At 37.8% G+C, this 140,338-nt stretch overlaps 16 protein-coding genes, 1 long non-coding RNA gene and 2 other non-coding genes across 26 annotated transcripts in view; 11 read left to right on the plus strand and 8 right to left on the minus strand.

The window, feature by feature from the left end:
* Positions 1 to 650: 650 nt before the first annotated feature.
* On the plus strand, positions 651 to 15,579 carry LOC135645189 (protein CELLULOSE SYNTHASE INTERACTIVE 1-like). Of its 2 annotated transcripts, none has more exons than XM_065163342.1 (8): positions 651 to 805; positions 1,421 to 1,538; positions 2,174 to 2,247; positions 6,533 to 9,587; positions 9,737 to 12,281; positions 13,350 to 13,804; positions 15,038 to 15,154; positions 15,245 to 15,579. In XM_065163342.1, exons 2-8 carry the CDS (start codon positions 1,536 to 1,538, stop codon positions 15,380 to 15,382), a joined length of 6,387 nt encoding a protein of 2,128 aa, XP_065019414.1. In that variant the 5' UTR covers positions 651 to 805; positions 1,421 to 1,535; the 3' UTR covers positions 15,383 to 15,579. The 2 variants fall into 2 exon arrangements, with proteins under 2 accessions (XP_065019414.1, XP_065019415.1); XM_065163343.1 differs by having other exon boundaries at positions 1,424 to 1,538.
* Positions 15,580 to 16,347: 768 nt separating this feature from the next.
* Positions 16,348 to 16,431, plus strand: TRNAY-GUA (transfer RNA tyrosine (anticodon GUA)). Its single transcript is given in 2 exon segments — positions 16,348 to 16,384; positions 16,396 to 16,431. It is a non-coding gene; the product is annotated as a tRNA-Tyr (tRNA).
* Positions 16,432 to 21,081: 4,650 nt separating this feature from the next.
* Positions 21,082 to 21,886, minus strand: LOC135645172 (GATA transcription factor 21-like). The gene is made up of 2 exons (XM_065163300.1): positions 21,539 to 21,886; positions 21,082 to 21,449 (listed from the first exon to the last, which is right to left on the minus strand). Exons 1-2 carry the CDS (start codon positions 21,782 to 21,784, stop codon positions 21,189 to 21,191), a joined length of 507 nt encoding a protein of 168 aa, XP_065019372.1. The 5' UTR covers positions 21,785 to 21,886; the 3' UTR covers positions 21,082 to 21,188.
* Positions 21,887 to 22,210: 324 nt separating this feature from the next.
* Positions 22,211 to 25,705, plus strand: LOC135645190 (protein CELLULOSE SYNTHASE INTERACTIVE 1-like). Its single transcript, XM_065163344.1, has 4 exons — positions 22,211 to 22,407; positions 23,475 to 23,929; positions 25,164 to 25,280; positions 25,371 to 25,705. The coding sequence occupies exons 1-4, from the start codon at positions 22,227 to 22,229 to the stop codon at positions 25,506 to 25,508; spliced, it is 891 nt and encodes a 296-aa protein (XP_065019416.1). The 5' UTR covers positions 22,211 to 22,226; the 3' UTR covers positions 25,509 to 25,705.
* Positions 25,706 to 26,389: 684 nt separating this feature from the next.
* On the plus strand, positions 26,390 to 26,473 carry TRNAY-GUA (transfer RNA tyrosine (anticodon GUA)). The gene is given in 2 exon segments: positions 26,390 to 26,426; positions 26,438 to 26,473. It is a non-coding gene; the product is annotated as a tRNA-Tyr (tRNA).
* Positions 26,474 to 31,093: 4,620 nt separating this feature from the next.
* LOC103996525 (GATA transcription factor 18-like) lies at positions 31,094 to 32,182 on the minus strand. The gene is made up of 2 exons (XM_009417442.3): positions 31,604 to 32,182; positions 31,094 to 31,514 (listed from the first exon to the last, which is right to left on the minus strand). Exons 1-2 carry the CDS (start codon positions 32,108 to 32,110, stop codon positions 31,257 to 31,259), a joined length of 765 nt encoding a protein of 254 aa, XP_009415717.3. The 5' UTR covers positions 32,111 to 32,182; the 3' UTR covers positions 31,094 to 31,256.
* Positions 32,183 to 32,650: 468 nt separating this feature from the next.
* Positions 32,651 to 36,689, minus strand: LOC135644423 (uncharacterized). Of its 3 annotated transcripts, none has more exons than XR_010498473.1 (6): positions 36,552 to 36,689; positions 36,049 to 36,214; positions 34,308 to 34,856; positions 33,984 to 34,186; positions 33,774 to 33,870; positions 32,651 to 33,213 (listed from the first exon to the last, which is right to left on the minus strand). It is a non-coding gene; the product is annotated as an uncharacterized LOC135644423 (long non-coding RNA). The 3 variants fall into 3 exon arrangements; XR_010498472.1 differs by having other exon boundaries at positions 34,076 to 34,205; XR_010498471.1 differs by having other exon boundaries at positions 33,984 to 34,205.
* Positions 36,690 to 37,163: 474 nt separating this feature from the next.
* LOC135585376 (uncharacterized) lies at positions 37,164 to 38,914 on the plus strand. The gene is made up of 2 exons (XM_065161849.1): positions 37,164 to 37,830; positions 38,279 to 38,914. The coding sequence occupies exons 1-2, from the start codon at positions 37,644 to 37,646 to the stop codon at positions 38,512 to 38,514; spliced, it is 423 nt and encodes a 140-aa protein (XP_065017921.1). The 5' UTR covers positions 37,164 to 37,643; the 3' UTR covers positions 38,515 to 38,914.
* A 3,263-nt stretch (positions 38,915 to 42,177) lies between these two features.
* Positions 42,178 to 44,461, plus strand: LOC135644231 (IQ domain-containing protein IQM1-like). The gene is made up of 10 exons (XM_065161701.1): positions 42,178 to 42,467; positions 42,565 to 42,679; positions 42,750 to 42,815; positions 42,896 to 42,984; positions 43,090 to 43,177; positions 43,257 to 43,394; positions 43,471 to 43,563; positions 43,670 to 43,771; positions 44,130 to 44,229; positions 44,454 to 44,461. Exons 1-10 carry the CDS (start codon positions 42,229 to 42,231, stop codon positions 44,459 to 44,461), a joined length of 1,038 nt encoding a protein of 345 aa, XP_065017773.1. The 5' UTR covers positions 42,178 to 42,228.
* Positions 44,462 to 46,129: 1,668 nt separating this feature from the next.
* LOC135645890 (casein kinase 1-like protein 2) lies at positions 46,130 to 54,337 on the minus strand. The gene is made up of 15 exons (XM_065164771.1): positions 54,114 to 54,337; positions 53,952 to 53,992; positions 53,256 to 53,325; positions 53,009 to 53,157; positions 52,523 to 52,618; positions 52,364 to 52,434; positions 50,766 to 50,827; positions 50,528 to 50,591; positions 50,362 to 50,446; positions 50,152 to 50,278; positions 49,947 to 50,029; positions 49,804 to 49,864; positions 48,977 to 49,185; positions 46,290 to 46,582; positions 46,130 to 46,185 (listed from the first exon to the last, which is right to left on the minus strand). Exons 1-14 carry the CDS (start codon positions 54,187 to 54,189, stop codon positions 46,295 to 46,297), a joined length of 1,482 nt encoding a protein of 493 aa, XP_065020843.1. The 5' UTR covers positions 54,190 to 54,337; the 3' UTR covers positions 46,130 to 46,185; positions 46,290 to 46,294.
* Positions 54,338 to 55,571: 1,234 nt separating this feature from the next.
* LOC135644702 (THO complex subunit 6-like) lies at positions 55,572 to 69,738 on the plus strand. Its single transcript, XM_065162534.1, has 13 exons — positions 55,572 to 55,872; positions 56,491 to 56,522; positions 56,616 to 56,726; positions 59,124 to 59,200; positions 59,518 to 59,563; positions 61,053 to 61,113; positions 63,029 to 63,082; positions 63,212 to 63,292; positions 65,111 to 65,150; positions 66,606 to 66,715; positions 67,606 to 67,716; positions 68,625 to 68,741; positions 69,099 to 69,738. The coding sequence occupies exons 1-13, from the start codon at positions 55,576 to 55,578 to the stop codon at positions 69,192 to 69,194; spliced, it is 1,233 nt and encodes a 410-aa protein (XP_065018606.1). The 5' UTR covers positions 55,572 to 55,575; the 3' UTR covers positions 69,195 to 69,738.
* A 469-nt stretch (positions 69,739 to 70,207) lies between these two features.
* Positions 70,208 to 80,048, minus strand: LOC135645000 (single myb histone 4-like). Its single transcript, XM_065163019.1, has 6 exons — positions 79,704 to 80,048; positions 78,478 to 78,674; positions 77,661 to 77,745; positions 74,326 to 74,409; positions 70,568 to 70,850; positions 70,208 to 70,472 (listed from the first exon to the last, which is right to left on the minus strand). The coding sequence occupies exons 1-6, from the start codon at positions 79,851 to 79,853 to the stop codon at positions 70,441 to 70,443; spliced, it is 831 nt and encodes a 276-aa protein (XP_065019091.1). The 5' UTR covers positions 79,854 to 80,048; the 3' UTR covers positions 70,208 to 70,440.
* Positions 80,049 to 81,318: 1,270 nt separating this feature from the next.
* On the plus strand, positions 81,319 to 82,365 carry LOC135644232 (transcription factor HEC3-like). The gene has a single exon (XM_065161702.1). The coding sequence runs from the start codon at positions 81,319 to 81,321 to the stop codon at positions 82,363 to 82,365; it is 1,047 nt and encodes a 348-aa protein (XP_065017774.1).
* A 5,548-nt stretch (positions 82,366 to 87,913) lies between these two features.
* On the plus strand, positions 87,914 to 92,189 carry LOC135645033 (uncharacterized). The gene is made up of 7 exons (XM_065163061.1): positions 87,914 to 88,415; positions 88,540 to 88,625; positions 89,864 to 89,942; positions 90,018 to 90,077; positions 91,194 to 91,318; positions 91,442 to 91,513; positions 91,748 to 92,189. Exons 1-7 carry the CDS (start codon positions 87,969 to 87,971, stop codon positions 91,848 to 91,850), a joined length of 972 nt encoding a protein of 323 aa, XP_065019133.1. The 5' UTR covers positions 87,914 to 87,968; the 3' UTR covers positions 91,851 to 92,189.
* A 2,926-nt stretch (positions 92,190 to 95,115) lies between these two features.
* Positions 95,116 to 105,585, minus strand: LOC103996314 (PP2A regulatory subunit TAP46). Its single transcript, XM_009417212.3, has 9 exons — positions 105,358 to 105,585; positions 105,069 to 105,191; positions 103,132 to 103,218; positions 102,864 to 102,968; positions 101,876 to 102,037; positions 99,687 to 99,722; positions 99,475 to 99,546; positions 96,381 to 96,658; positions 95,116 to 95,569 (listed from the first exon to the last, which is right to left on the minus strand). Exons 1-9 carry the CDS (start codon positions 105,451 to 105,453, stop codon positions 95,338 to 95,340), a joined length of 1,191 nt encoding a protein of 396 aa, XP_009415487.2. The 5' UTR covers positions 105,454 to 105,585; the 3' UTR covers positions 95,116 to 95,337.
* A 4,248-nt stretch (positions 105,586 to 109,833) lies between these two features.
* Positions 109,834 to 113,198, plus strand: LOC135645052 (uncharacterized). 2 transcript variants are annotated; one of them, XM_065163101.1, is made up of 3 exons: positions 109,834 to 111,553; positions 111,632 to 112,650; positions 112,731 to 113,198. In XM_065163101.1, the coding sequence occupies exons 1-3, from the start codon at positions 110,389 to 110,391 to the stop codon at positions 113,085 to 113,087; spliced, it is 2,541 nt and encodes an 846-aa protein (XP_065019173.1). In that variant the 5' UTR covers positions 109,834 to 110,388; the 3' UTR covers positions 113,088 to 113,198. The 2 variants fall into 2 exon arrangements, with proteins under 2 accessions (XP_065019173.1, XP_065019174.1); XM_065163102.1 differs by having other exon boundaries at positions 111,659 to 112,650.
* A 4,214-nt stretch (positions 113,199 to 117,412) lies between these two features.
* Positions 117,413 to 119,486, minus strand: LOC135644650 (bidirectional sugar transporter SWEET4-like). Its single transcript, XM_065162419.1, has 5 exons — positions 119,399 to 119,486; positions 119,256 to 119,292; positions 118,801 to 119,179; positions 118,556 to 118,675; positions 117,413 to 117,810 (listed from the first exon to the last, which is right to left on the minus strand). Exons 1-5 carry the CDS (start codon positions 119,442 to 119,444, stop codon positions 117,634 to 117,636), a joined length of 759 nt encoding a protein of 252 aa, XP_065018491.1. The 5' UTR covers positions 119,445 to 119,486; the 3' UTR covers positions 117,413 to 117,633.
* Positions 119,487 to 129,543: 10,057 nt separating this feature from the next.
* On the plus strand, positions 129,544 to 137,064 carry LOC135645965 (uncharacterized). 4 transcript variants are annotated; one of them, XR_010498927.1, is made up of 21 exons: positions 129,544 to 129,949; positions 130,850 to 130,929; positions 131,083 to 131,169; positions 131,359 to 131,632; positions 131,784 to 131,840; positions 131,941 to 132,005; positions 132,117 to 132,200; positions 132,307 to 132,357; positions 132,447 to 132,509; positions 132,609 to 132,655; positions 132,758 to 132,827; positions 132,916 to 132,978; positions 134,089 to 134,178; positions 134,269 to 134,307; positions 134,381 to 134,608; positions 134,691 to 134,776; positions 134,881 to 134,929; positions 135,068 to 135,148; positions 135,262 to 135,355; positions 136,323 to 136,705; positions 136,792 to 137,064. XR_010498927.1 is itself a non-coding variant. In XM_065164953.1 (21 exons), exons 1-21 carry the CDS (start codon positions 129,559 to 129,561, stop codon positions 136,493 to 136,495), a joined length of 2,067 nt encoding a protein of 688 aa, XP_065021025.1. In that variant the 5' UTR covers positions 129,544 to 129,558; the 3' UTR covers positions 136,496 to 136,777. The 4 variants fall into 4 exon arrangements, 3 of the variants coding, with proteins under 3 accessions (XP_065021025.1, XP_065021027.1, XP_065021026.1); XM_065164953.1 differs by lacking the exon at positions 136,792 to 137,064 and having other exon boundaries at positions 131,359 to 131,409; positions 131,515 to 131,632; positions 136,323 to 136,777; XM_065164955.1 differs by lacking the exon at positions 136,792 to 137,064 and having other exon boundaries at positions 129,666 to 129,920; positions 131,359 to 131,409; positions 131,515 to 131,632; positions 136,323 to 136,777.
* Positions 137,065 to 137,245: 181 nt separating this feature from the next.
* LOC135645966 (spermine synthase-like) overlaps positions 137,246 to 140,338 on the minus strand; it is a 7,420-nt gene continuing 4,327 nt past the window's right edge. Inside the window, exons 9-12 of the mRNA XM_065164956.1 lie at positions 139,929 to 140,121; positions 138,861 to 138,984; positions 137,760 to 137,833; positions 137,246 to 137,505 (exon numbers count right to left, since the gene is read on the minus strand). Of these exons, the coding sequence (XP_065021028.1) occupies positions 137,475 to 137,505; positions 137,760 to 137,833; positions 138,861 to 138,984; positions 139,929 to 140,121 (422 nt within the window). The 3' untranslated portion in view covers positions 137,246 to 137,474. The remainder of the gene's footprint in view (positions 137,506 to 137,759; positions 137,834 to 138,860; positions 138,985 to 139,928; positions 140,122 to 140,338) is intronic.

The raw sequence follows: 140,338 nt of genomic DNA on the forward strand, positions 1-140,338 counted from the left end.
TTTAAACTTAAGATCAAAGCTAATTCTACCATCAACAAAATAAAGGCAAATCTATATATATATATATATATTGTATAAAGGATGGGAAGTACTTAATGGAAGTAATTGCTAGTTCTATCTCATAAACAAAGATACGTGTTTTTGCATGGCATCAAGCAAAATGTTCTTTTTTGCAAACAAGTTCTTGGCTTCAGAACATGACGAACGAAACTGGAAGCGTGTTTCTTGGGTTGCGCATCTCTTGAAGCACACGTCCAAACCGGACGGAAAGGCGCAAACGTGATCGGAAGCCGCACTGCCTGACAGGCGGGTTCCACTGGGGTCCACATCCATCGCCAATCAGAAACGTTTGGTATGTGTAATTTGCACCAAAATAGTACCGAAACGAAGAATATTATTAGTGAAATAGAGAATCCTCACCCAACTCCCACCGTCCTCATCATCAGAGGAAAGGGAACGGCATCGTCGAATAACGAGGCGGGTTGGCGACGGGTGACGTTTCGGGTGGTATTGAAGTGATGCGTTAAGAGAATATGGAAACGTTTTATCGTATGTTATCACCGAGCTCGGTATCGGTTCGGCTCGGCGCGAGCCAGCCGCCGCCAAGCTTGCGCCGTTCAGTGTCGGCGGGCGTCCTACATATAGCGACAACTCTCTCGGTGGAGTGAGGAGGATATCTCGAGGAGGAGAAGTCGAGCAAAAATCGGAGCCATTTTCCCTTCACTCCGTAGCTACGGCCCCCATGTCCCCAAGTTCTTCTTGAATCCAAGATTGTTGCTGCTGTTCCAAATCCGTTGAGCTTGAGGTTGGTCTCCTTTCTTTCTCTCCTCCATTTTTCTTCTCTCTTTTGGGTGAATTCTTTCGGGATTTCTTTGTTCCGTGTTGAAGATCTGGTCTGAACTTCGAAGCTCAGGATGAATGTGATGGTTTTCTCCCGAATTCGTTAGAAAGTAGGAATCTTGATTGCCTTTGCTGTGAGGAATCGTTCATGTAGCTTCCTTTCTTTGGGAAGTGTGAGGGATCCGAGGTTTAAGTCACTGATCTGGATGATCTGAGGTGAAATTGAGGAGTTTTGGCTTGGATCTGGTTTGGGTTTTCGGAACATTTTGGGATGTGTGAGGAATCCTTAGATCTGGGGAAGGCGATTACGGATCCCAACATTTTGACTTGAAGCGAATGCATGTGACTCGGATCTGGATCTTCGATATGTAAAATTGTGGGGCGAATGCTTTATCATGAGTCTTCAGTTGATTATAATGTTTAATTGTGAGTGCTACCGACCAGTCCCATGGCCCATCCGTTTCATTTTCCTCGTTTAGACTAGTTCTCCAGTTATGTGGTTGCAGTGGGCATACCAATGTTCTGTCCGTTTGATTCTTCTTTTCCTTGTGAATTTATATGACACTGCTTGTGGACACAGCAGGGTGCTCTATCTACTTCATCAGTAAAGGAGTATCGTAGTTGCAGCAAAGCTGGCGGCAACACTTTCTTGGAGGTACACAAGCAGCAATGGTGGCAGCCATGGAGCTGCGGATATGGTATTCCTCGTCTTTTTTATTATTTGAGCTCATGATTTCATTGCTTTCACAAATTAAAGAAACACTTTAAGATGGAACGATAAATTCTTTTTTTTTTTTGAAAAGAAGGAAAAACTGATACTAGGTTGATACCACTATCAAAATACCAAGAGGGAACACCAATGCTAGTTTGATTCACATTTCACTAACTTTACAAACTTCGATGGAAAGAAACATTTAAAAGATGTGTATTGAACAGTTGGACAATATAACTTTATGTGCCAATTCAAGATATTCCATGTTAAAAATCATATTTTACTCATTGATTATCTTTTAAATTAAAGTTGCAATATGCATCGATGTGTTAATTGTGAGGATTGCTAGAGATTATTAAATTTTCACAAGATAACAAATTAAGTTTTGGTATTACACTTGCATCATCAAAATGATTTTTGTAGTCATTTAGAGGAAGACATAAATTAGTTCATATGATAGAGAGATCTGCATAGCTGTTTTCAGACAATGCATGATGCTCTTTGTTCTTTTACTTGTAGTTTTGAAGTTCTTATAATGCTCTCAGTGTTTAGTAATTTAGAACTGCTCTTCAGTCTTGTTTGATGTATATTCTAGTGTTACTATTGCTTCTGTAATCACAGGAAAGGAGTATGGATTCTAAAGTTCAAGATTTGGAGCCACCAACTTCAAATTCAGTCGTAAGGATGGGCTCAAGGTAATCATTTACTTATATATGTCTGGTTTGTATGTTGTTTATTAACTGATTCTTTCTTTTGCCGGGTTTTCATGACCTAATGCATGCATATTAAATGACAGTTCTAACCAACTTTTTCATTGTGTCAATTGTTCAGATTTTCGATTTGTTTTGATGGTCCTAGGGAACTTAAGATGTGACATATCTTTCTGTCTTTAGTGACCCTAATGAATAATGCTAACATGCATGTTAATGACCAATATGTATACAAAAAGGAAAAACAGCATAGACAGAGACTTCTAAACTGTTCGTGAAGTTGTAAATTTATAAAAGATATTCAAAGAAGACATCTATCTTGTGATTGATATCTGGATACTATTTATCTTGGATCCCTAAATGCACTAGAGATGTCTAATCATATTTATTCAGATATTCTCCTATTATATGTTGCATTCTTATTATTGCATATAGTTGTGTATCACACATGATGAAACGGATTGTTTCACTCCTCTTTGCATGATGAAATAGCTTAAGGATACAGGTTCATGCTATGTGACAAGCATGTAAAAGAACTGCACAATGCACATGCTTGTATGCTGGCATCCCACTGCACCCACAGTACATAGGCCGTGGTATCGTATGCTTCACCAAATCCTCATTAGCAAATTATGCTATGATCTCACTAGAACTGAATGTGCTTTCTATCCTCACTGTGGAGTTGAAATTCCCAATACTGGGTGCCAATCAAAAGAGGAATAAGACTTTGTATTTGCATGGCATAGGAGACTGGGCAACAGACTAGCAGAAAGTCCAGGTGCCTTAATGGTTGCCTATGTCAAACTTACTAAGAAAATTCTCGTGGGAATTTTCTACTAATATTTAAATAGTAATTGATTTTCCTTTTATTTATACCAGTTATATCAATGTTCAAAAATGCAAATATATTACAGTTTGCAAAAATCATTATACACTATGACTATGATAAAGCAAGTATATAATAGTTCACTTGAATGTACAAGTGTGTATTGCATTGGTACATATATTCAACATTTTCGTTCATGAGAGTACATATTCATACACAAAAGATCCATAGTTGTGCATGTATGCGTATGATAGTAGATGTTAGAATAGCCTAGTTGCCTAAATGATCGCCTATAATGCACCTAGGCATTCACCAAAAACAATGGAAGAACCATTGACGAGAAAAAAAAAAGATAATCAACTATATATTTGAAGAACAATAGCTTGATTCAGTAAACAACTTGCAGTACTAAATTGAGAAACCCAACATAACTACATGGTGTATCAAATTAAGAAATATTGGATGCCCATACACTCTTTCTAGCAGAATGATCAATTGTAGCTCTACCGGAAATGTGCATGATAGGTTCTTCGTACCTTATCAATGTTCAGCAATGAGAATGTTTGACAGAAAATGCAACTTGTTTAAAAAAGTGCAAACAGGTTTGGAAAAATCAGTTCTTAGGTATGAAGCTTACTATTTATCTCAAGTTGTGTATGATTATTGTAATGTCAGAAATAAATTATATTTTCCAGAGTAATTGGAAGCAAAAGGTTAAACCTTGATTCTTGAGGGAGGGCATGTTGGAAGTGTCAAAGCAACAATGCCCGCTGGTGTTCCCGAAATACCTTTTCGGAGATTTGGAGAGGAAGATTCTATTTGGGTTGACATATAGTGCCACGTTAGACATATTGGGCCATATGGAATTTACCTGCTCTCCCCAAATGAGATACCCTCTGTTTCACCCAAGATATATTGAGTGAACCATCAATAATTGGGATCCTGAAGCACAATTAGATAAATTATTCAAATTGGGGATCAATATTATTAATCAAGAATATTATAGTTGACTTGGCAAAATCAAAATAAAGTATCCAGAATCACTCAAAAAATACCAATTTGGCAATATCTAATATATGATTACCACTTGTTTCGTATGTGCAATGGTGTAAAGGGCCACACAATATTCCTTGCAGGATCTGTAAATACACTGTAGCTATAGGTTTAAAATAAGTTGCAAGATGTGCTTGATTGAACATAATGTGAAATGACATATATTATTTAAATAGAAATGCCAGATTGACTTAATTTCCAAGATCAATGTGCATAATTTGAAGTAGAGAAGATGGCTATTACTGATGTATAATTTGCTCAACATAAGCAATCATATAGAAGCACTTACTGTTGGCCACAAATGTCAATATTGGTGAGTCATAAATCATGTGGCCTTTTGAACAGGAAAATTTTCAGGAAGGGTTTAATCATGGTTTCACCTTATTAGGTTACATGCTGAATCTAAGAAGGCACAATTACTATTATGAAGAAAAGATATATCATAATAAAATCAGATGCAGTACCGGATGGGAAAAATGAACCAGCAGAAATAGGATGATTGTTGCTTAGTAAATAAGATTTGACAAAGTATCATAGAGACAATAGCAAAACAATCACAAACAAAACACTACATATTGAACATCCATGACTAAAATTTTTGTTGTTTGGATTTTGTGAATTCTATTCTTGATTCAATGCAAATTATGAAAGATGAACATAAACATCTCATATAAAAAGCATTGTCTTACTTTGTTATAGTTCTCTGATTTTCATATATAGCACCATTTAGTTACCTACAGGAATCTAAACTTTTGGTTTATTATTAGTGCAATTTCATTATTTGACAAATTACATTTATCTATAGCTGGAAATGTAAAGCTGTCTGACTTGTTGATGGATTATTGATGTATTTATAAATTATAAGTAGGAAAAAATTACATGCTCCTTTTCATTGGCACTACATGTCATCCTTTAAGACCAGCAGTCTAAAAATTAGGTTATCCTTTGAGATTACCACTTGGTCCTTACAGGCTACATGCAGATTAATGGCTGACTACCAGAATTGTGTAATAAAATCTTATCACAATTCTATAACATCTACAACTGAAATCATTTTACTCTAGATCGGAGATACCAAGAACAAACAACACATCAAGTAATATTAAGAACACTTGTGGATTTTTAGTTTGATACGACCCTGTGAAATCTTATATGGAATTTGTTGTTGCAACTTCCATCTATTCCACATAACACATTTTGCTGCCACATCACTCACCATTTCTGCCTCTGTGAGAGTCAAATCTCCAGTCTCCATCACACTAGAATTTCCATCAATTCTTTTTCTGCTGGCATTTAAATATGACCGCCAGATAATCTTTTCTGCAATCACACTTCTAAATGGTTGAACCCAGTGCATCATGCGCCCACCAATGCTAGTTCTAGGGAGAGTTAACATACATAGATTTACTTCTACAAATAGAGAGGTTGTTTTCATGACTCAAATCCTAGTCAACTTAGGTTGCGAAGAAGTAGCCTTGTTGGTTCCTACAATCACAGTCCTTTCCTATTTTTTTGTAATCTTAATGTATTAAAACAAGAACTATTGATTTTCTACATATAGCAAAGGAGTTCGCTGAGTTGGCATAATTGGGCAAACTTGTCCCACTATAGATTTGTCATACCCATATTTACTGTCATATGCATGAATAAAATATATAATATAACTTAATAGAGAAGCATTACAATATTTTCATTTTGTTGGATTCCTAAAGTTTGGTTTCTGATGCAGTCCTTGCATTTGTGATACATGGAGATATTGTCAGCAAGAACAAAGGATTAGTCAATTGTCCAGTGTGAACACTAATCAAGCTAATGAATTGTCTAAAGGTTCAAATCAGCCAGTAATGTTGAGTTTGTGATTGTTAAAGGTTGAAAGGCACATGTGTCTACAATCAGATAAATATGTGCTCCACTCACCAAAAAATGTAATGGTTATTCAATATGTTCTAGAGGAGCATGTCAAGTGTCAAGAGCAACATTTTGAAAAACACATTGGCTTGATCAACTAGTCTAGTTACACAGAGAAAGTTTTCATTCCATCATGATACTTGGCTGTTGGTAATTTAAAGACTAAGTTTCTGATCTTAGCACCTTAAGGGTGACCTTATTCAAGCAGGCCAATGCATTGTTAGCTATTTGTTGGTAAATATCACAACACAATAATTACATTTTATTAATACTTGATCTAATGGATTTAGGACACTACCAGGGTGGTGTACTGACTTAGGACACTACCAGGTTGGTGTGCTGACTTGTACTTGGCCATACTTATTGGTCCAACCAGTATTTTAAATTTAAACCGTGCTTAATTTATCTCTAGTAAAAATAGCTTAGAATGTTAATCTTGACAGCATTATAGTAATGCATCTAGATAATTTTGTTCACATTCAGGGACCGTAGTGGCATGGAGGACCCAGATGGAACGGTGTCAAGTGTTGCTCAGTGCATAGAGCAGTTGCGACGGAGTTCTACAACAGCTCAAGAGAAAGAGAACTCTTTGAAACAGCTACTAGATCTTATTGAAACACGTGATAATTCTTTTGGAGCTGTTGGCTCACACTCCCAGGCAGTTCCAGCACTTGTTGCTCTTCTGAGGTCTGGTTCATTAGGAGTTAAGATGCTGGCAGCCTCTGTTTTAGGATCTCTTTGCAAGGAGGAAGAGTTACGGATAAAAGTGTTACTTGGTGGATGCATCCCTCCGCTGCTTGCTCTTCTAAAATCCAGTTCGGTTGAGGGCCGAACTGAAGCTGCAAAAACGATTTATGCTGTTTCTCAGGGTGGGGCAAAGGACCATGTTGGATCAAAGATTTTCTCGACCGAAGGTGTTGTTCCTGTCTTATGGGATCAGTTGAAAAACTTCCCTAGAAATGAAAATATGGTGGATAGTTTGCTTACTGGAGCATTAAAGAACTTATCCAAGACAACTGAAGGATTTTGGTCAGAAACCATAAAATCCGGAGGAGTGGATATACTTATAAAGCTGGTTGCTTCTGGCCAGACAAGTACCCTTGCAAATGTCTGCTATCTTCTAGGATGTCTAATAATGGAAGACACATCAGTTTGTTCTCAAGTCTTGGCTGCAGAGTCGACCAAGCAACTCCTCAAGTTGCTTGGACCTAGTAATGACTCCCCTATCAGAGCTGAGGCTGCAGGTGCACTTAAATCACTTTCTGCCCAGTGTAAGGAAGCCCGGCACGTGATTGTTAATTTGAATGGTATACCTTCTTTAATAAATGCAACTATAGCTCCGTCGAAAGAATTTATGCAAGGAGAATCTGCTCAAGCATTGCAGGAAAATGCAATGTGTGCACTGGCAAACATATCTGGTGGCCTGTCTTCAGTTATCTTCAGCCTGGGTGAGAGTCTTGAATCATGCTCTTCACCTGCACAGATTGCTGACACACTGGGAGCTTTAGCTTCAGCTCTAATGATTTATGACTTAAATGCTGACTCTATGAGAGCATCAGACCCTTTTGTCATTGAGGAGATACTGGTAAAACAATTTAAACCAAAGTTTCCATTTCTTGTACAGGAACGTGCTATTGAAGCTTTAGCCAGTTTGTATGGGAACAGCATTCTGTCAAAGAAACTTACAAATTCTGATGCTAAACGCTTGCTTGTTGGTTTGATAACAATGACAACAAATGAGGCACAAGATGAACTTGTTAAATCTCTTCTCATCCTCTGTAACAAAGAATGCACTCTATGGCATGCATTACTAGGCCGGGAGGGGGTTCAGTTGTTGATATCTCTTCTTGGTCTCTCTTCAGAGCAACAGCAGGAATGTGCAGTTGCTTTGCTTTGCCTCTTATCTAATGAGAATGATGAAAGCAAATGGGCTATAACTGCTGCTGGAGGAATACCACCCCTTGTTCAAATCTTAGAAACAGGATCATCAAAAGCCAAAGAAGACTCTGCAACAATCCTTGGCAACCTCTGTAACCACAGTGAAGACATACGAGCGTGTGTTGAAAGTGCTGATGCTGTTCCTGCTTTATTATGGCTGCTAAAAAATGGAAGTGATAATGGAAAAGAAATTGCCTCAAAGACATTAAATCATCTCATCCACAAGTCAGATACTGGGACTATTAGCCAGCTGTCGGTTCTATTAACAAGTGATCAGCCAGAGTCCAAAATTTATGTTTTGGATGCACTGAAAAGTTTGCTTTTGGTGGCACCCCTTAATGACATCTTGCGGGAAGGAAGTGCTGCAAATGATGCTATCGAAACCATGATAAAAATCTTGAACTCCTCAAGGGAAGAAACTCAAGCCAAATCAGCATCAACCCTTGCAGCTCTGTTTCATCGTCGCAAGGACTTAAGAGAAACACATGTTGCTGTGAGAACTCTTTGGTCTGTCATTAAACTACTAAACGTGGAGTCTGAAAAAGTTTTGATGGAGGCTTCGTGCTGCCTTGCTGCTATCTTTCTTTCGATCAAGCAAAACAAGGAGGTTGCTGCAGTTGGCAGAGATGCATTTGCTCCACTGATGCTGCTTGCCAATTCCTCTGTTCTTGAAGTGGCAGAACAGGCAACACGAGCTTTGGCTAACCTTCTTCTGGATCATGAAGTTTCTGTGCAAGCAATTCCGGAGGAGATAATCTTGCCAGCTACACGAGTACTGCAGCATGGCACAATGGATGGCAAAACTCATGCTGCAGCTGCAGTTGCACGGCTTCTCCAAGGTCACTCTGTTGATCAAGCTTTGGCTGACAGTGTTAACCGTGCTGGGACAGTTCTTGCACTTACTGCCCTTTTGGAGTCTGCTAGTATTGAAAGTGCTGCTACATCAGAAGTTCTTGATGCTCTGGTCATGTTGTTAAGGTCAAAAGGATCAGCAGAGCATATAAAACCTCCATGGGCAATTCTTGCTGAACACCCCCATACAATAATCCCTTTAGTTTCCTGTATAGCTGATGGAACACCTTTGTTGCAAGATAAATCTATAGAAATCTTGTCAAGGCTCTGCCATGACCAACAGTCTGCATTGGGTGCTGTAGTACTTGAAACCTCAGGATGTGTGCCGTCAATAGCAAAAAGAGTGATTGGGTCAAATAGCTTCAAGGTTAAAATTGGGGGAGGTGCTCTTCTTATTTGTGCTGCAAAAGAGCAGAGCCAAAAGCTGATGGAAGCCTTGAATGAGCCAAACTTATGCACACATCTAATTCATTCTCTTGTTGGCATGCTGCATTCCACAAATTCTTCTATACACCAAAGAGATGGTCAAGGCAACATGGATATAAGCATTTCCAGGCATTCTAAAGGGAAGCTGAGGAATGGTGAGGCTGAATGCAGCACAGCTATCATTTCTAGTAACATGGTTGCCATATGGTTACTTTCTGTTTTTGCTGCTCACGATAACAGATCTAAAGCAACAATAATGGAAGCTGGAGCAGTTGAAATTATCACAGATAAGATATCTCAGTACACATTCCCATCTATACAGGTAACTTAACAAATACTTTTTGTGGATTATTTCCTTATTACTGAGGCTGTGGACCTTCTTCAGTATGTCGTCATTTGCATTTATAATGTATGTAGCCCTATGGTTAATGTTGGAAGTTATTTTAATTTTGTTAATATAAAATTTTGCAGAGTGATTCTAAGGAAGATAACATTGCATGGGTTTGTGCTTTACTCCTGGCTGTGCTATTTCTAGACAGGGATATAATACGATCAAATGCAACTATGCATTCTATTCCAGTGCTTGCAAGTTTCTTAAGATCAGAAGACACTGTAAACAGATATTTTGCAGCTCAAGCTTTAGCAAGTCTGGTCTGTAATGGCAGCAGAGGAACACTTCTCGCTGTTGCTAATTCTGGGGCAGCTAGTGGGCTTATATCTTTGCTTGGATGTGCTGACAGTGATATAGCTGATCTTCTAGAATTGGCAGATGAGTTCTTTTTGGTGCAGAATCCAGAGCAAGTTGCACTGGAGAAATTGTTCAGAGTTGATGACATAAGAAATGGTGCAACTTCTAGGAAAGCTATACCAATACTTGTTGACTTACTCAAACCCATCCCAGACCGGCCAGGTGCACCTTTTCTGGCATTGGGCCACCTAAAACAGCTAGCAGTAGACTGCTCATCAAACAAGCTGGTAATGGTTGAATCTGGGGCTCTAGAAGCACTGACCAAGTACCTTTCTCTTGGTCCACAGGATGCAACAGAAGAAGCTGCCACAGATTTAATGGGCATTCTGTTTGGCACTGCTGAAATACGGCGACATGAATCTGCTTTTGGTGCTGTTAATCAACTTGTGGCTGTCTTACGTTTGGGGGGAAGAAATTCCAGATATAGTGCAGCTAAAGCACTGGAGAGCTTGTTTCTTGCTGATAATATTAGGAATGGAGAGTCAGCTCGGCAAGCTGTTCAACCCCTTGTAGAGATTCTAAACACTGGTTTAGAGAGGGAGCAACATGCTGCTATATCTGCACTTGTTAGGCTTCTCTGTGACAATCCATCGAGGGCCCTTGCTGTTGCAGATGTTGAGATGAATGCAGTGGATGTCCTTTGCCGGATTCTTTCTTCAAATTGTACAGCAGAACTAAAGGGGGATGCTGCTGAATTATGTTGTGTCCTTTTTGGAAATACAAGAATACGGTCTACCATGGCTGCAGCACGCTGTGTGGAGCCTCTGGTTTCTCTATTAGTAAGCGAGTCTAGTCCTGCTCAGCATTCAGTGGTTAGAGCATTAGACAAAGTTTTGGATGATGAACAATTGGCAGAATTAGTAGCTGCACATGGTGCTGTTGTCCCTCTTGTTGGTCTGCTATTTGGTAAAAATTACAGCCTTCATGAGACAGTTGCTAGAACCTTGGTGAAATTAGGAAGAGACAGGCCAGCTTGCAAGTTAGAAATGGTAAAATCTGGAGTTATTGAAAGCATGCTCTCCATCCTTAATGAAGCTCCAGATTTTCTCTGTGTTGCATTTGCCGAACTGCTTCGAATATTGACCAATAATGCTAGCATTGCTAGGGGTCCTTCTGCAGCCAAAGTTGTGGAGCCACTTTTCTTGCTACTAACAAGGCCAGAAATTGGTCCTGATGGGCAGCACAGTGTGCTGCAGGTTCTCATTAATATATTAGAGCATCCTCAATGTCGATCTGATTATCATCTGACACCTCAGCAGGCTCTGGAGCCAGTCATTGCATTGTTAGATTCGCCCACTCAAGCAGTGCAACAATTGGCTGCAGAACTCTTATCAAATCTCCTTCTGGAAGAACACCTACAAAAGGATGCAGTCACAGAGCAAGCAATTGGTCCTCTTGTTCAACTTCTTGGATCAGGTGTTCCCATTATACAACAAAGAGTAATAAAAGCTCTTGTTAACATTGTATTGATCTGGCCAAACACAATTGCAAAAGAAGGTGGTGTTTATGAGTTATCTAAAGTAATATTGCAAGTTGAACCTCCCTTGCCTCATGCTATATGGGAATCAGCTGCTAATATCTTATCCAGCATTTTGCAATATAGTTCAGAATTTTTTTTGGAGGTGCCTGTGGCTGTTCTAGTGCAACTGCTTCACTCTGGAACAGAAAGTACAGTTGTTGGTGCATTAAATGCTCTCCTTGTCCTAGAAAGTGATGATTCAACCAGCGCAGCAGCAATGGCTGAAAGTGGTGCTATAGAGGCACTGTTGGAACTTCTTAGGAATCATCAGTGTGAGGAAACTGCAGCAAGACTATTGGAAGCATTGTTAAACAATGTAAAAATTAGAGAAACTAAATCTGCTAAATCTGCCATATCACCATTATCAATGTACCTTCTAGATCCACAAACACAATCCCAGCAGGGGAGGTTGCTTGCGGCTCTTTCTCTGGGTGATCTTTTCCAAAGCGAAGGTCTTGCTCGAAGTGCTGATGCTGTTTCAGCATGCCGAGCACTGGTAAATCTCCTTGAAGATCAACCAAGTGAAGAAACAAAGGTAGTGGCCATATGTGCTCTGCAAAACCTTGTCATGTACAGCAGATCTAATAAGAGAGCTGTTGCCGAAGCTGGTGGTGTTCAAGTTGTGCTCGACCTGATAAACTCCAGCAATCCTGATACATCTGTTCAAGCAGCAATGTTTGTTAAACTTCTCTTCTCGAATCATACAATACAAGAGTATGCTTCTAGTGAAACTGTCAGAGCAATTACTGGTAAGTTCTTAATACCTCTTTCATAACCAGTAGAAGCTGTGTAAGAAATTTGTGCAGATTCAAATGATGAACATAAGTTTTCATCATCTTTCTCTACACTAGCTAGGTGCAACAGAGTCTATTCATATTTCATTTTGATTTTGGATAATTTGTAGCTGATGAATAATGCTATTTGATTTAGTACAAAATCTGTGATTGGTTAGAAAATTAAAAAGAAGAGAAACAAAAAAAATTTGCAGAGAGATGAATATGTTGATATGAATGTCTAATATTATCAGGAAAAATAGAAAAACTTATTTTGCAAATCATGAGAAGTTACAAATAGTATTGTTGATGATAAAATGAAGAATGTCAGTATTTTGGATATTTCAAAACAAATGGTTAAGTAGGGTTCATAATTACAAATTAGCAGTGATGGAAGAGGACTAGGAAGGCTAATGCAGAAAACAACAAGAAAACATGTCATCTTGGGTTAAATGAAGGGGAAAAAACCTTCATAGCTGACACTAAATAATTGTGGACAGTATAGTTGTTAATTGTGAAAATGTTCTTTTCAGATATCATTCTATTGTTGCTCTAAGAAGCCTTAAATTAATTTCTCATATCCTCATCTCCTGCTCTGCTTGTGGCAGATCCATGAACTAATTTGCAAAATATGATTAACCCTGATTTTGATTATTAGAGTGAAGTAGTTTTAAGATGTGTTGCTTTTGACTTGTATAACATGAAAACAAATATTGTTTGCTGGGGTCCCTCGATGTACAACCAGCTATGTAATTCATTTTAAGATGCAAATTCTCTAGATCTGCATCTCACGTGATATCTCCTCTCTGATTAGAGGGGTTGCCTCATCAGGGCTAGGCAGAGTACGTATATGCAAGTAAACCACTTTAACAATTTCGCGAGCCTTAAAAGTGAATCTGAGAGATTTCCATTCACTGTTCTTGCAAGAGGTTCTATCTATAATGACCATACCTTTGGTAAAGCAATGCTTGTCGTGTTTCTTTACATGCTATAATATATGCAAATTTTTTTTTTCAATGACTAATGAGTCTTTTACCTATTCAGCTGCTATTGAAAAGGATTTATGGGCCTCTGGAAGTGTGAATGAGGAATATCTAAAAGCTCTAAATGCACTTCTTAGCAACTTCCCTCGTCTGAGAGCCACTGAACCTGCTACATTGAGTATTCCCCATCTGGTAACATCCCTCAAGACTGGCTCAGAGGCAGCTCAAGAAGCATCACTGGACTCCCTGTTTCTTTTAAGGCAGGCATGGTCTGCATGCCCAGCTGAAGTTTTCAAAGCTCAATCAGTTGCTGCATCGGAGGCTATTCCTTTACTGCAATACTTGATTCAATCTGGTCCACCTCGGTTTCAGGAGAAGGCTGAACTACTTTTGCAGTGTTTACCAGGGACACTAACTGTTACAATAAAACGTGGGAACAATCTGAAGCAGTCGGTGGGAAACCCCAGTGTCTTCTGCAAACTCACGCTTGGTAACAATCCACCTAGACTAACAAAGGTAAGATTTAGTAATTAGCAAAATTTACCTTCTGCAAATGCTTTGGATAATAGTATGCCATCCTTCAGGTTTCACAAGTTCAAGTTTTACATGCTGAAAGATTATTTCTTTTCTGCTTCTTGAGCATTCTTTTGGCATATTCATGAACCAAAACAGAGTCCCATGGTCCTCTGTCCACTTTCTTGGTCCACTGTCATCATGCACATAACTTTTGTGGTTCCCTTTTCATTTAACTTGATCCTTTTTATAACACAGTTTCGGTTATATAGGTTGTTTATTGAATGTACATCTATAAATCTTTAATGTTCGTGCTTTTGATTTGTAATATTTGATTTATTAAAATAAAATGGTCTAGAAGTCTGCATCTTGTATTCAATAATTTATGCAAAGAGTTTATTGTCATTGTTAAAGCATTGGTGAAGTAAACTACAGCATTGACATTCAGCAACGCTTGCAATGATCACAGACCTTCATCAGTGCTTTGTGTATAACAAACCCTTGTGGGATCCTTTATCAGTACTAAATTAGTAACTAAAGTCAGGTGCAAAAGGGCAGATTCAGAAACATGATTAATTCAATTTTCTTGGGAACATTTCTCTATTTGTTTTTGTAATGAGCTGTGGATAGTGCTGGGGTTAGAATGATGATGGAGATCATTTAACATTATACAAGCCTGTCCAGTATTCTATGTAGGCAGGGTACATTGCTAATCAATCTTAATCTGGTACTGTTCCTTTAATGTTGCAACCTCATCTTGAAGTTTTTTAATTGTTTACCGATACTGCATGATCAGCAAATTGTCAACACAACCATCTTGAACATTTTTTTTACTGGTGCAATAGGGAGAGCTGATTCCTTGTGCTACTCTTTTGCCTTTGGAATATCAAGGCCTTGCAAGTCTATCTTGCACACAAAGTTGTCTCCTCCTGAATGTTTTGTTCATTATATTTCTTAGGAATTATGTTCTTTTCCTAGGATCTTTTAAGATGGTGGTCCATAGCAAGGAGTTGCTACACTAGACCTAGGATATGTTGCAGGACTAACTAGAAAGGACCGGCTGGACCTTCCTTGTAATATGAAATTAATAGATATGAGTTATATGACTTCTCCATGAGCTTGTGTATAGTGCACGATGAATAACTTTCTGGCTTCAAAAATTCTTGTCATGCATGTTGCATACCACAGCGATAATTCTTGAATTTGATAGCGTTAATGCCATTTGCTGCTGGTCAGGTTGTATCAACAGGCCCTACACCTGAATGGGACGAAGCTTTTGCCTGGGCGTTTGACAGTCCTCCAAAGGGCCAAAAGCTTCATATATCTTGCAAGAATAAGAGCAAACTTGGGAAGGTAGAGATGACTTCATTTTTCACCTCACAAATTACTTGCAAAGTTTTAAACTCTTTGGAGACTGACACAATTTCCTTTTATTTTTACCAGAGTTCATTTGGAAAAGTGACGATTCAGATCGATCGTGTGGTTATGTTGGGATCAGTTTCCGGAGAGTACACACTACTGCCTGAGAGCAAAAGCGGCCCTCGGAACCTGGAAATCGAATTCCAATGGTCAAACAAATAACTACCATCTCCTCAGCATGCTATTATAGTAATTTAGTTCATAAAACTGAAGTTGTTCATCTCTCTTTCTCCCTTTTATTTAACCTTGCTTCTTTTTGTATATAGTCTGCAGAGAATTGCTTTCCTCTATTTCTCTGCACTAGGATAAACAAGTGTTCTTGAGTCTTGCATTGCTTGAAAGGATTATTCTTTGTTTTACCCTCTTAAAACGTTTGTGATGATAAAAGCTTGGAAGGTAGTGTCTCACCTTCTTGTTCCATAATATTTGTGAGATGCGGTAGTAGCACAGAGAGAACTTAAAACTATTACCCATGTTGGAGATCTCCGAGGTAAATATAAAGGATATTGCTCTGAGTTTATGTTATTTTGATTTGTTACTTCCCATAGTCTTCTCTGTAAATATCCTTTTTGTTTGTAGGAGGGTTTGGATGCTTGAGCTTAAGAACAATCTTGTCCACTAAAATTGATGAGAATAGATACAATAATATGCTTCCTGCTTGTGTCTTATTCCAAATTGATCATTCTTCTCCTAAGAAATATGAAGTAGGTAAATTTTGGTAACATCAGATATGACTACAACAAAACCATAATGCCTTAATACATAAGACATGACACTAATAAAAATTGGTTATAATGTAACATCATATTTGTTTTTTTCTTCATGAGTGTCACGTACACACACATATATATATATATATATATATATATATATATATATATATATATATATATATATATATATATATATATATATATATTCAATGTTGATCTACAATGTTGGTGCATTGTGTATCGATACATATTAGATCCATACTGATCCAATTAGGTATAACTATGTATTTGGTATCTGAAATCTCAGATCATGTATTATCATTTAATAAAATTCAAATGAGAAAATTATATGGAAGCTTGATTAGTGGAGCCTCAAAAGTTTATATTTATATATGGAAGCTCAGAATCACGAAACCGACCTTAGCTCAGTTGGTAGAGCGGAGGACTGTAGTGGTGACAGATATCCTTAGGTCGCTGGTTCGAATCCGGCAGGTCGGATTTTTAATTTTTAATTTTTAATTAATTAATTATTTATAACACAACAATTTATTACTTTTAAACTTCTTTAATATTGCCACTCATTTGTACTTAAATTATTTATTTATTTTTCTATGTCTTATATTCAACAAAACTTCCCATTCATTTACTAAATTATACTTAATTTCATTTTTTTCAATTTTATTACTAATTTATACGATATTTATCATATTCTTTCTTTGATTTGCTACCATGTATGTTGACTTTAACTTTTCACTCATTTCTACAAGAAATTTGAAATTTTTACAGTTAATTGCATATTCTTGTTAATTTGCTACTCATTCATACCTACTCAAATTGTTTATCAAATTTAAATTTAATCATTTGTGTATTCTATGCCCAATTCATGTTTTACTCATCCAAGTCTAAAGTAACTTTTTTTTTAAAAAAATCTCCACAAGTCAACCACTAAATTCTTTCATTCTCATCTCGTCAATATACAATTAAAATAGACTAAAAACAGAGATGATACTTTTAGGATGAATTCCTAGAAAAAATCTTCATCATTGATATAACGTCTTAACTTAAAATTTTTTTTCACATAATATTATTTTTATAAATAATAATTTTATTCCTAACCTTCCACCGAACCCATTGTTGAGGGGGTCTTTGTCGATGCCGCAACCTTTATAGCCCTCCTTCCTTCTATGGAAGTGCAACGATGAGGGTAAGACCTTTTCCTACATTGGATTTACTCAACAGTAAAGGCATAATAGCCCCCAGCAAACCTCGTGACGATAAGGATAGATCACCCCTCCTCCTTCCTCACCTATGATTGATGATAACGATTGTTTATACCCTTGCTTGCACAAGGGTAGTAAGAGCCATCATTGCTACATCCTCTCCTTCTTTGCCGGAGGCTAAGCAAGACATATCCGACAAAAGAGACACAACATAAATACGATAATATGCTACACCCCCTCCTTCCTTGCTCGAGGGCAAGCGAGCAAAGACAAATCCGACAAGACAGACGTGACACAAATACGATGGTGGACACGACAACGTATAGATGATGATATAAAAGTAAAATAACCTTTTTGCACTCCATCAAAGACGTTCTGTAAAATGTTTTCAAAATTAATACGCCCAGCAAAACATTCTCAAAGATCTCAAAAAAGGGTAACAAATAAAACCCAAGAACAGATTTGTCCAGCACAACAAAGACAGTTAAAGAATAATAAGCAAGTCCTTGATCATTATTTACCTGCCCATCTACCAGGAATTGAACATCAGTACCAGATAACAAATTTGTCAGGAAAATTGTCACCCAAAACAGCTCCCTACATGTCTGCATATCATCTACTTTGTTGAACACAGTGCAGAAGCCGATTCGGACACTCAAAACACAGCAACAGATTGCACGGCTAATTGCTGCACTCGAGCTGGGCTTCTTAGTCTTATTGAGGACACAAACGGCAATCATGTAATCAACCATTTCTTGACATGCATTCCACCTGAAGACAATGGGGTATGTTGATTTCTGTTCTCTTTCTTTCTTTCCCTTTCTCTTTGTTTTGTTGCTTTTTTTGGTGTGTGGACAATCTTTGAATAGTGAATTGGACAAGATGTCTTTGCTTACATAGCTGAACTATACATATTAGCTTAAAAATACAGGACACTGCAAAAGTGAACAATATCTTTTGTGTATTTGTTCCTCTGTAATCAACATTTTTCTTTTCGATTCCAAGTAATCCTTAGAAATATGACCTATTGACAGAATCAAGACACTGTCGTTGATTTATCAGATGGTTTAACATTTGAAAGGGCTCTGATTCAAACCTTAGAAAGGACTCTCACCAGATGCTCTCTGTGGTGTTGTTGAGTAGTATTCTGCTTATTTGTTCTTATTTGCTTGCTAACAGGATAGTAAAGGACTCATATAACAGTGGGTGATAGGTTGTGAGGGCATATCTTGGGAAGTCAAATTAAATTTTGGGTAGCTTTGTTCCTAAAACTTAACTATATTTATGTGTCTTGCCATTTGCAGAAAAATACACAATGGATGCTTTGTGTGTCGTTTTGAATATGGATGCTCATACCGGTATCCGAAAAAGAGACCCATTCCATGACCCGACAGCATAGAAGAGTATCAAGGATGAAAACATTTCAAATAATACGGAAAAATTGTTTTTATATATTTTAGAGGGAAGATCAACTATGTAGTTGGGCTTTTTTTGCTATAGATTGAAGCCTTATAATGCTCTAATCTTACTGAACAAAGATGACAGTAGCTGAAATGTTTTTGCTACAGCTGAGAAATCAGATGCATGACCATATATTCTTAACCATGAGCTTAATCCATGAAAATGGAGAAATCAAACGTGGGACTAATTTCTTGTGTGTCACATTGGACCATGTCACCAGAATCTAGCTTTTTTCCTTTCTCAACCAATATGATGCTTGTATATATTAGTTTTGCTTGGTGAACTTCCTGCAATTTTTGACATAAGGGTGCTTGGTAATCCTGCCATCTGAAATTTATGATGCTTTGTATGAACAAAGCAAAATTATAGTTCAAATTAATGCATTACCATCTTGTTTTGATTTCATTAAGTTTGTACTCTCTTGTATCAATTTCAATGAGGCACTTAGAAAGTCACAACTCTTCATTTTGGCTGGGGAAGAAAGAAGATACAGCTATAGACATGGATAATTCTTGCAACTACTTGTGAATTTTTTACCATGAAAAGTTGTTGAAAACACATTTAGTTTCCTCTTTTATTTTAAATTCCAAATCAAACTTTTACCTAAATCTTAATCTCAAACTCTATTATTACTCTTTTGTTTGCTTGCCTTGCATATGTAGCCATCTCTCTCTAGTGTTTCAGATGCATAGATTTAATCATTTACTTTGTGGCAGTTTGCTGCTGCCAAGCACTGGATCCATATGGCTACTCACCAACTTGCTGCACTCTGCAACACTGCATATGTCTCTCCACAGGGGTGCATCAAGCAGAACTGCTCACACAAATAGCTACTCATGGTCTTCTCCTTGCAGTGGATGCTTTTGGGTGATCTTTTGACACTCCTTTCTTGCATTCCTATAAAACACAAGTTTCATTTATACATAATTGCATCTCATTACAAATTTTCCCCTGTGCTTTGAATCTTTTTTTTTTTTTTCCTTTTGTCAATACCTGCAGTCTTTTAATCAGAAGTTATCTTAATGAAACCATATTTCTTGATGATAAGTTATTACTAAATTCTTGCTTCCTAGAGAAAATATATATGACAAGTATCTCATGCTATGCAGTCTATCTGAGACTCTTATGTTTTATTGCTATATGTAGTAATTGGTGATTTCAATATAAGAACATGATATTTTATAAGATTGAATACCTTTGCAACAATATCGGTGCCTTTCTCATTCCCTCCTTTTAAGTTTGAATACCTTTTGATGTTAGACCAGGTCTTGTTTCTGAGTAATTGCTTCCATCAGGTGGTTCATCTTGTTCTGTGGTTACCAAACATGCTTGTCTTTTCATTAGCTTAACTTCTCTATATTTTTTGTTTTCTAAGCATATATATATATATATATCCAGAAATGCAAATATCTTATATGCCTCTCTAATTCTTGGAAATCAACCTTATATACCATTCACATAAACCTCATTGGATTTTACCTATACCAAGGTTAAGGATTAGAAATGTAGTTAGTTAAAATTAATTTTTGTGGAGTAAACATGTTTTAGGAAAACCTTTCCACATGGCCAATGATCATAAAAAGAGAATTTCTAAGATTTGCAAGTGTTTAGGATAACAATGAAAATAAATTAATCATGTTTTACCTTTTAGATGATTCTATAACAAGATTTGTTCTTCTCTTCTGTTTTTCTTCTATATGAGATCATTGATATCATGGATGTCACCCTTTATTGCCTTTTACACCATTGTGTTCTTAGACTTACAGTTCTTTTGCTTTGCTTCAGTAATCATGTGGCTCAGTATGTGCTAAAGCTAAGAAATCTACTGGTAAATGCACATCTGGCATCACAATTTGAAGGACCTTATGTGACACTCTCGACCCAAAAGTTCGGCGGTAATGTGGTGGAAAAATGTCTGCAAATTTTCGACGAACAAATCCGAGCAAAAGATCATACTCGAGTTGCTGTCGGAACCTCAGTTTGAACTGCTACCACAAGATTCATAAGCAAATTACGTGATCCAATCTACCCTTAACACTTGCAAAGGTTTCTGCCGAGACCAGATTTAACCTGCAACCACACAGTACTCACAGCAGATTTTGTTACAGGAAAGATTCTAAACCATCTTCTACTTTCTTCTCTTCAGGGAAAACTCTATGCTGCACTGGTTGAAGCAATCACACCTCATTCAACCCTTCGATTCAACCCATATTGCAGAAGGATCTTCTCCATGATTCATCTAAAACAGCCATGTGATGATGATATGTACTATGAATGCTGAGAGCCTTTGTTGTTATCATGCGTTTGGATTGTTGCAGTGTCCTGAATGCACATGTGAAAGTAGTGTCTAATAGGTGTATGTTGGTAATCCAGACACTATGAATTACTCCTGTCTTATAATTTAATTGCATCTGTGCAAGAAAAGTTTGCTTGGGACAATAATTTTGTGTTCGAAGTTGCAAGTCCAGTGGTTGGAGTACTGAAGAATGGATATTCCCAACTTGATAACAGATGAACATTAAAGCAGCAGATGGAAGATTACACCTTGATACTGTGTCAGGAGATAGGAGGGACTCAACCATGGATGAGGCCACAAGAGAGAGCCATCAACAAGATGGCTGCATCCTTTTCATCCTGGGGGAAGACCTGATGGAAAGCTGAGCTCTTATCGTCGTCGAATCGAATCTTCTTCTTCTTCTTCTTCTGTTTGAGAGCTTTTGTAGGTCTATCTGCCGGGATTCTTCTTCCATCACTTCCTACTGCTGCTGCTGCTGCTTCGGGCGCCATGGCACGTCGCGCCTTCCTCCGCCTTATCCCGCAGGCATTACAAAGAGACTGCACGTCAAGCCACCATGGAAGGATCTAAAGATGAGCACGAAACAGAAATGTAGGTGCGAGAGAAGCTTCATTGGATCAACCACTACCTTGGGACCCTGAGGTCCGCTTCTCCACAAGGGAGTCTTCGTAGTGCTGCAGTCCGAGCAGAATCTGATGACACCACCAGGTGAGCTGCTGCTACAGCTGTCATGGTGAGGAGTTCGTGAGACTCTTCCAGGTCTACCTGCGGCAGGTTCATCCGAAGCCACCGTCTTCCTCGTCCACCGCAGGCTCGATTCATGCTCGGCTTCTCTGACGAGTTCGTCGTTGCTGCTTGTGCCTGATCCGGTCATCAGCAGGGGATCATTGGGCTGCGACGAGCAGTACGTTGGAGACAAGTGCAGATATCTGACCCATTCTTGTCCTCGATGAGAATGATGATGATGCTGATGATGATGGACATTTGGTAGTTGAACTTGGTGATGTTGATCTCGATGGAACATTTCAAGAGGGAGAAGGGGAGTTGTTGCATACCTCCTACAGTGAAGAGAGGGAGTACCTGAATGCAAGGAATCTCCTGAGGAGGTATACAGATGGGAATATATACATGGCATATTGGAGAGAAGGGAACAGTTGTTGAAGGCAATCTCCCAAGTACTCCTAATTATTCATTCTTTTTAATTTTGTGAGTAATTAACCATAGCACCATTGAAGAAATAAAATATAAAAGATTATTTAGTCGAAGATTTAAATACGTAGTTAGATGGTACAAAATGTGCTCTGCAAAACCTTGTCATGTACAGCAGATCTAATAAGAGAGCTGTTGCCGAAGCTGGTGGTGTTCAAGTTGTGCTCGACCTGATAAACTCCAGCAATCCTGATACATCTGTTCAGGCAGCAATGTTTGTTAAACTTCTCTTCTCGAATCATACAATACAAGAGTATGCTTCTAGTGAAACTGTCAGAGCAATTACTGGTAAGTTCTTAATACCTCTTTCATAACCAGTAGAAGCTGTGTAAGAAATTTGTGCAGATTTGAATGATGAACATAAGTTTTCATCATCTTTCTCTACACTAGCTAGGTGCAACAGAGTCTATTCATATTTCATTTTGATTTTGGATAATTTGTAGCTGATGAATAATGCTATTTGATTTAGTACTAAAACCTGTGATTGGTTAGAAAATTAAAAAGAAGAGAAACAAAAAAAATTTGCAGAGAGATGAATATGTTGATATGAATGTCTAATATTATCAGGAAAAATAGAAAAACTCATTTTGCAAATCATGAGAAGTTACAAATAGTATTGTTGATGATAAAATGAAGAATATCAGTATTTTGGATATTTCAAAACAAATGGTTAAGTAGGGTTCATAATTACAAATTAGCAGTGATGGAAGAGGACTAGGAAGGCTAATGCAGAAAACAACAAGAAAACATGTCATCTTGGGTTAAATGAAGGGGAAAAAACCTTCATAGCTGACACTAAATAATTGTGGACAGTATAGTTGTTAATTGTGAAAATGTTCTTTTCAGATATCATTCTATTGTTGCTCTAAGAAGCCTTAAATTAATTTCTCATATCCTCATCTCCTGCTCTGCTTGTGGCAGATCCATGAACTAATTTGCAGAATATGATTAACCCTGATTTTGATTATTAGAGTGAAGTAGTTTTAAGATGTGTTGCTTTTGACTTGTATAACATGAAAACAATATTGTTTGCTGGTGTCCCTCGATGTACAACCAGCTATGTAACTCATTTTAAGATGCAAAATCTCTAGATCTGCATCTCACGTGATATCTCCTCTCTGATTAGAGGGGTTGCCTCATCTGGGCTAGGCAGAGTACGTATATGCAAGTAAACCACTTTAACAATTTCGCGAGCCTTAAAAGTGAATCTGAGAGCTTTCCATTCACTGTTCTTGCAAGAGGTTCTATCTATAATGACCATACCTTTGGTAAAGCAATGCTTGTCGTGTTTCTTTACATGCTATAATATATGCAATTTTTTTTTTCATTGAATAATGAGTCTTTTACCTATTCAGCTGCTATTGAAAAGGATTTATGGGCCTCTGGAAGTGTGAATGAGGAATATCTAAAAGCTCTAAATGCACTTCTTAGCAACTTCCCTCGTCTGAGAGCCACTGAACCTGCTACATTGAGTATTCCCCATCTGGTAACATCCCTCAAGACTGGCTCAGAGGCAGCTCAAGAAGCATCACTGGACTCCCTGTTTCTTTTAAGGCAGGCATGGTCTGCATGCCCAGCTGAAGTTTTCAAAGCTCAATCAGTTGCTGCATCGGAGGCTATTCCTTTACTGCAATACTTGATTCAATCTGGTCCACCTCGGTTTCAGGAGAAGGCTGAACTACTTTTGCAGTGTTTACCAGGGACACTAACTGTTACAATAAAACGTGGGAACAATCTGAAGCAGTCGGTGGGAAACCCCAGTGTCTTCTGCAAACTCACGCTTGGTAACAATCCACCTAGACTAACAAAGGTAAGATTTAGTAATTAGCAAAATTTACCTTCTGCAAATGCTTTGGATAATAGTATTGCCATCCTTCAGGTTTCACAAGTTCAAGTTTTACATGCTGAAAGCTTATTTCTTTTCTGCTTCTTGAGCATTCTTTTGGCACATTCATGAACCAAAACAGAGTCCCATGGTCCTCTGTCCACTTTCTTGGTCCACTGTCATCATGCACATAAATTTTGTGGTTCCCTTTTCATTTAACTTGATCCTTTTTATAACACAGTTTCGGTTATATAGGTTGTTTATTGAATGTACTTCTATAAATCTTTAATGTTCGTGCTTTTGATTTGTAATATTTGATTTATTAAAATAAAATGGTCTAGAAGTCTGCATCTTGTATTCAATAATTTATGCAAAGAGTTTAGTGTCATTGTTAAAGCATTGGTGAAGTAAACTACAGCATTGACATTCAGCAACGCTTGCAATGATCACAGACCTTCATCAGTGCTTTGTGTATAACAAACCCTTGTGGGATCCTTTATCAGTACTAAATTAGTAACTAAAGTCAGGTGCAAAAGGGCAGATTCAGAAACATGATTAATTCAATTTTCTTGGGAACATTTCTCTATTTGTTTTTGTAATGAGCTGTGGATAGTGCTGGGGTTAGAATGATGATGGAGATCATTTAACATTATACAAGCCTGTCCAGTATTCTATGTAGGCAGGGTACATTGCTAATCAATCTTAATCTGGTACTGTTCCTTTAATGTTGCAACCTCATCTTGAAGTTTTTTAATTGTTTACCGATACTGCATGATCAGCAAATTGTCAACACAACCATCTTGAACATTTTTTTTACTGGTGCAATAGGCAGAGCTGATTCCTTGTGCTACTCTTTTGCTTTTGGAATATCAAGGCCTTGCAAGTCTATCTTGCACACAAAGTTGTCTCCTCCTGAATGTTTTGTTCATTATATTTCTTAGGAATTATGTTCTTTTCCTAGGATCTTTTAAGATGGTGGTCCATAGCAAGGAGTTGCTACACTAGACCTAGGATATGTTGCAGGACTAACTAGAAAGGACCGGGTGGACCTTCCTTGTAATATGAAATTAATAGATATGAGTTATATGACTTCTCCATGAGCTTGTGTATAGCGCATGATGAATAACTTTCTGGCTTCAAAAATTCTTGTCATGCATGTTGCATACCACAGCGATAATTCTTGAATTTGATAGAGTTAATGCCATTTGCTGCTGGTCAGGTTGTATCAACAGGCCCTACACCTGAATGGGACGAAGCTTTTGCCTGGGCGTTTGACAGTCCTCCAAAGGGCCAAAAGCTTCATATATCTTGCAAGAATAAGAGCAAACTTGGGAAGGTAGAGATGACTTCATTTTTCACCTCACAAGTTACTTGTAAAGTTTTAAACTCTTTGGAGACTGACACATTTTCCTTTTATTTTTACCAGAGTTCATTTGGAAAAGTGACGATTCAGATCGATCGTGTGGTTATGTTGGGATCAGTTTCCGGAGAGTACACACTACTGCCTGAGAGCAAAAGCGGCCCTCGGAACCTGGAAATCGAATTCCAATGGTCAAACAAATAACTACCATCTCCTCAGCATGCTATCATAGTAATTTAGTTCATAAAACTGAAGTTGTTCATCTCTCTTTCTCCCTTTTATTTAACCTTGCTTCTTTTTGTATATAGTCTGCAGAGAATTGCTTTCCTCTATTTCTCTGCACTAGGATAAACAAGTGTTCTTGAGTCTTGCATTGCTTGAAAGGATTATTCTTTGTTTTACCCTCTTAAAACGTTTGTGATGATAAAAGCTTGGAAGGTAGTGTCTCACCTTCTTCTTGTTCCATAATATTTGTGAGATGCGGTAGTAGCACAGAGAGAACTTAAAACTATTACCCATGTTGGAGATCTCCGAGGTAAATATAAAGGATATTGCTCTGAGTTTATGTTATTTTGATTTGTTACTTCCCATAGTCTTCTCTGTAAATATCCTTTTTGTTTGTAGGAGGGTTTGGATGCTTGAGCTTAAGAACAAGCTTGTCCACTAAAATTGATGTGAATAGATACAATATGCTTACTGCTTGTGTCTTATTCCAAATTGATCATTCTTCTCCTAAGAAATATGAAGTAGGCAAATTTTGGTAACATCAGATATGACTACAACAAAACCATAATGCCTTAATACATAAGACATGACACTAATAAAAATTGGTTATAATGTATCTTTGCATAAATTAGTTATAATGTAACATCAGATTTGTTTTTTTTCTTCGTGCACACACACACACACACACATATATATATATATATATATATGATCCAATTAGGTATAACTATGTATTTGGTATCTGAAATCTCAGATCATGTATTATCATTTAATAAAATTCAAATGAGAAAATTATGTGTAAGATTGATTAGTGGAATCTCAAAAGTTTATATTTAGATATGGAAGCCCATAGTATGAAACCGACCTTAGCTCAGTTGGTAGAGCGGAGGACTGTAGTGGTGACAGATATCCTTAGGTCGCTGGTTCGAATCCGGCAGGTCGGATTTTTAATTTTTAATTATTTATTTTTCTATGTCTTATATTCAACAAAACTTCCCATTCATTTACTAAATTATACTCAATTTTATTTTTTTAATTTTATTACTAATTTATACGATATTTATCATATTCTTTCTTTGATTTGCTACCATGTATGTTGACTTTAATTTTTCACTCATTTCTACAAGAAATTTTTACAGTTAATTGTATATTCTTGTTAATTTGCTACTCATTCATACCTACTCAAATTGTTTACCAAATTTAAATTTAATCATTTGTGTATTCTATGCCCAATTCAAGTTTTACTCATCTCCGCTACTAAGTCCAAAGTAACTTAAAAAAAAAAAAAATCTCCGCAAGTCAACCACTAAATACTTTCATTCTCATCTCATCAACATAAACTTGAAATAGAATAAAAACAGATATGATACTTTTAGGATGAATTCCTAGAAAAAATCTTCATCATTGAGATAATATCTCAACTTAAAAATTTTTTCACATAATATCATTTTTTATAGATAATAATTTTATTCCTAACCTCCCACTGAACCCATTGTTCAGGGGGTCTTTGTCGATGCCGTAATCTTTATAGCCCTTCTTCCATGCAAGTGCAACGATGAGGGTGAGACTTTTTCCTACATTGAATTTACCCAACAATAAAAGCATAATAGCCCCCAGCAAACCTTGTGACGAAAGGATAGATCACCCCTCCCCTCTCCTTCCTCACCTATGATCGATGACAATCGCAAGGATAGTAAGAGCCATCATTACTACACCCTCTCCTTTCTTGCACGAGGCTAAGCAAGCAAAGACATATCCGACAAAAGAGACACAACACAAATACGATAGTCTGCTACACCCCCTCCATCCTTGCTCGAGAGCAAGCGAGCAAAGACAAATCCGACGAAACAGACATGACACAAATATGATAGTCTGCTACACCCCCTCCTTCCTTGCTCGAGAGCAAGCGAGTAAAGACAAATCCGATGAAACAGACGTGACACAAATACAATGGTGGACACGACAACGTGTATAGATGATGGTATAAAAGTAAAATAACCTTTTTCACTCCATCAAAGACGCTCTGTAAATTGTTTTCAAAATTAATACGCCCAGCAAAACATTCTCAAAGATCTCAAAAAAGGGTAACAAATAAAACACAAGAACAGATTTGTCCAGCACAACAAAGACAGTTAAAAGAATAATAAGCAGGTCCTTGATCATTAATTACCTGCCCATCTACCAGGAATTGAACATCAGTACCAGACAACAAATTTGTCAGGAAAATTGTCACCCAAAACAGCTCCCTACATGTCTGCATATCATCTACTTTGGTGAACACAGTGCAGAAGCCGATTCAGACACTCAAAACACAGCAACAGATTGCACGGCTAATTGCTGCACGGGCTTCTTAGTCTTATTGAGGACACAAACGGCAATCATGTAATCAACCATTTCTTGACATGCATTCCACCTGAAGACAATGGGGTATGTTGATTTCTGTTCTCTTTCTTTCTTTCCCTTTTCTCTTTGTTTTGTTACCTTTTTTGGTGTGTGGACAATCTTTGAATAGTGAATTGGACAATATCTCTTTGCTTATTACATAGTTGAACTATACATATTAGCTTAAAAATACAGGACACTGCAAAAGTGAACAATATCTTTTATGTATTTGTTCCTCTGTAATCAACATTTTTCTTTTCAATTCCAAGTAATCCTCAGAAATATGACCTATTGACAGAATCAAGACACTGTCGTTGATTTATCAGATGGTTTAACATTTGAATGGGCTCTGATTCAAACCTTAGAAAGGACTCTTACCAGATGCTCCTTGTGGTGTTGCTGAGTAGTATTCTGCTTATTTGTTCTTATTTGCTTGCTAACAGGATAGTAAAGGACTCATATAACAGTGGGTGATAGGTTGTGAGTGCATATCTTGAGAAGTCAAATTAAATTTTGGGTAGCTTTGTTCCTAAAACTTAATTATATTTATGTGTCTGCCATTTGCAGAAAAATACACAATGGATGCTTTGTGTGTCGTTTTGAATATGGATGCTCATGCCGGTATCCGAAAAAGAGACCCATTCCATGACCCGACAGCATAGAAGAGTATCAAGGGATGAAAACATTTCAAATAATACGGAAAAATTGTTTTTATATATTTTAGAGGGAAGATCAACTATGTAGTTGGGCTTTTTTTGCTATAGATTGAAGCCTTATAATGCTCTAATCTTACTGAACAAAGATGACAGTAGCTGAAATGTTTTTGCTACAGCTGAGAAATCAGATGCATGACCATATGTTCTTAACCATGAGCTTAATCCATGAAAATGGAGAAATCAAACATGGGACTAATTTCTTGTGTCACATTGGACCATGTCACCAGAATCTAGCTTTTTTCCTTTCTCAACCAATAGGATGCTTGTATATATAAGTTTTGCTTGGTGAACTTCCTGCAATTTTTGACATAAGGGTGCTTGGTAATCCTGCCATCTGAAATTTATGATGCTTTGTATGAACAAAGCAAAATTATAGTTCAAATTAATGCATTACCATCTTGTTTTGATTTCATTAAGTTTGTACTCTCTTGTATCAATTTCAATGAGGCACTTAGAAAGTCACAACTCTTCATTTTGGCTGGGGAAGAAAGAAGATACAGCTATAGACATGGATAATTCCTGCAACTACTTGTGAATTTTTTACCATGAAAAGTTGTTGAAAACACATTTAGTTTCCTCTTTTATTTTAAATTCCAAATCAAACTTTTACCTAAATCTTAATCTCAAACTATATTATTGCTCTTTTGTTTGCTTGCCTTGCATATGTAGCCATCTCTCTCTAGTGTTTCAGATGCATAGATTTAATCATTTACTTTGTGGCAGTTTGCTGCTGCCAAGCACTGGATCCATATGGCTACTCACCAACTTGCTGCACTCTGCAACACTGCATTTGTCTCTCCACAGGGGAGCATCAAGCAGAACTGCTCACACAAATAGCTGCTCATGGTCTTCTCCTTGTAGTGGATGCTTTTGGGTAATCTTTTGACACTCATTTCTTGCATTCCTATAAAACACAAGTTTCATTTATACATAATTGCATCTCATTACAAATTTTCCCCTGTGCTTTGAATCTTTTTTTTTTTTTTCCTTTTGTCAACACCTGCAGTCTTTTAATCAGAAGTTATCTTAATGAAACCATATTTCTTGATGATAAGTTACTACTAAATTCTTGCTTCCTAGAGAAAATATATATGACAAGTATCTCATGCTATGCAGTCTATCTGAGACTCTTATGTTTTATTGCTATATGTAGTAATTGGTGATTTCAATATAAAAACATGATATTTTATAAGATTGAATACCTTTGCAACAATATTGGTGCCTTTCTCATTCCCTCCTTTTAAGTTTGAATACCTTTTGATGTTAGACCAGGTCTTGTTTCTGAGTAATTGCTTCCATCAGCTGGTCCATCTTATTCTGGGGTTACCAAACATGCTTATAGAACATTATCAATTATTTTCACTCAATCTATTGATATCTTTCTTCATTAGCTTAACTTCTTTATATTATTTGTTTTCTAAGCGCGCGCGCGCGCACACACACACACACATATATATATATCCAGAAATGCAAATATCTTATATACCTCTCTAATTCTTGGAAATCAACCTTATATACCATTCACATAAACCTCATTGGATTTTACCTATACCAAGGTTAAGGATTAGAAATGTAGTTAGCTAAAATTAATTTTTGTGGAGTAAACATGTTTTAGGAAAACCTTTCCACATGGCCAATGATCATAAAAAGAGAGTTTCTAAGATTTGCAAGTGTTTAGGATAACAATGAAAATAAATTAATCATGTTTTACCTTTTGGATGATTCTATAACAAGATTTGTTCTTCTCTTCTGTTTTTCTTCTATATGAGATCATTGATATCATGGATGTCACCCTTTGTTGCCTTTTACACCATTGTGTTCTTAGACTTACAGTTCTTTTGCTTTGCTTCAGTAATCATGTGGCTCAGTATGTGCTAAAGCTAAGAAATCTACTGGTAAATGCACATCTGGCAACACAATTTGAAGGACCTTATGTGACACTCTCGACCCAAAAGTTCGGTAGTAATTTGGTGGAAAAATGTCTGCAAATTTTCGACGAACAAATCCGAGCAAAAGATCATACTTGAGTTGCTGTCGGAACCTCAGTTTGAACTGCTACCACAAGATTCATATGCAAATTACGTGATCCAATCTACCCTTAACACTTGCAAAGGTTTCTGCCGAGACCAGATTTAACCTGCAACTACACAGTACTCACAGCAGATTTTGTTACAGGAAAGATTCTAAACCATCTTCTACTTTCTTCTCTTCAGGGAAAACTCTATGCTGCACTGGTTGAAGCAATCACACCTCATTCAACCCATATTGCAGAAGGATCTTCTCCATGATTCATCTAAAACAGCCATGTGATGATGATATGTACTATGAATGCTGAGAGCCTTTGTTGTTATCATGCGTTTGGATTGTTGCAGTGTCCTGAATGCACATGTGAAAGTAGTGTCTAATAGGTGTATTTTGGTAATCCAGACACTATGAATTACTCCTGTCTTATAATTTAATTGCATCTGTGCAAGAAAAGTTTGCTTGGGACAATAATTTTGTGTTCGAAGTTGCAAGTCCAGTGGTTGGAGTACTGAAGAATGGATATTCCCAACTTGATAACAGATGAACATTAAAGCAGCAGATGGAAGATTACACCTTGATACTGTGTCAGGAGATAGGAGGGGACTCAACCATGGATGAGGCCACAAGAGAGAGCCATCAACAAGACGGCTGCATCCTTTTCATCCTGGGGGAAGACCTGATGGAAAGCTGAGCTCTTATCGTCGTCGAATCGAATCTTCTTCTTCTTCTTCTGTTTGAGAGCTTTTGTAGGTCTATCTGCCGGGATTCTTCTTCCATCACTTCCTACTGCTGCTGCTGCTGCTTCGGGCGCCATGGCACGTCGCGCCTTCCTCCGCCTTATCCCGCAGGCATTACAAAGAGACTGCACGTCAAACCACCATGGAAGGATCTAAAGATGAGCACGAAACAGAAATGTAGGTGCGAAAGAAGCTTCATTGGATCAACCACTACCTTGGGACCCTGAGGTCCGCTTCTCCACAAGGGAGTCTTCGTAGTGCTGCAGTCCGAGCAGAATCTGATGACACCACCAGGTGAGCTGCTGCTACTGCTGTCATGGTGAGGAGTTCGTGAGACTCTTCCTGGTCTACCTACGGCAGGTTCATCCGAAGCCACCGTCTTCCTCGTCCACCGCAGGCTCAATTCGTGCTCGGCTTCTCTGACGAGTTCGTCATTGCTGCTTGTGCCTGATCTGGTCATCAGCAGGGGATCATTGGGCTGCGACGAGCAGTACGTTGGAGACAAGTGCAGATATCTGACCCATTCTTGTCCTCGATGAGAATGATGATGATGCTGCTGATGATGAACATTTGATAGTTGAACTTGGTGATGTTGATCTTGATGGAACATTTCAAGAGGGAGAAGGGGAGTTATTGCATACCTCCTACAGTGAAGAGAGGGAGTACCTGAATGCAAGGAATCTCCTGAGGAGGTATACAGATGGGAATATATACATGGCATATGGAGAGAAGGGAACAGTTGTTGAAGGCAATCTCCCAAGTACTCCTAATTATTCATTCTTTTTAATTTTGTGAGTAATTAACCATAGCACCATTGAAGAAATAAAATATAAAATGATTATTTAGTCGAAGATTTAAATACGTAGTTAGATGATATGAGATATTTATTATCAGTGGTACGAGAAGAAATAAAGAAAACACTTACGAATTCATTACGCTTGATTCGATTAGTATAACATTCGATGATAAAAAAAGAGATTCATATAATTAATTAAAATAGTTGAAATATTACAATTTATATTATAGGCAAAGTCAAATATGAGAATAAACTAAGGTTAATATATGTCGTCTTAGATTTATCAAGAGGTAATTTTTAAGACTCGAACCACCTTATCATTAGATAATGGTTGACAAAATTAAAGAAAATATTTGGAATAAAATAAAATTATATTCCAAAGAGTAAAATAAAATTATATACCACAAGCATTTGGAATTTTGTTATGAGGGCAGCAAAGAGGAACATTCCTGCCTGGGGAAGAGATGATAAGAAAAGGAACAGATAACAACATAACAATGGGTTAAACCTTCATATGGAAACAAAAACAGTGAGAATGAACGGCAGATATAAGGGTGAAGTACAACATATTAGATTCCAAGATGCCACCCTATAATTCATTGTCATGTACTGCTGCAAGTTTCAGAGAGCCATAGGAATGCGGAGGATGGAGGTAGATCTGAAGGCAGAAGAGGCATTTCAAGCTTTTGTTTCTTTCTTTGTTTCTGCATTGTATTAGGCGCAGACACAGATTTGCCATTTAGCAGGCAAGTGGGCAGGGAAAAGTTTCTTTGGCACAGCACAGCCCAGCCCTGCTATCAATCATTTTACCTTGGCGTGTGTTGTGTCACTGATCCTCTCTTATCCTCTCTGCGTGTGCAGGTGGGAGATGGAAATTGTTGAAGAAGAGCTTGTCTCCATCCAGACCACAGGGTGAGCTGCTTGTGATCCATGAACAGCCAGTGAAGACAATACTAGGAATTTCACTGTGTATTATACTGATGTATGATGTTTTGAACTCCCAGCTTTGTTGGATCCACCTTACTTGCCTGCGTAGAAAGGAAAAGGATGGTTATGATGATATATAAGAGTACATAAATCTACTAGCATCAGCTTAGACCTTCAGCAGTTTAAGTAAGCTTATCAAGTTCGTTTTACCAGACCTAATAATGTGTATGATTAAACAAAAGCATTTTATGCCACAATTGCAATTCTTTCAAGTTAATGGGTTAGTTTTTCCATCAATTCAGATTGAAATATTCTTTAAACTGATCTTCAGTAAGTTCTAGGGATTGTTCTTAGTGTTGTTATCCACTTTTGCTACAATGATTCTATTCTCTGAAAAACATCACTCTTCTTTTGTCGAGTTCTGATGTGTATCAGGTAACAGATTTCCATGTTCTATATTAATAGGATGATCATAAAGTTATGGTTTGGCTTCTACTAATGTAACAATAAAATAATCATATCAATACACTTTGCCGTACCTATGATTCTTTAATCAGAGGCAAACCCTAGACTTTCTTCCTTTTTCTTCTTAATAAACACAATACCAACAGACTTGCCAATCTAAAGGTAGCAAGAAAACAAGCCTTCAGAGCTACTACACCTTATTCTGCAGCAGAATGCCAATATGCATCAAAGGCAGGTAGCCATTAGCATCTTGATGGCTTTTGCAGGCCGCAGATTTCTTATCTGTTCGATGGCTGAAGAGAGAAGGATCTCAGATCAGAGGAACTACATCTAGTTTATATGACAGTAAGACTTGAAACGTTCTCAGTCTCAGCATCACTCGTGGCCAAGGAGAGAGAGACATTACCAAGGATCCATGTCCTGGCTTGTGAGGCGCACAACTCAAATAATGCAGTACATCCAACAAAGTGCAGCTTTCAGAGGAGAGAGTCAGCAAACCTTATTTGGGGGCCTGCTATTGAGCTACAGGACATAGTCCTACTTGGTACAATGACACCTTTGCTTCTTTGTCTCCCTCAATCCAAGAAGCATGATGCACATTGGTGAGATCTGTAGAAGTTGGCCAAACCTGTGGGGTCAGGAGATCACATGAAATCAATTCTAGAGGGAAGAATTGAATGATGATGATTGTGGGATGATCATGTTTGGACCAGCGATTGTGCCGTCTTACCTCAGAGGAGATAGTACTGTCGGACTCTGATTTGGAGCACCCGCATCAACACAATGGAGAATCCCTTGGATGCACGTCATAATCCCCACCAGGAGAATTACCTGGGTCAAATATTTGAACCTGTATACACTTCAAGATGAGGAGAGATGGTTAATAAACACTACAAGGCATGCCTCTTCATCCATTTCTCTTCATAAAGCTATCTTTGTGTAAAACAAAATTATTCATAACAACATCCATATGAAATTCTCCATGTCAATGTAAATTGAACCAAAAGAAATATTGGAAAATAGATGAAGAACACCCAATGACAAGTTTACAAATAATAGTTGCAGCAAGAAATTTCCAATTTTTAACACTAAAACTTTGCAGTAATACTGAGCATCTGATCTCAACATCTCGGATCATGGAGATATGGAGTCGCCATGGCATGATCCTGTACCACCCGCATCCATCTGACTTGTTACAGCAACATCCTAGACCGCAATCCTTGCTCTGCCCTTTGCCAACCTGCGAGCGATGACCTTACGCCCACCCTTGGTAGACTTCCTAAGCAAGACAGCACACACAAAGGAAGCACTTTAAAACAATGAAATCACAAAATGTAGCCACAGAGGAATAGCATAACAAAGATAATAAGAAATAGATAAAAAGGAGTCATTATATTTAGATAGTAAGTTAATCACAAGGTTTATGAAAAAAATATATTTCAGTTCACCAAGGTAAAACAGATGTTGGGGAATCTAAAGGTTGTATATAAATATATAAGGTAAAAGTTCACCAATTTTTGGACGACATTACTATTAGATTAGTTTCTTAACAAACTTGATCCAAGTAATAGATAATAGCCCAATTGCTTGACAGTTGACAAAAACTGTTTAACAGATCAAGCTTGATGGAATTTCGCATTTATCAGGAAAGTTCTTTCAAAGACATGGCTGACTTGAGCCACATATCCCAATTTATGCTGATACTACTCTATAGAACAAAATCTATATATGCTGAAAATAATCAATTAGTTACTAGATATCTCATCACACGCATCATTTACAGAAGAAATCACACCAAGGGAACTCAAAATCATATTTTTGAATGAATAAACTACAATGAAAGGTCTGACTACCAAGATAAGCATCTTGATGATCTGGGATACTTGATTAAAATAGATTAATTAACTAAATTGAGAGAGAGACCATGCAAGGTAACCATGAGTCCTCTTGCGCTTAACATGGCTTGGCTGGAATGTTCTCTTTGGAAGCAGAAGCATTGACTCATTTGTTGAATCATCATTTCCTATGGAATAAACATACTAGCATCAACACCAAACAATAAGGAAGCCTATATTTGAAAATATACATGAACGATGCTAGGGCATAATACACATGAAAACTGTCAATGACACTAATTAGAAAACAATCTATCATTTGCATTAAACAAAAGAAAGGATTGCAAATTATGTTTCCAACTGTTGAGGTTTACATACATCTATTAGTAAATTCAAGTTTTGAATTCTCAGTAATAGAACAAGACAAGAAAATTTGGAACACCAGGTATTAAAAATTTGAAGCGCATCTACCAAATCATTAAGCATTCAGAACCTCCACTTGTATTCAATTCTCATTCATAACCAAGCAAATGTATTGAATCATCATGCATTTAGAACCTCCACATGTATATCAATTCTCATTCATTACCAAGCAAATGTACTGAATCATCGTGCATTTGAATGATTTAAATGTACCCTTTTAGCAAGACGTTTCTAGCAGCTGAAAGCAACAACAGATGGTAGCAGATCCCTCCACGGATTCAACCAGTTGAAGCTAGTGCCACGGCATTGTGCATAAAATCAAACATGTCACATGGTATAACAGCTTCATGGTAGCCCAAAAGCAACTCCCAAAAATCTTCTGGAGAAAAGAAACGTTCTAAGTTGGAAATTAGTCGGATCCATACTGTTCAAGAAAGGCCAACTAAATCTCTCACAATCAATGAAAGAAATGTCTGCCAAAATAAATTTCTCGTTCGAAATCGACCATCTACTCCCACTGCACTGTTGTTTGAACTGAAAATTTTCAAAAGACACACTGCACAATAGTAATCTCACCAATGTAGAGTAAATGATCTCACTGACAAAGCATATTCAACAACTTGATTCATCATTAGACCAACGTTGATGATTAGTATGCTACTTTGAGACATCATTGATTGAACAGACACTGTTAGAATAAAAGCGAGTGAGCGCACCTTCATCGATGAAGAAGCGAAGAGACGGCAGGCCACATGGAAAGAAAGCGCCGTGCGAGGACGTCAAAACTCTCAAGGTTTCAGTGTCTCTTTCTCCTCCTCCGCAAGCCTCCGGCTGCGGGGGATGAGCGGCGAGCGACTTCGACGAACGAAGGAAACCGCGATACGTGAGAAGAGAACCGAGAAAGAGCGAATGCACTGGTTTGCTTCGAACGATTGGCGAGGAAACGGCGATTAATGAGCGAAGCTCAAGCTCGATCAAGCACCTGCAGCAATCGGCCGCTGCGATGCCGTTCGAGCCCCGTTAGGGCCATTTTTTATTTGGGCCATCAATTGTTTGGGCCCGTTAAGCAATCTGCTACAAATCAAAGCAGTTTTCTTGTTTTCTGATTTTGTTTTCAGTAACATTTACGGTTTATTCAGCAATTCTAGAAAATAGAAAACAAGTTTTATAAAACATGTATAAACAATTTGGAAAACAAGTTTATTCGCAGTTACTTGCGGTCGCACGTGCGACATTCGCCTCTTCCGTTGTTACCTTTTCTTCCCCTCAGTGGCTGTCTGCCTTCACGGCTGACCCTAATATCCCTGCCAATCGAAGAACAGGTGATGTCTTCCATCCTTATCCGATCCTTTCTCGATCCCTTTAAACCATCTTCGCTTTCTTATTTCTGGCGGTGTTAATCGTTTTATCTACAGATTTGTTGCCTTCTTTTTAGCTGCGAATGATTTGATGGTCGAAGTTTGGTATTTTATCCGGTTCTGATGATTAGTTGAGCAAATGGTAGCGTCTCTCATGTTCCTTGCATCTCGATGTTCGAAGCATGATTCTGATGAATTCAAATGTCTCTTTTTCATACAATATTCATTGCTTGACCATCAAGAGTAGATGATCCGATAGCGGCGTTATTTTATGGTTGAATTTCACATTTTTGGTAGATTTATGTTCATCTTTTTAATTGATCGAGCAATGTTTTCAAGTGTTATGTTTATATTCGTCTTACAAGGATTAATCGGCGATATGCTGTTTGGAATCAGGGAGTGGAAGGGACTTGATTCCGTAGGAGAGGGAAAGGAGACATCAAGGTGATCATGGATAGGCAGAGAACTCATGATTGGGAGACTCATGGAAAGAGCAATGATATAGATGAGAGCACACCGATCAACAAAGTTAAAGGTCCTAATGTGTTTGAACGAGCAAAGGAAGAGATTGAAGCCCTTGTAGAAGCTCTCCACCCCAAGGGGAGTCCTCAACATGAGCATCATGAAAGGAATTATGGTAATTTTAGATCTACACTCAGGCAGTTCAAAGTTATGAATAACAATTTTTCATGAGGGTCATTGTGAAATGAGTTAGATGATTGGGTTATCTGAGGGGAACTGCCGCTATGCCAATTTCACTGCCATTTAGTTCTTTTTTCTTAAAACATATTAATCCTTCTTTATTTCTTGAGAATTTTGGTTCGAATTAGACTTCACATATCACTCGTAGGATTGGTGATACTGGTAGACATGAATATAGATGTTCTCCATTGCTCTTCAATGCCCATAACTTGAGAGCTTCTGCATAACCTCTTTTTCAAATTAATAGTTCTCTTGGCTTGACTACTGACAGTATCTGCTTTAGCTGGTGAGCACAAGTACTGCTTGGCTTACTGACAAATGTATGATTTCCATGTTACACTAATCATCTAAACCTATTGCCTCTTGTTCGTAATGCCTAACAGAGAAGGAAGTAGAATCATCCAATTTACTTGAGAGAGCAAAGAAAGGGACTGATGAACCTGTGCACAGGGGGAAAACACACCATAAAGAGACTCATGGTATGAGCAATGATATTGATGAGAACACTCCTATTGGTGAAGTTGTAGGCCCAAACGTGTTTGAACGAGCCAAGGAAGAAATTGAGGCCCTTGTGGAAGCAATTCATCCAAAAAAAGAATCGGACAATAAGCCACAATAAAAGATGTCTATTGCAAAAAGGTTTGAGAAATCCTGCCCTCCTTTCAGTATGGCGAAGAATTAGCTCTAAAGGTTTAGAGTTTTGTTGATTATCTATATGTGATTGCATAATTGTCTGTAAACAGTCAACATCCTCAGTACTTGGGGGTTTGTTTTGTTGGCAGTGAACATTACCAAACTTGGTTTCCTTGCTAGAGCCTGCTTTTCTTTAGGAGAGATTACAAACACAGAAGAGGCTCTTACCTAGTTTACAAGATGTTTTTACTTTCATTGGGACCATGCTCATCATGCCATTGTTAGGCTATTTGATTACTGATGTTATGTGAGATATCAAATCTTCACTTTGTGGAACTGTATTTGACTCCAGCTGTATATTAGTGTGATACCTCGTTTCTTGTGAACTTTGTTTGAAGTTGTATCTGTCAACATGGTGGTCATATAATTATATGGTTACATAGTAGAATTTTTTTTATTTTTTATTTATTTTATCACTCAACTCTTTTCATGACAATTTTATATCTTAATATATATTTGGTTAATCTAAAATTTTTCAGAATGTGCCCGGAAAATAGAACAGGTAAAAAAAATGAAGGTGAGATGCTAAGATATTTTCTTTGTAAAAAATGCTAGATCACTGTGAGAAAATTTCGACCTGTGTGATTTTATTTCTTTTTTAGATAACCTGAATATTCTATACCTTGATGCACAATTTGGACTAGAGAAATTACAGTTCTAGTCTTGTTTATAGTTGCATTCAAAGGTTGTGTGTGAGATGGGCAAAATTAGATGAACAAATTCCCCCCATCTCAAACCTTTCACTCCATCTTAACATCTCAAAAATCCATTCAAGATAGATGCATGCCTCAGTGAGGCTCCAAGGATGGCTGAGATGCGTGTTGATGGATGGTATGATCAGCATCCATACTGGTTGGAGAGATAACTGGAATTGTTTAGTGAACAATGTTGTTTAAAAGACATATTGTTCTAATTGCTTCTTCTATAGATAGCAAGACAGCCTCCTCGATAATCGGCTTGATGGCAATGTTCCTTATTTTGACTTTGTTAGTATTTTGAAAAGGTCAAGAATGTGGTACGTAACACTTTTGATTGAATGTATATGTTAGATCCCCAATTAGTCTCACAAGGATTTGACTGTTGTACTATTTTTAATTTAAGTTTAAACATTTTAGGTCAGTGGTCCAAGTCTATCAAGTTATGGATCATACCGTGTGATATCAAAGTCGACCTAATATTGAGTATAGTGTGATATTTGATAGAGTGATACCACTGTTAGGTTGACCTCATATGTTTCATAATGTCGGGTCCTCGACAAGAACGTGGAGTTCTTAAGTGGGGAAGATTGTAACAACTCAGTTTGTTCTCACTTCCGATGGGAGCCAGATTAATCATTAATCCATAGATGTATAGTGGGGAAGATTGTAACAACTAAGGTGTCACTTAATTTGTAAGCACAGATTAATCAATAAGCTGTGAATGATAACATTAGATAGATGTTATATTAAAAAAGCTCTAGCTTTTGCTTTGGAAATCTTACATGATTAATGTTTCAAATGCTCTAGTTGCTACCACAAATTATTTCATTTAGAAAGCAGTAGCACGATTTTTTTTTACTAATACAGTTAAAAAATGTTATGTTGCTTTTATGAAAACTCATAAGAAAGGTATTAGATTCACTATTGTTGAATGAAGTATGTCTATCATTGATGCTGATATTCTATGATTGACCTTCCCTGATTGATATGCATATATTTGTTTTGATAGCTGTTAATGCTGATGTGTTTCAGTTAAAAATTAATTACTTTCATTTAAAGATTATTTTGTCATATAGAAATTATAATTTTGTCCTTATAGGGGGAATAAGTTGTTTCAAATGTGACAATAAAATGATTCATTTAGTGATTAAAAGAAAAGATTGTGGCTATAATTGCAGAAGTGAGCTCTCTTGATCTTTAGATTGATCACAGAAATATCCAATATTCATGTGAAGAAATAAATGCATTGGCAACTTGTCATGATAACTGTGGGTTTGAGGCTGCCTGGTTTTCTCTGGTTTCAGGTGTTCTTGAGAAGGTGTGAAGACAGTTGACAAGCTCAAGTGTTTCACAGTCCAATGTGCACATTGGACTGTCTTCTTCAGAGCACATTGTCATATCATACACACATTGATAGTCCAATGTGCCGGATTTCTATCAACACAACACCTAATTATTGTCAACATTGACAGTCTGAACTTGTTCTGTCAGAAAAGGAAACAATATTGGTGATTTAGATCTGCCATGAATCATCGAATGTCTTTGTGATAGAAACATGATCAGTTACTATTGAATGGATGGCTACGTGGGGACGAAGAATGCATCTCTTTGTTTGACTTCCTATTTACTGTATGTACAACTTCGATACCCTCAATTTCCTGTTGAGAACACACACAGCTTCCGTATTCACAAACATTCCTCGGACTGACAACAGTTATCGTTGTAGAAAGAAAGAATAAGCACATGAATTTGAAAGGAGAATATTTCAAATATTTCTTAGAGAATATAGTAAGAGAATATTTTGAATAATTATTTTAAGGTTTATCTTTGGTAGATATGGAACAGATGAAGAAAATTTAGGGGGTTTATATGTTGAACTATATAAATTTTAAGTTTATTATTTTTCTATATTTATGTTTTTTTTTTTTTAATAAATTTCATCTCCTCTTTCTCTCCCACAACTTGTGTGCACCAAAGATTCTTAATCGAATCCTATATACTGTTCATGTTCTTTTATTTATTGGTCATCCGAATGACAAAACTTTAAAACTCATTTTAAAATATAAATTCTTATCCTAAAATTTTATTACAATTATAAGTTTACAATCATCAAAGAAAACAAAGAAATTTTCTTCTTTTGAATAAGATGCTTATTTTTCCGTCAATTTAAGCGTGAGAAGTTTACCATTTATGTCGCATCTAAAACATATCTATAATTTTATTTTACACCTCTAATTATTAAGCTAACTAACTAACTAAATAACTAACTAACTATATATATATATATATATATATATATATATATATATATATATATATATATATATATATATATATATATATATATATATATATATATATATATATATGAACGGCTTGACGAGGGGGATCGTTTCTGCACCGTCCATCACCGTCCATCCGATGCTTCTGTGCCGTCATCAGGATCGTTGGAATGAATGAATCTGATGTCATCAGGTTGAATGGACATTCATTATAGGGAGAGAGAATGATAGTGTGTCTATGAATCTAAATCCAATTAATGAAGGGATGGATCAAAAAATTCAAAGAAAATGCGAGCTGGAGTTGGTCGTGATCAGCTACGACAAAGTAGAACTGTAGTTGATGTGGTGATGTCAGTGTGAAGCTACCTGTGACATGCCGCATTAGTCCACGGTCGACATGTTTGTATACATTTGCATGTACAGTGATGAGTGACCCCTTCGTATTTCCACGATACCGCGGTTTGCTGCTTGCTTAAGGCATCTATCTATAAATGAAGCTAAGGTAAGTCGTCCGTCCTCCTGCAAAGTCATTCTTCTTGCTGTTCTTCTTCTTCTTCCTGTCGATTCTATGGGTCTGTCCTTTTCCTTGCTTTCATAGGCTTGGCTGAAACACAAGATGTTTCCGTAGGATCGATTAGCTTTGGGGAGAAAGACATCGAGATGACAATTGAGATCACTCGGCTTCAAACGATGAATGAGAGCAAGAACCAAGCCATGAACGAGACCATAACAGTTGCGGTCCGTGATCCGAAGCTCTCGAGGTGCCTTCCTGGGTTGTCTTCACCGAGGCCTTTGAGTGAGCCCGATGCAGCAGCCGCCAAGCTGCAAAGGATCTACAAGAGCTTGTGCGGAAGCAGGAGAAACCTAGCAGATTGCGCGGTCGTGGTTGAGGAGCTCTGGTCTGTCTCCACCTCTGCCACATTTTGTTTCCGGCGGATTTGTGTTTGTGTTCTACCTGTTCAGGAAATGTCTCTGATGTCATTGGGTTGGTGGCAGGTGGAAGGCATTAGATTTTGCGTCTCTGAAGCATTGCTCTGTGTCATTCTTCAACGTTGGAAAACCCGAAACAGCAGCTTCCCGATGGGCAAGGGCAAGAACTAGAGCAGCCAAGGTAATAAAAGCATCTCTCTCTCTCTCTCTCTCTCTCTCTCTCTCTGATCGATGGTTTCATCAATTTTCAGGTCGGCAAGGGTTTGTCGAAAGATGAAAAGGCTCAGAAACTAGCACTACAACACTGGCTAGAAGCTGTAAGATTCCTTGTGTGTGTCACCGTTGTTGTGCAGCTCACAACAAGAGATAGGAAAACTGAGGTTATTCTGCTGTGCAGATCGATCCACGCCATCGGTACGGCCACAATTTGCAGTATTACTATGACGTTTGGTTTGAGAACGAGAGCTCCCAGCCATTCTTGTTCTGGTGAGTATGGGGAGATCATACACTAAGCTGCCCTTTGTAAATCGAACTATATCAGTGCTTATGATCTCCTCTTTGGTCTGTCCTCGTCTCTGCATGTGAATGAAGGCTGGATGTTGGCGACGGACGGGAGATAAACCTCGACAAGTGCCCAAGAAGCAACCTTCAAGACCAATGCATTCGGTATCTCGGACCAGTATGCTCCTTGATGACCATATTTTGCATGCATGTGTTCGAGTGTTGCAGATGAATAATACTCTTCCACCCTCATGCAGAAAGAGAGGGAAGCATATGAAGTCATCGTGGAGGATGGGAGGCTCGTCTACAGGGAAAGTGGACTCCCCGTGAGCACTGTGGAAGGCTCCAAGTGGATCTTTGTCCTCAGCACATCAAGAGTGCTTTATGTTGGTCAGGTACGTAACATCAAAACCCCCAAAGCAAAGAAGATATGTCAGATACCATCATATGTTCTTCTTCTCCTGTGAGCAGAAGAGGAAGGGGAACTTCCAGCATTCCAGCTTTCTAGCTGGGGGAGCAGCTACGGCTGCGGGGAGATTGGTGGCTGCAGGAGGGGTGCTTAAGGTGCACATAAACTTTGATTTCAGCACAGGGAGAGTGCTTCATCCTTGTCGATTGATGCACAGAGTCTGAATTCTTGGTTGTCATGCATGCATGCATTCTTCTTCAGGCGATATGGCCATACAGCGGTCACTACCTCCCAACAGAAGAGAACTTCGAGGAATTCATCATCTTCCTCCGAGACAACAACGTAGACCTCAGCAATGTCAAGGTAAATACATACATATAGCTACTTCATCTATGAATAAGTTATATATATATATATATATATATATATATATATATATATATATATATATATATAGAATAGATCGATAAAAGTTTTAAGGTAATGAATTCGATCAGGCAAGTGTTCATCAAATTAAAATCGATTCAGTTTGATTCGAATTGATTAACCAAATCAAAGAAGAATACTCCTTTCAACTGAAACTGTTTATAATATTCAAGACTAAACTATCGATTAATCGATTCAAATCTTTATGAACCAATTCAGTCTCATTCGATTCGATTTTTTCGATTAAATTGGTGGATAGTTACATGCGTTGCTGCTACTACTATTCGATTCGCAGAGATGTTCTGTCGACGATGATACGTACCCCTCGTTCAGAAAGAACACCGAGGAGATGGAAGACGTCGCGACGGTTCCCAATGCAGCTCAGGAAGCAACAGGTTGGGACTTTGACATGCAAGGCAGAGTCACCATGGCGAGCGACGGTGGCACGCAGATCTTGGATGCACTAACCGATAACACAAGCATCGATCGAAGATTTTGTTCTTTTAATTATTTTTTTCGATAATATATAAATATCTATATGCATATATTATTAGATAGAGATTGATTTGATTAGGAAGCAATCTCTAATTTTTTATTGTTCTATGTTTTTGTATGTTAGACAAATAATGTACATTGCTTGAATTTTGGTAATTACATCCGATTAATTTACATTACAAGAGCTAGGTAGCATCATATCTTTCTTTTTCCTTTTCCCAAATTATATATATATATATATATATATATATATATAATTTCAAAAATATTATTTGATTTGATATCATGATAAATATTTTCATTGACTAGTAATCTAAAATATCAATCTATTTGTAAGTACTACTACATGCGAATATATCAAAAATACTGTAAACAACTGTTTTTAGTGTATCTTATTTTTGAATAGGATTATAATATTTTTATTATTAACATAAAAACATTATAACTTCATTCAATAACTTCATCTTATTTAGTGTATTATGTTTCTTTATAATAAATGATCACAAATATTGTTTCATCCTAAATCATTCAAAGTCTCACATATACATTATTTTATAATACTCCAAAACCTATAGTGAAGGTGATAGCTATGGTTAACTGGAAATTCAATTAATTGAAACTAAGTTTCAATGTTTTTTATTAGAATTATAATATTTTGATTCAATGATGAAAACATTGTAAGTCCATTAAGAAACATTGTGATTCGAAATACCTCTTTTTATGTTATTATTTTTAATAAATAAAAATAAAATATTATATGATTTTTCAAAACAAATATAAACCTAAATTTATGGTTAGGTAAAAAAAATTAAGGACTTGTCATCCTTTATTTTGAAACATGTTAAGAAATTGATAATTTTCATTCAGAATTATTTAAAGACTATCAAATAAAATATTTCATCAAAACATTAACATATTTAATAAATTTAATAATTAAGGTTTGCACAAATTTAAATTAATTAAGATTGAGATATACTATTTTTAATAAAATTACAATGATTTTAGTTTTGGATACTCAGTTCAGCTCAACCAAAAAAAAAAAAAAAAAAAAGCTGTAACTAACTGATCACAAAACATGAAACATAATAATTATACTCAAAAACATTGTAACTGATTCGATATAACTGATCAACTATTAATAAGAATAATTATAGTATTCAAAAAAATAAAACTCTCTTTAGGTATTTTAAAAATAAGAGACACTATCCCTAAAATTAAAAAAACCCAAAATACAACCATAAACCAAAGTTTTTCCCTTTTATTTTCATTAAAACAATACCTTCGTTATCAAATAGCTTGAGCTCGTGTGAGCTCACCATAAACCAAAGCTTTACTAAAATAAGTCAAAGCCAAACTCGAACATTATTTGAGGCACCAAACACCAATTTGGTAAACAATCACACTTCTCGGTGGAAGTGTGATGTCAAACTATTAAGGTTTTGCAAATAGTTGAGAGATCATCATCCTAAGATAGAAGACATCACAAATTCTAACAGAAACAATGTAAAAACAGTCCAATCTCCTGGTGGAAATTTACATTTTACAGAACGCAGAAAGTCTGCTTTAAATCTTGAATGGTAATATTTTTTATCTGTCTATCAAACATAAGAACAACAATGGAATTACGCAGACAACTAATTACATAACAAAGCAGACAACTAATTACATAACAAAGCATCACGACATGTACCGATTGAAGTATTTTTGAACCAAACTGCAGTCAAGAGCAATAATAACAAGAAGCTATAATGTCTCAGCTATAGCATATATCCTTGAACAGTTGGACGCACCTTGTTATTGTTTTTCTTACGTGGGGGCACTCCAAATCAGCAGTTCACATCAGACTAGTTGTTCCTCTTTCGTGGATCAGGCGAAAAAAAAAATGCCAAGGTGTGAACTCTTCCTGAAGGCTATGGATTTACACGGAGATAATAGAAGTTGCAGAAGGACATGCAATTACCATGATTAATTCCTTTCCTCATTATCAAAATTAAGGCCCTTAATGCCTTTGAGCGTGGACTCATAATTCTTAACTGCGGATGGTTTCTGTCCAGATGAAGTATGCTTCCGCTCTGCAGAACTGATTGCGGAACTTCTCTGAGCACTCGAAACCCTACGGGAATTCCCTGGGCTAGCCTCTGTAGCTCGAGTGTGAGATGCATCTGCATCGGTGTTCACTATGTCTCGGCTACTAGAAACAGCTGCTCGCCTCGAGGATTCACTTGACTGTCCCATAAAAGCTGAGCTGGAAAACTAATATGCATGCATTTGAAATCAGGAACTACATATACATAATCAACACATCTCTAACAAAGCTATATTAGAATCATGCACCTATTGTTTCGTTCCAAAAAGATAATCTAAAAATTTCAAGCTCAATCATAAAGTTAGATACAACCCACAAACTAATCAATATATGTCATGAGATAATCTCAGTTGTAGAATCCCGACTGAAGTTGGAAGAACTTAAATGACCAAGTAGACTATAGGAAAATTGTGTACCAGTACCTCCATTAATGATGCAAAATAGATAATCAGCTACAGATTGAAGAACATACCCTCTAATATCATAACAGTCAAATGTTTACATTCTGTGTACTTATATCAAGTACAGTTGAGAACCCTTCCAAACAGCGAGGCAGCAAAAAATTTTTGCTAATCTCAGATTCCTTACTCCCATATGATAATCGTTTTAAAAGTTCTAGTTTATAAATCTCACTTAAGTCATGGTGAGCTCAATTGTCTATTTCTGTATAATTATCAGATTCAATGTAGACATACTTTGAATCTATAAGCCAATAAGATATTAGTAGAATCACAGAATGGATCTGCATGCCATAAAAGATCTACAGTATGCATAACATGATTTTCTAACATCTTGGAATGGATCTATATGCCAATAAAGTATTAGTAAAATCATAATAAGATTTTAGACAGTTGTTATGGTGCTAGTTTAAACTGCATCCTGCAACTACTTTTAGAACTTACCGACCCTGTCGCACCCTGATTACGATTAGTCTCACATCGAAGTGGGCAAAACTAAGATTGATTTATAAGGATCTGATGAGTAGGCCGTTATCAATCTCAGCTTAAGCATTTAGATTAGTGATTTAGGTCAAACGAAGTTGATGGATCAGTGATAAAGCATAAAGGCACAAACAAAATAAATCATGCACCTAGAGTAAGAACAAATGGTTAGAGGCAGTCCTGAATAGCATTAGACTATCATAAATAAATCAAGAGGATGGTAAATATTTTACTTGAACTTATCCAAGACTTAGTTACAGTGTTTCATAAATACGAACATGATGCAAAAGAAACCACATCACCACCTCTTGTCATGAGGTGGACCACATTTGCAAGCTGAACAGACATATGCACGCTTGATTCGTCCCTAACTATCTTGTCCCCTCAAGTAGGATATTTGGGAAACTTTATCCCATGCACATAATGTAGGGATGCCCCGGCTTGTGAGCGTAAATGCCTCTGGGGTGCCAGACCCAAAGCAGACTCAAAGAGTGGGGCCCAACTTGGGGTGATGCTGGAATCGGGTAAAGAAACCAATTGATGATTTCAATGATTTAGATTGCAATTGCTATAGTACAGCAATCGAAAGTCCATGCCAGTTTCTTTCAAGATATTGGACCACTATTCACTACTTACTACTTCAATACCAATGGGCTCTTGAATGAGCATAAATGCCACAGGATACAAGTAGAAAGTCTTTATATTGACATGGTCAATGCCTCAATGACGACCTCTACACAAGAAAATTGATCATGAAAATTCAGTTTAATAATTTATATAGATTATAATCAACCATTTTTCAGTTACATTGGAGTATATCACCCTTGGAATAATTTCCAAGTAGGCTAAACTGAGATATGGACTAAAAACATCTGCAGTTCAAGAACCAAAATTAGGAAGATGATCATTTAAACAAAACATAACATAAAAAAATTGTTTTTAGTAATCTACATTCTACAGGAATCCTAAAACTTATGCTGCAGCAAACTAGATAAACATTTCAGTGGCTACGCTCCAAATATAATTCCATAGATCTAGCGTTAACCACACGGTTCACAAAGAAAAAAATATGGTTGCAAAAAGTAAAGAAAAGACCAACAACCACGAGAGCTGGCTCAAACAAGGACCTCATTTCTGACATACATAAGGTTTGTTAGGAACATCACCACTAAAGCCCTAAAATCGCAATTATATGGGGTCGGATCTTTTGCCACCATTGAGATCCATAAAGAGTTATATGTTTAGTTAAATTAAAAATATTTAAATCTTTCTTTATAGTTTCAATGTTTGTTAGGCACACATTTAGTTAATTTGCTTAATGATAAAGCCTAACTTAAAAAGCTAGTGTTGAAACGTGCACAATGGTCAGATATCTGGTTAGTTTCGACAAGAGATATATTTCTAGTTTTCAGAATATTTATGCTGTTGTTGTCTTTTAAAGTGATTATTTGAAAGACTATAAACCCACCATGGCTACTAAAATTTCATGCCAACCATGGCTAGAAGAATGAATATATAATGAAACCTTGTAAATATAGAATCCATCAGTATTGATGCTAATAGCTATGCCTGAAAAAAAAATCATAGAAAGGGGAGAACAAAACAGATCAACAAACTCACCTTAGCATCTTTACTGACAGATGGATTGTTCCCCATTGGGGCCTTCTGCTTTGTTAAGCTGCCTGAATCTAGAACTGGAGGTGTAACCCATCCCTGACGATGAGGGTCCCTCTCTTTACTGACAGATGGATTATTCCCCATAGGTGCTTTCTGATCTGATAAGCTGCCTAAATCTACAGCTGGAGGTATAACCCGTCCATGACGATGCCCTGAAATGCAATCTTTAAAATTTATTGCTCCAAATTATGAAAATGAAACAAGTAAATTCAACATGCTGGCATTACTAATAGCTTTTCTACACAGCATGAGTAATAGATTACAACAAAGATGTTTTTGTAACACATGTAACACAAGTACAACAACAAACCAGAAAAATCCCCAACTATTTGGGGCTAGCTAAATGGATCTTTTTTGTCAATAAGCTTTGTACAAAACATCTTTTGTTGAAATCAAAAGATATTCAAATTTCTACTAACAATTTCTAGTAGTTTCTTTTAGATCATCCTACCTCTCACATCACTTATATTAATTATCACTTGTCTAACTACAACATCTATAAGTCTCCTTATACCATATTCATACCATCTTAAATGAATTTTCCTTATTTTATCATGTACCATAACACATGTAACACAAATATAATAAGCAACAGAAATTTAGACTATAATTTGAACAATATATTAGCACAAGCTAATGAAGCAAACATGAGGAAAAAAAATGGAAGAAACTGAAGATAGATTCTATGAAGATTGGAGTCAATTATCAACATCAAGAACAATAGAGATAAGGTGCAATCTATTAATGAGAACAATAGAAGGAGGGATCACCAGATTGTCTATCATTGGCAAAAGCAGGAGCCAAGCCAGAGTTAGGTCCTGTACTTGGACCCTAGGGAATAGCAGAAATGGTTATCTACTTGTTCAGGATATGGAAAAAAAAAAAGAATAAATAATATATGCTTTTGACTCACAATAGCACGTGGGGGAGCACCAGATATCTGCGACTGCTGATACTTCAAAATGGTCCAATCAAATACATAATCAAACTGAAACCCTGCAGAGAATAGATACAGAAATGATTTTTACACAATTAACAAATTCTGCACCTTCTCTAGCGATTGTTTCATCAATTAACAGTAACCTTAAATTTTAACATATACGAGAAGGAAAATCAACCTTCACGGATAAAAAGTTCCCGGAACAGTCTCTTAAGATATGAATAATCAGGCTTGTCCTCAAATCTCAGTGAACGGCAATAGTGGAAGTACGACACGAACTCTGAAGGATATCCCCTACATAAAGCCTACGGGTACAACTTCTTCCGTCATCATAACCAATGGGAAAAGATCACAAAAGCTAAAGTTAATGACATAGACAATAACTTACCTCAAATGAGGTGGCAACTTTCTTTTCACTAATTTTTTCATACTTCTGCTTCTTCGTTCCTGCTTTTAGACCTTGCCATGGAAGGCTGAAAACAAAAGAAATAAAGAACCAATGAGTAAATATTCCAGAGATCGGTAAGACAAAGGGTTCTACCTATTGAACAAACCTTCCTCTCAAAAAATACATAAGAACGTATCCAAGAGATTCCAAGTCATCCCTCCTGCTTTGTTCTTAGTAGAAGAAAAACACAGTCAGAATCAAGAAGGAATAACAAACCCGAAAAAAAAAAGATCCAAAAATGCAAAGATACAAGTTATGACAGTCAGAAAACAATAAATCAAATTCTAAAAGAAATTCATTGACAAAATAAAGAAAAGGCTGATATGAGAAGATATTCTGCATACCTATGCCAAGATGTGTGTTCACACTTGCATACCTTGCTGTCCCAGTCAAGTTCTTGTTCTCTCTGCAATATATTATAATAACATCAAAACAAAAAAAGAACCTCATGTAATCTGCATCCAGCACATGATGTTATGAGGTGGAAGTATTTCATGAGAACCAAGCTCCGGAAAAACAGAGATTTCTCTCTTTATCTTTTTGTTTGTAACAAACCCAGATGTGGAACTACAAAGTCACTAGTAAATCCGTAAATATGAAAATATGATTAGAAAAATGGAGAAACGAAAACACACGACACAGGAGTGTAGACTCAGTAGCAAGGCAGTCACATCAATTCAAGAAAGAGGTGGAAAGAGGGTCAACTAAGGGAAAGAAATAACTAATAGTGAACAGCATAGGATCTGGCCCTTAATAATTCCCATGTGAAATCAAGTAATGTGAACTTGGATGCAAAATCAATACCCATGAGAATGCAGTGAGATATGATGTAACTAAAACCAAAGTTCTGCTTTTGTAATGATTATTTATCAACAGTAAAGGTATATTGTAAAAATGGTATCGATTCCAGTGATTTAAAAAGCGCTAGGCGCCAAAAGGCGCTAAGGTCCAAAAACGTCCGAGGCACTAAGCGCTCGCCCGAGCGAAGCGAGGCGCTAAAATATAAAAAATATATAATATAATTAATAAATATAATTATTTAAAATTTTAAATAAAAATAATATATTATTAATCTATTAACAATATTAAAAAATAATAATTTCAAATAAACCTAATAATATTAATAGTATACAGTATACTGTTAATAGTATACTGTTGTATACTGTTAACAATATACAAAAGGAGAAGAAGGAAGAGTGTAAGGGGGTGCTGACTGTTGACTGAGAACATAGGAAGCGGTAGCAGCAGCGGCAACGGGAGCGGGAGCGGCGAGCGGCAGCGGGAGCAGGAGCAGGATTAGGAGCGAGAGTGGCGTGCAGCGACAGCGGCGAGCAGCGGGCGCGGGAGCGGCAACGAGCAGGGTTAGGGTTGGGCAGCGACAACTGATATCGGTTTTAGTTGGTTCGATTGAACCAACTAACCACCGGAGACCGAACCAGACCTAAATCTTGGTTCGGTCGCCTGGTTTAACCCAGGCGCTCGCCCGAAGCGCCCAGCGCCTAGGCTCGGGCGAGCGCCTCTTAGAAGCGCACCGCCTGGAAGTTTAGCGAGGCGCTCGGGCCTCGCTTCGCCTCGCCCGAGCGCCTAGGCAAGCGCCCGAGCACCTTTTTAAATCACTGACCGATTCACACAAGTAAATCTTATACTGGGTAATTTGAAAATCCAAACCATCGCTCTTGATCTAAACGGACAAAAATTCACAATCAAGAATCAACATCAATCTTTGTCTTATTTGGCCACAATTATAAAAAAAGGCAAAGAAAATGTCTTATGCTATGAAGCTGGCCCCATAGAGTCGACTAGGCTGCCATCCACAGCAAATTCTATAAAAAATAAAAGTATCACGACAAGGAGCTAAAAATAACAAATCTGCCAATTTTAATCATGAAATGCAACAGGAACAACAGAAACACTTTCACGGCCAATTTTAATTAAATCTTACCTATATGGAATATGCTGATGAGATGAAGTATCCCTATACTTCTTTGCAAGGCCAAAATCAATAATATACACCTGGATGGAAAAGCAACAGCAACTCAACAAAGCAAAATATTGACCTAATCATCAGATATAAACGAAGACAACAAACTAGGAGGCACACCTGATTAGCTCGTCTACCAAGCCCCATAATAAAATTATCTGGTTTGATATCTCGGTGCAAAAAGGACTTTGAGTGCACAAATTCCACTCGATTAATCTGAAGTGAGAAATCAACAGATCAGACAAACTATATGATTTGAGAAATTCAGAACCTCATTGACATGAATATTCATAATGAATATGGTAGAAAGTGTTAGAAGTGTATTTTGGTAAACAAGGTTTAATAAGGAGCATTTCATGAGAGAACAATTATTTGGTTGACAAAATGAAAGAAGATGGACATAAATTGTTTTGTTGGGAGACAAGATATGATAGGAATCCAAAATAGAAAGCAAACTGAGGTAAATAAAGAAAAAAAGTAGAAGAAAAAAGTATAGCATGCTAGAAACAGATTAAAACAAAGCTGCAAGGATAATGCAAATGTTTCCAATGTTGAACAGTACTGTATTGTGTCAATTTGAAAAGGCACACTGCAGCGGTAACATACCATCTGATCTGCAAGCATCAAAACAGTCTTTAGAGAGAGTTTACGGCTACAAAAGTTGAATAGATCTTCCAGACTTGGTCCTAGTAAATCCATCACCAAGACATTATAGTCACCCTCAACACCAAACCATCTCACATTTGGAATTCCAGCTGCCACAACATAATAAAGAAGAAATTTGATTTATAAGTAAGAAGTTTAAAAATTTAATTCTAACTGCTTGACACCAGAAGGGTATGAATTTTATTACTTCCTCCTTGCAGGATCTTGTACAGCTTTGATTCATAGAGCAACTGGGGGTGCTTAGTCTTGATGTTTTCCTGGTCATTAGGAATAACACATGAAGACAAGAAAATTTTATCAAAGCCATTACAAGTATTTTATGCATCCAGAAGCCTGACCTAGCAAAAACCACCTTCCATGCACTCATCAAACAACTTTAAGTTTCAGCTTGTCATTGAAAGACCAAAACCAACAATAGAAAAACTACCCACAGATGAAATGCACTATACTGGGAATTATTGAAAGGAAAAAAAAGAGGAAAGAAAGTGATCAGGAAGGTCCAAGCTATGGTCCAAACAATACTGGATGGAGCTTGCTTTTCTACCAAACCTAAGGGAGATTCTGTGCATGTGATTCTATTTAACATAAAGAATTTGACAGCTTAAAGAATTTATGTAATTTAAAGAATACCATTAACTTAAACTAAAAAATAAAAAAATATCGTACAAGCATTTCCAGCTAATAAGTTTCCAACTTTAATGGAGGAAAAGAACACTCCAGGAATATTCAGAAGAACATTTACTAACAAAACAAATTCCAAACCAGAATAAATTGAGCAACAAAATAAACATAAAGAGAATGTACATTTAACTTACATAATTTAGCATGTCATTTTAAGCAAACATTACAATGACCAAAAATCTACAACACTGGCTACACTTACGAGTTTAATTGCGACTTCCTCGTTCGTTTGAATATTAGTACCTGCAACCAAGACAAGAATTCGAAATCCCCCAAAGGAGAAAACTTTAGGAGTTTCTGCAATAAAAAGCCACACAAACCAGCTCTATAACCGAAGCGATCCAAACGTAAAGCGACCACAGACCTAGATAGATCTCCCCAAAGGACCCGCTCCCGATCTTGCGACCGAGGCGGAACTTGTTTCCAACGCGAGGCTCCATCGGACGACCGCAACAACAGACAGGAGTCCCACCCGATTCAAGCTAAGAATGAAGCCACCAGAAGCCCTCCTCCACCGATCTCACGGAGCCGCACCGAATCACCCCAGACCGGAACAAAATCCCAACAGATCGACGATGCGGTGGCTGGAAACTAGATCGATGCCCAGCGATCGATGGCAGAACGAACGGAATCCGGTTTAGATCGCGGCCTTGGGGTGTCCAAATCAGACGAAACCGCTCAATAAATTAGGGTTTCATGGAAGGCGGAGGCGAAGGAGGAGGAGGAGGAGGTCGTAAATCGATCGATGCAGCGGTTGCGATAGCGGAGAAGGCACCCATGTCTTTCACACCGAATAATACCTTTTCTTAGCCGTGTTCCAACGCCGGAATCGAAGTGGGGTCGACAGTTGTCGCGTTGGAATAGCGTATCCCGCTCCGAGTCGGTCTTCACCGACCAGGGTTGAACTCAACTCCGTCATCGCCACGGAATAGCTTATCCCGCTCCGAGTCGGTCTTCGTCGGCTATTATTGAACTCAATTTTATCGTATCGAGCGACTTCGTTCGTCGTACCGTACAGACGAGTAGATATTACGTGGACGGTGCCGTGAGATGTCATCTCTTTACTGGTCCCCATCCAACGACAGAAGCACTTCCACCTCAGCGGATAAGAGGTGCACGTAAGAAATGTGAGTGCGAATATAATGAGAGGAGGCCGAGTTTACCGTGTCGGCTGTAGTTTTGACTGAGTCAACATCTCAGCATCGAAGCTTCTTTCTTTTCTGAGTCCAACTTGCTCTGCATGTCAGAATAATAGGCAGTTGAAGCTGGAAAGTCTTCGGTTGACTAGTCCATATGGCCGAATCTTTATTCGAATATTCCAATTCAGATAAAATGAAATCCACATGCATTTTATCCAACATTATTGAAACTCTCAGCCACCTCCTTCTTCAAATAAAACTTTGGTTAAATCTAGTTATAAGATCATCTAAATTATTATTATTTTTGTTTTTTCTTTCTTGTATTGCTCCTCTATTTAGAACGATAATGAATTACATGGAAGGTGTCGATTAATTTGGCTGGTAAAATCTTGAGCTTCAATCATGTCAAAAAATTATTGATTAAACTATAATCCTAATAATTTGAAGTGAAATTAGTTATATATTAATTTGGTTGATATTAAAAAAAGAAATAGAAAAAAAAGATAAATGGGCTCCAATTGGGCATTGGCCCATAAAAGGTCTAAATTAGGCTTTAATGAGTTGTGGCCCATAAGAGGCTGCTTAAGGCTCCAGCTACTGCTTAAGAAATCACGCCAATCGAGATCCACTCTTGGACTTTCTTTGATTGGGCTTTGGCCTGTAGAGGTATATATATGGCTTGGCTCCATGAATCCCGCCCGCGAAGACTCCCGCTCGTTGGAAGAGGACGAGACGAGGAGGAGGAGGAGACCGGTGATGCCGGAAATGGCGACAGAAGGCAACGGAGGCTGCGACGCTCGGGATTGGGACGAAGAAGGCTACAGGAAGAGCATTCTGCAGGAGAGGGAGCTCCGATGTCGAACCGTCTTTAGGACCGCATTCGCACCCTCCCAAAGCCCTAACCCCGAAACCGTCGTCGTCGCCTCCAGCGATGGTGCCGTCGCTTCGTACTCCTTGGCGTCCTGCATTTCCGCTACCTCTCAGGTAATCGGTTTTATTTTTGTCATAATGGAATGTTGACGTAACCCTCAACTTGTTTGTTTCAATGCCTTACCGAAGGAGAGCTGCTGCTTGTAGCCATGCTTTAGCTAAACTCTGTAATCTTTAGTGAGCTAGCACTCGTATGCACAGATAAGTGAAGAGTACGGGCGGAAGAAAACATGAAAGAAAGATAAGGAAAGACGAGACCACTCTCCTTTGGTAGTAGAAAAGTTGCTAGAATCTTTTGTTGATGCATTTGGTATGGAGCTTATCATATGCCAATTTCAGATACTGACATTGAATTGCAGATGAAGATGCCTTGTGTTTTTTTATCTTGCAAAGGAAATGTATTTTAGTGGTCATATGCGATGTTGTGTCAAGATTTGTTCGTGATATTCTATATAACAAAGCCATGATGTCCAAACTATTTAGGGTTGGGGACATGGATATTTTCTTTGTCATGATATTCTATATGACCTTTTTTTTTTTATCTTTCATGGAGTTGGATTCTGTTTCAGAAGAATAGGCATGCTCTCATTTTAACAAGCAAGGACCGGAATTATACAACCAAATTTCTTTCCAAAATTTTGCTGACTTTGCCCCCCCTTTTCTATTTTGCAGCCTATGCATGTAGATAAGGTTGTCAATCAAAAGTAAGTATGTTGTTCTGCTCATTACATTGTGTTTTCAGAATTGGAAGAGCATTGCCTCTGTTGATCTAATTGCCGTTTACTTTCTGATGTTAGAACTCTTCCTGGTCCTTTACTGGCTGAGCCACTTTTTATCATTAAAGGGCACAAGGGCCCTGCATATGATTTGAAGTTCTATTGGCAAGGAGAGGAATGTTTACTTTTCAGGTCTGTATAATAATAATAATCCAATACCAATCACACATTTGCTTATCTATTAACATGGGTTCTGCTTTTGTTTCAAACCTGGTAATTACTTCATTCATTATTGTTTTGCACTGTTTTTTGAAAGGATCAGAATGCCTGGTTGGACATGGTATTTGCCCTTGAGATCCAATTAAACTGTATGTACTGGCTAGGCAGATCAACAATGTAGACTATGTTGGAAAACAAAAGTAAAAGGTCATGAACGTTAAGAATGTAAAAGATTTGATGTATATAAAAAGAAGGGGCTCTCTGATTTTCCTAGTCGGAGCAATTTGTCTGCATGTATTTGAAATCCATCAAACAATGTCTTAACGTATGATGATTGACAAGCAAAGGATACCATGTCAGAAGCAAGTTGACATGGCATCAGCTAGGTTCAGAGTCTAAATTTTTTACCTCTGTTCTACACTTCTTAAAATTTACCACCAATAAATAATTTTTTCCCTTCTCTCTCTCTCTCTCTCTCTCTCTCTCTCTCTCTCTCTCTCTCTCTCACATCAGGCACTATTTTCAGTTGGAGACAGTTGCAGTCTTAATGTTCCTATTGTCAGTAATATCTCGATGTTGCCAGCACTTGTTAAAACATGCTTGTAGTAACATCTTATGTTTAAGTTGCTAGTGTCGGCGGTCACAGCTGATTTTGTGTTGTTATCAACTTGTTGTTGCTATGTTAACATCACCACAGATTTCACTGTTGTTACCAGGAGTACAGTAATTCTTTGGATATAGCAATTCTAGATGCTGCAGTAGTGATTTGAGCAGTGTTGTTAACTACCTGCTTCTAAAATGCCAGCAGTAGTGGCAGCATAACTTTGATGTGTGATATAGCATACTTAAATTCCATAATGGTGTTGAACTTTATGTTTTAAATTGAATTGTTCTTGTCACGTCTCAGTACATGCTATCAAAGCTGCACTGATTTAAAAAGGATCTGTCCTGTAGGTATTGTGTCATTCAGAACCTGATAATAACTAGTCTCAGTGTGGCTATTGCAGAGATATTTTAATCTATCTCTGATGTTATCGCTTGTAAAGAATCGGTTATGGTGGTTAGAAAAGGAATTTAAGATTGAATTTGGTCAAGCAAAAAAAAGGTTAAATTGCAAGAGTTGAAAGAATTGAGGAAATGTGTCACTGTTTTTGGGGCAACAGACGAGGGTGTACACGATGATGTTCATGCGGTGGTGCTTAACATGGGAATTAGTTCTACGTTGAATATGCAAAAACAATCTCACATTTGTCTGCTGGATAAGGTTATTGCTTTGGATCCTGAGGTGGAAATCTAAGATATGAAATCAAACAAATCATGATGAAAGTGCATTGTGTTGCTTGATGGATCAATTGAAGGGAACTCTGCTAACTAAATTTTTAAAAACTACAAAATAATGCTTTAAGTGGTTAGGCATTATGGTCATACTTTTGTAGGGCCAAATCATATAACCTTTGAGTCTCACTCTCGAGGGAGTTTGGGATAGCATTTCAAAATTGTAAGAAATTTCATACTTCTTTCATCTATGTTGAGGATAACTCCATGTTTGCTATCTCTTGACTGAAACAAGATCCAGTCCCTTTTTCTTTGGCCGCTATAGGTTAGGGAGATGGGAAGAGAATTTGTGTCCGTTTGTATTTCTCAGATATTCAGGAAGCTAGCAAGTAAACCGATTTGGTTTCTGTGTTTTGGTTATGGTGTATTGGTAAAATCAGGTATTTCTAGCATTTACTGAGTCATTTTTCTCTCTCACTTGGAGGACTATACTTGTAGGATTTAAATAGGTGGTGATAGTGTGGGATGCTATTAGTTGAGGCCCATTTACGTCACCATTTCCTCCTTGTGCCTGCACACAGAAAATCATGGGAGGACTATGCATGCTCTGTTGTGATAGATCCTTGGACCAACACGAAAGAAACTACAGATCTTACAAGCAGTATTATCTTGGTACTAGTTTCTTGAGGTTCATTTATGCTTTTAATGAAGTGCACACCATCAGGTACATTTTCAAGTAATCTGAGACATGTACTAAGGAAGTGGAGAAGCAGCATGTGATGCAAATTCTCATCAACTTTCAAGTTGGTAAAAGAGAAGTGGTCAAAAATCTTTTAGATCTCCTGTGCTGCCCACTTAGATGCTTGAAGTTATTAGGACATTATTTAAAATGCAAAATGAGATTACTAAAGCAAAGGTTCTCTTTGTCTCATATGACACTATTCTTGACATTGACAAGGCATTGTACAGACAGAGATAATTATAATGACATTTGACAAATATCTAAATATGACAAATATGTGCTTGTTTTGCTGCAAATTATGGCCATTGCACTAATATATTTGGAAAATTTAGTACTTTTTCCACGTTGTGCAGTTGTGGTGATGATGGTCACTTACGGGGATGGAATTGGAAGGAACTGCTGAATTCTGACATTCATGGGGATATGCAAGGTAATGAATGTATGATAGAGCTCACCTTTTCCACTCTTCGAACTGAGTTAATACAGCTATAGGTAATAGCATTCACATTCACCAAAAGATAAATTATTATTGTCAACTTGGAAAAATGTGTCTGTGCTGCTAGTTCAGCTAAAATATTTTGATGATATACGCCTTTAAATATCTTATTAACATTATTGTATCCTTTTGTTCACCTGTGTATATGCTTCTGCATTGAACAAATGACATCACCTTCAGAGACAGTTCTCCTAGGAAATAACTGTTGCCTTCCTTTTCTTCATTTCAATTTTTTTTTAATGTTCTTTCAGGAAATTCTTTGAAGCCAATACTTGACTTGGCAAATCCTCAACATGAGTAAGCATTCCACTCTATTTCCTGTCATATTTTATTAAAAAATGTTGCCAGCTAGATGAACAATATCCTACGTACTGTTTCTGAATAACAAAAGCACATTTCCAATACTAACTATTTTTTTTAACAATTGTCATTGTGCTTTTAGCTTGAATTGTGATTTATGTGTATTTAATGTTTGAGAATGACAAGCCATGGTTGATCCTTTATCAAGGTCCGTCATACCGTACCGTACCGAAGTTTCGACCCGGGCTCAGTACGGTACGGTACCGGTATATCGGGCGGTACATCATGGCGTACCGAACAGTACACCCTGGTGTATCGACAATTTTATATTATTTTTATACTGTAGCACTGTAGCGGTACCGGATGGTTCGCGTACCGATAACCTGTCGGACCGGTACATACCGCCCGGTACGGGCGGTATGCTTTGGTATGGCAGACCCTGTCCTCTATAACTTGAGGGTTAGTGGCATGAAGCTACCAACTCTGCTTTTGGGGTAAACCTGAACATATTAATGCTTCCAGATCCAGCATTAGTAGGATCATGCATGGGACCATCCGGATTTAAGTTTAAGCTTTTCTCCAGAGGTTGTACATTGACACATTGACCAGGGACATTATAATGTAAAACTTTCTTACCTTCAGTGTGTTTTTAGCTGTTCTTATTTCATAGCTTCTTAATTTTTAACCAGACACTAATTGGTTGTGTATTTTATATGATAACATTGGCCTGTTATAGCTGACCCATTGACCTTTTAGGGCGTTGACATCTGAATCATGTAGTTATGAACTTATGATACTCTTTTATATATATATATATTCTAATTTGTGCATATTTGTGTGAATTATTTATGGTATATACCTTGATGTGTGTGTGTGTGTGTGTATATATATATACATATATATATATGTATATGTATATGTATATATATGTATACATATATATATATATGTATACATATACATATATATATATGTATACATATATATACATATATATACATATATATATATATATATGTATATATATATATATATATGTATATGTATATGTATATATATATATATATGTATATATGTTTATTCTAATTTGTGCATGTATGTATGTATGTATGTATGCATGAATTAGTTTAGGTTAGACATTCATTTACTATATGCAAATCTCCTACTATTGATATCTGTGGACTTGTGTTTTGCACATGCCTGCTCTCTCGTCAATCATCTCATGCTTTAGAGCTATCTTCTTGAAGTTTTAGTATGTATGTAACTATGTATGTATGAATTAGTTTAGGTTAGAGATTCATTTACTATATGCAAATCTCCTACTATTGATATCTGTGGACTTGTGTTTTGCACATGCCTGCTCTCTCGTCAATCATCTCGTGCTTCAGAGCTATCTTCTTGAAGTTTTAGATGGTTTTTGTTTAGTTCCTTATTATTATGTATATTTTTTTTATGAATTCAAGTTCTTACCTTTTTCCTGTTTTAGGGGTCCTTGGGGTGCTCTATCTCCAATACCTGAAAACAATGCCATTGCAATTGACGAACAGGTTATTCTTTTAAATATTTTTCTCTTGTTTGTGATCCTTTTTTCGTTTTGATGATTAGGTAAACAACCTGTTTATCTTTAGCTTTGATCATCTTTCTGACTTAGTTTTTTAGACAAGGGAGACTTCTTGTTTTTTTTTTTTTCCAGTTCTGCAAAAGCTGATGCAATTATGGCAAAGAAAAATCTCAAAGAGAAATATTTTAGGTTCTTTTTGTAGCTAAAATTAAAAGAACCTACAATCATTATGGAACAGAGTGATTTGGAGGTTAAATCACTGGTGAAAAGTAAAAAAGGGAAAGATGGTGGAGAGTGGATACTGTAGAATGATAGGAGGAGAAAAACTAGTGAGAAGGCCAAATATGGACAAAAAGATAGTTGAACTTCAGAGGAAACAAACTGTCTTTCTTGAGAGAGAAGGATCTTTTATACCTATAGCCTCATTGCATATATCTAACTAAGAACAAATAAAAGTTACATGTACATGTCTAACATAATTCCCAGGGGTAATTACAGATTATCGCTTATAATTAATTATGATTAGCATCTCGATCCCTGTACTTTAAAAAGTAACATTGGGGTCCTTATACTTACGAAAGTGAAACATTTAACTTCAATTCTCGTTATGTTGTTAATTTCATCGACGGAAAATATCGCATGTGTTGTCACGTGTAAAAAGGGCGTGAATGGAAAGGATAAAAATATAATTTCATTATCTTTTAAATTATTAATTTTATATAAACTTTTTGTCCGTCGTTCACCCACCTCACTTGCTCGCCCGTTGCACCTGTTCACTCGACACGTGCCCGTAGCAAACTCTTTGGCATCAAGGTGCGGCTGGCGAGTGAGTGTGGCGGGCGAGCAAGTGCGACAGGCAAGCGGGTTGGAAAGAGGAGACGAGTAGGAAATCAGTCAGGGCAAAAAATTTATATAAAATTAATAATTTAAAAGATAATAAAATTATTTTTTATCCTTTCCAATCATGCCCTTTTTGGACGTGACAACACGAGATTTTTTTCGTCGATGAAATTAACAACGTAAGAAGAATTGGGATTAGATATTTCACTTTCGTAAGTGTAGGGACTTCAATGCTGCTTTTTAAAATGTAAGGATCGGTATGCTAATCATAATTAACTACAAGGGGTAATCTGTAATTACCCCTAATTCCCATATGTCTAGCATATGTTTAACATAATTCCCAAATGTCTAGGGTAATTCATCCAATCATATCAACATATAGCAACCTCCAGTGCATGTATACCTGAAGGAGACTAACTAAATTTTTTATTGCAAAAATCATGATTCATGTTCTTCGGCTACAATCCTCTGACTTCTCTAGTGAACTACTTTCCTACTTGTAATCTCTCTGCACTTCCATTTCTTAACTCTTCTCATTTGTTAAAAAGTTGCACATTGGCTTCCATCAGATGAAAATCAAGTGGAGAATGTTTTCAGCAATCTTTATGCACTGTACTCTTCATGTGGTTTCTGACCACATTAGTTACCAATCCATTCATCCTTATCTGAGAACTCTATTCATGATCAACAAACCTTCAGATTGGTTCAGCTTTAGAAATTCCAATACTTAGCACTACAATGATGCCATTAAAGATTAGAATATGCTTTAGTCTGTTCTTGGCCCTCTTCTACTCTGACCAAGAATGTCTCAACTTGCCATTAGAGGAGGCCATTCCTGGGCCTGTCTGATATTACAAGAGATAGAGGTCATGTGTCTCTTCCTCAGATCAGCATTTTCATCCCTCCCCTTGGTCACTATGTACTTTGCTAACCACCCAAACAGTTACATAAACCCACTTGGTTCTTTTTTATGTTGCTTTTAACATTAAAATGTTTTACAATATGACATATCATTTATCTACTTATTCATATGTGTGTGACCAAGTCTAGTGTTTAAACAGGAAGGCTCTGTTTTTTCAGCTGCTGGTGATGCTTGTGCATACTCTTGGGATGTGGTAACCTATCTTATGTATCTTTTAATGGCAAATGTATTTTTGGATGGTTAACACGCTCAAATTATTGGTGAATTTAATATTTTGCCAGCTATGGCTGCTAAGCATCTTATGAAATCTGTTGCTACTTAGGAAACAGGAAAACAAAAAATGGTCTTCAAGGGCCATGCAGACTATTTGCATTGTATCACTGCTCGTAAATCTAGTCATCAGGTTAGTTGATGTTATTCCTTTTTCTTTGTTGGCTAACCCCCTTTTTCATTAGAGACCTGGTTAGTACTTTTGGTGGTTAAATTTGGTTAAATTTCTTTGTTTAATTTGACAGAAATTTCTTCGAAAATACCATGACTACTGCGAACAATTCTATTAACATGCCTACTGATGCTAGTAGTGGACATGGCAACATCACAATCTTACAATTTCACTAAGTTTGTTTGCATACAGTTGGATTTCAGCCATGACAATCATGATGCAATTTTCCTTTAGACATGGAACAGGGTGGGAGGGACATCGAAGTAAGGCATCATTCAGACACAAGGGGGCTAATCGAATACATTATCTGGATAAAGATAATTTTTATTATATGAAAATTATCACTCTAAAAATTTGCATGCCTTATTGGAATTTAATCAACCAGTATACCAACAGATATACAAAAGTTATAGAGAGATGTCCTTTTCCCTTGTTAACTATATATATTCATGCTTTATACCATAGTAGAATATTAAAACAATATGCTTTATATCTTAGTAAAATGCTGTTTTTATTATAGATGGGTACATATGGCAAAGTGCAAACTCATCTATTTAAAGACAAAATATGCTTGAAAGCAAGAAATGCAATTTCGTTCAGACAGGTACATTGACATTAAATACTGCACTGAGTGGTATCTAATGATTTCGCTGCAAACTGATAAATTAAGTGGTCCACATGTGGTACAGGGCATATCGCTGCTCGATCTGTGACCGGGCCATATGTTCACTTTGTTATCTACTTATTTAACATTAAACCTCATGCCCTCCTCCCCATGCCTCTTGACTCCCCTCTCTTGACTGGTGGTACTCTTCTTCTCATCCTCCACCATTGTTGTCTCCCTCCTCATGCTCCTCCTCTACGTTGCCTCCATTGATTCCTCCTCCTCCCCTCTTTGCTCTTCTTCTCAACTGCCTCCTCCCATCCTTATCCTTTTCTCTGTCGTCATTTCCTTCTCTCCTTGTCTTCCTGCTCCCCCTTTTTTGTATTGTGGGTATGCTTGAACGGATCGGACCCATACCATTCCAACCATGGAATGACCAGGCTGGTATGGGTCTGTTAACTGTGCTGCCCCTTTTTTGTATTGTGGGTATGCTTGAACAGATCGGACCCATACCATTCCAACCATGGAATGGCCAGGCTGGTATGGGTCTGTTTACTGAATTCGAAAACCTTGCTTGAAAGTACATAATATAAGTTCAATAGGTAGAATGTAGAACTGGTACCATTTAGGTGCACAAGATTATTTCACTGTCCTCAGCACCGAAAAAACAAAGTTAAGGGCATTCTGCCCAACTTAATATTTCTATTAAATTTTTAAATGAGAAGGATACTAACTAAAGAAACAAAGCACTACAGTCCCTGCTAAATATGTGCTTAGCTGCAAGTGATACATCTGTTTTGTTCTCACTCAAAACATTTTTTTTTTTCAATTGGTAGCATTCTATTAAAAAATGCTAATAATGCCTGCAAGACCTTGTCTTTTTTGTGCCAGATGAACATTTTCATCATTAAGAAAGTGGATGCCATCATGCTGAGCATGTTTATTATTATTCAACTCATGTTCATGCCTACTGTAATTTCCTCACAGTATATGTCAGATTAAGGTTCTGTGCCTCTGTCATACATTATATAACCTTTCAACTTTTTGTCTCTTGAAGCTCCAAGCATTACTATATCTCCCTACTTTATACATGTTAGTGTAATTGTTATTAGATATATTATGATGTAAATGACATCTTTTCTCTACTAATTCTTTTTTGTGTTTTTTCTCTGAAGATTATAACAGGTTCAGAGGATGGAACAACACGAATCTGGGGTGAGCTTGGAGACTTACTATCATTTTTCCTATACATTGCCATAATTTTGCATGTGTATTTACTAGTCTTTCAACATACTTTCAAGAAGACAGGACTAGTACAATGTAATGTCTAAATGTTGATAGACAGTTTCTAGCAATATATTAGATCAAATTTCTGAACTAAATTAACGAGCTACAATATCAGAACATGAAAATGTTGCTAGTCTGAGACAAGAATCCTAAAGTAGAAGCTGGGAGAAGGTTAAATTTACAAATGGTTCTGTATAATTTTCTGAAAGTTCTGATTTACTGGGTAAAATATTTCTCCTTTCTCTTTCTTGCGACCAAGAGTTCAGACAGTTTGCCTCATAAATTCCTCATAAATTATATCTGAAAAAAAAAGTCTTTTTAGCCTTGAGACTCTCAATGAATTGTAAACATATTTAGGACTCAAATGAGCCCAGTTGGTCTGAAGCTGCTCTTAGAGACAACTAGCGTTCAAGGTCATGCAGAGGGGAATTTTTAATAGGAGACTTATATTGTGTTAGGGATTTGTGTCATATTCTAGGTTACTGTTGTCTCGTTGATGTGATGATGCTGACAATTCAAAATGAGGTCTGCTTCTTTGCATTGATCAGTGGTATGACAAACATGCACTGCAGATTATATTGTGGTACCTAATATTTTTATAAGAAATCTTTTAAGATTTTTTTGTTATTTCTTTTCCTGTAGTTATAATGTCTGCTATCTGTTGCTTCAGGTTTTATCTTTATTTTCTTGTCAAATTTACTTTTAAAACGGATGTTTTTTTGCTTCAGGAGTTAGCCTCTCACAGTTTCAAGTAAAAATTTCTTCCATTGGTAAATAATATACATTAAAAGAAAAGAAAAAATAGGGAAAGGGTGGAAATTGATTCATTTGATTATTTGATAGGCTCTACAATTCACAAAAAAGGTCTAGTTCTATCTCACTTGAACTGGCTTCTTTGGACTCACGGAAATATATTTTTTGATTAAAATCTACAAAACATTCCATTGTAAAGACAAACTGGAACTGTGACAAAACATTTTGAATTTTTGAGAACTGTATGCGATCAGGAAGTTGAGAAAGTTATCAAAATCTTCATGCCCTCAAAGTATGTGATTAACTCAGTAGACTGAAAGGGCCTGTGAAAAGCTAAAGCAGAATGGTGAAATCAGAGAAGATGACAAAGATTGAGTGGTTGATTTCATAGGGGTTAAGTTGCCTTCCATCACTAGTTTTTGTATCTTAATGATTGGCATTCTGTTCACCATCTCAGTTCAATTATGGAGATTAGGATGAGGAAAAGCTTACCTTTTGCAGTATTTTGTACCCTTTGCTATTATATGATTTGAGATATGTGATATATATTCGTACATGTTCTCTATATTTTGCATGATTATGTACGTATGTGATTTTCTGATGTGTATAGCTCAAAATGACATATTTTAGATTGTAGAAGTGGAATTTGCACACAAGTTATACGTCCAGAGAAGAACTTTAAGTCTAAGGTGTCTTCATGGGTCAGCTGTGTTGCCACTGATACAAGTGAAAGTTGGCTGGTATTATCTTTTTTTGTACTGAGTACCAAATACTTTCAGTTTTCATTGTTACTTTCAGTAGAAGTTAGTTTTCATTTTTATTTTGAAATAGCAGGGATATGATATATATATATATATATATATATATATATATATATATATATATATATCATGACAAAATATGTTATTATCTTTTATGATAAATAATAATTAACTAGCACCCTAACCTGTTCACTATGGAAGAGATTATTGCAAGAACTTATGAAATATAAATTAATTAATATTATGTTTAATTTCATTAAATATAATTTAATAATTAATACAAACAACATAATATTATATCTAATCATATATTTATCCAATCTATAATCAAAAGTTTCGACATTCAACCAGTATATAGTACAGATTCAAGAAGTAATTCATAATATCCATGTTTATAAGTGATATGTACCTTAATATGTTCTGAAGTACTCAGACAGTCAGACTAGTCCCATTGTTTGATGGGATGCTACAAAAGTTTTGACGTGACCATGTTCATAGGTGTACCTCTGAGCCACCAGGCTCCACATCAATCAGAGCCTCAAACACTGGTTTGCCATTTTTTCTCTTTGGAAAACCAATGTCAAAACAAACTTCTAGATTTAAATGATATATCAGGATAATCTTAGCTATATCGTAATGCAGGACATAATGATTTTTTAATAAATTATTAGTACTGCTAGTGGATACACTGTGTTGCTTCTTCCTGGAATTTGCTGCAACAGTGTACATGTGACCCTTATGCAGATAATCTTTATTCGCATCAAAGTAGTACATGATATGCATCTTGGTTTACTTCTGAACTATACTGCATTCTTTTATTTTTGAATGACAAAAATCAATATGATATTCTAATCAATTTTGCTTTTCAGGCTTGTGGTACTAGTACTGGGTTATCAGTTTGGAGTCTGCTATCTAGTGAATGCATTTTCAGCATAAATAGTCATTCCCCGGTGCAAGATTTACTGTTTGATGATCACCAAGTAAGTTCATGCAATTATCAAAGCATGCTCAGACTTACACATCTAGGCATGCCATATTTTGATGTTCCCATTTATGTTTTGGAATTCCTTGATGCGAGGGAATGTCTGTGTTTTTATATGCCATACCCAGTTTTGACATACTTTCACTTTTTCCTTGAAGCAAGAATTTTTATTTGGAAAGACATTTCTTTCAATTGTTATTGTTGATTTAATTGAATGGATTATTTAGGTAGATCATATTCAGCTTATCCTATTAATTTGTTGGATTGGTGAAGTTTTTCCAATCATAAAAATTCTTTTATGATTGGAAGGTACTCTTAAGTAGTTTACTAGCTCCATTTCGAACTGCTCCGCTAGTTGTTCACCAAAAGTTTCTTCCTTTACGTGTGATAATCATACAATAATTGTGCATTAAACTGTAGCATCACAAAAATCAATGGTGGTAGTCGTGTTACAGATTTTTATGATCTTTGTTCAACTTTCATGTTTGATACAGAAAAACATAGTGCATAAGAAAATCTACACGTGAATTCTGTTGCCTTTTTCATCAAGTCTCATTCTTTATTCTGTAACTACATCAGAGTTCTTTTTTATTTTATTTGCATTGAATTACAAATCCACAATGATGATGGTTTGTCCAATAAATTTTAAACTGAAAATCGGTTTAAATGTGCATTCTGCAACTGTAATTGCAGAATTTGATCAAAATTTGATTAAGTTTAACTTGAAAAGTAACAGAATAGTTTTATTTTTTTTACCGACAGGAAGACGACCTGTCAGTATTCAGATAAGATAGCCGAGAATACATGCAACTTTCATATATCAATTATGTGAAGTCATAGCTTCTAATAAGTTTTTGATTGATGAACTTGTAATTGGTTTCTGTTTTTGGCCCTTCAACCATTCAGATCCTGGCTGTGGGATCGGAGCCTGTGCTCACTCGTTTCAGCATCAATGGAGCTGCACTTTCACAAATAAAATGTGCACCTCAGTCGGCATTTTCCGTATCCCTTCACCCTTCTGGAGTATGTTTCTTTTCTTTTCAATTATTTATCCCAAAGAATTATACCATGTCATACTCATTCTTTTCCCAAAGGAGATAAATTTACTTAGTAGATGAGTACCAAAAACACCCTTAGCATCTGAAGATATCAATTTACAAAACTCAAAAATGAAAGCTTTCGTTCCACAAAAACATGGACTTGGTGCCCCTGGAGAAAATGCTACATAGTTACAGCATTGTCGATAGTCCTTGCAAAAAAAAAAATGTCATGCTCCTTGATATTGTCCTTTGTCATTGTAACTTTGTAACCACAACCAAGCTGCATGCCCTCTACCAATTGCTGTTGTGTTTACATACCCTCTTCCTACTTGGTATTCAGGTTATAGCGATTGGTGGCTATGGCGCACTGGTGGACGTCTTATCACAATACGGGAGCCATCTGTGCACGTTTTGCTGTGCAGGCTTGGATACATGACAGAAGGTATTATTGGTTTGTTGCACCGAGTTCCAATTCATGCTTCAGAGAGTGAAAAGCCTTCCCCCGACTTCTCCAAGGATCCTTTGTATGGGATCTTTTCTCCAGATCTTCTCGTGGTGTACCATCTTCATACACTCTGCACGGGATTTTTCTCTCGAGCATGGAGACCTGTAATAGAGTTTGACCATGTTGATCCAAGTTTCAGACGAATGGGTCAGTACCTGAATCCGTACAGTAGTGTTGCTAGAACTGCCCCTTACTGTGTGCTCCGAGCATCAGGATGAATAATACTTTGTGGGGAGGGTTTTCTTTTCTGGCCATGCCAAGGAATGTGGATTAAACAGCTATTTAGTAGGTACGGTCATTCAGATAGGCTGTGATTTTGGCATTTGTGATTCGATGCGAATGCTGTAATTGGCTGACTGTGGCTCTTTGCCAAGGCCGAGTCCTCTTCTTTTCGCATTGATGCTGGGTGCTTGGTGATCAAGGGTACACTTAAGGAAAGGTGCAAGAAGCATTCCTTGCCATACCGTGTCATACATGAACTCTTCTTCGGCTTTGTGGTACATCTTAGTAACATTGTAGCTAATGACATCACCATATCAAACATTCCTAACAGTAGTCATGGCTTCGGGGAAATATACCATATACTAGAATAAAATAACACGAGGATGGCACATTCCTTTAGCTTCAAACGAAATATTTTAACCCGCAACACTACTTCGTGGTAATACTATAATAAAAAATGGATATGGGTTTATATGGAAAGATGAGAAAAAATAATTTAAATGATTTAAATGACTTATAGACATTAAAAGTAACTGTATATTAGTAAATTAATTAAAAATATAACTATTTATAGATTTTATTTAAGTATAACTAATTATAAATTTTAATCTCAATAAAAAAAAATCATTTGACCGATCCCTAATAGAGATTTTACTGCCCTGTTATTATTGTTGGGGAAGGCAGTCCCCGTCACACTCCTTGAACTAAAGAAATACCAAAAGTTCACTAAACCACATGTGCGATCAGCTGCTCGTTAACACAAACATCATCTTCTGACAGTAATCAGACCAAACGAGTGATCATATATACACAAATTCCCAACTACTCAAGATTGGGTCTCCTAACCGACGTGGCAGCACAGGGGCATAAAATCCAGGCTTTGCAAAAATCTGGTCTAACAAGCCAACGAGGAAGATATCCTAAAGATACCATCGGCGGCTCTCTCTCATGCAGCTCAAGCAATAGTGACAATTTCACCCCGTGCACCTGTAACATCAGGTAACCAATTAAGCATTTAAGGAGAAAAAGATGGACCCTTAGATAAATTAAAGCATAAAGGGATCAGTCATATATCCAATTACATCTCTCAAAAATCTCTTTCGCTAGTAGCAACAGTGAATCCGTCTCTTCAGCCATCTTTGAGATCTTCTCTGCCTCCTTCACTGCTTCAGAAGCCAAGAATGATTTGGCTTCTGAGTCGGCTATTTTGTAAGCAGCGGTTATTGCTGCTTCCTTCATTGGATCTATGGAGTTTGCCGGCCCAGAGGTCTGAGGTACCCGAGCACGACTTGCAAGTTCTTTTTGTTTCGGGGTTGGAGTTTTTGTTGCAAAGCAGGATTCTTTGAGCCTGTACCCCTTTTGGACCTACATTTTGTGCTTGCATGACATGAAAAGCCAGCTTAATTGCATCTAAAGAACACAATTTTTATGGGTTCATGCAGCAACAATTTTGTTTTCCCACCTTACAACAACATAATTTCTGAGCAAAATAAAAGCAAAAGATGTGCTACAAAAAAAAAAACAGATCTATTCTTGGAGACCACCCGATAGCTAATCCATCCACTAAAGAGAACAAAAAGGTCTTAAGCCCGCTGCTTATCTAGAAAGCATGGTCAACAATCTTTGAGGGTGAGTAATAGTCTTCCTAAAAATAGTAACTAATAACTAAGGACCAAAACGAAAAGACTAAAGCTAGTTAACCACGCTACTCTCATGTCCCCTAAACTTTTTCAAACCTCAATAGGGATACCATAAGGCCCCACACTCTTAATTATTTTCATCTTCTTTAATGCGTCTTTTACTTCATTAGCTCCTATTTTACGAACAAATATATGATTATTAAATTTACCACTATTATTTATCATTAAATATAAGTCCTATGTGGAATATTCATTAAATATTTTTTTAAAATACTTTTTTTCATCCTTCCTTAATCTTATTATCATTAACAAGTATTATTTGATCTTCATCTTTAATGCATCTAATATTACCAATATCCTTACACTTACTTTCCCTAGCCTTAGCAATTCGACATATATCTTTTTTCATCGTCTTTAATACCTAATTTATAACAAAAATTATCATAAGCTTTTTTATCTTGCCATATTAGCCGCTTTTTTAACCTCTTTTAGATCCTTTATATATTTTAATTTTTCTCATATTTACAATTTTGTCAATCTTTAAAACATGATCTTTTAGTAAAAATTGCTTTTTAAACTTCCTCGCACCACCACTAACTCTCTCTTATTGTTACACTTCTATCTTTAGTTTTACTAAGAATCTCCTATGTTAAATTCCTAATCTTATAAAACATTATATTCCAAATAATATTAATATTATCCTCATCTAAGTTCCAAATTGTCTCTCTTTCCATCTTATTCTTAAAATTGTCTACATTATCATCCTTAAAATTCCACCATCTAGTCCTAGTAAATTTTTATTCTATCTTTTCTTCTTCCATTTTCTATAGTAAATATCTAATACCATCAACCTATATTGATTCGTCAAACTTTCGCTAAGTTGCCAAATCCAAAATCATACACCATATTCATTTCTCTCCCCATAACCCAATCCCCAATGCACCTCTTTATATTCACCATATGTTTTCCCTACATGGCCATTCACATCTTCTTTAATTATAAGTTTTTCGATTGTAGGAATTCCTTAAATGATATCATCTAAGCTTTCACAAAATTCTCTTTTGATTTGATCATCCAATCAGACTTGAGGGGCATAAGCACTAATAACATTCAAAACATCTTGTCCTTTCACAAATTTTAGAACTATATTTCTATCTCTAAATCTTTTTACATCTACAACAATGTTCTTAAGATCCTTATTAACAACTATTCCTATACCATTTCCATATTTAACCTTTTTAGTATATCAAATTTTAAATCCAGTACTATCAATCTTTCTAAATTTTTCCTTTCACCCATTTAGTCTCTTATAAGCAAATAATATTTATTCTTTTTCTGTTCATAGTATCTACCAATTCTAATCCCTTTTCTTAAAGTGTTCCTATATTTCAAGATGTAACCTAACCCTCTATTCTTGGACTAGCTTCTTTAATCCTATTGGTCCAAAACAATGAGAGAACCCTTGTTTGCTTGGCACCACATCTAGGCGCCGATGTGATGGGCTGCTTCTAAGCAACCTCGTAGCCCACCGTTTGCAATTCGGGAGACCTAAGCGGTGAAAGTGCCTCGCATCACTTTCGGGTGGCGACCTGCCTCTATATTGAAATCAATTAAGCTCCATTTTCATAAGATCGAACAATTTTACGCTAGTTACTAGTGATCTAACGTAACCCTCCACCTTTTTTATCCAGGCTTGGGGTCGGCATTGGCAGTGTTCAAGTGGATTTTAGACTATATCAGATTATTACAAGGAAAAGCTGCCTAAGAACAAAGATCATGGATTTTGCTAAAAATTCAATTTGAATGCTATTGTTGATTTAAGAAAAATGTTAAAATACCATCAATTATCCTCATGAAAAAAATGTGCAACAATTTCTTATCCTAGAACTCCAGTGTCAATTATCATATGACCTTAGGTTCTTTTTTCCATCAAACAAACTATTAAGAATCTATGCAACCCAATTTGAGGCAAATTGTCAAATATTGATCTAATTAGTGTAGTAAAGTTCATTGACAACCATTAGCGTGATTCACCATTAGCGATGATCAAATTATTAGATTACTGATTATCAAACCTAGAAATAGCATTTTATACAAGTACTTATCATGAAGTACCAATAATTAATAACTCAAAGCTAATTGTGCCATTAGTGTGCCTAGTTATGAGGCTAGATGCGTACAATATGGTAGTAAGACACAACGTACAAGTACTTGGTGAAAATAATTAAACAAAAATGTAAAAGTGTATGTAACTATAATTCACTTATGTTTAGCTTTATTATCGAAGTTATTAGTGTTATGTATTGTGACATACAATAACCAAAGATCGCGAAAAGGAAATGAAGGAAAACTATAGAGAAATAGAATACCAGCAAGGGAAAAGGAAAATACTGGACAGATAGAGTGGCACTAAGAAAGCAGACAAAAACAAAATATAAAAGTAACTACATGTCAAAACCAAATTTGTTTGATAACATATTGGCTTTTAATTTTTCTTCAAAAAAAATTATTTTATTGTTTCAGAAATGTAACATGAGCTGTTGCATCATTATTGATCTCACAGTTAGCTTTAAAGAGAAAACTAAATATCTCAGAGGCATGCCTTTTAAGCATCTGTTTTATGGCTGCTGTTCAGTTATGTGCCCCTTGTTGCCACTCATTAGTCAGAAACAGGGGAAGGAATCTAGTTTTATCAGCTGGACTCTGAAATGAACAATTTTATGAGCTGGACCTAGTTTAAGTGCCACACCTAATCAAAGTGGGCTAAGCGTGCAATGTACCCAGATATTGACACCAAGCATCAAGTGCTCATAGTTGTTTGTCCACCATATATGAATCTGCAACCCCATATGTGGCTACCCTCTTTAGACTAACCACAATTAAATGTCACAAAAATGTTGGACTCTACTCAAAATGCATATAATATGAAAACAAAACAAAGACATGTTTTCTCACTTCAGTTGCCTCAAAAAACAACCATTAGCCCCTTCCTCAATCATAACTCACTGAAATAAATGCAAGGAAGAATCCATATATAAATATTCATTAAATCATATTTGATTTGAAATTTAAAAACATTAAATTCATCACAAGAACCACTTAACTTGCATTGCGAATATAAATGATGATCAAAATAACAGTCCAACTATGATATATAGAACATCAACCAATCAAATGGTTAGATTGCAACAACTGTTTACCTTTTCTATTTTATTTTGTGTAACAAGCCGCCTTAACTTTGAACTAAGCAACCTCCTAAAATTTTGTGGCACCTCATGCCTTTGCTGCATAAAATATCCAATAAGTCAACAGAGTTTTAACAAACATACCAACAGGAAGGAATCAAGGATGGGAATTTACTATTGAAACAATATAACCATAGAAAATTTTCAACAACAAGGTGTTGCACCAAGTGCAGTTCTACAACCAGCACTGATCAGATACCAGTGCAAATACTTACCCTGTATATCACCAAGAAACTAATTACGTGAGTGAAGTGATGAAAATCAAAGTGCCCATAGGATTGTTGGGTCAAGAATACAAGATATATTTGTGTGTACTGTGCTTTGAACAAAAAAGAACTACCTGTCATATGAAGTCTACAACACATGAAGATGAAATAAAATGAGTAATATAGCAAGGCACCCTAATCATAATATGTAAGCACAGATACAAATAGACAACATAAGTTCCCTTCCAATCTTTAAACTTTCAAAACTTGAATATATCGGTTTATTTATTCTACAGCATACAGTAAGTTGATCGTAACAAGTATTTTCTTAATAGATTGCAAAGAAAAATATAATAAATGCAAATGCTATTCTAGTATGTTTGTCTTCCAGATCGGATGCATCTTAAGTTGACACATAGTAATTGTGGCAGAACAAACATTTCTAAGTTGTCTATTGCAGGCCCCACATCTGATATTTATATGATTACTGTGAGAGATATAAGATCATCTGTAACAAACATTTTAAAGACTTGCAATTATAGGAATAACTACCCGTACATCTCATGCAGTTATATGATAAAGTTTTAAATTCAGTATCGTGGTCAATATGTTTGTCTTGGTCATGCTTATCACAAAAAAGTTGGTCCAAACACATTGATATACTCCATAAGTAGAAGTTAATATATGGTTTCCCATTCTCCCACTAACTATTTACTTTTTTTTTTTTCCTTTCAAGGAAAACGAAAAGGGTAGATGAAATAGAGCTGAATTACGCTAGGGCACATGGAGAATCCAAATTGGAGATGAACACCTGTAAACATGATAACTAACATTTAAAAACCTAGAAATCAAATTTTGGGAAATTTAATGACCCTTTTTGTATGTTTAAAAAATATGTGGATCGTGCAAAAGGCAGATATGCATTAAACCAAGGTCTGCAATACCGAATGATACCCGTCCGTACCGGACGGCAAGATCTGCCGTACCGAAGCGTATCGTCCGTATCGGGCGGTACGTACCGGTCCGACAGGTTACCGGTACGCGGACCGCCGAGTACCACTACAATGCTACAGTACTATACTATAGCACTGCTACAGTATGAAAAAATAAAATAAAAAAAAATATTCGGTACACCAGGGCGTACCACTCGATACGCCCTGATATACCGCTCGGTATGCCCTGATGTACCGCCCGATACATCAGTACTGTACCGTACCGAACCCCGGTTGAAACGCCGGTACGGTATGGTACAACGAACCTTGCCGGGCGGTACATACCGGTCCGTCAGTAGATACGGGCGGTACATACCCGTACCAGGCAGTACATACCCGTACCAGGCAGTACATACCAATCCGTCAACAATATAGACTGATACACGGACCGCTCGCTACCGAGCGGTACCATCAATTGAGGCATTATCGTCGTCGATTGAAGCTTTATCGTTGACGGTGAAGCTTTATCGTCGACGATGACTGAGGGAGAAGAAAGAAGAGGGAGAAGGGGAAGAAAGAAATAGCAAAAAAAAGGGAGAACCTAGAGATTGTCGCTCTCTGCTCGTCTGTCAGCGACTTCTCATTCGCGCACGGGAGAAGAGGCATCGGCGTCGCGGGGCGGAGAGAGGTGAAGATTTTTTTTTTCTTCTCTTCTCAAGCGATGTTGCCTGTAAATTTTTTTTTTAATCTGCGACATCACCCGAGAAAGGAGGCGATGTCGCAATTTTTTTGTTTAATCTACGACGTCGCCTAAGCAATGTCACCCAAGAAGGGAGGCGATGTCGCCTCGGGCGACGCCGCATTTTTTTTTAATCTACGACGTCGCCCAAGAAGGGAGGCAACGTCGTAAATTTTTTTTTTATCTACAACGTCGCCCGAGAAGAGAGGCGACATCGCCCCACATATAGGTAAACTGAGTGGCATGGTATGCAATTTCGAATGGTACCGCCTGATACAGGCGATACGTACCGGTTCGACGGCATACCGGTACGCGGACCGCCCGCTACTGGACGGACCGTGCTACAGTGCTACAGTAAGAGGAAATAGCTCGGTAAGCCCTGGTGTACCATTCGGTACGCCGATACGGTACCACACCGAGCCAACCTTGAAACACCGATACGGTACAGTATTGCATACCTTACTGAGTGGTTTACCTATATATATACATACATATATAATTTATAATTTTATATATATATACCGAGCGGTATACCGAAACAAACCGCTCAGTATACAGTACGAAATTTCAATCCTTGCATTAAACTTTGTTAAAGACGATTTCAATTAAAGATGTGGTCTAAAAGACACGGCTAATGTGATGCTGTTATGAAATTCATTGCATAAATATCATGGCAAACCTAACAAACTCCAAAGCAAAGTTCGTAATTTTGTACCGAACCGGAGTTTCGAGCTTTGCTTGATATGATACGATACGGGCGTACCGAGCGGTACGCCAAGGTATACCTCTCGGTATATATATATATATATATATATAAAATAAAAGGAGGCGTATGCTGCCTCGGTGACGTTGCCTCCTTTTTCTTCTCATATGCAACGTTCGACAAAGACATCGAAGGCCACGGACGTCTCCGGCCTACGCTATGTTCTTGCAGTCTTCTCCTCATTTGCGGAGTTCGATGAAGACATCGAAGGTCGCAGACGTCTTCGGCCTTCGGCGAAAAACGCGGTGAAGAAGAAGCCGAGTTATCGCCTCTCCGTTACCTCCTGGATCGGGATCGTCGAGGGAGGGAGGCGCCGGGTTGGGAAGCGTCGAGGTTCTCCTGATTCTCCCTCTTCTTCGAATGCCTTCTCCCTCTTCTCCCTTGACGCTTCTTCTTCCCTCGCCGCAACCAAGTTGATACCACCCAGTAGCGAGCAATCCGCGTACCAATCTACTAGCAGACCGGTATGTACCGCTCGATATGGGCAGTATCATTCGAAATTAAAATCCTTGCTCCAGAGATTATCACACAAATATCTGAAATAAGGTGGTGCATGGATCTTCAATACTTACAAAGCAAAAGGAACAAAACATCATGGATGATACTTTGACTAATATGACAATGATGGATTACAACTACAAAGGACAAACCTCTATGAAACTACAAATAACACCAATTTCTGATCCATTGGATTCTTTCATCGATGCAAGTGCCTCAATTATCATGGTAGCATACCTGATATACAAAAATTGCATCACAACGTAAGAACAAATACTTCCATGCCACATACAAAGTGCTGAAGATCACTAATGCATGCATAATCACAATTTAAAACGACAATATTTGATGGCTGGAAGTCATCTTAAATACAGAAAAAAGAGGAAACATCAGAACTATATAGAAGCTATAACAGACTGATTACATCCAGACAATCAGAAAATAAAGAAGCTATAACAATACAGTTTCTCCACCATCAGATATTAGTTGCAAAATCAGTTCACGGCTACAGAATACATTACATCTAAAGAAGGAAAAATAAAAAAGGAAAAGAAGAACACAAACAAACACTCATTGTCTCCATAGTTGGGAATTTTGATACAGTAGCATTCAGGCATACATAAGGTGTCTATATCTCAAATGTAATAAGAAATTCACATTGCAGCACCATCATGACTAGTTGGTATTGTAGCATCTGAAATCCTATCACAACTGTGACTATCTTCCTGTTATAAGTGACATACTAATTCAAAAAGACCAAAAAAATGCATCTTCCAAGTTGACCTATGAATTCATAAAATTAACTCATGATTCATCTTCTAATTCGTAGCAAAGTGCAAACCTCATACTTCCAAAAGATACTGTCTTGTTATAATTAAAGCAATAATTTTGATGTCATCCTTGTTTAGTTCCAGGAAGAGAACACTGGATCAAAATGAAAAAGAAAAAGTCAAATAGAAGATTATCCACCTAGGAGGAGTTTTTGACTCTTGTAAGCTTTTTGTAGGATCTGCAATTACAGGTGCTGCATCTTTATGTGGGGCAGAGACAACAAGGCTCTTAGAGCTAGAAAGTGGAATGGCTGGAAGACTCTTTGCCTTTAGTGTCCTTATCTTTTCCCTGGAACCATGGCCACCAGCACTAATGCTCATATTCCTCCATTTGTCCTGAATGTGTTAAGTTAATTAATTGAATAACAACAACATAATCAACATAAGCAGGAAAACAGGCAGAAACTAAGGAAAATGTGGTTATCTAAACGAAACTTAGGAGGTAAACTAAACATTATCGTGAAGAAGAGGAATTCCCCTGGTAATATGCAATGGGTAGTACTAATTAAGGATAAAAATGAAGAAACAAAATCAAACATAGATTAGATATGTCCAAAAGGGACCTAACGCGTTGGTAAGGCAAGGTGAGCCAATTTTGATTAAAGCTAATAGTACATGCCTTGGAAGGTGAGGAAGACTTGATGAGAAAAAATGGTGAATCACTTTGTGCCTCTTGAATCATCTAATAATAATGCTTTAAAGGGAGCTCAATGGCCAGAAAGCATCCATTCATCTGAACTCAATAATTGGGGAAAGCAGCATCTTATTGTCAGTCTTCGAAAGCAATATAACTAGAAATAACTTTCTAGATCTAGAACTATCCAAAGCCAAATTCAGAACTACACATGGATCGATAAAAAAATGTGGAGACCTAAAATCGATCACTTGATCAGAACTTCAAAGCCACATGTATTTCCACCAACCTCACTAGAAGAAATCCTAGTTGCAGCATTTAGAGGCAATATCCATTACAGATGCAAACATACACCCCTGGCATTGGATTGTAGAAAAGAATGCAATAACATGACTGAAAAGTTGGTTTGTGAACCTTTTCGCTCCTGGTAAGCATATGAAAAAGAAAACAACTTGATTCATGTAGTGATGCGAAGAAGAAACAGTTACCAACTTAATCCTCCCTCCCAACTCTTTCGTAGCTATATCTCAACTTCAGCATTACCACTATCAAATTCCACTTCCAAAACGAGAAAAGGTGAAAAAAAGGAATCGTAAACAACACCGATTCCTCACATGGTCTCTACCAAGAAACCGACAGACGACGAAAGAAAAAAGCTAACTAAAGCGCACAACCCTAAACGACTGAGACGGTGCTGGACTAGAAGGGGGGGGGGGGAGAGGGGGGAGGACCTTGAGATCGATGTTCGAGCGGGTGGCGAGACAGCGGCTGAACTCGGGGTCCTTCTGGATGGTCCGCCATTTCCCGGCGCCGTGCTTTTCCACCCCCGCGCGCAGCGCCTCCTCCTCCTCCGCTGTCCACTTCTGCTTCGGAGCTCCCATCGCGACCCCTCCTCCTCTTGCTTCCTCTTCCTCCTCCTCCTCCTCTTGCTTCCTCTCCTCACAACTCTCTTCCCCCGCTCCTCGCTTCTTCCTCTTTCTGTCTCCGAATCAAACCCCAATTCTTCCTCTTCTCCTCCTCGAAACGAAACAGAGGAAAGAAGCAGCGTTTAGTTATTATGCTATTTTAATACCAATATATTATAATTACTGAACCTTTTTAAAACGGCGGGACCCACCGTAGCCAGACGAAATATAATTGGACGAAAGGTACGCGTCCTGTTTTTCGACGACAACACTCCACATAGAACAGCGTCTTATCATTGGAGTTCAATGCGGGTCCCACAAAGCTTCGCCATCTTAGCCCCATTGGCAAAGAGTCCGTCTCCTGGCTGGTGCCTTGGAGCGATACAGGTTGTTATCTGAACCCTGTCGAGTCGGCGGGGCTCGTGCAAATGGACGGCCGAGATCTGAGGAAAGCAACAACAGACCGGTGGGTCCGATTCCGTAGACTCATGCCAGGTGGAATCCGTTTCATCGGACGGTTTGATAGTAGAATTGCACATTTCTTATCAAAGACGAATCGGAGCGGATCCTTGATATCAACGCAGGTCTATATGTGAGGTCTCATCTTCCCCCCAACACCTGTTTGATGATTTATCCCTCCATCTTCTTCTCACCGTTGCGGCCGAAGCTCCAGTAATAGTCTGCTCTGTTTTCCTGAAAGCAGCTGCTTTGTTTGTAATTCTTAGCAGTAACCACATAGTTTCTTGTCATGGTTTGATGATATTGCTCTGGAGAAACTTTCAGCTCCATGCAGATGATCCTGTCAAAGAATGGTCTCAAACCTAAATCAACTGAAGATTATAACTCCCCTGTTTTGCTTACAGTCAAACTCCAATGAGGCCCAAAAACCAACATAGAACAAAGAAAACTCTCTCTTTTGAACTGCAGCAAAGCGTTTAAACAAGAGAACACCTCTGTAGTACTCCTACTGACGACCAGCTCTGTGCTATTCTCTAGAAGATTACTTTATAGCAGCCGGGCATATAACAGACAGCATATACCTTCATCATGCCTGCCCAAAAATAGAGAGAACACTAGTGTTCCATATACAGCTTCTTCTTCATCTCTGCGCTTCTGCTTCTTCTGGTGAGCATGTGACTGTGGTTTGAATGCCTTGTCTACTAGTTTATAATCAGCAAGCTTTTCTTTGCCATCTATGATGTTAGCAGCAGTGAATGTCTTCGACAGTGTTGAATGATACCATGGAATGATTACATTCAGTCTTTGGCAACAATCTTTTAGCTTCTGAACAACTGGATCTGCAGAAGGTATGGCTCGTATCTACGTCATGTTTCTCTAGTTTGAAAGAGATTTCACTTTTTGATTTGACACATAAATGGATTTTTGGAACTAATTTATATACACTTGATGATTCTGATACTTGCATCACGAAGAACACATCATGGACAACTTGAGTTGGGAGAATCCTGTGGCTATCAGAACTAAGGTTTCTCTATGGAGCAATCACCATGACAATATCATAGACTCCAGTGAAGGCTACAACACCAGCTTCAAGGAGAAGTTGGAGCTCAACGAAGCTCTCCTCAGCTCAAGCTTAGAGCTACAGAGACTTCTGGCAGCACTCCAAACGAGTTCGAGTTTGGAAGGAATCAGTGAGAGGGTGGAAATCTCTACTCCTAGTTTGGGTCTGGGTCTGCTGCAGAATCCAGTTGATTCTGTTCTCATGAGACCTGTAGTGGGTACTACTTTGTGGGAAGCTGCTTCTTCTCCACCCATTGGAGCATCTGAAGAGCTACATGTCATCAGCAACACTTTTGATGCCCAGGATGACCTTTCGGCTATCTTTTCCAGCTGCAAAAATGGTAATGGATCCTTGGATAGCCATCAAGCAAGTGTGACTTCACATTGTTCTTCAAGGAAACCAAGTAGCAAGAGAAAATTCGACGAGTTCACGAGAATAGGAGAGAACTACCACATCCGCAGTCTCCTTGAATCGAATTCTTCCAGTAAAGAGGGAGGTTTTCAGATTAGCTTCACGAGGGGACAGAAGCTGGGATTCGTGCAGGAAGGCGACTATGAGATTGACAACGAGGCCATCGCGCAAGTGAAGGAGATGATCTACAGGGCTGCAGCTCTTAGGCCGGTGAGTCTGGTGGCGGAGGAGGCGGTGGAGAAGCCAAAAAGGAAGAATGTGAGGATATCAAGCGACCCGCAGACTGTTGCTGCAAGGCAGAGGAGGGAAAGGATCAGTGAGAAGCTAAGGGTTCTGCAAAGGCTGGTGCCAGGAGGCAGCAAAATGGACACTGCATCAATGCTCGATGAGGCTGCCAACTATGTCAAGTTCCTCAAGTCACAGGTCATGGCGTTGGAAGCCATAGATAACAGCTGGTATGATCCAGTTAGCAGTACCACAGCAGCACGCACCCTTTCCACTGCATCTGAACCAGGCTTTTCCCATGCAACCTTTCTCCTCCACCCAAAACCCTAAACGCATGCATCGAAAAGGTGAGGCAAAATTAAGCCCTTAAAGACCCACAGTTCAAATCATTGTCTTCATCATTAGCTTGGGGTTTAGGGCTCATGAACTCATTCCTTTTTCCCATTTACGTGTGCTTTTCCCAACAAAAATCTTAAAACTAAATAACCTTCTGATCATTCAAGCGACAGTGTTATATATGTTAGACAGCTTTTTCCAAATTGGCATGACTTCTTTTGATGCTCATAAAGCAGTCTGAGTCCAAAACACATCGTCATCATCTCCTTCATCATTAGCTTTTAAGTCTTAGCCTAAAGTCTCTTTTCTTTCACTGGCCTTTCCCATGCAAACCCTAAAGCAAGTTATCGTGCAGTCATGAGTGCTTGCTTTCTGCTTTTTAGGGAGCATGACTGTATGCTTTAAGCCCAGCTCTTCTGCTGCATGAAGGGTTCAGGAATCATGACACCTATGATTAAGAGCCCAAGGGTACCTTGATATGTGATCACCACTTCAACCCCACTCTTTTTCTTGGGTTGCTCAACCTTGTGCCTCTTAGCTTTCCTCGGAATCCCAGACCTTAAAGCTTTGGAGCACAGTGGCAGAGACATTCCCTCAGGGCATGTGGCACAGAGGAGTGTCCCCTTTAATTCGAGCAAGCGTGCCCTTGAGAAGGCCACCCAGATACTGGCAAGCACATGGTGGGGAAGAACAAGCACATGCCTTTGCAGTCATCCCTACCCCAAGTAGCTTTCTCTTTCCCAGTCTCTGTCACTGTGCAAGTCCAGTGGTGAACAAAGACTGCGAGTGAAACAAACTGTGATGTGTAGATTGATGGCTACTTGGATTGTCCAATCGAAGTGAGCTCTCTTTTCACTCATAGTTTTGTATTTCTGAGAGTAAATTTAATGAGCTGAAAAATAAAATGAGCCCAATTTGTCCTCAGTATTCTTCATAGCTCATTTATGTTAGAAACCAAATGTGGTGAAGAATTCTCTTCCTAATAGGGACTTGCACAGTATTTCAGGTTATTTTCTCCAACATATAGTGCTTCTTATAAAGTTTGTCATTCTATTTTCCTCCCTAAATTCATGATTAATATAGTAAACATCAAAAGTATGCAATAAATAACAAATATTAGAAACAATATTCAGATAGACCAATTTGGTGCAGTGGCCCTTTTGATGCCTTTGCCACTTGAAGCCCTTCCTACTGCTGCTACTAGTTTGCTTGACTGCAGTATCAGAACATAGAATTGACTCACCCTAACAGTAAAGGCATCAATTAAAGATAACATAAATGCCAATTCATTCTCCACAGCTGCTATGCAATATGAGAAAATAAAATGGATCAGCTTGGTAGAATAGAGAAGGCAATGCTTCTAACATCAGTGTCAGCATTTCAGTAGCCTCACAATTCTCTCAGGGTTTCAGGATCTCTGCATGTTAGCAGTAGGGCAAATCAGAGGAGCATACCTTCAGTTTTCTTCTATTTAGTTTCATTTTGCAGGTGATGGTGTTGTATGCTACACCATACAGTATATCTTCCACTTGGTATTAAATGTGGCAATATAATCTTTATTTGTGAGCAATTGTCCATTGGGCACCCTCAATCTAAGGTATGAGTCTCAGCTATGTACTACAAGAACATCTGGTTAATGCCTAATAAATTAATTCTCCTACTTGCTATTCTTCAGTAATGAGGTTCTATTTGCAGTTAAAGACTAGACTTCTTCTTCTGCAGCACTTGTTTGAATATACTAAATTAGTGGACACCCAAATCATCCCTGAGGATGTAATCAAGTCCTCCAACCTAAATTGTTACATCAGTATTTATTTTAACCCATCCCTTCAGTGATTTTTCTCATTGATTAATAATAAGATTAGGTTTCTAGCATTCTTACTGAGGCATTTTGGTAAATAACCATAACATATATTATTATTAGTTATATAATAGAAAAAAATGGTAAGTAATAGACAAGGGCATTGTTGGTAAATAAAGAACCAAAGCCACGAGACCCACGCGGGCTACCAGCGAAGGAAAGCTGTCGAGGGCCGCGGCGCCAGCTGTCGTATCGGGTCGGATCTCTGGCTCATATTACCCGCTCCGCACAATTGGCTATAAATAGCCCCTTTCTGTTTCGTACCATCGCCGCTTGTTCGACTCGTCTTCCGTTCGAGAGCTCTCCAAGAGGTTGCAATGGCGGCCTTCGGAGCCAAATCCCTCGCGACCTGCCTGCTCGCTGCGGCTTTCCTCGCCTACGGAGTGGCCGCCGCCGATGCTCCGGCCCCCAGCCCCGCCTCCGCGGCCGGCGCCCTCTCCCCGTCGCTCGCTGTCGTCGTGCTCGCCTCCTCGGTCGTCGCCCTCTTCGGTTCCCTCCGCCACTGAGCGTGCTCGACTCCAGCCTGGGGTATCTTGTATCGATGCTTTCAGAGGATTTGTCGGGGAGGGATTTGGGTCGTCTTTAGGGCTTTTCTCCTGATAATAATCATGATGATGATGCTTGATGGGTGTATACATATTATGGATCGTAGGATGAGTCGGTAGATATTGTGATCGATGTTCTATTGATTGTTCTGTTATTTTCCCCTTATTTCTGCTGATTAATCGATCCGTCGCTGTTTGCTTCCGATGGCTACAATGCTAATCTTTAATTCTTTGTGAATTAAAATGATCTAAACTGAGGGTTTCTTGATGGTCAATCATGCATCAATCCAGGAGGACCGATGAGTGAAGCAGCCAATCCAACTCCTCGGTTTCAATTGTCGGTATCTGCATCTGATGGCAAAGCTTGACACCCGTCTGACCAACATTGCATGTGGTGGTGACCAATATTTTTATATTTCTCAAAATATTTTTTTTTATTATAATTTTTAAAATATTTTCGACAAGATAACTGAAGCACGTCATACAATTCTCCTTAGTTACTAATTTTTTTTGTCTCTAAACTAATAAAAATATATATTTGAAATCATATTTTTATGTTGATTGTTGCATTGGCTTGGAGCCTAGGAATTGACATGTCGACTTAGTGTTTGACAGATGGTCATGAGTGTCGATAATCATCCACGCGTCAATTTTGGTATCAAACCTAACAAAGACTAAATATAAAATCATGAAGCAATGCAAGAACACCTCATCAATTAAAAATTAGGTATCAAGCTAAAGTCGTACTTGTTCCATCTCACACGTAATCTGTCGTCTAATTATATATTATATTAACTCTTTAATATTTCGATCTTTATATTTAAAAAAATTATATTGATCTTTACCAACCGAAGATATAGTATGTGCATAAATAATATAAAAATTATAAGTAAAAAAGTTATTTCAATAATGGTAACAAACGATAGCATTGTGTGTGAGTAGCTCTTATGGTAGTGATCGATAAAAATGATGTGATAGGTTGATCTTGTTGATGTCGATCTGAACATCAACAATGAGGAAGAAGAGGAGGCAAAGCATTGAGGCATCGGCACCGGAGGAGGGAAAGAAGGGAGGTGAGACATCTACATCGGCATCGCACTGCTCTACTTCCTCTTCATTCTCGTTGATCACCTCATTGTTCGGTGCAACACTGCACTATCTCCTCTACATTGACATCACATCACTTTGTTCTTCATTCTCACCAACCATCGTATCGTCGGAAGAAGAAGAAGAGAAGGCAAAGTAGTGCAACGTTGATGCAGATGCCTCACTTGCCTCCTTCGACATCGTACGACTCTGCCTTCTCTTCATTCTCGTTGATCACATCACTATTCGATGTGATGTGATACTATCTCCTATATGTCATCGCCACACCACTCTATCTCTTTTTCATTCTCACTGACAACCACATCTCTAGAACGGGAAAAGGAGGTAGAGTGGTGCGATGTCAACGCAAATGCTTCACCGCTCTGCCTCATCTTCTTTCTTTTCATCTATATTTGAATCAACATTGACAAGGTTGATAATTACATCGTTTTCGTTAATCACGATCATAACAACCACTCACGATTCTATCGTCTGCTATCATCATTGAAATTATTTTTTTCCCATAACTTTCGTATCATTCATGCACGTACTATCATATGTTGTATCTTGTGTTGATAAAGCCAATGATATTAGGGTAAATGAGGTTAAATATTTTAATTTCATAACTATAAGGTTTTCAATATAAATTATTTAAATCTAGAGATCAGGTTACATTCGTAACGAAATGTTGTCACGCAACAATTGGGCTCCATTATTTTTAGAACACAAGGTACGTAGGTCGACAACTAGGACAACAATTGCTTATACTAGTTTTGTTTCCTTTGGTAGGTTTCTGTTCGTGACCATGACATCCAGTTTCTCTCGTTTGAAGTAGAAGATACAGCCTATTAGAGAACACCGAAAGAGAAATTTTGGCTCTCGTTTGATGTCAAATTAGATGGCTTTGTCCGAACTGCAATAAATAATAAATAGAAGAAAGATGAACTACCGACTGAAGAAGACATCTTACCAAACTATTTCTTTTATCTTTGCTTCTCCGATAGCACATGTTTAGGTAGAGGCAGGTATTTACATCATCTAACCAAACCAATATCCTCATAATTAATTGACTGCAATCACTCATGTCATTATTAGTTCAAGTTCATGCTATGCTATGCTATGCTCTTAACTTACTAAGTGTACTTAGTCATCGAATAAGTCATTGTTACTAATAATGATCATCGTTGCTCGTGATCGAAGGAACCGTTGATCATGAGAGGACGGAGGAGAGGAGCACATGTTACATGTTTTTACTATTGCTACCTCATGCGAGGGTCACAAGCAAGACATGTCGTGACTACGCAATAAGATGAGAAAAAAAAATTGATCTTTTCATATGATTAGGGGTGTTGTTTTGAAAATTTTCAAAATAGAGATGCTCTATTTTTTTAAAAATATTTTTTTTAGAGGATGAAATTCGATCTGTCGACGTGGTTGACCTTCTCCGAAATTATCGGATGAGACTTAATGCATTCAAATTAATAAGTAGGTCCAATACATAATTATTTATTTAAAAGAATATACTTATGTAATTAATTTTTGATACAATATATATGTTTCCAAATTTTAAAATCATGTCCTCGTTAGGAAAAAAAAAATCACTAACATGTAACCATGATTATCACTTGTTAGTTTGAATCAAAATTATTAAGAAGATCTTGCCATCATAACATAGCGTTTGAAGGATAACCTGTCAATCATACAATGATAGTTAATTAATGAAAATTAATTGCATATATATATATATATATATATAGCTTTGGTTGTTAATGCACGCCTAGAAGGTTGGGTCGGATCCAGTGTTCGGATCCGACCCATTATCATTTGGATCAGATGAAGCATATGTTATAATTCATGATTCGACCCGATTGAATTCGGACTTGTCTTTCCTTTACCGTACAAAGCAATGCAAGACTTCGATGGACTCACTTCTTCGACTTGATCTGACCTGACCCACTATTTACATCGGTCTGGTTTGAGTCCTAATCTAATTGAGGTCAGATCGAGTTCCGATCGATATCTAATCGATTACGATCGATATCTAATTATACGAGAGGACGTCGCTTATCGCAAACCACGGCCGTGGCTGCTGTTGCTGCCGCTCCATGTCGCAGCTCATTTCGCTCCATCCGCCACCTGTTGGCGCCGCTACCTGCCTCCCTCCGCGCGCTTCCTCCTCCTCCTCTCTTCCTATTCTCCACCTCTCGTCCTCTGATCGTGGACGACAACCCCGATTCCCCGCCATCGCTACCAAGGCTAAACCAAATAGGCGCGCCAAAACCCTACTAGAACCCCAAGAGGTCTCCGAGATAAGGGATGAAGACGACGTCGAAGACGAAGGAGGAGGAGTTGATGCTTTCCCTTTTGGTGATGAGTTTACGGCGGAAGAGGGAGGCGGTGGAGAAGAAAATAGCGAGGGAGACGAGGACGGGGTCTTGAATTCGTCGGGTGGGTACGGAGGAAGAGGCGACGGGAAGGATTACGACAAAGACCCCGAGCTGGCGGAGATCCTCGCCAGCTGCTTCGATGACCCCCAGAAGGCCCAATCTCGAGTAACACTCCCATCTTTCTCTTACTCTCGTCTTTGTTTCCCCTTCTTGTTGGATTTAGGGTTACATAAGTTTAAGAATAAGATAAAAAATCTCTTCGATTTTGGATTATCTATAATGTTGTTAGGTTGAGGAGAGGATAAGGAGGAAAAGGGATAAGATACTGCATACCAAGACCGGCTCTGCGACGCCCATGAAAGTCACATTCAACAAGTAAGCCTCTGCCTTGCTTCCCATTCACGGGGAATGATGCTATGGTTTTTGGCCCGAGACATTTATGTATCTGTGGTTTCAGGGGTGATTTTATTCATGTGGTATCTAAACATTATTGCCTCTTCCTGGACTGTTTCAAACTGTTTTATTACATAGCTGAATCAAGCAAGGTTTAGAGATTAATATGCATAAAAAGTGTATGTATCTGTACTTGTCTATTATTACGAGATCTTTCGTAGTATCATGGAAACTTCCCCCCTTATTATACTTACTGGTAGCATTTTTTTGCCAACAACTCAGAATGTAGACACCCTCTATCTAACAAAATCATCAAGATCAGGACAAAGAGAAAATCAACATTATATATCATAATCAATAAAAAAGTACAAGCAACTACAACAGATTTGCTCCATCAAAGTGTTTTGCCACATTGAGATGGAAGGCAGATTTCACCACAGAATTGTCATTCAGTTCAACTTCTTTTTGAAAGATCCATTAGTATCTCCTCCAACGAATCTTGATTCCAAAGAACAGTCCGATTAGATTGGGAGGTCTTGCTTACTCTGACAGTGATTTCAACATCTTCTTTTCGTTATGTTGAGGCATTCAAGATTTGAGCAGGACTAGCATAACCTCATTCCATGATTCCTTACGCTACAGCTACAAAATGATGAATATTTGAATCTAGGTTTTACCCACATTTATGCAAAACAAATTCACCAAACCCATCTAGATACATTTGCTCCAAATTACCTTGGTTGACAGCTCGACAATGAGGTATAGAAGCAACATAGCGCCCATCAGTTGCAGATTCAAAATCTCTAATCTCTGCAGCAGCAATCCTGATAATATCAGCAACCAAACATTAATCATCATAAGAAAACTTGTAATCCTATTTTCCTTGATCCAAAACTGCAGATCGACAAGGTTTTAAATTGCTACTGTGCAAGCTAAGTACCATAGTTGATTGATAATGCAAAAAGGATTGACCCTGTTACATCATAGCCTGATAGACCTCAGTACAAGACATTCTGCTTAGAACTATCATATGCCCAAAATTATGAACTGAAGTGCTTGCTGGAGATTTTAGGAACTTTACTTTTTCTTGACCATATTGCTTCAGTATGTTGCTCTTCTGTTTGCATCTTACATGACATCACATAATCCCCTCTTATACTACAATTCCATGTCGTGATTCTCAGTCTGATAATCTATTTATCGTGGTTGGTATATGCCAGGTTTCACTATTCAAACTCCTATATATGGTTTGAATTCTACAATGCTCCATTAGCAAAAGACATAACTTTAATCTGCGATGTAAGTGTAACGTCTGAGGCTTCTTTGACCTCCTCTTGTTATTTCTCAGCTTTAGCTTATTCATTCTTTGCACAGACTATTCGGTCTTGGCATATAGTTGGCCGCCTTGGTGGGTGCAACTCGATGAACATGCAGGTAGATGTTTGAACAAATGGACAGATATGCTTATTTACATGCATTTCTAGTTCTTGAGTATCATGAAAAGATTCGATGATTCATGCCAAACAAATAATGTAATGAAGTTAAAAGTGTGTGTGCTTGACAAGTATGCAGTTCTTTCATGCTTATCTTATTGCTTTTTTGTAGTAGGTGATTATAACACCAGGAACTTGACAGTTGAAGAAAGATGTTCAAACTCAGTAAATATTGAGACTTGTCTTCACTGCTTCTGATGATTTCTATGTAAGCCTATACTAGGAAAGTAGTTCTATGCCCCTGATTTTCCCAAAAGTTCTAATGCCTGAGTGTCTTGTAATTTATTGATGGTGTCTTCTAGTAAGGAATAATATAGATTCAGCTTCTTATTTCCAATGAACAATCAAGTTTGAAACACAAAAAGGAAAAAGGCATTTTTTTATCTCATCACCAAGCTGAACTTAGAGTCTCATATAAGACCAACAGTGTTAAATTTTTCTTTGTCCAAGTCATGATGTAGTTTTTGTAGTCTGTTAAGAAATGAAAAAGCCAAGCATCGTGTTAACACCATGGCGCATGGAGTTATAGTCACCGTAACCAAAATTATGAAAGTTCATATATGTCCGATGGAGACTATGTTGACATTTGAAACCTCACATTATAGCAGCAACTAAGACATAAAGATAGTGTCAGTGAAGTTTTGCTCTCTGTTACTTTAAGTTCATGAAGTTGTCTAAGTCTTACTAATCTGATTCACGGAGATGTAGCTTAGCACATAAATGTGCACAGTTATATTGATGATGATTTGGTCATGTCGTAATTATACGAAAGGAAGAAAAATGAATCATTCAACTGGTTCCAGAATTTAACTAGTCAAGTAAGTTGCCATTATAGCAGCTAAACGTCGAAAAGCTACCTAAATATGGAGTGATTCAGTAACTTGAGGTTTAGGAACATAAGCTTGATATGTGAAAGAAGAAAACAGGTTGTTCTTATAATACAGAGCCACACAGGCAAAAACTGTTTTATGTTATGTAAAATCATTGTTGGTTATTGCATTTTCATTATATGGGCTAAATTTATTATAGCATCATTTTTGTTTTCCATTCTATGCAGTTATCACAAGCACCTCTTGAGAGTAAAAGACCAAGTTATGATGCTATTCAAGGAGCAAACATTACCCCAACAACATTTTATAACATTGGGGATCTCGAGATCCAAGACAATTTAGCACGGATATGGTAAAGCTCATTGATATCTTTGCTATTTTCTTCAAGTTCTAGAAAATCCTTCTCAGCTAAATTCTGCAATGTTCCTACAGAATCATAACTAGGTTTTCGCTTATTTTGCTATGATATTCACAGGGTAGATATCGGTACAAGTGAACCATTACTTCTGGATGTACTAATTAACGCGTTGACCTGCATAAGCTCAGAGTAAGCTCCGTGGATCTCTATTTTCTTCCACTCTATATGTGTGAAGCATTTAAGAAGCATTGTACTAGTTCTCTTTTCTGTCACACGTGATATTTATGTTCTGTTAATACTGTTCCATTCATCGATTTCACTGCTATTTTTTTCCTAAGCATGTTAAAACCCCGTCTTTACAAATTTCATGATTGTCGAATGCATCTTTCACCAAAATTGACATCCGTATTCATTCTTGGCCAGTTATGTCGGGATCAAACAGGTGGTCTTTGGAGGTTCAAATTTTGAGAATTGGAAGGAGAACTTGACATCAGAGGATGCTGGTTACAGCATCCACAAGATCTGACTTGCGTTCAATGGAGGCAATTGGCCATGAAATATTTTTATAATATAGATACTTTGTTGTTGTTTGAATGACAAACATATAATCCTGTGATCGGAGGTTCTTCAGACTAAAAAAGAGGAGTACAGTTTCTGTCTACAGCACATTTATCAGCCACATCTCTTGCTTAGTGATTGATAAACTGTGTGAAAAAGCATTTGTAATTGTTTCAGCTTTGTGTATTTGTTGTGAGGTGTGGTCTAGAAAAATGAGATGTGGATATATATACATGTCATCGTCACGCATACCTATTCAAACTGGTCATCAATCAACACGTAAGATTGATTAGCCTTGCCTATTTCAGTTTTGGAATTATGGTTCTGATTGTTGGTCTAAGTTTCAGAATTATGGTACTGATATTGTCAAATTTGGAATCGATTTTGGTTTTAATTATATTTCAAACGATTGGTTTTGAATTCAACTGTTTTGATTGATGAAAAAAATAATAAATTTCTCTGTCAACATACAAATTCAAGTCATTAGTTCGTAAATATAAAGTAATCAGTTTGGAACCTTTCAAATTCTTGGAATCAGAATCGAACCGTATGATGTCGATTCTGGTTTGATTTGGTACTGTTAAATCGTTCGATTCCAGTTTCAATCATTGTGTGTGGGTCCTTTCGATAACTCTTTTGCAATAGAATGGTAGCCTAAGAGAGAGACTCATTAACTCAGGAAGATCAACGACGAAGGAAGGATATTATTGCCTCATATTTAGTTCTTATATAGGAGGCTTTTATTGGTCGATTGCCAAGAAACCACCGTCCGCCTATATCAAACTATTATAGAAAATGAATCGATACATCATCGTGAAATCTCTTTAAGAGTAGGAAAGAGAAAAATAGAGAAAGAAGAAACTGACTAAGAAAGATTGACCCTCTCGATTGCTTGCCGGTAAACATGTCACGAGTCGTTAATTAGCAAATCTCTTTGATGGATGATGCTCTGATACCAAGATAAAGGTAATTATGCATCGTAAATTAATTTACAGATCTAATGCATGATTTCAAAAACCGGGCTCTGATACCAATTGTAAGCATAAAGATCTGTAATTATATTATGTCAATAATGCGGAAATAACATATATACCAGGATTGAAATCAATGCATAGATCTAATTATACGATGCGTACCTTATATCATATGTTCAGAGATCCCGTTGATCTGCTAAGCACCGTCTTTAATTCGACCGTCTTTAATCCAATCGCACGGAGAGTAGACCCTTTCTCCTCTCTTCCTATCCTTTCACAGGACCCACACAGATTGATGGATTTGGGGAGAGGGTTTTGGGGAGAGAGTCGAGGAGAATAACTGAATCCCTCAACGGAAAGGCGCGTCTATACGCGTTATGACGCTCTAACACACCCTCAACCCCTAGAGTCTATACGCGTTATGACGCTCTAACACACCCTCAACCCCTAGAGATCCTGTCCTTTTATAGGCGAGATCAGAGAGTCTACGATGAGATCTCAGAAGATTTCCTCCCTATCTCCGAGGAATCGTTCCGTAGTGAACTTAGTCTATTGGCTTATCTGAATGGAACCCATATGCCAGGATTGAAATCAATGCATAGATCTAATTATACGATGCGTACCTTATGTCATATGTTTAGAGATCCCGTTGATCTGCTAAGCACCGTCTTTAATCCAATCGCACGCAGTCTGAAGGAGTGCAAGGAGAGTAGACCCTTTCTCCTCTCTTCTTATCCTTTCACAGGACCCACACAGATTGATGGATTTGAACACACCCTCAACCCCTAGAGACCCTGTCCTTTTATAGGCGAGAGCAGAAAGTCTACGATGAGATCTCAGAAGATTTCCTCCCATCAAGGATATCTCCGAGGAAGAGCGGAGAGTCTACGATGAATTGTTCCGTAGTGGACTTAGTCTATTGGCTTATCTGAATGGAACTCAATTAGTTATTCTATTATATATCTTATTCAATTATAAAAGGGCCACATATTCTAACATGGCCATCCCACGAAAGGACTTCACTCCTTTTAGCAACTTGGTACCAAGTGTTCGTTCCTCTGTATTAGAGAGAAAGTCTCTATAGAGCTCCTCAACTCATGAGTTCTTTTAACTACTCGAAAGGATAAATTTAAATACTATCAATTTAAAGATAACTTTGACTTGAAAGAGTAGATTGAAAAGTTTATCCAAGTTGATCGAGCAACGAGTCAACATGATATGCAAATAATATGCCAAAAGGAGCCTTAAACTAGAGGTATATGTTGAATTAAGATCTAGAGATAATTTTCTAAAAAGAAGAGGAAGAAATAAAGGTAGAAGACATCATGAAACTTCCGGTGACTAGTTCGGACTAAAAGTTGAGAGGATTTGACTAAAGGTTTGGAGTTGGAAAAGTCCCAAGTTCTCATATTACAGGCAACAACCGAGAGATGACTCAAAGGTCCTCTTTTACGATGGTGGTCGGGTGTTGTTTGGTCTCCGTCGCTTAACCTGTTGCTGCTATCCTTACAGTTCGACTAATGGATGTCCTTGATTAGCCATAGAAGATTTGGCATCATAACCAAAGCGGCTTTGAGATGATTCATGATATTAAACACCATTGAAAACAAAATCCATGCCCAAATTTGATCATAAAATATCTTATATCTCTTAACATAATCGAAAATGATCATGAACCATCTCATACCTTCTAACGTGGTTGAATTTAGCCATAAAATGGCCCATACCTATGAAGCGAGTGAATTCAATTTTTCAACGTGATCAAATTTGATCACAAATCATCCCTTATTCCTGACATGATTGAGTTTGATCATAAAATGTCCAAAATCTCTAATATGGTTGAATTCAACCATAAAGCATCTAATATCGGATCATAAAACATCCTCAATCACTAAATTCGATCGAATCAAACATCTTATCTCGACCAAATTCGACCACCAAAAGTCCTCAATCTTTGAATCCAACTTTAATCAGTCCTAACAAAATTTAGACAAGAAACATTCCTCACCTACGAAATGATTAAATTGTCTATCGAGGAGGACACCCTCCACTTGTCAAAACAAAAGCGAACCAATGATAACGATCTGACATATCGGTACCCATACACTACTACATTGCCAACACCACAATTACTAATAAATACTCTCGATAGTAAATCGGAGTCGGAACTCGTCTTCAGGAATCACTTACCATTTTCAAGGAAAATAAAAAATCGCAGGACTTTTAACGTTTCAGTAAATTTGACGACCACACCAAAAAGAGAACAAACTTGATCAATGTGTCATTGCCACCAACAACGAGCTGGCCAACTCTGAACATGATCCATGAGAACATATCTTGCTCCCCAAACTTGTCCAACTATCAAAAGCACTATTTTAAGATACACACAAATCAATATCTTCAGTACCATATGCTACAAAGGTTTAGGTTTATGTTGAGGTTTTCCATGACAGGGGGGCACAAGAACGTAAGCCCTGGAACTTACCCACAAGGAGTGAGTTTCTTATTGCCTGCACCACGAGGATGGTCATCTTTCCAATCGTCCCATGCTCTTGCTTTTTCCACCTCTGCGTCTTCATCCTCGGTCGAAGTAGTGCCCTCCTTGTGCCACGAAGAGTTGGCTTCTTCCATGAGCTTGACATTCCACTCTTGCCATTTCTTCATCATCTCCATTTCTCGTAAGCCAGCTTCTTCTATACTCATGGTTGGTAGCCTATGAGACATGAAAGGGAGTCAGGCGACCTGGCATGTAGTGACCCAGACCATATACTTTCTTTCCCAATCGAAAAGCAATTGCTGCTACATGTAACATTCCTGAGCGAAGTAGTACGCATACTGATTTGAGAAGCATAGGTACCATACCAAACTCTAATATTGCAAACGATAAAAGAAAAAATGACCTTCTGCCAACTTGTTACAGACAAAGACAACTGTACAGAGCATGCAACGCAATCCAAGCAGCAGAGACACCAAGAGGAACTGATAGCAGCACTATCCAATATAGTAAAAGATGAAGAAACAAAGAACTTTCTGGCAACTTGTCACAGTCAAAGAGAACAAGAAAAAGAACCAAAAGATTAAACCGTATGAAGTTCCGCACTAATATATGCCAGATGAAAAAGAAAGCAATTACAATTTAAGCGAAAACCACACATAAAGCTTTCACAAACTCACGAATGCATAAAACTCTAGCCAAATTGTCCTTCAATAGATATGCTATTAGTTGCACGGGCTTGATTGAACATGTTATAGTAAGATCTACATGCCCCTGAGGGAATGACAAAGCAATGGCAGAAATCTAGTTTTCATTTTTTTTTTTATTATACATCATCCTTTTCGTTTAAAAGACAGTCCCTTAGTTTTTACAGAGTCTACCAACATAGATTTCATAGTCGAGCAATATAGAACTAATACCTTTCTTGGTCTTCATCATGTGACACAGGCTATGCCTTCCAGTCTTAAACACTACATGAGTAATGAACAAAAATAAATAAATAAACAATCACAAAAGTTATATGGCGTACCTATAACCTGGTTGGAAGACTTGTGCTGCCATTCTCTCTCTCTCACTAGTTAACCTTCCACCGACAAGGCTAGCTGGTCCAAATATCATGGGTTGGTGCTTGTGTTCATGTGCTTGTGAAAGCTGTGCTCTACCTTCGATAACATCTTGGGCAAAGGTTGCACATGTGATGGGTTCTGCTGGTTTTGAAACTGCTGCTTTACTTGCAGCATTCCTATGCCATGTTTCAGCTCGTTTAGTACGCTCATCAAGAATCTCATGAGCAAAATCTTCTCCTTCCTGCAATCCAGTTCAGCTCGAGTAGAAATTTATGAGTTTTCAGAATTTTAATGCCACACAAAATAATAAAATTAATATAAACGAGAAAAACATGATCGTACAACAACAACAAAACCGTAAGCCTCAACTATTTGGGGTCTGCTACATGGATCTCTTGCCGCTATTGAGATCTGTAAAGAGTTATATGTTTAATTAACTTCATAATACTTAAATCTTTATTTATAGTTTCTATTAAAGTTTTGTTAGATCCTTCTCTATCTCTTCTCTTATCACTTACATTTATCATTTCACATTTTCTAACTATCGCAACCGAAGGTCTCCTATCAAAGTGATGCCTAATTGTTCACGAATAAAAAAAATTTATTTTTCTATCTTTCCTAATAACTCCACACATCCATCTCAACATTTTGTCACGAACGATCGTCGTGCACCTACAACAACTCCGTTCAATGAACCGTTCATCGCTCTGAGTTTTTAGAGATATTTGTTTCAAGTCTTTTTTAAAACCTACCATAATAAATCTCCAAGAACCCTATCATAAGCTTTCTCTGAGTCAATAGAAACCGTATGCAAATCTTTCTTTTTCTTCCTATACTTTCTCATTAATTATCTTGATAAATAAATAGTTTCTATGGCTGATTTTCAGACATAAAACCAAATTGATTTTTAAAGATATTTGTTTCAAGTCTTATCCTACTTTCGATAACTCTTTCCTAAAGTTTCGTAGTATGATTCACAATTTTAATTCATCTATAATTTGAATAATTTTGTATGTCAACCTTATTTTTGTAAATTGATACTAAAAAACTTCTTCTCTATTTATCAGGCATCCTTCTGAATCTCATGATTTTATTACATAAACTAATTACCAAGCTACTTCCTTATCATCTAAACTTGTTCAGACCTCAATATGAATACCATCAGGCCCCCACACTCCTAGTTATTTTCATTTACTTTAATACACCTTTCACTTTACTAGCTCTAATTTTACGAACAAATCTATGATCATTAAATCTACCACTATTATTTATTGTTAAATCTAAGTCTTGTGTGGAACATTTATTAAATAATTTATAAAAATAATTTTTTATTTTTTCTTAGTCTCGTTATCGCTAACAAATATTCTTTGATTTTTGTCTTTAATGCATCTAATATTTTCTAAATCCTTATACTTTTTTCCTTAGCTTTAGCAATTCGATATATATCTTAATCACCATCTTTAGTATTTAATTTATTATAAAAATTATCACAATCTTTATATCTTGTCATACTAACCACTTTTTTAGCCTCTTTTTTATATTCTTTATATATTTTAAGTTCTTTCTCATTTTTACAATTTTGCTAATCTTTAAAACATGATCTTCTAGTAAGAAATGCTTTTTGAATTTCCTCACACCACCACCAACTCTCTCTCAAGGTTACACCTCTATATTTAGTTTTACCAAGAATCTCCTTTATTAAGCTCCTAATCTTATTAGCCATCGATAAACATGATCGCAAGATTCTTTAAATTAATGAAATCAACCATAACGACTATTGTATGAGTAGAAAACAATCAGAAAAATACAACATGAGAAGCATTTAAAAATGAAGGCTCAACTAGCTAGTGATGCAAGCACAAAGCACAACTCAAAACAGAAACTAGTAATGAGAGAGATAAGGATGACTTAGATGAAAGTACAAATAAAATGATGCAATAATAGACTAAAGAAGAGAAGCTATTAGAGACCATAACTTTTGTGATCTTTTTACTGTCTCATATTTCTTCAACGCTCTCACTCATCCACCCAGAGACTATAAGAAGTCGACAAGCAAATAGAAACAACTAAAACCAGCTAGGAGAAGAAAAATATACATGCCAAAAAATAACTTGTTATATAATACAGTGTCTATGGTGTTTGGTGATTTTTAGCTAAAAACAAAGAGAAATAAATATGATGAGATATATCCTTTTGTTTGTACGGTAACCATTCTATATTACAAGAATATATATACAGATAGATCATTGCAATAACTACTTGTTAATATAGGTTATAATAATTAATAAACACATTTTATTGGTTCCAAGCTGAAAAGTTTAGATGGATGATATGATGGTGTTGTATACAGATATTACAGTACTTTGTTAAGGACCCTCAAAGGCACCTCTCCCAGAAGATCATACGGGTGTTATTCAGCTGCAACAGGACCAGAAATAGTTAGGTACCAGCATTCCGGTGTTCAATAGGTCCAAACCAAAAGGCTAAACTAAACAAACAGGAATTTCAGGTTGGTCCATTTCAGTTGTAGGAATTAAAAGAATAACAAATTTTGAGAAAAAGTAACTAGTCATTAAATCCCTTTGTTCCTGTGTCCAGTGCTCTAACAAAGGAGCAATGATATGACCACTTATTCAAAAAAGAAAGACTTGAGCTTTCAGGACAAAGATGAACCGAGAAGAGCAATAGGATCTTAAGTAAATAGTACGGTGTCAGATCAATGATGTATTATTCTATGCGAATAAAAAAAACTTTTTAAGCAATACAGGAATAGTAAATTACATAAATAATTTGATCATGACATTTCCCTGCAACCTGGTCCTCTTTGTTGAGCATCTAGTTGATTTTCTCAATATACTTCTGACTAAGATTATGGGGACAAGAACTTGGTACCCCATAGATGGGAAAATAACACGTTAAAATGGATCAATACCTAATATTGCTTGGCACTACCACCATGGTATGCTGTTACATGTAAAATTAGGATAATAATTTCTCTATAGAAATTTCATCAGAATTGCTGCCTTGAAGAAAGACATGCCTGTTGCATGACATTACCTTTGATTGTCTCTCTTTTACAGCAGCAAGCATCTCTTCCTCTTTCTTCAGCATCTCTAAGAGATCAAAAGCCTGAAAGTAGAGCAGTAACAAAAAAAATATGAAGACAAGATCAACTAGTAAGAAAAACTAGAAAAAGGCGTTGTAGAATATACAGATAGTGGAAACTACAAAGAGAAAAAACAAAAAACTTCAGATCTGACCAAGCTGACCTTGCAGATAGACAAGGAAATGGTTGTGAGCCATGCCTGCAAATATTAACATAGCCAACATTTAGAACTTTCGAGTTTCAACAAAGATTCAACATCCACAAGCTATATAATTGGTGTTTGGTTATATTAATTATTAACATCTTTTGAACAAATTTATTGAGATAAATGCTTGAAAAACAGTAGATTTCTGGAAATGCACCAAAGAGACTGAAGGTAAAGGTGCACATAGAAAAACAGAAGTTGAAAATACCAAAAAAAAAAGGATGAGATGAAAATCATTTACAGTGATTTACATATCATGACTAACTTTATTTTTTTTATTTAACAATCATTTCTAATCTGGGAAGCATATGCGAGTAGAACTACAGGAGCAAAATGATGTGTAAGATCTAAATCCAGACAAAACATATATGATCGTAGTATTACTAAAAGCTAATACAAAATACGGAAATAAAACTAGTGCAACTCTTTTAATAAGTCCGGAATGATGAACCTGCCTCATCCTTGAAGCAGTTCTGAAGGTTTCACTATCAAAGGTTTGCAATTTAGTGTATGGCAATCAGGGCTCAGACCAGTACCACACTGATCCATACCAGTGTACCGAGAGTTACTACACTGGTACATACGGAGTTTCAGAAAAGCCAAGAAACTGTCTGGTACAAAGCCTGTACCGTCCCGAGAGACAGTCCAGGTCCTGCATTGGGGCATACCACCCAATTTACCCTGGTTGGCATACTGGTAAGCTGTTGAACCAACCAATAAATACAGCTTGTACCATGCCACACTGGGCATGCAGTATTGCAAACCTAGTTTTCTACGCAGAAGTTTGGAAAGCCATCCAACATAAATCCACATGCAAGTATCAAGTATTACACAGACTAGTAAGGGTCCTTTTACTAGATGCAAATAAAATTGACGTAGAGTGACTGCTGTACAAGGAAAAATCAATCATTTATATTTCTTATTGACACTTGAGAACTGCAAATTATCATTCTTATTTTATCATATCTACTGACCAAATGCAACAAGTTCTAAATAGTAAATAATCCATTAAATCAGCAAAGGCTCCACCATAGCAATTTAAAGATTAGGTCGGATGATTGGCCAAGGAAAAGTGAAGGACCACAAAAAGGACCAGTGCCGGTTGAAAAGGATGCGATCTCTCTGAACAAATAGCATTTAGAAAAAAATACATGCTTTTCTAGTATAACGCCATTAAATTTTTCTCCAAATGAAATCAGTTCAAATAGTTACAAGATGCTAAATAACAAATGCAAAGGCAAGCATCAGATCTGATGAGAAATGTCTGACACCCAGACTGTGCTAATGGATGTCTAACTAATGGAAGATGTATTAAATTAATCCAAAATGAGATCCAACGTTTATCAAATGCAAACCCACAATGTAAACAACTATATAAGATAACAATGAGATTCAGTAGATCATGCATTATGATAAAAAAGTCTATATCATCAGATTTAAACAAGTTATATTGTCAAATATATGGAAGTGACCATGGGCACGTACATGGGACACAGACATGACACGACACGAACACGGCAACATGTCATTTAAAAAAAAAATAGGACACAGATACGGCAATGACAGGTGTATTTTTAATATATATAATATTTGATTAATATGGGTTTTATAAGATTTATACTTAAATTTATAAATTCCACAATGTGAATAAATAAATTTCATCATACAGATTAAAATAATAATAATAATCTAAATTTAACTATCATAAATAAATGTTGAGTGCATCAAATACTATTTAAGAATCTCTAGATATAATTGATATATGTTTCCTTGCGACGATCTTCATATTTCTTTTCTTGTGAAGCATATGACCCTCACACGAGGACCACGCGAGCGCCACACGCGAGTGTCCAACACGTGTGTCCATGGGTCCGACACATGTTGAACACGTCCACCAATCTTAGAATAACACAATGCCAATATAGCATTAAATTTGAAAAGGTCAGATAATAACTTTTATATGGATTCTAATGTCCAAAATGGTTAATTCAAAGCAATTTTCAATAATTTAAGCTTTTCTAGATAATTATGCAAAGTGTGCAAGAGATAGTCAACAAAATAAAATGTCTAATTTAAACATCAACCTACTTGTGTTGATTATCAAACATTGAATCATTGATAGTTCACTCTTAAACAAGAAATCAAACCTCTCTTTCCTCCTCTCCATCATCATCAAGTACATCTTCCTCCCCAACTTCAACAGGTGAAGACAGAGCTGCTGCCCTCAAGGACCGCCAACGTCTCTCCTTTTTTTCTTTGATTTCTTGCAACTTTGCTTCTGCAGCTCTCTGGCGTTTGAAACGAGCAATCTAGTGTTGATTCAATTAAAGAAAAAGAAATATCATTAGCAGACATGGAGAAATGAAATCAGCCAAAAGACAACTGGAGTCAAAACAGGGACTTTTCTATTTGTGTATAAACACTCATTAACAGAGTGATATGCTAAAGTCTTTTATATTACTAGCAAGGTGAACGAGCAAACAACTGGAAATAGAAACTCAACATGTTTCCAGTAACAGATATATAAAAATTTCCCATAACTGTACAAGCTCCTAGATTGAATCAGCAATTGAGGTAACAAACAATCAACTGCTATATCCAAAGTTGAAAATCAATGACTTCAAATGAAATAGAGATATAAAAAAAAGTACAAGCAGTTGATGTGGCAGCACCAGATTGGCACAATTGACCTTGGTTTATTATATATACAAATAACAAAGAAACAAAGCCAATGACATCTAACATGTTTCAGAATTTCTAGGAAAATGATAACAAGACATCATTGGCATACACAAACATTCTTTTAGCAAAATCAATCAATGCAACCACAAAGTGGTGAAATCTGAAATGCTACATGAACATTCATCATGGCCTTTATTCTACAATTCTCAGATAATCATTGCTTTTGCATTTTGTAAAAAGAAAAAGAAGATGCTTTGATAATATAAACTTCATAAAGCCTGAAAAGCATAACCAATTATTCCATACACAAAAGCAATGGATGAAAATCGCAAATACTTGATGTAAGCAGCATAGTTAGAAGGAAATACTAGGCCAACAGATCTCAAATTTTTAACTTGCAACAGATGAGTACATATGTTTATCTTAAATATTTGATGTACACAACATATTCACCTTTTTTGCCCTTTGATTTGCAGGAGTGTTAGCCCCTCTTTGACTAGATCTTTCCAACTCCTCTTCAGGAATAAGCTCCAAGGTTTCACAAATTGAAATAAACTCCTACATATAACAATAGTCACAACAAACAAAGTACCATCAGAACATGAAAAACAATTTTACCATAACAGCAAGCAAATTGCATCCAAGCAAAAGAACTAGATGCTTTATATGAATGCTTGCTAGTAAGTTCTAGAAAACCAGCATTCAACCAGTTATGTCTCACCTTCAAATGGTCCCGCGAAATTTTAAGAACCTTTAATCTGTCATCTTCAGCAACTTTTTCTGTCAATTCCCCAATATAAAACGGGACCTGAAGAATGATACAAAATCCATTAAGATAAAAGACGCATAAATTCACTAATCTAACCTAGTGAAAAAGAGTATGTGACTGTCCACATTAGAGCAAAACCTTGCACCATAGATATGAAGCATATAGTAGAAATAAATTTTTTGGTTATTCAGATGCATGATATAGTAAAGATTAGCCTTATTGTCATGGTAAAGTTACACTTTTGCAACTAGTGTAATAGGGTGGTCACAACCTTGTCTTCTGGGAAGTCTAAACCATAACACCTAAATTACTTAAGTGCAAATTAATAGTAGTAGACTCAAACATCCCCATTTCCAACGTGTGACTAAATTGAGGTGTTACAATTTTCCTCGCTCGGGACTTGACATCTTCATCAAGGCTCAAAATAGTCCAATAATTAAACCCTCTACCATGGTGCATGTGAAACCCAACCTAGTAGTGATTCCAAACCGTTAATGCATCTTCAGACCCATCTGCAAATAGCCCTTTCTTCATTTAGCCCCTTTCACCATACCTAATACTAGGACTCCTTTGATACCATTTGTTATGGCTTGACCTAATGAGATAATTGAATTTAGGCCAGTTTACCATACCTAATACTAGGACTATTCTGATACCATTTGTCATGACTTGACCTAAGGAGATAATTAACCCATTAATTTTATAGGTCTAAACCATGTAGCCCAAAATGCTTAATCTCAGATTAATGGAAGCATACTCATCTATCCTTCAACTCAAATCTCCTCTCACTTCCAATGTATAAACATGACTAATCTAAGATGCCATAGTTAAGAGAAACAAATACAATTTCTCGGCCTGCAAAGGTATGGATACATATATCAACTCTCCTTAGACTATCCATTGGTGGAAGCCTTGTGCATTGAGCCAACCTTTTTCAGATATACGATACAACAGTTAATAGAATTGAAAGCCCATCAATCCTAGATAAGTTTTAACAGCCACAAACACATCCAAAAGCTTAAGTTATAACCACACATGTAAGGTAGTTGAATGACAAGGCCAGCACCAGGAACTTTAACTTCTAATATCCTTACACTCTATGTATAGTGTTGAATAGGAGTTCTCAAAACTTCAGCATAAGACCTCTCAATCCAACAGTATGTCAGCGCGTTTAGCTACTCATATGCTAACACTCCTAACTTCACTCCTGGTTATGATAGTTATGGTAGATGAATAAACAAACAACAATCAACTCCATCCCCGTTATTTCACCTTTCTGTTTTTAATTCTGTCTTACAAGGCATAGCATCTCGATTGGAATCTTCTTTCTGTTACAGGACACCCTTACAACCAACAATTCATAGAAGCTCATGAAAAACTCATCTACGGACCATAAATCAACACAAAGCTAAAGCTAGCTTTGACATGTGAAATCTTTCTTGGATGCATCATTTATTAATGCCCTAGATACAGTTGCTCTCCGAGTTGAATCATTAAACAACTAACTTGGAATCCACAAGTTCAACCCAATCCCATATTCACAGCTCCAGTTACATTAAGTACCCTTAAGTTCACTGTCACAGCTCAGGTAGCATTACAAACTTTCAGATAGGTACCGTTACAAATTCTGAAACCTAGATAAAGGAGATCAGAGAACAAGCACAGTTTTTAAATCAGAGACTACGATCTCAATACCCTAACAGTCCAAACAAGAAACATAATTTGCACATCTTATATGCCTTTTTAAATAATTTATCCTTATATCAATTAAAAGGCACGAGAAACTACCAAGTCCATGAAAGTTTTTCACGACGATTGTAACCCATGACAGATTTCCATTACCCGTATTTTTGTCAATTCAAATTCAAAGAAAGGAACAGAACATTTACCAATAAGTACTTCAGATTGGCGGTGCTGACATCATCCTTTGTTTCGTTGGACGAGAACAACCCTAACTTGCTTATCATCTCATCACATCGCCGCAATGTCTGGATCCCCTTCCTCAGAGCTTCCTAGAATTCGAAAGCATCCATTACCAATGAGAAAGATCGTTGCACCAATCGTACGAGTGCTTCAGATTTCGCAGAGGAAAAGAAGAAACGAAAGCAAGGAATTCAAGATGACCTAAACCGTAAATACTAATCGATCTATTTCACGAAGGAAAGAGGAAACGCGAACCCGATCGACGGAAGACTCGGATGTCATGGCATGGATCTTCGAGGCCTCCTCGAACAGCGCCGGGAGAGGCATGTCCTCCGTCTTCCATTCTCCCATCGGATCGACGCCAAGCGAGAGCGACCGAGGTCGACTACAAACCCTAGGAATACGAATTGGATGCGAGGAAGGTGCCGACGAATCGGATCGAAGCCGAGACGAACAGATCCGCGAGAGTGGGTATAAAGCCGACAAAGAAGAGAGGGGCGGAAAGAACGAGAAGGGGCTCGAAGTGACGTGGCGAACATGACTTGATCAAATTCTGACCGTCAGATTCAACCATTTGCGGCCAGATTTCGACGAGTCCGATTTGTTACGACATCGAAAATGGTACGCAGTAAGGTTAAACGTATCCAATATCGATACACGGTGAAATGACACGTCACGATATAAACAAGTAGGGTTGATTTGAACCGACCCGGATCGACGGTTCAACCATTTTACTTGTGTCAAATTTGAAATCAATTGCGATTTAGTCCATTTTGATTGGCCAAAAAAATTAATTATCAAATTATTAAACTGCAATTTTAAAAGGCTAATCCTATGCCGTAAAATCTATTTATTTTTTATATCTGATTTCAATTTTTAGGAATAAAAAATCAAACCATATGATTTGATTTTGGTTCAATTCAAAATCGTTGAACCGTCGGTCCGGTTCGGTTCAAATCAACCCTACTTGTTAATAACATTATAGGGTAATTGAGGATGAATTAAATGAAAAAGAATTAAATATCAAATCATATACTTTCTAGTAAGTAAATAAACATATTGGGCTTTGTGGGTTATTGGATTGGGTCATGACATCAATCATCTCAAATTGTAATTTTATTCTCCGTAAAAACGAAAGTGGTGATAGTGACGGGAGACAGGGAACTACAGCAATCGATCTGATCCCAATAGTTCCAACCCTCCATAATCCCTAACAGTGGTCGACTGCACCGGTCTCTTTTGTATGTAATGCCCACATGAGCTTTGTCGGCACTAATGGGGGCCGACCTCCGTTGCTTCCGTCGGAAGACAGTGGTGTTTGACCCGCCATTGCTGTTCCGCATTCTGCAGCTGCAGAGCTCGAGCGTTGCTGCCATTGAGAAACACTTTGTCCATTGCTTCTCCTGTTTTTGGCGATTAATCTTAGCCTATCGTGTACTCGTCTTTTGCCGTAGAGTTGGCCTTGTGGGTTCTTCTGATTCCTCGTTTCCTTTCTGCAGGTGCTTTCAGCTTTCTTGTCTCCTCCTTTCTCTCTTTCTTTTTTTTTTTCTTTTAATAAGATGAAGCAGATTTATAGACGAATTTTGGAAAGAAAAAAAATCATATTTTTTTTTATTTTTTTATGAGAAACACCTCTTATATTCATAATTCTTAAATATTTTTTTCTAATATCCCCTTTTATCTCATTTTTTTTTATCTATAAACCGACTGAGTTAGTTCAGTTATAATATTTTTATTTATTTTCATAATATTAAAAAATAGTAGCATAAAATATGTTATCATAGTGTTTTATTAATATTATTAAAATAAAATTATTATATTATGTTATTTTTTAGTATTAATGAAAATACTGTAATCTAATATAAAAATAAACTAATTATATATTACATCATATAATTACGAAAGTAAAATATTAAGATCTTTATATATAATTAAAATAATAATTTTATAAAATTTAAAATTTAAAATAATGAGATTAAATATTTTAATTTTATAAATATATGGACCAATGTAATTTTTAAAAATATAATGATTTAAAAATAATTAATTTTTTTAAAAAAAATAATATTTAATTAGCTCAGTAAAAACACTATTAAGTTGCATTGCTGTTCTGCAATTAGCACACGCAATGCTCTCCAAAGCTTTAAGTAACGAAACCATGTGAAGACTACACGTACGTGTTTTTTATATGTAGACGACCCGCAAACAAAGCTGGTTGGTGGTCGACCACAATCCGCCATTAAAGAAGCTGGTCGTTGGAACTCGAGCATGCACCAAACTTGCCGCAATAAGTTTACTGCGACTTACTCTCACGAGACCAGTGGAAGAGCAGTAGCATCGGAACACTTCAATGTGTTGGTGCCGTGTCCCTGTTGCCTCCTTTTGCAGCTGCAACCTCTCTACTTGCTCTCTCTCCTTGTCTTCCTTTTTGCTCTCAAGTTCAAGAAATGTCACCTGCATTAAGTCATCTTTCCTTGACTCAAGCAACACAGACAAGAAACCCCACCCCTCTCTCTCTCTCTCTCTCTCTCTCTCTCCCTATTGTGTCTTTTGCTAGTTTGAACAACTGTGGCAAGAGGGAACGACGAGAAAGTGTCTTGCTTAAGCTAAATTTCCATTGTTTTGTTGCCATCTAGAATGAAAAGAAGGTGGATTAATGCTCGCAATCAAGAGCTCTACTTTCCACCAAAGCAAGAGATAAACAAATCTCAGAACATGTATCATCTACATGCTGAGTTCTCCTCAAGTACATTATTCTTATATCGAAAAGAGAGCCTTTTCTTCTAGCTCGAGAGGCTATCAACCCTAGAAAGACCCGTTCCTTGAATCCTGAGGGCATAGATGCGAGGAATCCATCGAATGGGATGCGTAATTGGCTGTGTCTGAGGCAAGCAATCTCCTTGGGACCAAAGTGATGAAGAAAAGGCTAAGCATATCATAGTAGTGTATACAGCCAAAGTACATCTGTTGTCCACATGATTGACTTCTCTTTCATGATTGCATTGTTAGAAGAAGCTACACCTTGTTATCTACTTTTTAGAGGCTTTTGATATCTATTGTTCTTTATCCAATCAAAAAAGATAGATAATATTCACATGCTTTTTACATATATATCCATATTTATTGTTACAAGCCTTTCATAAGATAAATTTGAAAGCTAAAAAGGTCTATTGTCAGTCTCAACAATGCTAATAACTCTGAGCTCAATTACTAATTGCAAAGTACAGTAAAATGGAGTCCTAATTTCATGATTGATGTAAAAGTCCTCTTAAACAAATAATAAAAAAATTAATTTAAGGGTATTTAATTAATCTTTTATTATATTATAAAACTGATTCAATATATAATAAAAAAATTATACTAAGTGTATTGAGTAGTCTTTCATTATATTACAAAATCGGATCTATTTTATGTAATCCAATCGATCAATCGATGATATTATTTTTTATTTTTTTCTCGATCTGATTTCGATAACTATTCATAATTCAATGTTTATCTATAATATTGAATTACAGCCATTACAATATAGTTTACACATCAATCAAATCTGTTGGCCTTAATTCTAGAAGGAGTCTCCACTAAGCTTCATGATTATAAATGGACTGATCACCAAAAAGGTGAGCAAGAGCAATCCTTCCATGTGGCCATTCTCTTTTTCCTTGCCACAACAGCTTAGGCTGTTCCCTTAGCTGAAGAGAGAAGGAATGGTACATCATTAGGTGAGGTGCATGGTCTCCATTCTGATAGCAGTTGTAAGGTCTCTGGGGATCTGGATGTAGTACTTTTCTTGGTCATCTCCCTCCTTTACAGGTCTCCATTTCTGGGTTTGCTTGGGGCTGTGATGAGGAGGAATGTGGTGTAAAAAACACCTTTGGGTCTGATTCTATAATGAGATTAGATAAGAGGAAGAAGTAATCCTCCATTAAAAAAGGCAATGGAGTTGGACTTTTGGCAGGCTGGGGAGACATGAATAGTGACTACATGTAATACAGTATTATTTTTGATGAACTTGTGACTTTGAGGACTTTGTGACAATTATTGCCTTTAAATGTCACCATTCATGCCATCAGAGATGGCTACTTTCTTTGGCTTCCTGCTGCATAAGCAGTGCAATTAACTGAGCTTTTGCAAAGAACTTGTTTTCTCATTCCATAGCAGCTGACTGCTGCTCATGAAGCTTGATCCCTAAATCTATTGTGATCATGATACTTATTGATACGAGCAGCATGGTCTCATCATTCCGTTTATCGACTATGAAATCGAAACTTCACTTGCTTATCTTGAACAATTGACTAACTTAAATATCAAAGATGTCTCACACCTATAATATTACTTGCTTGAAAGTTAAGTTTTCTCATGATATAATTTTATCGACGACTCGTTCGATTCTATGTTAGATAAGTTATAGACTAAGACTTGATTGGATCAGCTTTGTCCAGCACAAGGAACAATCATATTCAACTTGTGAAGATATTATTCATGCAATTTTTTAACAAAATAAGGCTTATAGTCTTCTATGTGATGATTTAATGCCGGCATTATGGAAAGGAAGCCTATTTTTCATTGAATACAAGAAAAGTATATGGCGGAAGACAAAGTCTTGTCACTGACACCTGAAACATCCAAGACAGCAGATGAACAATCAGAGAGCTTTGACAGAGTCCAAAAGATCATCTTCTTCAAAGATTAGAGCCACATGTTCAATGACTTCTTGTGCCACAGCTAAACATGAACAACTTGCTACAGAAGACAACCCAGTCCATCTTTTCCACCTTTAGCTTTCCGCTGTAGATTGAACCCCACCACCTCATGGAGAAGGGCAAAGTAGCCACAGAAATGGTTCACTACAGCAGAGACCAGTCTTCTTACAGATGAAGCTGAGTCGCCATTACAGCAGAGGAAATGATGGGGAGGAGATGGGAAGGAAGTGGGCAGTGGGTTGGTCCTTTTCACTGAAATCCAGGGAATCGTTTCTGCAGCTTTGTGGCTTCTTTTCTCTGGCAGATGGAATCTCCAATCTCACATTGTTTGCACCCCATACGCTGCCATGATTCCTGGGTAACGTTGATGCGCCCACCATTTCCCTATCTTTTCTCTCAATCATACCAACAAAGCTGATGGCTGCCACCGCAAGTTCCTTCGGTTGTGCTTGTCAGCTACGGCATGATCACCTCTCGTCCCACGTCCCCTTAAAGTCAGCTGCTTGTTCTTAGGATGCGAAGATGCTGTAGCTTCTAATCGTTTCCGATCGAAGAATCTGTGTTTGTTTGGAGGAAATTTGGAAGAATGGCAGGCGAGGAGGAACTGTTAGCTTCCTATCCCATGTATTTTGGAGTTTCTTGCGCTTTCGTTGCTATCGATCTTATGTCGAGGAGGAGATGTCTTGATGTGGAGAGCAGCCGGCGTTCTCGCTTAGGGGAAATGATGCTCAAGGGGAGTGCTCAGCTGCTGGGTTTGCTTGTGGAGAGAGCTCAAAGCAGGGGAGGGGCTCGGGAGATGAAGCTAAAGAAAGCTGAATTGGAGCTCGATGAGCTGAAGCGGAGAAGAACCGAGGACGCCAAGGCCAATGAGAAAGTCGTCGCCATCTTCGCTGCCCATGAACAGAGATGGATTGCGGAAAGGAAGAGTCTGAGGCTTCAGATCCAAGCTCTGGTCAAGGAGCTGCAGATCATGAAGTCAAAGCACGAAGACGCCATTTCGAATTTGGAGAAGAGGCTCGAGGAGGATGAGCGAGTGATGCTACTCAAGGACGAGGCCTTGGAGCAGGAGCAGAAGAAGAGGAAGGAGATGGAAGAAAAGCTACAACTGGCGGAAGAGGTGGCCGAGGCGGTGACGGAGAGGGCGAAGCAGGAGGCGCAGGATCACTCTGCAGAGCTCTGGAAGCACAAGACGGCGTTCGTGGAGCTCGTCTCGAGTCAACGACAAATGGAAGCCGAGATGGGCCGTGCCCTCCGGCAAGCGGAGGCAGCGAAGCAGGAGCTCGAGGAGGTACTCGAACGGAAGCAAGAAGTTGCTGCCATGGTCGACAGGCTATCGCGGGAGATGGTAAAGATGCAGAAGGATTCGGAGCAAAAGGATAAGATCTTATCCGCAATGCTGAGGAAATCCAAGCTTGACGCAGCAGAGAAGCAGCGGCTTCTGAAGGAGGTGAAGATGTCCAAGGCCAAGAAGAAGCAAGCCGAGCTGGAGATGGAGAGATGGAGGAACATGTGGGAATCAAAGCACAAGAAGAGCTCGAGGGACCTCCATTCCGTGGATGTGGGATCTTCCCAGATTCGAAGACTAGAATTGCCGCTGGAAACCAGTGGGCATAACCCCAAGAACCTCCTCCTTGATTGCTTTGCAGCTGAAGGCAAGAAAGAACAAGACTCTTCCACAACAATTGAGGATGACAACGGCACAGCTGCTGGATGCTATGATCACTACTCCAGTGATGAAGCCGATGAGCCTGGTAAGGTTGCATTAAGCTTTCTAGATACAGATATTAACTTACGGGAAGAACATGATCTTTAAGCTGATAATTTACTAGGCATGGATGACTTGCAACGATTGCAAGATTGGATCCGCAGGGAAACCGAGAAATATGCAACCATCCTTGAGCAGAAGCACTACGCAGAGATCGATGCATTCGCAGAACAGATGAGGCAGAAGGACGAGAAGCTCGAAGCTTTTCGCTGGCGGGTGCTGAGCATGGAGCTTGAGACGAAGCAGCTTAAATCCCACATTGAAGGGCTCGATGGTAACTTATTCCACTTGAGGGAGGAAAACATCAGATTGGAAGCCATGTTGCTGGATAAGGAACGGGAGATCAAGTCACTGAAGGAGGAAGTCAGCTTCCATGTCCGAAATGTCGAGCGGAACAGCTCGAGCTTTCTTCCATGTCCTGAGGCTTGTCTATCTCAGTCTCTTTGGCCAGAAGTCAAGATCACAAACAAGAGACCAACAGAGAAGGCGGAGAAGGATGATCAAAATGATACAGAGGACACGACAGTGATGCAGTCGGGATCACGTAGTGACAGAGAAGCTTTGCTCGAAGAAAGCGGATCCATCGATGTTGATGACACAGATTCAGCTGAGTCACCATCACCAACCAGTAATCTTCAGGACCGTATCGATAGAACAGTGAGTCTCTCTGAAGACCAAGCAAACAACATCTCGGTGACCTCCAGTTCTGCGAACAGAGAGATCGAAGAGGAGGAGGTGAACTTGGCGCGGGGCAATGCTCAAGAATCAAATGGCCGCCGAAAAGGCTGTGCTGAAACTGCAGGTGTGATGAAGGACACTTCATGGAAGATGGACATCCAAGCTCTTGCTATCTCCTACAAGATCAAAAGGCTAAAACAGCAGCTAGTTGTGCTCGAAAAGTTGGTTGGTTCACAAGCAAACAAAGATGATGCATCAAGCACACCTGACGGATCTAATGACGAGAAGAGGGATGAGCACAGGCAGCAGCTCAAGGGGCTCCTGCTACTGAAATCTCTACTCCACAAGCAACTGAAGAGATATCAGTCTCTGGAAGAGAAGACCGACGACCTGTGCAGGAGAATGGTAAGCATCTGCCGATCTTTTGTGCACTAAGACATTCTACATCAACTCATTCCCCTGATGTTGTTCTCTTACTATCCCAGCACGAGAACTATCGATCGGGAAGCAGAAGAGAGTCGCAGAATGGCAGGACAAATGAACAAACGGTGACACTGCGGCGATTCCTCGAAGAGACATTTCAGCTGCAGAGGTACATGGTGGCAACAGGACAGAAGCTGATGGAGATGCAGACGAGGATCGCATCTACCTTCTCCGGTGCTGTCATGCTTGACGAGTCGGTAAAGTTCAACATGGGGCAGTTCTCAGACATCGTTAGAACTCTTTTCCGGGAGATACAGAGAGGTCTGGAGGTGCGAATAGCTCGAGTTATTGGAGACCTCGAAGGAACACTAGCTTGTGATGGAATTCTTCACAGGTGGAGCTGTGGACATATGGTATGATAGATGATCCCCAGAAATGCAAATGTAATCTCTTCCCCGCTTGCATGCTTGATGTAAGAAAAAGGATCTTAGAAACAGTTTGATGCTTACATGTTTGCAGCCATTGCCCAACCAATCTGTCTTCCGTTTCCCAGATTCTTGCTGATGCTTAGTCTTCTTCTCTAAAGAGATGGGTAAATCTAGTGACTTTAGATTTTCGAAATATAAATTATGGAAATAACATAAATAATTTTGGATAATTTACTAAAAAAATCTCGAATAATGAGAGATGATGCCCAATATTTGGTCTTTCTCTTTCCTCCTCATCCACTCTTCTCTTCCTCCCCTTCTCCTTCTTTTCCTCCATCTTCTCTTCATCAAAGTCTACTTAGATCACTCATCATACTTACTCTCATTCAAAAAAATACATTTAAAATATATTAATTTATAAATATATTAATATATAAAAGTATCCTAAATTTATAATAAAACTACAAAATTCAAGTTATCATAAAAAAGTATTAATTTATATATAAAATTATCCTAAATTATTCAAAAAATCATCATGATCAAATTATACTTGATCGTAGATTCAATACAAAAATATTTTATTTTAAAAATTAATCATCCTAATTCATAAAAAATAAAAAAAATAAATATTAAATGTATATAGTTTTTAAAAAGTTTGGATAGGTTTACTAAAAATTCAAAGAGTAGGTTCACCCTAAAAATAACATATATTAAAAATTAATTATCATAAATTTATATACAAATAAAAAATGATATTAAATATATTATTATCTTACCCTATAGTAGTTTTGGGGAAGCTTTGATAGATTTGATAAAAAATTTAAAGAGTTATACTTGAAAAAATTATATATAAATATATTTCTTGATGCCATCCAAAAGAAAATTATATCACCTGTTGAAATTGCCTTAAGATTAGTGCAATCGACATCAAGGGACGCGATGCTAGAATTACTCGTACGGAAACGCAATCACGCTATGGAGACTTGATTCTTCCAGTTGGGCCCAAAGGGGACCCACATTGTACCATTCTGTGACCAATCGCTAAGTAGGTGAGGCCGTGGTGCACCAAAAGTAGGTACATAAATATATACAAGGATTGGCATTGCTTTAAGATGGGTGCGATTGAGAGATCAAGGGATGTCTATATCCTCCGAACTAATTCTTCGTCCCGGCGTCCCTCGCGCGATCCCGTTTCTTGGAGATCCAAACAAAAACCACCGTCTCAGGCGAACGCGATGGTAAAAGGATGGAGACCTTGGGGTTAGGGTTTCGATCGACGCCCGAGAAGGATGCCGAGGAGCATGGGGAAGGGAGGGAAGAACGAGACCGACGACGAGAAGCGCTGCGAGCTACGTGCATCGACGGCACCAAGTGGCACTGCCACATCCGCGGTAAGATTCAACATGGTTTGGCATATCCGGTGGTTTGTTATATCCACATTGAGGTATTTTGCCTTAGAAAACATGTAAAGCTTCAATATGCTTAATCATGATCTGCAGAGAACCATGCAATAGGCAAATAGGAATGTTGCTTTGTTGAAATAGTGGATTACTGAATCCGAGCAGTTTGTAGGGCTATTCGGTCCTATTTCCAGCTGACTATGGAAAATATGAACAAAAGCGCTGTCAGTAGACCAAACCTATCAATGTCAATTTGCTGTTATAAGAAAATAAGAAGATTAACGAACTCTACATAATCCATTACAGTTTGACCTAATTGTCTATTTCCAGTGTAACCATCAGAAAGATAGACTGCCATTACAGCGTTAAAGAGAAGATGAAAGAAACTGATATAATTAAAGGGAAATAAACTAGGAGGAAATCAGTGACGACTAAAACATGTCTTCATTAGGTCAATTTTCACTAGTTAAACCTCATCATTTAATCTTGTGTTCCCCCTTATAACCTGATTTCCAATTGGAAATTGAAATTTTAGTCTGTGAATATTAACTCAATATATTTTATAAAAGAGGGCCTTTGTTCTTTGAAAAAATTGTAGATCGTTAAATTACATACGGAAGAGTTGCAAAAATAAACTCCTTTGGGACCATCCGGGTAAGTTGCAAAACTGGGATGCTTTATTGAATAAATCACTCTTAAGCTTCCTCCTTGATTGAGGAGCAAAAACTTACTTGAAGAATAGAAAAAGTTAAATTTCTACACATGGATATGGAAGGATCAGTCCTATGGAAAAACTACTGCAAGAGGTGCATTTACTTTATTAAGATCAATGAATAATGAACTTACTCAGAGTTGGTAAGGGTGGCATTATCAGTGGAAACTTCCCATAATTCTTAGAATTTGATTTTCTGTTGAAAACTTCTACATAAATGACTCTCTACTGCTGATAGACTTTTAAAATTCCATTTGCATATTCAGCCTACATGTCCTTTCTGTCAAAATGTTTCTGAATTCATTGAACATATTTTTTTAATGTTCCTTTTCTGCTAAATTTTGGGATTGGTGGCAAGATAACTTGCAGTTTTCCTTTGAATATAAACATGCATGGGTTCAGGGTGACTTGTTGAAGGATGTGTCTAATATTGGAATGGAAAAATTCATTCAGGCAGCCATTGAAAACTGACTCTCATTAATTTGGAAAATACATAATAATGCCCTGTATAATAGTTTAAAACCTTCCACTAGGTGAGCTGGGGCTTAGGCTCTGGCTCACACTAGCTACTATCTCAGAACAACAATGCCTGAAGAAATGATGCTAAGCAATACTCTTTGGCTTAAATGGCGAAAACCACGTGTAAATTTAATACTGATGTATCTACTTCTTTTCAGGATGGAGGGGCTGGATTCATTTTATGATATCATAGAGGCAGTTGCAGTGCAGCAGGACTTATGTATATTCATAACAAATCAACTTTGCAATGTGAAACAATAGCTGTGAAGTTGGGGCTCCAGTTCACCATCAACAAAGGTCTCACTAAGCTTCAGACTGAAATGGACTCAATTACATTAGCAAATTTGCTGACCCTTATAAGCATCCATCATGGCTTGTAAATCATATCATTACATCATTTCAGATATTAAACACCTTTTTTTATGACTCAATTCCTCTAATATCTTGCATTCTTTTAGAGAATGTAATCAGACAGCAAATTGGGCTGCTAGGACAGCTAGAACTGATAAAATTGAGGATTTTTCCCCCACCCCCAAGATTTATATGTTACACTGTAAAATGACTTAAACAAGTCCTTTGGTAGAGCTGTGAAATCTTAATAGATTTACATTTTGGAAGAAAAAAAATTTCTGCACTAGGCAAACATGACTGATTGACTTCATTAAAGTCTCAAGATGACTCACTTAAATCCAAATAGACCCAGGTTGCATCAAAATCATGCAATGTTACTGTTAATGACTATGTTTATTGGTGGATATTAGTATTGATGTGATGTATAGTACTTTAGGAACCATCTAGTATTGTATACAAATTAGTCCATTAGTAGCACCTCTGTCAGGAGATAGCAGCATCTCTTTTGAGCAAACATCAAATTTGGAATGTTTGAACAGCATGTATAACTAGTAGTTGGCAGGATGTTGATGATGTACAATGTAGAAATGATATGAACTTGATGATTTACGGTAAAAGTCAAGTGACTGCATACAATCGGTTTCCTGAAACTTTCTTCAACATTGAATTTTACTTTTTTGCAATCTTTTTTACGCCTTCAATTTGATTTTCTGCAGCATTTCAATGATCTGAAAAATTGTACTATGATGATCAGATCAACAGTGTGCTCTGTGCTGGGGGAATGTTTGCTGATCATTCCCAGATGTGAGGTGTTACCTCCGCAGATTATTCTGTGACAAAGTGTGATGGTTATTGCTTCACCTTACGCGCTGGTAACAACATCTAACTCTATTAGGTTTTGTGTCCTGTTCTCATTTGAACTGAAGGGTATCATACTTTTTGTTCAATTTCTCACTTTATCATAAGTTTCTTATATTTATATGCTTTGTTCAAAGATAAAGCTGTTCTAGAATTCATCAAGTTCCACATCAAAAGATTATGTTGACATGTGCTTCTCTAGAAGGTTTTCACCACGACGCTTTCCATGGACTTATTCCCCTGCATCTTTTCTTTGATCTCTGTCATGTGTCATCTACTTTAACCTTGTCCTGCTAACAGTTAGTAGGCTTGTATCAATATCCTAATCCTCCATCCATCAAAAACTGTCTTCTGTGCATTGCGCTCATATTTTTCGACCTAAACATTTGAAGATTTAGGAGATGAACTGTTTGCTTGCTCTCACTGTGAGAACTTAATTATTTGGCTGAGATAATTGTACAATGCTTAGATGAATATTTTTCAACACTCGTGTCTTTCAGCAAAACACTATAAAGCTTAGAATACAGTAGTAAAGCACTAATTCTCAGACTTGACCAAACACTGTAGAGCTTCACGGCCACAGTTTATGACGTGGAAAAATCACTGGAAAATAACACCAGACCTCCTCTCATAATACTTGTAGTGTCTGCTCGTGCTTTATTCGTCATAATCTAATGGTTTTCATTGGTCTAATTCTCTAACTTCCATTTCTGCTCCCGGCTTCCAGGTCCTCTTTGAGGCTCCCATTTGGCTTCGCCAGTCCCATCTCTATCTTCATCTTCCGTTCTTTGATCTGCTGTTTAGTGGATGCATGGTACATCATGTGCAGTACCAGCTGGGCCACTGCAAATGCCACTCCCAGGCCATTTGGAATCTGGAGATTAAGCAGCAATTCTTAGGCACAAAGAATATTTGATGTTTTACATCAAAACATTGCCTACAGATGGTATGGAGATGATATGCTGGTGTAGCTTTGGTAGGAGGGAGAATCATTTAAGTTGATATCAGGAGATAGTGAGATGATTAAAAATGAGAGATAGAAGAAATATTTAAAACATTCTAAATATTTTTTATAAAAAAAAATCTGTATAGTTGACTCCAAATGATTGAAATCTTATGGTTTTGTTGTTATATCAAAAGCATGACCTACGTATGGATATCCAAGTATAGGTCGGTATATGTTACATGCAATCTTACCTAAGAAAAGAGAGTGAGAAGATGACGTATCTATCTAATTGGCATTATTTCTATCTACTAAAGGACCCGAATCCAAATCGAAATAAACCATACAGAAATAGACGCAAACACAGTTCTTTAAATCCCGTATCGATTTAATTAAACTATCAATATATTCTCCAGGTGAAAGAATATATACTTTACGTGACTCGTGATGGCCCACACGGTTCTTCCCAATCACGATAAGACATAGAAAGCGGAATAAATGGATGTGGAAACCGTCGCTGTTATCTGAACAGAGACATACTGGTTCGCATCCTCCGTTTTCTTCTTTTGGTTCACACATTGTACAGTACTTCGTTTCAGTCTTTCATGTTCCAAGAAAAGTGAAGAGATGAATTTATGGATAGTGAGAAGAAGGAGAGAGAGAGATGAGGACTTACAGTGATAAAGAGGTCGAAACGGATGAGAGCGTATGTAGTCCAACACACACCATTGAGGAAGGAAGCAAGCGACAGGGAGAGAGGCATGAACTCCACGCTCTTCGTCTTGATCACCTGTTGCTGCACCCACTCAAAACACATGAATGATTCAGCCTTTGACTTGGTAGAATGGCTGCCCTACGAGGCATCCGAGAGGAGAGGCATGCAACTGCAGGTGGTGACATTGCACGAGAAGCCAAGCCTACCATGACGGACAAGGGCGCAGCGTACATCACGGTCCCAAAAACGACACACAGCACTCCAACGATCAACGAGCGCCGCTGGTATCCGTGGACGAGCGTAAGGTCGACGGCAGCCACTGCACCCACGAGAAGGATCTCCGCCAGCAGCACCGAGAACACGCGCAGCTTCCGGGCTCCGTCGGAGCACCGCAGGAAGATGAGGACGTAGACGAGCTCGATGACGAGGCCGGAGCCGTTGATGGTGAGGATTAAGGTGCTGTGTGGGTGCACCATGGGCAGGCCGTACAGTATCCAAAACAAGCAGTTGAGGAGGGTGGCGAGGTAGGGGGTGGCGTGGAACTGCTCCACGCTCCCACTTCTCCATATCCTGTGAAACGTTGGGCTGACAACAAGAGATGGAGTCAAGTCAATTAGCAGTCACAGGAATCAGCTTACGAGACTACCATTTGCATGCTTACGCTGGCGACAAGAACAGCACCAGAGCGGTTCCATTTCCTGCATCCAAAGAGCAAAACAACATCACCATTTGACTCGGTCTCGCCGACCCACACATCTTTAAGCTTACTCTCATACAAACACACAGTGGATGAAGTCCACCAACCTATGATCCCAACAACTGTGCGAAAGGTATCCGCTGAAACCACCATCTTCGGCAGAAGAGCACTTCGCAGAACCCTTGGCCTCTTGTATATGTTGCTGATACCCAACTTCGGAACGTGTTATTTATAGACGACGGAAGACGGTTCTGTGCAGTTCGTTAAAGGTCCTGTATGAATTAATTATTGGCCTCTCTCTGTGTGTGCGCGTGAGAGAGAGAGAGAGAGAAGTCTACGTTGTTTTCTGTGTTGTGTCGAGGTTTGTCAACTTACCCTTTGACTCCGCAGAAAACATTTCCAGTAATCATTCATTCACCTCCTCAATGGACTTTGGAATCGCTTTATGACTCCATTATTAATGTGCCGATAGATCATGGAAACATATAAGATATGGCAGCAATGAGTATTCCGAGATCTAGCTATCAAGGGCTTCTCTAGTTTGGTGCTGCCATATGTTCATCAGCAAGATACATCTTGAATCTTGCAAACTTGTCTGTCTTGCTGATGCTTGAGTTCTACCAAAACTCTTAGTTCTCCTCCAATATTTTGAGGGGCTTCTGTGACTTACCATAACTCAAAAAAGTAGGTATATCTTCATCACACCTGTTTTGCTGCACTACATCTGAAGGAACTTCCAACATACCAAGAAGTACTTGATGTGATCTCTTGGATGCAAAGAAAGTAGGCATCGGAATATATGCAGTCGAAATCTCCAATGGGTAAACTACCGAATAATTACTGTGTTACAGCTTTAAGCTTAACTTAGCTGATCTCATGTTAACACATGCGAGAGCACAGAATTGTGCGTGGTTTGTGGACGAGTCCGTGACTCTGAGCTCGTCAGGCTTCCGCTAGACTTTCTTTCTGATGATTTCTTTTATGAGTAGAAGCAAGACATCATCACCATGAAGCAGTGCAACTCTCTCCTGCTATTCCACAAACACATAGATCATGAGGGTGGTGCATGCAGTACGTGGTAGAGATCCTGAGACAGGAGGATATGTTTGTGATGATGGTGCCAAAAGAGGATGGAGTGCAAGCTGCAGGTTGCGATGCATGAATTGCCTGCCCATCTACCTACCATCGCATCAGTTTGCTTGGTTCACCAGCACATGAATCAACTCCCTGTGCATGGCGAGGCAGAGGAAAAGTGCTGCCCTTTGGCACATTTCTGAGTGGAAATGATCAGCTTCTCTTTGTGGGCACCTGCATAAAGCAATCCCAATGATGATGACAAGACCTCAGTGGGAGGATGGCCAAAAATGTTTTGCCAAATTCTAATCGAAAATACGCAGCATTAGTCACACAATTTGCTACTACATCATGTGAGCTAAGCAGCATCCTACATTAAAGAAGAAGAAGAAGAATCCGTAGGCCGAAATAGAAAAGGTGGCAATTAGAGAGAAGGATGCCAAGGCTTTAACTTGTTTAATTACATGTGTGATTAATCCCATATGCATATGCTTTGGTAGTGCTCTCTCATTTTCCAAGGTGAATGAATGTGAAGTGGTGTTAGAGGAGAAGGATGACATGTGTAGGTCGGTCGTTAGTGGTTGATGTCCACTACAATATTCTCACTTACGTTCTCATCACTATCTAAGTTGGAGACATGTGTAATTCGCACCACAATTCCTTATTTTATGAAGAAAAATTATCCACCATAAATATTCTCGTGATTTGGTTTGTCAGTGCAATTAATTAATTAAAGTTGTTTTTTTCTTGGCTGATCCAATAGATTCCTTAGTCGGCAGCCGTGAGTGTGTTAGAGAGAGAAAATAAAGAAGATTAACTCTCATTAAAATGTGATAAGGAAAATATTCGTTCCGAGTTTGATACGTGATATTAACATCGAAAAGACCAAGTTGATAAATTCATTCGACCTCAATCTTCATACAAATTAATTCAAGGATATGTATCCGAATTCACACTAACCCTCGAGCAAACGCTCAAACTTCTCATCGAGCAATATCATTTCTCTTATCCTAAACATAATTCTTGATCGTACAAGCATCGATCGAGACAAATACCTAAGATGTAATTTTTTTTCTTTCTTTTATTAGTACAAACATAAAGAATAAATAAAAATATTATAATACTAATAAAATATAAAATATATATATATATAATTTGTGTCTCTCCTTGCTATCATTGGAGAAAAGCTTTGAACATAGTGCTTTAGGCATGGTTGTTCTCCGACTCATGGCAACCTCGTTGATGCCAATTTTGACCAAATCGCTGCATCTTAAGTGTTCTTGGAGTGTTGCGTTGTCCGTCAAGACAAGCGATTGATTGATTGCGTGTGTCGTGTGGTTGCCATGTTCAAACCTCTCCGTCATTGAAAAGTTGGGAATGCGAACCAATTCGTGTCATCATATATATGAAATATGGCTCGAGCAATAGTGTTGTATAGTATTTGAGGTTGGTGATGGCAACGAGTGATGCAAAGACAAGCAACAAGGAATGTTATTCCAATTAGTCATGATCAATTATAAGAATCTAATCTCGTCATTGGATTTTGCCATTAACTAAATCAAAAAAATAGATATATTTCTTAGGTTTCCTTTGTCTTCTTATCCCCGTATCGAACTCTAATAATTTGTCTCCTCCCATCATGATAGTTTTGTTTGAGCTTAGATCGATAATAATATTATGTAATTGAAGCTTAGGTGCTTAGGTTTTATGACAAATAAGACATATATAATAATATAATTATTTGAGATATCGAGTATATGAAACTTGCTAAGGTTCAATATAAATTCATAGATTGAGTCAGTTTCTAAGTTTGATTTTCTAGTTCCCTTGTGTATCAAACCTATTTTTATTTACTATGATATATTAAACTCACTCAATAAAAAATTAAGGTTTCATAATCTCATCTAAAAAATTTTAAAATTTGAAAATTAATTTCATTATGTATTAGATTCACTTATGAGAGGTTAATATTTTTTAATTTTATATATCAGACTCACTTAATCGAGGATTTTATAATAAATTAACGGAGTAGTTAAACTACTTATCGCTTCGAATGTTTGTAATTTTATATGATACATTTTGAAAATATCAACTAGAAAAAGATATTTCACATATTAAAACTATTCCAACTTGATCATATTCATAACAACTTAATTTTTTTTGGAATTATTGGTCACGCAATTTAAAATCTTTATTAAGAATAGTTTATCTTTAAAGAAAGAAAATTTCACGTATGGATTTGTTTGGAGGCCAACGCATACTTTTAGTGAATTTTTGCACGTGCTATGTATGTGGAGGGTGACACAAAAACAAAAGGAAAAGTAGGAATCATTGTTAGGGTGGGGAAAGAAAAGCCATATTCCATCATCATTGGATTCAATGGTCCTGATTTGATTCGAGTATAAAGCACCTCAACCTTTATCCTTAGGCACTCACGTTACAATAATAATAATAATAATAATAATAATAATAATAATAATAATAATAATAATAATAATAATAATAATAATAATAATAATAATAATAATAATCAAAATAATAATAATAATAATAATAGTTGTATAGCTAAGAGAAGATATCGGAGAATAAATTAGACGGAATGAGCTTCCTTTTTTTAATGTTTATCAGAAAAAGAATATTGCATTTTAAGTCTTTGGATGGCTAAGATCTTTCGATCTCGACAACGTGGCCTTGATGTGCTATCATGTATTGCGGATCACTCTAATACTTAGTTCTCTTACTTATTTGACTTAAACTCATTTGATTTAAATTCTTAATATATTTTGGATCGTATTGTTTGGACACCGAGTTGTTTAAACTAGATATTGATAAATCATAGTATATTAGATATGATTAAGGTGAAATTTACTTTGTTACACAAAATAATGTTTTAAGATATTTGTTAATAAATATTCATGAGATAGAGATTGAAAGAGAAGTAGGAAAATAATCGTATGTCGGGACAAATAAAAAGAGTCGAGTTATATATACTAGATTGACTAACAACTTAATAGGCTTATGTTTCTCATGTGTGTTCATATTATCTAATTTGACACATCATTATTTGGTTATTAACATGATATCAAAGCTAAGATTTGTGAAATAAAAGTAAAAGAGTAAAAAAAAAAAGCTTACAATCTAATAAGTTTAAGTTTTTGTGTTAAATTGATGACTTATTATTTTATTTCTAATATTCACAAAATGAATTTCATCTCGCTTGAACATATATAGACGTCATCTCGCTTGAATTTCACAAAATGAATTTCATCTCGTTTGAATTTCATCAAAATGACAGAGTTGTATTTAGCGAGTAGGATATAATTATCAATTTAGCTGTCATGCCCCCTTTTTTTTTTTGGAAGGAAAAATTTCATAATGATTTTCCTAATCTATTATTTTATAAAAACTAAAAATATTTATTTTTTAAAAAATTATTTAGTTGGGGAAATCGAAATATGCGATCACGACGGATCAAAACTAAGCACAAAATTAAGAATATTGCAAAAAGGACAAAAATTTTCATAATGATTTTTGTAATCTTTTATCCTCATGGAGGAGAACTATAAATCTTATTTTCTCAAAAAAAAATATTTATTTTATAGGGGGAAATCGAAATATGTGGCCAAGATGGATCATATAAAGTATTAGCGAACATGGTTTTGGGGCATTTCCAAATCTAATCACTTGATGGACCAAACGAGTACAGTGATCTAATGGCCCAACCAATCGAAATCCAATCAAAGAGTGGCCACCCCATCATGGAGCTTCGATGACGTCATGTCTCGCGTTTGAAGTTACCTTGTCGGATGCACTCCCTGGTTCGATTACTGGATCCGAATCCAACTCGACTTTTCACAATGTTTATAGGTGTGTTCGCGCATCTCTTTTGTGTTCCACGACATGCGCATTGCTTAGAGGATTCTGCTCTTTCGTTCAACGAATCCGTTCTCAGGATCCGATAAGCAGAGACGCGTTCATTTGGCCTCTCTCTCTCTCATTTCATTGTAGCAATTTCTTTCTCATAGTTCGTTGTAATGGTTTCTCTCTCTTAGTTTATATAATGACCTCTCTCTCTCTCTCTTAGATCGATTTGCTTGTCTCCGGTGTCCTAGAATCCATTTGCATCCCTTATCCTGGCAATCAAGGATGCTGTCATCTTCTACTCCGTCGACAGAGCATTCTTCTTGCGCAGCTTGTTTTACAGTCGATTAGAATGCCTGGACGAGATTTACTTGGTGAGAGTGGTAGTCGAGAGTGATGTCATTTACCTTTTCCACGAAATAGAAGAGCTTCAAACACACACGAGTCACACGACATGCATGTCAGTCAATCCATTTCTCCTGGCTTGTGCTTCTTGGCTGGGAATTTGTTTCTGTGCATCAGCAGGTGCCTGCAGAGGCAAAGAAAGGGTGTCCTCAGGTTTCATGGGGTGTTAATGGTCCCCATGTTGGATGTTTTAGTTCTCGTGACCGCTGCATATGCTACTAAAATATCCGTATGAGATAAAGCTTGAAGGATGATTACAGAATAGTTTCTATTCATAGATTTGAATGAGACTCTTTATCTCTCCATTTCTTTCTCATGGTCGGAGTTATATAGTTGGTCAAAACAGAAACTTGCATGGCTCTTTTTACGTGTGTGTGTGTGTGTGAGAGAGAGAGAGAGAGAGAGAGAGAGAGAGAGAGAGAGAATTTCCCACTTAAAACCCATAGAGTTCGTCTCCCACGATTTTAGGACGCATTTTGGTGAATTAACTGATATAATTGTGACGTGATCACGCATGCATTGAACAATCCGAAATGGAACTTGCCCATCCAATCAAGTTGGGATGCCGGTTTAGTCAAAAGCACTAGCAGATAGTGGATGCATGAACCATGACTAGGAACAGTCTTCTGCTACAGATGGCCTTGCTTGAATGGTTGCTGAAAGTGCTTCGACAATGGAAAGCAAACATCCCATTAGCAGTTTTGGAGCTTTGCATGGATTGAAGGTTACATCGAGATCGCAGAGAAGCGTACAATCCAGTAACGTGTTTAGTTTGGATTGCTCGAGCGAACATCCCCCCGTTACTTGCAGTTTTGGAGTGTTGGACAGCTCCAATTTCGATGGATTGAAAGTTACACACGGTCTATTTGGACGGGGAAAAGGGACGAGAGAGAGAGGAGGAGAGAGAAACAAGTCTATTGGATTCTTCGTCCCAAGCGCACAAGCTTCTCCATGATAATTAATGGTGAAATGACCCGTGATGGCCCAACTCGATGTGGAACATGTTCGATTTGAACTCAAGAAGACACTCACCTCACGAGAGAGAGAGAGAGAGAGAGAGAGAGAGGTTCACGTACGAGAGAAGAGGCAGCATCAGCACCTCTGAGTTGTTTCCTCCTCTTTGAATTATTGATGTCTCTCTCTCTCTCTCTCTCTCTATATATATATATATATATATATATATTATTTCTACAAACCTATAGCAGGGCTTAAAGAGATACTTAAAGCACCTAAATTATCTCTCACATCTTAAACTTATAAATACATGAGTTATTTATGATAAAAAGTCCTAATCGACTAAGCAGGGAATTTTTAATTTAAATCCTAATGATAATTTATTACAACAACTTTGAAAATATTCACAAATCCAAAACGTTATGTATATTATTTAATATAATAAAAATAATTGATTTTAAGCTTATTTACTGTCCTAAAGCGATGCAACCACGTATGGAGGTCTGGTCAACAAGACAAGAACAAGTAAACCAACTCCAACTCCATGAACTAAAAGGTTCAAAGATCAAGAGCGCACTAGAAATAGGACAGATATATACGAATGATCCAACGCACAGATGAAAGCTGCCGGCTGTCATCTTCAGGTTGGCGACTGGTTGCAAAACCTTCACAGAAGGACTTTGCTGTCACCCCACCCACCTTTTGCTCAGTGAAGAGAGTGATCACTGAACTGCCATGGCTATAGTCGAAGAAGACAGTGAAGCCAAGTCCTTCCTGAGGCACGAAAACAAACATCGTCCCTGTCAGATCCACGTCTGCTGTCGGAGCTCGCACATGACCTCAACAGTTCCACTTCCGGGTCTCCATTGGTTCGTCGTGCTTAATCGTCAGCTCTCCACCGAAGCATTCGTAGGTGTTCGATTGCAGTACCGACTCTACGCTTCTGCCGATGAAAAGGCGCCTTCTTTGATCATTCGAATAAGGTGACTGCTTCAGCTACCGATACTGCACTTCTCATACGTCGTTCAACCTAACTGTTGCTTTATCTACGCCCACCAAGAAACTTGTCCGGCACAGCAAGAAGTAACACCTTACCAACTCTATTCCCATCTAACACCGATTCCACAATAAACATGTCTCCCCACTGCCAACACGATGCCGACGCATCAACGAGATAACTCTGACATGTGATGCAGGTGCCATGAGGAAGACCTACCCATGTTGTTCGATGAAGAAGATAAAGCAGAGGAAGGCCTTTGTCATCATTAATGTTGCCGAGCTAGCTTGCTGTGCTGCCCTACTCTCCCGTAGACTGATGACAACCATCGATGTGATCTCTCCCAGGAAGAGCTAACGATCAAGGCGTTTGGACCTAGGAAAGATCTGGGCAGCGATGGCGACGGTCCAACGTAGGTGGTGGGTGGATCAAGACTCGAGGGCTGTCTTCTTCACCTCCGACACGTCGGCATGCGGTGGAGTTGCTACAGCGGCGATCACCTAACGCTGTAGTAGGAAGATCTTGCCAGTTCGACAGCACATACGATAGAGGGAATCGATACCGGCGGTTGATGATCACACGAGCCGCAGCAACAAAACTGTAGATGAGAACCACGTCGTAGTACGTACCGTCTACTGTCGGCAGCCGGCAGCTCGGCGGAGGGCATCGGTGCGTGGGCCCCGAAGGGAGCAGGCCGGTGGGGTCCGCCGGCATCACGGGATACGAATGACACCGACGCAGGTGGGAGGCGGGATGCGGTCGGGCCCGCCGGGGCGGTTCATGAGGGTACGCCCGAGCACGTGACGGCGGGCGCCGTCTGACAGCGGAGGCGGGAAGGCTGTCGACCACGTGCTCAAATCTCGTGTATCCAATCTTGTCCCCCCGACAACGTCTCGAGGACCGACGGGATCAATTTTGGCGCCACAGCGGGACACGCCGAAATCGAGGCTGACCGAATCACCCGGACCACGTTTCGCAGCCGTCGTGGCGCGACGACATCCACCCATGTGTACACGTTGACCCATAACTAATCTCAAGCAATACGATAAGCCTGTAACGGAATCAACGACCAAATTGGCGGTCCCCGCACATGCATAATATTTCGTGCCCGTTTTATATGCAACTGTCGTAGCTTGCGGCAGTAATAGGGCCAAAGAGCGGAGTGGGGGGTGAAATCTAATGAAGCATCCGACAGCGGACAAGAAGATCCAGAGGCACGGGAATGACCGTTACGACCGTTCCTTTAAGATATGGCACAAGATACGGCCACCACCACTTGCGCTCAAGTGGCATAGATTCGGTGCTCCCCCACAAGCGGTGTTGGCGATCCCGCTGACGACGGGGTCCCGCCACCATGTGCAGGGCGGCGAGCGCAGCACTGCGGCCGCCGTGGATTCGTACCCTATTTTGGCCGTCAGCGCCAGCTCGAAGGAGCATTCATTCGTGAACCAAAATGATGATGATGACTTCAAAGAGACGAGTATTCTGATGATGACTATTTATTTGTTCTATCATGATGATGGATTCGAAATTATAAGATTATTGATGCATTTTTAATTATATTTAGAGTACAATAAAGAATAATTATATAGAAGAAAGAATACCTACTTTTCTTTCTAGGGAAGAAACAAATCTATCATTCTCTTCTGTCCCATCTTCACCGCATTGCACGTGATTTCAATCAAATAACAAAAAATACTCTTTAAGTAAATATCACGGCAAGGATTGATTGTTTTATGATCAGCCACTACTGTAACATCACCTTTTGGTGCAGCTGAAAGCTAAAGGAAAGCTTTGGAACCATTCTTTCTTAGATCACCTCGATCACAAACGTAATCAAATTTGAGAACCTCAAGACGGTGGTTTTATTGGTACATGTAACCCTTTGCAACTTCTTTGATTACTTCACGGTGCATGGAACTGTTTGAGAGATAAAAAGATCATTTTCATTTAGATGTTTCTTGAGAGAAAGCATTTTAGAAATTTTAGAGTCTCAAGTATCTCACAACATAACAAATTTTAGTATGAAAAAAGTCATCATCAATAAAAGAAACTCTTAAAATTAAGCTTTGAATTTTGAAGCTTTGATGGAGAATAACGAATTAATTTCTCTTTTTGAATATCTAGAAAAATCATCATATATTATTCTTATCTTTGTCTCGTCGACCATTATCATCCTGTCATTGTTCGATGGTGTCGAGGTGGGGATAAGTTTGAGGGCAAGGAGGTGACCATAGTGTCACTTTTGCTATGTCAATCATTAGTCTCTCCTATGTGATCAATAACTTCGAGAGAGGATAGAAACACAGAGAGTAAGAAGATGATGACTTGTCCTCTCCCTTTTTTCTGTATGGTCCATTGTGCTAAAAGTTGTATAGGTCTCATTCTTAAATTGCTCCACTCTCTTGATCAAGTTATAATGAGGGGTGAAAACTTATTCGGATGCTCCTTTAATGTGAGGGGCTTAGAATTTAAGAGGTAAAAGAGAGGTTTGAGGATGTACTCATCAAAGATGACACATTGAGAGGTATTTGAGACGAATGATAATAAGAGAAATGATAGTAATGAAACTATATATGGACAAAAGTCTTAACGATGCCTTGGTAGTAAGGATGTGATGGACAAGAGTGAGAGCTAAGATAACGGAGAAAGACCTTAGCTATAGCTCGATAATAACAAATAAGACAAAAGCGAAAGGTTGATACCGAGGCGAGGACAAATGTAACAAACGAAGAGACAGTGATAATAATAAACAAGAATACGATCGGAGACAATAGACCATGACAAGGATGGAGAAAGAGCTACGATAGGTGGATGCCAAGGATAATAAAACTTAAGAAAGTGACGAATAAGAGGACGAAAGAAACCAAAAATGCTCAATCAAAAAATTTAAAACTTAAGATATTTAAAAAAAAATTACTCATAAAAACAATGAAAAGAGACACTTATTATTAAATAATATAAGTAAAAAGGAAAATGATAAAAAATAACTCTGTGGGGTCACTTTTGAGAGTGTGGATTATAAGTAATCCCCATCACCTCCGGCTGATCCTGTTCGTCTTCTTCGGCAACGACCCGCGGAGAGAGGGAAGAGAGAGGGTGTGTGTGTGTGGAGAGGCGCTCACACCATCGTCGTGCTCTCTGCTCCGCGGGAGTTTCTGCCGTTTGGCGGCTCTCGTTTCTTGTCCGGGGATATCGAGAGAGCGAGAGAGAGAGAGAGATGAAGTACGTGCTGGTGACGGGGGGAGTGGTGAGCGGGCTGGGGAAAGGGGTAACGGCCAGCAGCATCGGCGTCATCCTCAAGGCCTGCGGCCTCCGCGTCACCTCCATAAAAATCGGTGCTTGCCTCGCCTCCTCCAACTTCACGGTGATTTTTGTTCGCTTTCTGTCGGAAAGAAACGATCTTTTTTCTCTGAGGAGGTGGATCTTTGACGTCGGCCTCACTTCCATCCTTCAAGATTGTTTCTTGCCTTGCATTGCTTTCTACTGCCAAAAGAACCCTTTTCTTGCTTCTCTCCTCTTTCCGAAAAGGGGCGTCGGGATGTTCGGTCGCTTGGTCTGCTGCCTTTTCGCAGACGTTCATATCCAATTTTTATCTGCAAATCCATTAAAATTATGACGCAAGAAAAAGAGCGATCTTTGCATCATTTCCCCACCAATTCGTTGTTTATTATGTGGCCAATGCCAAGTTAGGATGAGAAAACGCCGACTCTCTTTTTCCCCCTCTTGAGAGATCCCTTTTGTGTGAGGGGATGCGCTTCTTCTTATACCAGGAAAGAAACGGAGAAAGAAACAGGGAAATGGATATTGCGTCGTCTAAGGTTCTTCTGCACGGGCAGGACTTTCAATGGTCATCCTTTGAATTCTTTTTGGGCCGAGTCCTCGTTGATGATGCCTGCCCTGGCGCTTTTGCTTTGGCACGTCGTGATCTGGAAACAAAGATTGTGCTTCAGTCGTTCTTCTTTCCATGTCACATAGTTTTCACCGGATGCATTTTCTCCTTCGTGTTGATCGATTTCTACGTACACTTTGGTTCACAAAGTCATTCCTGTGGAAGTTCAAAGACGAGCTCTCTGTCTCACCTCTTTTCTGGTGCTTGTTTTCATCAATTTCTATTACACCAAAAAAAGGGAATAAGGAAAAAAATTAAAAAGATAAAAATGTCTTCATGTCTTTGGTCTCAATGTCCGTCACAGTGGCAATGCCACTTAGTTTCTGTAGTTCCAATCAAGATGGTGAAATGCTGTCCTTTGTGAGACTTACGCAGATCCTTATCTGAACACGGATGCTGGGACGATGTCTCCGTTTGAGCATGGGGAAGTCTTTGTCCTAGATGATGGTGGTGAGGTAATGAGTACTTGAGATTTCCACTTACGTTCTATTCAAGTGTAGAAACTGACTTCTTTATCGTTGAAGTAGGCAGATTTCATGCCAGAAAATCTTTGTTCTTTTGCTTAGTTTTACTTTTTTTCTGACGGCCCTCCTTTTTTTCCCTAATAGGTGGACTTGGATCTAGGAAACTACGAACGGTTCCTTGATATCAGATTAACCCGTGACAACAATATCACAACCGGAAAAATCTACCAGGTGCTGCTCGGTTGGTCTTTAGATGTTTATGGTCCTAAAATATTGGCTGCATTAACAATTATGTTGAGATGCGATTAACCATGCAACGAGAGATTTTTATCTCATCTTTGATTTTTTCCCCCTCATTTTGTACTGTTTTTTGCATTTTGTTTATGAAAATGATTTATAGTCTCTTGTGTCTGGTGATAGTCTGTGATTGACAGAGAGAGGAGGGGAGACTATCTGGGGAAAACAGTCCAGGTATGTGTTTCCTGGATCCATCAACCAATTCCATGCCATAATCTGGAGATTTTCTTACTAAACCTGAAATGTTGTTTTTCTCTCCCCCTTTTTTTTTTGTTTAAGGTTGTGCCACATATCACAGATGCTATACAAGAGTGGATTGAACGTGTAGCAATGATACCTGTGGATGGTAAAGAAGGACCAGCTGATGTTTGTGTGATAGAATTGGGTGGAACTATAGGTAAATGTTGGTTGTATTAGAATATTTGATTGACTGATTCTCATCTGACTAGTGAGAATCATTACTTGTAGAATACTTGCATAATCATCCTAGTATGCATTCAGGAGCCATTTTGTTTTTCATGATATTGACAGTGGCATTCTTGATGCAGGGGATATTGAATCGATGCCATTTATAGAAGCTTTGGGTCAATTTTCTTGCCGTGTAGGTGAGCAGAATCTGCAGGAACCTGTTTAATATCTTTCCATTTTAATAGCTTATTTTGTCATCTTCCTCTACAAATGAGGTTTCCCCTCATCTTTGAACAGGACCTGGTAATTTCTGTCTGGTTCATGTTAGTCTTGTGCCAGTTCTTAAAGCAGTTGGGGAGCCGGTAATGTCCATAAACCAGTTACACATTTCAGTGCTTTGACAGGGGTCCTTTGCGACTAAGTTTTATAATGATCCTATTTTCATGGATTATGTTGTATTTATATTCTTGTAGAAAACTAAGCCAACCCAACACAGTGTCAGGGGATTACGAGGACTTGGGCTCATTCCAAATCTTCTAGCCTGCCGCAGCGATAAGGTCTCTAAGAAACTCTATCTCCTCACTCCAGCGTGTTCCTTGTAGGCTATGATTTTATTTTACTACTCCTGTGTTGATCTAATGTTCCATTTGATGCTTTTGACAGCCGCTGGATGTAAATGTTAAAGAAAAACTTTCACAGTTTTGCCATGTTCCGGTAAATCTTTTAGATTCTTGTTGTCTTGTATGCCATCCACAGTGAAGCTGCTAGATTTGATGCTAACAATCAACAGTTTCTTTTTTCAGGTAGCAAATATCATTACTCTTCATGATGTTACAAACATTTGGCACATTCCTTTGTTGTTGAGGGTAGTGTATATTTTGTTGAAAAAACCATGAATTTCATTCATTGCTAAAGTTGTTTCTATCTGTCTTAACATCCATATTAACATACCACTTCATCTGTAGGAACAAAAGGCACATGAATCTCTTCTGAAGCTATTGAACCTTCGAGGGTCTGTCTGATACACGGCTCACTTACTGAATGTCTTTTATAGTTCAGCAGCTGCTTTTTCATGATGTATAGCTCATAAAGGAATTAACTTCAATTTATACAGATGTGCTAAAGAACCCATGCTGGGAGAATGGATGGGTCGAGCTAAACTCTGTGATACATTGCATGATCCTGTGGGTTACCTTCTTTCACTTCTATTAATTTTCTATTCCAGTGCAATAATCCAAAGTCTTACCACTTGAACTATCATTAACTTTTCAGGTCAGGATTGCTATGGTAGGAAAATATACTGGTCTTCCTGACTCTTACCTCTCTGTATTGAAGGTGAATACATGCATCATATAGTAGTGTAATGTCTTTGTTCCTTCTATTTTGCCCGTTAGTTGGATAGATCTGTGTTCTTCATTTTATTTGTTCTATCATGTACTTGTTTTTGTTGCCACCATGAACAGGACCAAGATATTTAGACTAAAGCTCTTACGCTTCCTCCACTTCCATCTACTTCCTGTGATGGCTTTCTCAATGAACTAACCAAGTTTGCTTGTCTGTCACAAGACATTGTCCTTATCTAAAGAAGATTTTTTAAATGCTTAAGAACAATATCAAGGATCAGAAGTTCTGGATACTGCACATGTCATTGATCTTTCAAGGATCTAGTTTAGCATTTCTCTCTATAAGGTTAAATTTTTTGAATCAGCTTTCAGTTTCAGTGGTCTTCGTCAAAGCTTTGTAGTATAAAACAAAAGCAATCGACAGGTACGTAAACACTTGCAAGAAGGAATAGTGTTATGAGTGAAATTGGTAGCAAGAGGAGTCATAAAATAAGAAATTTACTTTGAACTTCTGAAATCTGAAAATTAATAAGAAATATTTCTGAATTCCACAGAAAAATACTTCCTGTCTCTTTTTGGCTTGTGTCTTGACTCTTGAGTTCAAGTCCATGGGTGCATTATATTCACTAATGCTCTGTTGGCATGTGAAATCAACAAGCTTTTAATTCTTCTTTTGAAGTAGTTAAGAAGGTTCATTACCTTAATCATGGTTTATAGAATCTAGTTGGCTTTACCTTAATGTTTAATTACAGCTTCTTGGAAGTTCACCTACGTCATCGCCTATGCTCATGACATTTAATAAGTCACTGTCAGCAGCAATGGTCACTCTTTCTACGTCCAACTGTCAGTTCACATGATGGTTGACACATGTTTGATATGATGCAGAATTTGTTGTGGTTTCTTTTGGGACTACATATGATGTGCAAAATTTTTTGTTGCCACAAGTAATACAGAGTCATTGTGAATTTCTGGTGATCTTTGATGTAATTAGGAATCATTTAATGCTCATTTCTGTCAGTTAAAAATGCATCAGCTGATTTTTTTTGGACGTCCTATGACCCTTCCATGCTCAAACTTCAGACTTTTTTGTGAATCCTCGCAGGCCCTTTTGCATGCTTCAGTTGTGTGTCGAAAAAAACTTGTTATTGACTGGGTCCCATCATCTGATCTTGAAGAAACTACTGGAAAAGAGGTCCGCTGATCTGATTGTTTAAACCTTTCCTCAGTCTAACTCTTGCTGAATTTCTTCATTGCAAAGATTTTAAGATTTTTCTTTATTCAGGCACCTGATGCTTACAGAGCAGCATGGATGCTATTGAAGGTAAGCTTGCTTCTGGTTAAGCTGTCAATCCTAAATTTTCTATTGTAGCCACGGTAACAATCTGTCATCTCAGGGTGCAGACGGCATTCTAGTCCCAGGAGGTTTTGGAGACAGAGGGGTACAGGGAAAAATTCTAGCTGCAAAATATGCCCGTGAAAATAATGTTCCGTACCTCGGAATTTGTCTTGGAATGCAGATTTCTGTCATTGAATTTGCTAGATCTGTTATGAATTTGAAGGAGGCAAATAGTACAGAGTTTGATCCAGTTACAACTTCTCCAGTTGTTATTTTTATGCCAGAGGTAATCATTAATTTTTTGCATTCTCCATCTTGTCATTCCTGGAAATCTTGCACTGCCTCATATATATTGTAATGGCAATAAGGGTTCCAAAACTCACATGGGAGGTACAATGAGACTTGGATTAAGAAGGACTTATTTTGAGGTTGCTGATTGCAAATCTGCAAAGTTGTAAGCACGGAAAATGACTTGACTTTCCATCTGTATAACTCAGATGATATTTTTACTTGTCTATTAAAAGGATATAATTATTAGAATTTCTTTTGACCTTTAAGGTATGGCAACGTCCGCTTTGTGGATGAACGGCATCGGCATAGATATGAGGTATTTTCCCCATTTCACTTTGTTGATTAGAGAAGTGAAATATTATACCATAATTTCTAAGTTAATTACTAATGTCATGTTATAGGCTGTATGTAGTAAAATTCTTGTTTTGAGAATTCTTGATCATTATTTACACAGGTAAATCCTACTATGGTTGCGGAATTTGAAAAGGCTGGTCTTGCTTTTGTTGGTAAGGATGAGACAGGAAGACGTATGGAGGTACTCATCAGGACTTTCTTTTCTTTTTTCATTTACGATCTTCATATTCCTTTTGGTTCTTTTTAATCTCTCATCCTTTTGGTTCTTCTTAATCTCTCATAATGGTGATGCAGATTATTGAGCTGCCTGCTCATCCATACTTTGTCGGTGTGCAATTTCATCCGGAATTCAAGTCCAGACCTGGAAAGCCTTCTGCTGTTTTCTTAGGTAATGCCTAATTTTGGAACTTGCATAACACTAATGCCTAATCTTGCTCTAAATCAAACGTAGAAGAGATCCACTAATGCATATTATAAAGTGGTCATGTTCACTTAACTTGCCGAGCTTGCACACGAGGTGGCCTGAAAGAATAACTGTATGCTAAATCTTTACGGTTAGTTACCTGATTGAGACTGATGTCAGACAATCTTTGGCTATTAGTTACCGTACATGGGACTATTACCATACTAGTTGACAAGCCAAGGGAATTAGATGAAGATATTTGTAGCCTTTCCTTCAATGACAAGACATGATCTTGACTGGCAAGCAGTTTGAACTCTTCATATTCTCATTTTCAATGCAAGAATTTTGGCCCTCTTCTGTCTCCGTTGTGTGAGGTGATGAAATCGACTTTGAAAGACGGATTTCTTTGCCACTAGAGACCTTAAGCTAGCATGAGGATACTTAATTTTGAAACATATATTGCAGATCTTAAGCTAGTGAGAAGATGGGCTTGCAGATTGTATTCACTTTTTAGTAAATTTCTTTATTTATTATTCCTCTTGCTCTCTGCTAATTCTTTTTTTCCATTTTGCTAAAATGTGACGTGACTCTTAGCTGACATCGTTAGAGGATTCATCTGTATATAAAGAAAATGTGGCTCTTAGCTTAGTGAATAGCTTCAGACCTAACTTTTCTTATCCCTATTCATCATTTGCATTTACATAAAGATTGAGCTTGAAATGATTCTCTCTTTGTAAGCATTTGTTATTTTATGTTCCAACATTGTAACACTCACTTGTCCATGTTTTTAGATTCCGAGATATTCCTTTTATTCCTTTATTTTGTTTTGATTTTTCATCATATTAGTAGATTAAAGGCGTTTCCTTGAGGACCTACAAATTCTGAAGGAACAACTTCAAGCCTACATATCAACTAAAATATACTTCCTTTTCCTTCACAAATTCTCTTACAGGACTCATAGCGGCGTCGTGCAGACAACTGGATTCTTGGCTACAGGCTCGTCCTTCAAGCAATGGTTTCTTGACCCCCAAAATCTACCAAAATGGGAGCCTGAAGAAATCCCCCAAGAGCCTAGTCAACGGCAAATCCATTCAAGCGGCAACGGCGTGCATGTCTAACGCGTAAACCGGTTTTTCCGTGTGTCGTTCCTTCATGATCTTGTGGTTTTTTCTTGTCAGCTTCGTCCTTCCTCAGTCTGATTTGCTCTGTGCAGTCGTCGTGAGGTGAAAAGGTTCACCGACCGATGGACTGGTGCTTGTTCCAGTGTTTTAGCAAGGAGCAGCATTGTGTTCTTGCGGTTTGATTTCCTTGAGAGAAGAAGATGAATACAGCAAGGTTTTGTAAATCGCTAGCGCCGACTGTTATTTGACTTTGTATGATTTGATGACTAGTGTTGATGATTGTCTATAGTCGGTCCACAGTGCTCTCTCTCTCTCTCTCTCTCCCTCACGTACATAAGGGGGGGACTGCTTGCCTAGCTTGGTTAATGTGGCTAATGAGCCAGTGGAGAAGGGAGGACTGTCAAGCTGCGGCAACTACAATTCCTCGCCGGAAGGAGGCCATGGTTCGCAGTGTGGACGGTGGAGGATGTGCTGCTCGCCGGAAGAGTGCTGGAGACCAACGCTAGAGAGTGTTCCGAAGGATTAATCGTTTTGTGATGACAACAATAAGAGAGAGTTGACCAGTTGCATTGACCGGTTACGTTGACAATGGTGAATAATGCTAAGAAATAGCTGACCAGTAGGCTCCAATGAAGTCGTATAATATAACAGAGAATGAAAGAATAATGTTTTGGAGAATCAATAGACTGGAAAGCAGATGAATAAAATGATTTGCTTTCAACTTACTTAGTTTGCAACTTGCAAGAACAAGATAAAACTATCAATGAAAAACTATAATTCAACTCTTTCATTGTCAAATGATTACACTTCTGTAAAGTGCCAACTTAGTCCGAAATCATAGTGTAATTACTACCTAAACCAACTCACTATCTGCAAAATACTGTCATGGTTATCGGCAAAAGATCACATCTGCAGGCAGACGGCTGAAGAACTTGTTCCATTAGATGCACGTCCGCAGATATGTTTCCTCCATGGCGTCTCTTTTAGCAATCCGCTTGCCTTGTTAAAGATGCACTTTGAGATTAAAAAGAAGGTTTAACTTAAATTTTCCCTAACAAAGGAAAGAAAACAAAGCTGAAAGTGATATATCAATTCAGAGTGGAATATGGAAATTTGGAAACGATGCTTCAGATTGTTCACTAGATTGGATGGAGTCCACAAATATCGGATGTCTGGGAATGAACTCTCTTGTAACTTCTATTTGGCAACCAGCAGAAATACGAGTACAGAACACAGCAGACAAGAACACCAGTAAAATTCATATGTACCTCAGTGGTGTCGAGAGAAACGAGCTTAATTCCCTTTTAGCAAATGCTGGCAAGGCAAATGCAGCCTTGTGAACCTGCAAATAGTAAGAACAATTCACCTGATTTAACTCCGTGGAGAACAAGATAAAATCTTTACGCCATAAGCCAATTGAAACATAACATTTTCACCAATAAACTGCAATGTTGATAGAGAAGGAAATACTGCTTCAATATATTAGAGAAACAAGAGAGCATCCATACTCAGAAATCAACCTGAGCTGATGGTGGTCATGTCCCTGTTTCTCAGTCACCGAATTTCCACACTTATCTCACAGATCTCTTTGAATAAAGACATACCGTCTCCCCACAAGCTAGCTCTCTGCGGGGAGTGGCTTGCATGGGTTTTGTCCAAAACTGTTGAGACTTTTGAATTTTACAAAAGTAGTTTTAGCCTTCTTTTCTTAATACTAGCAATTTCAATACCATATACTCTATCCGGTCAACTTATGCAATAGATTGAAAGTAACTGTCATGGATCAGGACTGAAAACATGTGGGCTCTGTCCCTTAAGAGCATTCAAGAAGAGGCATACTCGAGGATCAATAATGATTGACATACTATATCTCTAATCATAACCCCTATTTGACGTGGAACTACTACAGTACCAGAATCTCTCCAACTTAAACCCTTGACATCCTTATTTGATTAATCCAACTCAGAATTCTAGCATCGTCATCAAATTTATTGGACCATTCAGATTAGAGGTATTATAATACTTCGTAACTCATCAATTTGAGTATCAGAGATTTAAAAATTAATATCATTGTTTCAGTTATCATTCAACATTAAAATAAACATTGATACTTGCACCAAAGCAATGGTAAACATCACTGAACGTTTCAAGTATCATTTAGGTTTTGGTCCTCGTACATAATCTGTTACTGAATTTTTTTCTTTGTAAAAATTAAAACATCATTGAATGTTTCAAGTATCATTCAGGTCTCGAATGGACAACTGATAATTGCATCAAAGCTATAGTATCAAAGGAAAAAAAACATAGTTAAAATACAAATTATGAGCCAAGAAGTAAGAATGTGTGTGCGTTTGAGACAGTAATGGTACCTCTGAATTATAGAATTTCAGCTCCTTGTATTTAACAACCTCCTGTTTGTCGATTGGGTTTATTGGATTCAAGAAATTGACAGGTGGGCCGTTTGTAGAGCACAACAGAAAACCAATCACACCACTGCATATTGATTTTGATCAATAATGTATTCTTAACTGAAATGTGGTTCAAGAAAATTAAGCGAATCCAAACTATCATGGTAATTTTATGTAGCTTTGACTTGTACAAAATATGACCCTAATGGTTAAAGAAGCTTGAACATGGAGAAATGGATAGGGTGAACAAGAAAAAATACTAAGAATATGATTATTCATAAGAAAAGGTCACTATAGCAAAAAAACTATCACCCAGGACTGAGGATCTGATTGTCTGATCATCCTATATATCAAGAAATCAATAAAGATAGGCACTAGTATTACCTGGCACACTATTACTGAAAAGCTACACACTTAAAACGCAAGCAGGAATATCAAAAAAATCAAATTGAGAAGTTAGCAACAAGTAAAAAAAGTGAACATACATGAAATGAAAGTTGAATTTGGTAAAATTAGATTTAGGTTCTCAAGCACAAATTGAAATACCTTCTAAATTCAAAACTGAACACTTCCCAAAGCAAGCAACTGGGACAAACTTGAAGCACTCATCAGGATCACTAAGAATAAGGAGATTAAAATTGGTTTTTGGGAACAAAGATACTCGGTCTAAGAATATTGATGGAAAACATCAATAACAAAAAACAGGCTACCAACACAATAAAATTTGAAATTTTGGATGAACGAAGTGTCTCATGTCTCCACTATGGAACACCAAATAAGTAAAATAAAATGCTGCATAAAGTGCCATGTGGCAAATGAAAAACCAAAAGTACGATATAAGTCTACCTAAGCCCAGCTTGTAGGCTTTCCCTGCCATATCATGAGCTTTCTATCAAGAAGAACCTGATGCTTTATTGTATGGTAGACGAGCAGTTCACAGTTCAGAAATCATTTTCTCAAAAAATATTCACAAAAGACTTTGTAATAAATCAAATTATGGATTTTTTTCCTGAAAGCATATGTAACTACCTAGGGTATGTAGGAACACTTGCCCAGGCATAGTGGACAGTGCTGAAGGTTTCACGACAGATTGAAAGCATTTCCTGAATGAGATGTGTATGCAGCCACATGCTTTCTGCTTGGTTGCAAAGAACGCCACCAGGCCTCAAGGCCCTTGCAATTATCTCAAAGAATGGCTTTTCAACAAGCTCTCGAGCTGGTCCTATAATCACCAAATAGTCATGATGAAGTAAATAGGTGCACGCCAATAGTTGTTGTAAAGCTCCAAAAGGTACAACTAAATTTGATGCAAACATTTACTATTCAGCTTTACAGAATAGAATTATAGCCAAACAAAAAGAACAAAGTTTTATCCCAAGAAGTCCAGATTATACTCAAAGCTATGGTTAGATGTAAAACAAAGAGTTCTAAGAATGTCA

This window comes from Musa acuminata, chromosome BXJ3-8, assembly GCF_036884655.1.
Source record: "Musa acuminata AAA Group cultivar baxijiao chromosome BXJ3-8, Cavendish_Baxijiao_AAA, whole genome shotgun sequence".
Classification (NCBI taxonomy): Eukaryota; Viridiplantae; Streptophyta; class Magnoliopsida; order Zingiberales; family Musaceae; genus Musa; species Musa acuminata.

Coding starts and splice junctions, on each gene's coding strand:
- LOC135645189 (XM_065163342.1), top strand. Junction 2,248..6,532: donor GTCGTAAGGATGGGCTCAAG/GTAATCATTTAC, acceptor GTTCACATTCAG/GGACCGTAGTGGCATGGAGG. Junction 13,805..15,037: donor ATCCACCTAGACTAACAAAG/GTAAGATTTAGT, acceptor GCTGCTGGTCAG/GTTGTATCAACAGGCCCTAC.
- LOC135645172 (XM_065163300.1), bottom strand. CDS start 21,784: ATGACCGGATCAGGCACAAGCAGCAACGACGAACTCGTCAGAGAAGCC. Junction 21,450..21,538: donor GCGGACCTCAGGGTCCCAAG/GTAGTGGTTGAT, acceptor CTTGACGTGCAG/TCTCTTTGTAATGCCTGCGG.
- LOC135645190 (XM_065163344.1), top strand. CDS start 22,227: ATGTACAGCAGATCTAATAAGAGAGCTGTTGCCGAAGCTGGTGGTGTT. Junction 22,408..23,474: donor AACTGTCAGAGCAATTACTG/GTAAGTTCTTAA, acceptor TTACCTATTCAG/CTGCTATTGAAAAGGATTTA. Junction 25,281..25,370: donor ATAAGAGCAAACTTGGGAAG/GTAGAGATGACT, acceptor TATTTTTACCAG/AGTTCATTTGGAAAAGTGAC.
- LOC103996525 (XM_009417442.3), bottom strand. CDS start 32,110: ATGCCATGTATATATTCCCATCTGTATACCTCCTCAGGAGATTCCTTG. Junction 31,515..31,603: donor GCGGACCTCAGGGTCCCAAG/GTAGTGGTTGAT, acceptor TTTGACGTGCAG/TCTCTTTGTAATGCCTGCGG.
- LOC135585376 (XM_065161849.1), top strand. CDS start 37,644: ATGGATAGGCAGAGAACTCATGATTGGGAGACTCATGGAAAGAGCAAT. Junction 37,831..38,278: donor GCATCATGAAAGGAATTATG/GTAATTTTAGAT, acceptor AATGCCTAACAG/AGAAGGAAGTAGAATCATCC.
- LOC135644231 (XM_065161701.1), top strand. CDS start 42,229: ATGACAATTGAGATCACTCGGCTTCAAACGATGAATGAGAGCAAGAAC. Junction 42,680..42,749: donor CAAGAACTAGAGCAGCCAAG/GTAATAAAAGCA, acceptor ATCAATTTTCAG/GTCGGCAAGGGTTTGTCGAA. Junction 43,564..43,669: donor CTGCAGGAGGGGTGCTTAAG/GTGCACATAAAC, acceptor ATTCTTCTTCAG/GCGATATGGCCATACAGCGG.
- LOC135645890 (XM_065164771.1), bottom strand. CDS start 54,189: ATGGAGCCTCGCGTTGGAAACAAGTTCCGCCTCGGTCGCAAGATCGGG. Junction 49,865..49,946: donor GTGCTCCCCCACGTGCTATT/GTGAGTCAAAAG, acceptor GCTATTCCCTAG/GGTCCAAGTACAGGACCTAA. Junction 46,583..48,976: donor CTGTCAGTAAAGATGCTAAG/GTGAGTTTGTTG, acceptor CATGCATATTAG/TTTTCCAGCTCAGCTTTTAT.
- LOC135644702 (XM_065162534.1), top strand. CDS start 55,576: ATGAATCCCGCCCGCGAAGACTCCCGCTCGTTGGAAGAGGACGAGACG. Junction 63,293..65,110: donor CTCGTAAATCTAGTCATCAG/GTTAGTTGATGT, acceptor TTTTCTCTGAAG/ATTATAACAGGTTCAGAGGA. Junction 66,716..67,605: donor ATACAAGTGAAAGTTGGCTG/GTATTATCTTTT, acceptor TTTGCTTTTCAG/GCTTGTGGTACTAGTACTGG.
- LOC135645000 (XM_065163019.1), bottom strand. CDS start 79,853: ATGGGAGCTCCGAAGCAGAAGTGGACAGCGGAGGAGGAGGAGGCGCTG. Junction 77,746..78,477: donor GAGTCAAAAACTCCTCCTAG/GTGGATAATCTT, acceptor TTTGTATATCAG/GTATGCTACCATGATAATTG. Junction 70,851..74,325: donor CACAAAATAAAATAGAAAAG/GTAAACAGTTGT, acceptor CACAAAATGTAG/GTCCAAAAGGGGTACAGGCT.
- LOC135644232 (XM_065161702.1), top strand. CDS start 81,319: ATGGACAACTTGAGTTGGGAGAATCCTGTGGCTATCAGAACTAAGGTT.
- LOC135645033 (XM_065163061.1), top strand. CDS start 87,969: ATGTCGCAGCTCATTTCGCTCCATCCGCCACCTGTTGGCGCCGCTACC. Junction 90,078..91,193: donor GCAACTCGATGAACATGCAG/GTAGATGTTTGA, acceptor CATTCTATGCAG/TTATCACAAGCACCTCTTGA. Junction 91,514..91,747: donor TTGACCTGCATAAGCTCAGA/GTAAGCTCCGTG, acceptor ATTCTTGGCCAG/TTATGTCGGGATCAAACAGG.
- LOC103996314 (XM_009417212.3), bottom strand. CDS start 105,453: ATGGGAGAATGGAAGACGGAGGACATGCCTCTCCCGGCGCTGTTCGAG. Junction 105,192..105,357: donor CCGAGTCTTCCGTCGATCGG/GTTCGCGTTTCC, acceptor TTCGAATTCTAG/GAAGCTCTGAGGAAGGGGAT. Junction 99,547..99,686: donor TTTCCTTGTCTATCTGCAAG/GTCAGCTTGGTC, acceptor CTCTACTTTCAG/GCTTTTGATCTCTTAGAGAT.
- LOC135645052 (XM_065163101.1), top strand. CDS start 110,389: ATGGCAGGCGAGGAGGAACTGTTAGCTTCCTATCCCATGTATTTTGGA. Junction 111,554..111,631: donor TGATGAAGCCGATGAGCCTG/GTAAGGTTGCAT, acceptor ATAATTTACTAG/GCATGGATGACTTGCAACGA. Junction 112,651..112,730: donor ACGACCTGTGCAGGAGAATG/GTAAGCATCTGC, acceptor TTACTATCCCAG/CACGAGAACTATCGATCGGG.
- LOC135644650 (XM_065162419.1), bottom strand. CDS start 119,444: ATGGTGGTTTCAGCGGATACCTTTCGCACAGTTGTTGGGATCATAG. Junction 119,180..119,255: donor GTGCTGTTCTTGTCGCCAGC/GTAAGCATGCAA, acceptor TCTTGTTGTCAG/CCCAACGTTTCACAGGATAT. Junction 117,811..118,555: donor GTTTCGACCTCTTTATCACT/GTAAGTCCTCAT, acceptor CTTAATCTCCAG/ATTCCAAATGGCCTGGGAGT.
- LOC135645965 (XM_065164953.1), top strand. CDS start 129,559: ATGATAAAAAATAACTCTGTGGGGTCACTTTTGAGAGTGTGGATTATA. Junction 130,930..131,082: donor TCCTAGATGATGGTGGTGAG/GTAATGAGTACT, acceptor TTTCCCTAATAG/GTGGACTTGGATCTAGGAAA. Junction 131,841..131,940: donor TCAATTTTCTTGCCGTGTAG/GTGAGCAGAATC, acceptor ATCTTTGAACAG/GACCTGGTAATTTCTGTCTG.